This window comes from Tachyglossus aculeatus, chromosome 8 (genome assembly GCF_015852505.1).
Source record: "Tachyglossus aculeatus isolate mTacAcu1 chromosome 8, mTacAcu1.pri, whole genome shotgun sequence".
Classification (NCBI taxonomy): Eukaryota; Metazoa; Chordata; class Mammalia; order Monotremata; family Tachyglossidae; genus Tachyglossus; species Tachyglossus aculeatus.
The window spans coordinates 19,541,597-19,685,775 of record NC_052073.1 but is presented as its reverse complement, the minus strand read 5'-3'; the positions used below and the strand labels follow the sequence as shown (position 1 = coordinate 19,685,775).

The following is a 144,179-nucleotide window of genomic DNA, read 5'->3' as shown; positions in this document are numbered from 1 at the left end:
TCAATGTTTCTGTTGTTTCCTTCTTTTTCTTGCTACTTACCAGTATTCCTTCTTACCAGTGCTGTCCCTTCTCTGCTCTTACATTTCTATTTCTTTACTCTCTATACTCATATTGTTCCTTCTTTATTATACCGCTCCTAATTGAACTTCTCATTCTCCCCTTCATCCTCCCCTTCATGGAAAGAGCATGGACCCAGATGTCAGAAGACCTGGATTCTAATCCTGATTCCACCACTTGTTTTCTGTGTGACCTTGGGCAACTTCTCTGTGCCTTGGTTTCCTCAACTGTAAAATGGGGATTCAATAACTGTTCTCCCCTCTACTTAGACTGTGAGCCCCATTGGGACCTGATTATTTTGTATCTACCCTAGCACTTAGCACAATGCTTGGCATATAGTAAGCACTTAAATACCAAATTATTATTATTTTCATTATTATTATTACTACCCTTCCCTATTTATGTAACCCTTTGACTTTCTCTGTGTTTTTTCATGTGACCCTCTCTTTTTCCACCTGATTATTGTCTTGAAACCCTTTTTGTCTCTCCCTCTGCCTGGCAGCTTCCTCCTTCTGTACTCTTGTCTCCCCTTCTTTTCTTGCTTTTGCACACTCTTTCCTACTCTCAATCTCTCTCTGTCTGTCTTTGTACTCCACAAGTGAAGGAGAGTTGGATGTTTTTAATCTTTCCTCATGCTGTCTGTATTACTTCATCTCAAGGCTTCCCCTGTACTGTCTGTCTACACCAAAATTAATTTCAAGATTTATCCAGAAATATTTTTACACCTATTTTGTTGTTTTTGCAGCAAATACATTCCTGAGGAAAATGTAGTAAGCAAAAATCACAAGCCAAAGGGCCTTACGGTGCCTTACGTTCTTTCAGGCCTCCCATGCCACAGCTGGGAAAATCTGGTTAAGGCAAAGTGCCTGGAGGAGGTTGGAGTTGTATACACTAACAGAAGTCATCATCATCATCATCTTCAGTGGTATTTATTGAGCACTTACTGCATGCAAGCCACTGTACTCAGTGTATGGGAGAGTACAACAGAATGAGCAGAGGTGTTCCTTGCAAATAACAAGCTTACAGTCTAGTGGGGGAGGAAGGCATTAATATAAACAAATGATTTATAACTTGGCCTCTCCTTTATTGTGACCCCAAGTCCCTTTCCATGTCCCAGCCCCGGAGGAGAAAATGAAATGGAAAGCTATGAGTGACAAGGAATCCTTGGGTTCTGGAGGGCAAAGGTCCTGGAAGCAGTGGATTAATTGGAAATACTTACGTGGCAGGTAAAGGCAGACTTTCTAACCTGAGCCCCCGGTCCAATAATAATAGGAATAATATTTTTAAAACACTATGTGCGAAGCAACATGGTAGATAAAGGGTAATCAGATTAGACACAGTCCCCGCCCCACAAGGGGCTTACAATCTAAGGAGGTGAGATTGTTATATTGTACTCTCCCAATGCTTGGCATAGTGTTTTGCACACAGTAAGTGGTCGATAAATACAACTGAATGAATGAACAGGTATTTAATCTCCATGTTAAGGGTGAGGATACTGAGGCATAGAAATCTTGCTTGCCCAGGTCCTCTGAATCCCAGATGTGTGCTCTTTCCACTAGGCCATGCCATTCATCGAGCTCAAAGTTAAGTGACTTGCCCAAGGTCACAGAGCCGGCATGTGGCAGAGCATTGGTTTTCATTCAGATTAAATCAGTCAATCAATCAATGGTATTTACTGTGTGCTTACAGTGTGCAGAGCACAGTAGTAAGCATTTGGGAGAGTACAATAGAAGAGAGTTGGTAGTCACATTCCCTGCCAACAATGAGCTAATGTTTAAGATAAATAGTGTGTGTTGGTGGGGGGGAATTAAGCTTGCAATAAGTGTTTAGTGGAAAATAATCTTTTTACAGAGATTTTTTTTCTCCAGGTGTCCAGCAGGCATTCAACAAGAATGGAAGAAGGCTCTTTCTCAGGGAAAAGTTTTTCAGGTAAGGCCAGAATAGTCCCACTGCAGTCTTAGAAGATTTCATTTACTTGTCAAGGAAAGTATAACGTTTTGGGAGGAACCTTGTTCATAAATTCAGTGTTTTTAACCACATTAGCATAGCATGGATATATCATATTCTGCTCTTCTGTTTTATTCATTCAATAATATTAACTGAGAGCTTATTGTGTGCTTGGGAGAATACAATACTAATGAAATACAATTGTTATAAATACAGATATTCATTTTGTCATGACAAAGAGGACTCAGTAATTCTGAATTAATGGCACTGATTAATTGATCGATTGATTCTTTGCCTGTCTGGCTTCTAGTTTTTTTTTTTTTGTGGTATTTGTTAAACTCTTACTATGTGCCAGGCACTGTTCTGGGGTAGATAACAAGCTGACCAATCAGGTTGGACACAATATATGTCCCACATGGGGCTCACAGTCTTAATCCTCACTTTACAGATGAGGTAACTGAGGTCCAAAGAAGTTGTGACTTGCCCAGGGTCACACAGCAGACAAGAGGCAGAGTCAGGTTTAGAGCCCAGGTCCTTCTGACTCCCAGTCCTGTGCTCTATCCACTAGGCCATGCTGCTTCTCTGGTTGTCAGACTGCGATGGCCAGTCTCGGAGACAAGGCCTTCATCATCAAACAAGGCTGGAGGGGTTGAGCTGAAGGGTTGGCTGGGGACAATGATATGGGTTAATTTGAGTAGAGGAAGCAACATGGACTAGTGGGTAGAGCATAGCCATGGTATGGATGGTACTGAGTGTCAGAAGGACCTAGGTTCTAAACCTTGTTCCACCACGTGTCTGCTGTGTGATTGTGGGCAAGTCACTTCACTTCTCTGTGCCTCAGTAACCTCATCTGTAAAATGGGGATTAAGATAATGAGCCCCAAATGGGTCATGGACTATGTGCAACCTGATTACCTTGTATTTAAGAACAGGGCCTGTTGCATTGTAAGCACTTGGCAACTACCATTAAAAAAAACAGAAGATCCTCCTCACCTGACCCTCAATTTACTTGGGGAATTGCAGCTGGGTAGATTTTTCCTGGAACAGTCTCCCTCCTGGCTACTCTACTTCTCACACACAAGTGATGTGTTGCTATTGCTGATGATCCCTCACAGATCATTAGAAAGTGACATAAATGAAAGGCAAACACATTCACAAAATCACAGAGGACTCTGGAAATTAGTGGAGAATTTAGCCCTGCAGTCTGTCTCTCTCTAAAGATTTCAAAAGTAAATTAAGACTTTATTTTTCCAATCAGTCAATCAATAACATTTATTGAGTCTTTACTATGTGCAGAGCACTGTTCTAAGAGCTTGGGAGAGTATAACAGAATTAACAGGCATGTTCCCTGCCCATAATGAGCTTACATTCTAGAGGGGGAGACAGACATTAATATGAGCAAATAAGTAATTTATAATATATTATTTAAAAATATGTACATAAGTGCTGGGGGGTTGGAGGTGGGGGGAATATTAACTATCCAAAGGTCACAGGTCAAAGTGCTTAGATGACACAGAAGGAAGAGCAAACCAGGGAAAAGAGAGCTTAATTGAGGAAGGCCTCTTAGAGAAGATGTGACCTTAATAATGCTTTGAAGATGGAGAGAGTGCTGGTCTGGTGTATATGGGGGAGAACATGGGAAAGGGGTCAGGGGCGAGGTAGATGAGATCAGGGCACAGTGGGTAGGCTGGAATTAGAGTAATGGAGTGTGCCAGCTGAGCTGTAGTAGGAGATTAGTGAGGAGAGGTAAGATGGGGAAAGCTGATTGAGTGCCTTAAAGCCAATGATCAGGAGTTTCTCTTTAATGTGGAGGAGGATGGGCAGCCACTGGAGGTTCTTGAGGAGTGGGGAGATATGGACTGAACATTTTTGTTGGTACATAATCCCTGCAGCAGAGTGAAGTAGGGATTGGAGTGGGGAGAGACAGAAGGCTGGAAGGTTGGTGAGGAAGCAGATACCATAGTTAAGGCAGAATAAGGTAAGTGCCTGGATCAGCATGGTAGCAGTTTGGATAGAGAGGAAAGGGTAGATTTTAGCAATGTTGTGAAGGTTGAACCAACAGCATTTGGTGACAGATTGAATATGTGGGTGGAATGAAAGAGATGAGCCCACTGTCCTGTTTCTCCTTGGCCTTGAGGGTGTGCTTAATCCATTGTGCCGATGGATTACTTTGCCAACACCTGTTGGTGTTTTGTTAAGCAATCAATTTACAGTGGAGGCTCTGAGAGCAGGAAAGTGAGCAACATGGCCATGTTCAGCCTACAAAGGTTCTGATGGACAGCTATGTGTGCTCAGATGGCCAGTTCACATGTAGAATGGAGTTCTAGGGAAACTGTAATTAACTGCCTAACTGTAAGAGACTTCAAGAAAGGTTAATATTTGGTAAATTGAGGTCTCATTTATAATAATAATAATAATGATGGTATTTGTTAGGCACTCACTAAATGCCAGGCACTGTACTAAGTGTTGGAGTAGATATGTCAATCAGGTTGGACACAGTCCCTGTCCCATGTGGGGCTCACAGTCTTAATCCTCATTTTACAGATGAAGCAACTGAGGCACCGAGAACTTAAGTGACTTGCTCAAGGTCACACAGCAGACATGTGGCAGACTGGGATTAGAACCTAGATCCTTTTTACTCCTAGGCCTGGGCTCTATCCACTAGGCAATACTGCTTCTATAGGCCAAGCTGCTTCTCTATTTTCAGGCTTGAAAATATATAGTTGGAAAACCCTTTAAATCTGTTGGCTGACAGAAGTTTTGCAGAAAATGAACCACAGGAAAGCTACCAAGTCTTCTTGAGTTCTAGATGAGCAGAAGGAATCCCTAGGAGACTTCCTGATGAAAGAGTGGCCAGGTTTCCCCACTCCCTTCCTGCATTCCATTCACAGGTCAAGGAGTACTGGAACTACAGGGAAGAACCCCGGTGAAGCAGACAGAAGAGGGTTTGAGGAAGTAGTACAACTCCTGCAACTGCAATAGGCATTTTAGCATCTGTCTTCCCCTGTAGACTATAAGCTTCTTGTGGGTGGGGATCGTGTCTACCAACTCTGTTATACTGTACTTTCCCAAGAACTTAGTATAATACTCTGCACAAAGTAAGCATTCAATAAATATGATTGATGATGATGATGATTATGGGATCAGGTCTACAGTCCATCCATCCCAGGCCCAGTGGCAGCATGCTTTCCAAACTTATAGAATACTGGGAAGGCTGAGAAGCAGGGTGCCTCAGTGGAAGAGTACAGGCTTTGGAGTCAGAGGTCATGGGTTCAAATCCAAGTTCCACTGCTTGTCAGCTGTGTGACTTTGGGCCAGTCACTTAACTTCTCTGCACCTGTTACCTCATCTGTAAAAGGGGGATTAAGACTGTGAGCCCCCCATGGGACAACCTGATCACCTTGTAACCTCCCCAGTGCTTAGAACAGTGCTTTGCCCATAATAAGTGCTTAGTAAATGCCATCATTATTATTAACCATGAAACTGCTCCTTTAGTCTGTGTTCTGCAGCTCTTACCACAGTCATTATTGTCCTCATCTATTATGTTGTGTTTCTGTTTCTATTGTTTTAACTTTTCTTTCTTGTCCATCACCAAAACTTCCTATTTTATTCTTCTACTGTGGGTTCCCAGAAGCCAAGTGTTAAGGTCTAAATCTTGGGTTTCTTTTTTTCCTCCGGACTCAGCATGGTGTTTTACATAGTGTAGGGACTTGATTGATGAATCAGTAAGTGAATGGTGACCTTAGTTGACTGAGCCTGAGACAACTTAGACAACTGGAAAGTCATGGAAAGTCATTCCCCTTGGAGGTGACCCCTATGGACACAACCTCTTCTTCTATTTGGTCACTTAGCCATTGCTTCTGGCTTGGAATTCCTTCACAGAACTAAGTTTCTTCTGGTCCCCCAACCCAAAGATAATTTGCCATATATAAATGGGAATGAGTTGGCAAGGGTGAGTCACCAAGTCCTTCACCTCTCCAACTCTTGCAGAGTTCCTACTTCAGCAGGGATTCTAGACTCAAATGTGCTGGCCCTCTCCCACTCTGTTCCACTTAAGTGCCAAGAACCACCAGGCAATTATCTCCCATTCCTTAGTGGAAAAAATGAAAAGAGGGAGCCGCAAAATAGTGCAGTTGATGGTGATGAAGAGTCAGGAGAATGAGTTGAGGAACTTCGACTTGAATAATATGGTCTTTTGGTTCATACAGCTGATGTGAATTCACATCAGTCTTCCCTTGTCCTGGGAATTCATTAAGTACCAGTGATAGTAAAGAAAGACAGAAATATGAAATCAGTTTTGAAGGAGCTGCAGATCTTTCAACTAAGAAAAATGAACCTGAACCATCAGAAACAATCAAAATGTTTCCCATATAAATTAAAAATTTTCCATGTAAAAGTAAAGGTAATATTTTGAAACAGGTAAAAGTGGCTCATAGCATTGTTGTTTGGGAAAACAGCTGTTGATTTATGCTCACAGCTGAAATTGTTTGCTCTTATTGGATCATGGTGTTTCAAACAGTTCTTGACTTATATTGGTCAGGGGATGAGCTGATTTGCATTAATTGAATTGAATAGTGCCCTGCAGTGGCTCATAATCAGCTTTTTTCCCCTCTTTCTTTCCTTTTCTTCATCCTCTTCCAGTCTCTCTCTTCCTCTCAGGAGGAGGTGATGGAAGGAAAACCCATTGTGACTTTTGAAGCTATCAAAGGAGCAACACTTTTATGCTGAAGCCATACTGGATTAAGAGCCAGATGTTTGTGAGAGTGAGTCCCTCAGTGATCCCTTCAAAGTTTGAAAGACTGAAGGATGGGCCCCTGAATTCCTAAAGTATTTGCTTGGAGTGACAAAAGCAGAAAATAGAGCTCACTAACTTTGAATGAAAACCCTGTTAGTGATCCGGTTTTGCTAAATCGTACAAAAAAATCTTCACTCTACAGTGTTCTTTCTTTTAATATATTTCCAGGAAATAGTGGGCTAGGGAGCAGATAAATGAGTATGAATCTAGGTGACCATGTGTAAAACAGCAATGGAAAACCGTGCCAAGAAAAGTACTGGAAATATAGATGGTCTCATTTAATCAAAAACTCTAAAATTTTGATGAGTGAATAACTTAAAATCAATATTTAGGACCTTGGGATTTTTGTGCCAGATTTATGAATTTTTTTTGAGTACCAATGAACTTTGGAGAATTGCAGTATTGCTGCACTAATGTGTGTTTTTCTTGTTAAGAATTGCTTTGGGATGGGAGTAGTTTGGGTAGTCTTACCATCTGTGGTATTAGATTTCTGGATTGTAACTGAGGCTACTGTAGTCTATATTACCAAACTTCCCTAAACACTAGCTTCTATTTAGCGATTGCCCTTCTTTGTCATATCCACTTTAATTCTAGCAAATGTGGAAAAATGAAATGCTGTATTCTAGTCTGTCTACTGCATCAGTCTCCTCATTGTTCTTCCTGAGGTCCTTTAAAACCAAAGGACTCCTACCACCACTACTATACTGAATCAATTTTTATAGTCATTCCAGGGTTTTTTCCTTTGTTGGTACTGATTTCTGGCTCATTCAGATTTATTTCCTGACTCCAAATTCAACACTTAACCCTTCATCTCTGCGTTAAGCAGAATCTCTTAACCACTGGTTTTAAAGCACTCACGCCGGTCTCCCTCTTACTATAGAAAACTTAGCAGAGATTTGTGAGGATGTGTGATGTATGTCTATTTGAGATTATCAGGAACCATGTCACGTATATGCTCTGTGCAACATCTATCGCACTGAACCATTGTTGGGTGCTCTGACTCAGTCTGCTTCCTGGCTGTGATTGTTTGGGAGGGCTGTCCCATGGAAAGAAGCAGGTTAATGAGTTAGAGCTGGACTATGTTGGAAGGCGGAAAGAGAAGTATAGAGCAGCAGGGAACATTTTTTAAAAAAGGAAAGAGGTAGAAGAAGCGGAGAAAGTAAGATGACTAGAGACATGATTGCTTATATTTTCAGGATGGCTTAGAGAGAGAAAAGCAGGAGATGCAGGCTGTGGAAAAAGAATAGCTGAAGGCAGAGATGGAAGCAGGGATTGTTACAGAAAGAAGAACAATGGCAGAGAAAGAGACAGGGGCAAAGACAGGCATCCTTAGGGGCATGTTGGTATTTCTGCGAGTAAACATTAAGCAGCAATAGTATTGTCAACAAAATGCCCCAGTTGGATGCTTGCATTGGTTTAGGGCCATTTGATTGTCAAAGATCAGTTGGCATAACCTATGTGTTAATGTCCTTCCCTCATTTTTTATTGATTTTTGTATTACCAGACTTGAGATCCTGGAAGGAGAGCATAAACACCCAAAGAAAAGACCAAATGACACTTAAAATTACACCGTGAGTGCTACCAAAAATTGGCAGAGATTCCAGGGGAAGCATCAGTTCATGCAAAAACCTTGATGAAACATGCAACTGGTAAATCAAGCTACAGTTCATGAATGGAGGCACCTTTGCCTCTCTATGGGATCTTCCCATGACTCTGCTATGTTTGTTTTGCCTCTGCTATGTCACAATTAATTAGTCATCAGAGAGTCTTCCAGTTAAGTCATCCTGTTTATTGTCATGAATAATTTGCTGGGATTGGTTAAGGTTAATGAAAGAAAGCTCTAGATCCCATCCAGTTTAGCTTTCAGCTTCCCCAAATTGGTGTAACAGCAGGCTGAAGATAATTAAGCTTGGCTGAGCCTAATAATGATGCAAAGCCAGAAGGTTTCATGGTGAGCCCCTCAGGAATCGATTGGTGTTTTAGGTCTATTTTTGTGGCCTCTGGTTTCCCACCCCCTCATCCTTTTTCTTCCTTCCAAACACAGTGGATCATGTTTCTGAGCATCCATTTAATTTGACTGTTTTACTTACATTTCAAACTCCTAATCTGACCCAGAGCTTCTGGGACATGTTGCTCCAGAACACTGAGCTTAGTAAGATGGGGGTCTTCTCCAGAAAGGCTTCACATCTGTTCTCACTAACCCACATTTTCCCATCAAGACTGTGCAATGGAGGGGAAAGTATGACAGCTGTGGAAGTGAGGGACTTGGTAATAATAATAACAATGGTGGTATTTGTTAAGCACTTAGTAGGTGTCAAGCAATGTTCTAATGCTGGGGGAGAGACAAGCTAATCAGGTCGGACAAAATCCTAGTACTATATGGGATTCAGAGCATTAATCTTCATTTTACAGATGAGCTAATTGAGGCACAGAGAAGTTAAGTGACTTGCCCAAGGTCACCCAGTTAAGTGGCAGAGTCAGGATTAGAACCCAGGTCCTTCTGACTCCCAGACCCTTGCTCTGTCCAGTAGGCTTAAGCTGCTTCTCTAGCTGCTTGGTGCAACTGAAGTAGAGGAACCACCTTTATAATGGCACTATGTGGCCTCAAAAAGCTATGTTTTGTCTTGTGTCTTTCTGTGAGGGCATTGGTTTCTCATACATCTATTCTGAGGCTCTATTTGGGGAGGCATGCAGAAAGCAGTGCTAGAATAGACCCCTATAATAAGAAACTTCTCTCTTATCTGTGCAGTAGAAAATGAACTAAATTTCTCTCATTCTGATGGTGTTAGTAAGATCATGTTGTGCAGTCAGAATTGGAGGATTACAGAAGCAGAATACTTGTGATGGCTAATCACTGAGTTAATCGCAGTAAACAGGGGGAGGATCTGACATATTTCTCAGCTGCTAGCTAAAAACTTCCATTGAAATACAGCCCTCTAGCAATTTATTTGGAAATAGTTATTTGATCCAGCTCCAAATATGCTATTTGAGCATGGGTTTAGACAAAGACACTAAACCTCATTTGTCCAAGAGAAATAGTCTTGTGTCTACTTTTATTCCTTTCATATAATATCACATTGCCCAACCGTGCTAAACAGATAACCAGAAATGAATATCACCCAAGCTGCACAAAGGAAAGGAGGCCAGCATGACAATGACATCAAAAGGTATCTTGTGTTGAATCCAGTACCTGTTACAGTTTTCAGTTATGGCATATTTCAGTTCCTCAGATATAAATATAGGACCTGGGAACTTGTCAATTATTTTAACCCCAGAACAAATAATAAAGCTCCTAATTTACCCTATATACCAGCTTCAGGATTTCTATGCTTGTCCCTTTAGTCAGTCCTTCTCTAGTCAGGATTAAAAGAGACTTTGAAGCCTGCAGAGCCAGCAAGTCTCTGGGCCTTGTTCGTTTATATAGGCACATTCATGAAGGATACATGATTTTCATTATAATTAAGCAAAGTAACACAGATTTATAACACAGTTGTTATCCAGGGAAAGGATGACCAGGAGTTTGTCATTTAAAATCAAGAATCTAAAAATGATTCCTTCAACTTCTGTGCTCCTTTGTTCTTTATCAGTTTTGTCCTCCAAGCAGTGGTTTTGCTTTATTTCTTGCCTGGGGATAATGCAGGCATATTTGTCTACACAAAGTGCAGGTAATGGGGAAAAAAACTATATCTACGATTGTATAGTAGAAACAAAATCAAATGAGAAAAAGAATTTTAAATGCGTCAAACAAGAATTTTATATACCATTTCTAAATCTAATTCCTTACACAATTCTTCCTAGATACTTCCCTTGGAGAATTCCATGCAGATTCTAAGTGATCAAATAAAACCTTATATAGTTCTTGTTAAAGAGGTCCCTGAGAGAGCCATTTGAACCTGTTGCATGGTGATGACTCTGCTCTTCCAGGACAAGGGCCTCCAGAGAGGCCCACATAACTGAGAAGCAGCATTGCCTAGTGGATAGAGCACAGGCCTGGGAGTCAAATGAGCCTGGGTTCCAATCCCCACTCTGCTGCTTTTCTGTTATTTGACCTTGGGCAAGTCACTTCACTTCTCTGGGCCTCAAATACCTCATCTTTAAAATGGGGATCAGGACTCTGAGTCTTGGGACAGGGACTGTGTCCATCCTGAGTAACTTGTATCTACCTGAGTGCTTAGTGCAGTGCCTGGCACATAGTAAGCACTTAACAAACACCAAAAAAAAGGATATGTGCACATGAACCATATAGCAGAGTCAGCACAGTGCTGTGGGCTGATAGCAAATCTGAAGACTGAGGCTATGTGCCAGACTACACCACAGAAACCATACATTAAAGTTTTTAAGCAGCATTCAGAGCTGAAGGTCATTACTGAATTCTGCTACCTGGGTGTACCCTTTCTAATGATGCCTTACTGGCAGAGAGAGAAAATCAAATCATATGATTGGTTTGTCCTCTGAGAGGCTATCAGGAAAATTGTGATCTCATGAATGATTCTAATTTATGCTGAGGAGATAAATATTAAAATTGAGCTTATTCTCTAGACCGACCATATTTTAGACTTAAATGTCAAAATAGCCATTACAGAATTCTAAATAGCACTTAGGGATGCTAAACTCAGTAATTAGGTGTTGATTTTCAACACATTTATGAGATTGATACTGGAGTTTCCACTCAGGGCATTTGTAATGTATAAAAGGCAGGGGATTCTGTCTAGGTTTAAACAGGTACCGATGAAACAGCTCACTGGTCTGTTGCTTATTAAAATGAGCTTTGAGACACCTAGACTGCAAAGCTTTACAGGCTTGGGCAAATTAACTTTTCAGGCAGGGCCCTCCATCTTGTTCAAAGAGAGGAGTACTTTAAGGTGCTCTGTCTAGTTGTCTCATATAGCACTAAGGCAATTTCCTGGGCAATAATGATTCTAGATTTGTCATCTTAGAGAAGGGGTGTCATCTGCAGAAAAGCTTGGAAGATAATATTAAACTCTCCAGAAACTAGAATTTAATTTACTAGGAAAGGTCGTGCATAACAAGAAGGCATGTGTAAGATAAATTCTGAGAAGTCAAATAAAATTATTAAGAAATTGAATAATAACAATGGTATTTAAGTGCTTACTATGTGCCATGTACTATACTAAGCACTGGGTAGATACAACATAATCAGGTTGGACACAGTGCCTCTTCCATATGGGACTCAGTCTAAGTAGGAGGGGGAATAGGTATTACATCCCAATTTTAAACATGATGAAACTGAGGCATTGGGAAGTTGTGACTTGATCAAGGTCACTCATCAGGTGAGTGATGGAGCTGGGGTTAGAACCCAGTTTCTCTGTCTCCCAGACATCTTCCCTTTCTATGTTTTAGGGCCTGAGTTCAAATTACAAGAAAACTGTTGTGTGCTTTCACATTCCAGGAAGTAGCATGACCTAGGGGAAAGAGCATGGGCCTGGGAATTAGAGGATCTGGATTCTAATCTTGGCTCCACCACTTGTCTGTTGTGTATATAACTATAATTCTATTTATTTTGCTGGTATGAACACTTGTCTACCTGTTTTGTTGTCTGTCTCCCACTTCTACACTGTGAGCCTGTTGTTGGATAGAGACTGTCTCTGTTGCCGAATTGTACTTTCCAAGCACTTAGTACAGTGTTCTGTACACAGTAAGCGCTCAGTAAATATGATTGAATGAATGAGTGGCCTTGGACAAGTCACTTAACTTCTCTGTGCCTCAGTTCCTTCATCTGCAAAAAAGGAATTCAATACTTGTTCTCCCTCCTTCTCAGATTGTGAGCACCATGTGGGACCTGACTATCTTGTATACATCCCAGGATTTAGTCCGGGGTTTAAGACATAGTGATTAATAAATATTATTATTATTATTATCATCATCCCCATTTTCCCAACAGGAACAGTCTTGCTAATTTAAAGATTCATTAACCTCTGAACTCTGTCTTTCACAGTTGTCAAATCATACCCTGCACTCACTCTACACAAATATTTGTCTCACTAGTGCTATATTAAGTTTTCTGGCAGAGCCTTCTGTTCAGACACATTTTTCTCTCCTCTCATGGTTATTTGGTATGCTTTTCACCCTCATCCCTTCAGAAGATCTTCATTAAAATGGAATCCGGAGATTTTATTAACTTTTATTTGGACATCTCTTTACCTGAAGTCATTAATAATAAGACAATAATGTAATTGTACAGGAGATCTCTTGGGGAGTGTTTAAATCCGACCTGGAGATTAAAGTTGTAGTAGAGGGGCAAGGAAGCTTGGAAGACAACATTTAGCTAGCCAGAAACCAAGGGGTCCTAAGTATCAAGGACTGTATAGGTAGAAGAAATACAGAGAAGTCAAAGAATCAAAAGGAAACTGAAATATTTAAAGATTTTGATAGCCAGCAAATTTGGTCATTTGGACAAGTGCTGTGAGAGGGGAGGAGGGTAGAGCAAAGTGAGCGAGTCGGGGTGAAGTAGAGGGGAGGGGGAGCTGAGGAAAAGGGAAGCTTAGTCTGTTCCCTACTCGCAGCAAGCTAACAGTCTAGAGAGGGAGACAGAAATTCATATATATATATAAATTATGGGTATATACATAAGTGCTGAGGGAGGGGTAAATACAGGGAGCACATTCAAGTGCAAGGATGATGGCAGAAGAGAGTGGGAAACGAGAAAATAAGGGAAGCCCTCTGGAGGAGATGTGGCTTTAAGGCAGTGTGTTGGGTGAAAAATGTCATTTACATGAACGTGCTTGTTTGTTTTAAGCACTATAGATATGCATTGACTGTAAGTAGGAGCATGAGTTTGCTTTGCCTAAAATGATTAGGAACAGGAGAAGAAGATGGCGGGGGAGAGGTCAACCTGGGAAAAGTCTCCAGCTGATTTTCCATATTACATGTGACAATCATTTCTGGGGTATTCACAAGTTCAGCAGCCTGTAGTGGGCTTCTTTTCTCCTATAGTAGGATTTTACAAGGACACAAAGTAAATACTAACAACTCTGGCAAGTCACTTACATCAGTTTCACTCTTGATAACACATAATAATGATAATAATACTGGTATTTAAGTGCTTACTATGTGTCAAACACTGTTCTAAGCGCTGAAGTAGACAAATGTCATCAGGCTGTCCCACGTGGGGCTCACACTTTTAATCCCATTTTATAGATGATGGAACTGGGGTATAGAGAAGTTAAGTGACTTACTCGAAGTCACACAGCCGATAAGTGGCGGAGCTAGGATTAGAACCCATGACCTCTGACTCCCAAGCCTGGGCTCTTTCCACTACCTATTAGACTGAGTCTGATCAGATTATTTTATATCTGTCCCAGTGCTTAGTATAATTTTGGTACATAGTAAGAGTTTAATAAATACCAAAGATAATTTCTACCCCACTACTCTCAGAAATACAGGGAGGAAAAGTGCTATGGTAGATTGACAGTATTTTGACCATTTTAGAAATCTGTCCTGCAGAAAACGATGGGGATTACTGTGCAATTGGTTTTTATGCTTTTGTCATTAATTGCAAACTATTTACAATGGACCACTGTGATGAAAAAAAATCAAAGATGAGGGGCTAATTAAGCCCATTATTAGCTACTTGCAGGTCTAATTAATTGCACAGGCTATTTTTTACTCTAGTAATTAATTCTGGATGAGTTCACAAGTTGCTTTTAAAATAAGAGGTAAAATCTGAAAAAACCTCAAGGTGCTTATTGACCAGACTGCTGGGGAAATTCAGAGAGGCACTCTGGGAGCAGGGGCATTGTGTCAGGGGAAGGAAATGGGCATGGGAGTTCAGAGAGTCTGCAGTGGAAGCCTCTGGGAAATAAAAAGGATTAGAGAAGGGTTTTGTTTTGTGGATATTTCCCTCCCCTTCACCCTCTTTCTCTTCCCCCACACATCCATTTCATCCACCCACCTGCATTACCTTAGGGAATATGTTTGCATAAAGAAAAATTCATTCCTGCCTTATTGGTTATTTGATATGTAGCAGAATATTCGATTATATTTATAATGAACCCAGTTTTGAGAGTGTTTTAGTTACTTTCAGAATGCCAAACATGAATTCTCTGGAGAATTTTCTTTAGAACAATAATTTGTACTTTATTTTATTTTAATAAACACTATATTAGGAAAGCAAATGTGGTGATATTTTAATGAATGTTTTATGTATGATGTGTTTTTATTCTTTGGATGCTCTCAGCTGGTTTCTGAGGTAATTACATTTCCATTATTTTTAATTCATAGCTTGCTCTTTCATGTTAAGTGATATTTGGGTCTGTTCTTGCCTCTCATAAATGATGCTTAAGAAGTTTTATTCTGAGGCTTTTCAACTACCCTAGCCAAGATGATTTTCCATCCTTATCTAAAACAAGCAAGAGAGCTGTGGTTTTTCCATAAGTTCTCCAAGTGAGTTATCCTTCTTATGTTGGTGAATCTGTCATGCTTGCAACCTTTATTCTCAGTCTGGCAGAAGCCCATTATAATTCATTAGGAGATAGGGAAAAAGTGGCATTTTTTTTGCAGGTCCCAGAGGATGACATAATACCCATCAGGCAAATGTAGAATTTCTCATTATTCTTCCTAAAAGAGAACTTCCTCTTGTGTAGCATTTTGCACTGAAGAATCCTAGAGAAGACCACAGTGTCATATGAATCATGAAAGCTGGGTTTTCCTTCTGGGCCCTCCATGGACTTCCTCAGTAGCTACAGAAAGTTACTTAACTTAGAGAAGCAGCATGGCCTAGTGGAGACTGTGAGCTTGCTGTGGTCAGGGAATGTCACTATTTGTATTGTACTGTTCTTTCCCAAGCACTTAGTACAGTGCTGTGCACACAGTAAGCACTTAATAAATATGATTGAATGAATGATGAATGGGAGTCGGTAGACCTGGGTTCTAATCCCAGCTCTGCCAGTTTGTTGCCGTGTGACTTTGGGAAAGTCAAAACTTCTTTGCATCAGTTTTTTCATCTGTAAAATGGGAATTTAATTCTCCTTCTTCCTACTTAGACTTGTGAGCCCCATGTGGGACAGGGACTGTGTCCAACCTGATAGACTTGTGTCTACCCCAGCACTTAGAACAGTGCTTGACATAATAGTAAGTGCTTAACAAATACTGTGAAAATACCACAAAAAAACCTATCTTGGTCTCAATTTATCCATCAACAGGTATATTTAGGCTTCATACTTGCTCCTTAACTCTCATTCTTTCAAACTTTCAAATAGAAGGAAACTACTTAAATCCAAAGTATTATTGTAATTCAGAAATCCTCCTAAAAGAAAAAAGAAAAAAAATGTGACAAAGAAAAGTATTGGAAGAAGATTATAATGTGGCACAAGATTATGACATAGAAAGCAAATTAGTCTAGGAGTCTGTAATTTCCAAATTGATATTCTGTCAGAACAAATATATAAGATCTTTACAAGGCATTCACCTTGGATGCAGAAGAAAAGGAATGAAAAGTGTGAGCTAGAGGGAAAATGAGTTAAATAGTAGATTGGTTGTACCATCAGAGTTGTAATATATAATGAAATGTAACGTATTATTTCCACCACATTGAAATTTCTACAACTTTTGGCATTCCAGAGGAAAAAAAGAGGAGAGAAAGAATATTACTAGTTGTAATTGTTTATCATCATAGTAATAGTATTAATTTAGCACTTACTGACTGCAGTGCACTTTAAGTGCTTGGAAAGTGAGAAAGCAAAAGAGAGAAGGAATAGTAGAAATAGTTCTGTTCTTAGTACAATACCTGGTACATAGTAAGTGCTTAACAAATACCAGGATTATGAGTAGTAATGCTATTAATTGAGCACCAGATTAGTACAGTATACTCTACTAAGTGCTTGGAAAATGAAAGAGTGGGGGGAGAGAGTAAGTATGAGTATGTAATTAGCCCTCATTTTGTTTGATATGTGTTCCTTTTCTCCCCCAAATACACAGTATTTTGATGTCATATACTTAACCTTTCATACAGTGAATACTAGGTTGCCATAGTGACAGTCTACCTTACAGAGTAGAGAAAAGGGTGTTTTTTAATTCTTTTCAGTTTGTCAGTGATTCTTTGGGGAGGTTGTGAAGGAGAGTTGACAGAAAATGGATAAAATCAACATCAGACAAATGTCAGTCATTCCTTCCATGACGTGATCTGGATGATGCTTGAGGTAACTGATGCGCATGAGTTTATTTCATGACCCTATCCAATCTCTTTGGAATCACTGCTACATGAGAACCCAAAACTCTGAATCACCTGTATGAACACATCATGCTAATTGCTTGGGATTTGGGCTAAGATTTTCAGGAAGGGACAGAACTCTCTAAATTGGGATTCCAAAACCTTGAATTTGGAATTAGCACCATAGAAGCTGGGCAAATAGCTCATTCATTCAATCGTATTTATTGAGAACTTACTGTGTGTAACTCCCCAACTTCCCATCTCTGGAGCCCTCTACTTCTCTCCCATCCATCATATCTGTTGAACAAATGAGTTACAACACAATGTCTTTCAGTTATCCTGTTGGTTGCAGTCTCAGTTTGGAGTGTCTGCAAACAACATTAGGCTGTCAATCTTTTTGGGCTATATTTCAAAGAACAGGGATCACTCAGAGGTGGGACCAATCCCACCCCTGGGACAGCCCTGAGAGGGATCAGTGGGATAGTGAACAAGAGTGATTCCTGTTGAACGCAGCCCCAAGATCATACATGGGAAATTAACTAATGCACTCCCACTGCTCATTGGGTTTGGGGATGTTGGAAAGTATGGAGCTCTCTGGGAGATGGGAAGAGGAGTTTACCCTTTCTTACTTATTGCAAATCAGTCTTGGAGCTGATCTGCTTTAAAAATCTAGATTAGAAATCCCACTCTGTTGGGCTTCAACAGTGTTTACTCTAGGTCAGTGGGCACTGAAGTATCAAGACAGTATCAGGCATCTCTTTTGACTAGGCTAGAATGCCGAGTTCTATAGGGTGCATAATAGATGGAATTGCATAATAATAATAATGATAGCATTTATTAAGCAATTCCTATGTGCAAAGCACTGTTCTAAGTGCTGGGGAGGTTACAAGGTGATCAGGTTGTCCCACATGGGGCTCACAGTCTTCATTCCCATTTTACAGATGAGGTAACTGAGGCCCAGACAAGTTAAGTGACTTTCCCAAAGTCACACAGTTGGCAACTGGTGGAGCCGGGATTTGAACCCATGACCTCTGACTCCAAAGCCTGGGCTCTTTCCATTGAGCCACACTGCTTCTCAAGTAAAGCATAAGTAAATTAATAACTGAAATGAGGTTCCCAAGGGGATGAGCACATATTGCCAGGATGAGGAAGTTCTAGTTAGAGAGTTAGGTAATCACAAATGTTGTGTGTGACAGTAACTCCAAATTAATTTACATTTTATTCTAGGGTAATGAAAGAATCTTCCTTTACATCATAATTTATAAATGAAAATTTCCATATGGGATAGAACAATAAGCCTTCTTGAGAGTCAGTTGTGAAAAGATCAATTGATTGATTAGAAACAAACCTTCATCTTTCCCTCCACTTCCTAATTCCCCTACCCCATCAAAATTCAACTGACAAAACCAGCTCCTTTTTCATAGGACTTTATAGCAGTGATTTCTAGTAGGTAAACAATGGAGATCCATGTGGAGCTGAATTATAATCCTAATTAAATCTTGACTTTGGCATTTAATGACTTTGCCACCTCAATTTTCTAGCTGTAGAGTACAATTTTCCTTCACAGGGAGTTTATTGAGCACTTACTGTATGCAGAGTAATATACAATTGGGAGATGAAAATATGACAATTGGGAGACATGATCCCTGCCCGCAAGAAGCTTATAGTCTAGAAGGGAAGACAGACATTAATATAAATAAATTATGGTGGGAATTGTGGTGGTCTGGCATATATTCATTCGTACAATTGTATTTATTGAGCGCTGTATGTGGAGCACTGTACTAAACTCTTGGGAGAGTACGATACAACAATAAACAGACACATGTCCTTCCCACAATGAGCTTACAGTCTAGAGGGGTCAGGTAAGGTAGTTCTATGCCAGAGGGGGGATGTGGGCAAGGGGTCGATGGTAAGATAGGTGAGATTGAGGTACAATGAGTAAATTGGCATAGGAGAAGCAAAGCATACAGACTGCGTTGTATGAATGAGCAAGGTCAGGTAGGAGGGCATGAGTTGATGGAGTGCCATAAAGCTAATAATATAGCATTTCAGTTTTAATATGGAGGTGGACAGGCAACCACTGGAAGTTCTTGAGGAGTGAGGAGACATGGACTGAATGTGTTTTTAGAAAAATAATCCAGACAGCAGAGTGAAGTATGGACTGGAGGTGGGGAGAATCAGGAGGCAGGGAGGTCATCAAGAAGGCTGATACTGTAGTCAAGATGGGGTATAATAAATGCTTCAGTCAGTAGCAGTAGCAGTTTTGATGGAGAGAAGTGCAAATTTTAGCAATGCTGCGAAAGTAGAACTACAGGATTTGGTGACAGATTGCATATGTAGGTTAAATGAAAGAGATGAGTCAAGAATAATGCCGAGGTTATGGACTTGTGTCACAGGGAGGGTAGCGTTGTCATCTACAATGATGGGAAAGACAGTGGGAGGATAGCGTTTGGGTGGGAAGATGAGGAATTCTGTACTGAACATATTAAGTTTGAGTCAGGAGATCATATCAGTGATCTCCTGAAAGCAGGAGGAAATGTGAGATTGAAGAGAGAGAGATCAGGGCTGGAGAGATAAAACCACCTCCCTTGGCATTCAGGAACAAAGGTAATGGATGTGACTAATAAAGTCAGATGAGGACTATTTTTTGTTTTTATTTTATCTTCCCTAAATTATCTAGCTGAACTACCAATTTTAGTTCTCCAAGAGAAATTTGGATACTTGATCTAAATACTGTCATCCCATGATCCAGTATTTGACTAAACGGAGACCATGAAACCATGGTGTAGTGGATAGAGCATGGACCTGAGAGTCAGAAGGTCATGGGTTCTAATCCTGGCTCTGCCATTTGTCTGCTGTGTGACCTTGGGCAAGTCACTTAACTTCTCTGTGCCTGTTACATAATCTGTAAAATGGGGATTGAAACTGTAAGCCTGATGTGGGACAGGGACTGTGTCCAGAGCAATTTGCCTGTATCCACCCCAGCACTTAGTACAGTGCATGGCACATAATAAGTGCTTAATAAATTATTATTATTACTATTATATAAGGATGCACAGTGGAATCTGGCTTTAGAAATGGGGATTTCACTGGGTTCAGGAAACTCACATCTTTGCTTTCACAAATAGCCTGAAAGGCCTTTCCTTTTATATTCATTGGGCAGTACTTAGGTTTCATCACCTCATGTCATGGGTTTGATAATAATAATAATAATGGTGGCATTTGTTAAGCACTTACTATGTGCAAAGCACTGTTCTAAGCCCTGGGAGGATACAAGGTGATCAGGTTGTCCTACGTGGGACTCACAGTCTTAATCCCCGTTTTACAGATGAGGTAACTGAGGCTCAGAGAAGTTTATCTATCAATCAATCAGTTGTATTTATTGAGCACTTTGTGCAGAGCTCTGTACTAAGCGCTTGGGAAGTACAAGTTGGCAACATATAGAGATGATCCCTACCCAACAGTGGGCTCACAGTCTAGAAGAGGCAGACAAGTTAAGTGATTTACCCAAAGTCACACAGCAGATGTGGTGGAGTTGGGGTTCAAACCCATGACCTCTGAATCCAAAGCCCGTGCTCTTTCCATGAGCCATGCTGCTTCTCTAGATGATGAGGATGTGAGGATAGAACTGATGTGAGTCTTCTGGAAAAATAAAATTGTTATATAACTACATAAATTCAAGGTGCCATTATTCATTCATTCAATCATATTTATTGAGCACTTCCTGTTACTTGTGCAGAGCACTGTACAAAGCACTTGGAAAGTACAATTTGGCAACAGAGACAATCCCTACCCAACAAAGGGCTCACAGTCTATAAGAGGGAGACAGACAATAAAACAAAACTAGTAGACATCAATAGCATCAAAATCAATAAATAGAATTATAGATACATACACAGCTATAGCTATATACACAAACATTATGATTATCATCACTATTATAATTAATAATTATTATTTCCACTACCACCACCACCATCATCATCCTCTACAAAAGAAAGAATTTCAGACAATGTTAGAGCCACAAATTTTTTTTGCTATGGGGAGAAGCACCAAGCAGGGTAGCATTTCTTGTCTGCCCCAAGGCAGAGGGAAGAATTCTTTAAATGCCCAGTGAGATAAGATGATGTAAGTGTCATGGGCCAGTCAGAGATGACAGTTGGACAGCTCGGCTTCAATTATTTTGAAGTTTTCAGTTTGGTTCAGTCGGTAACTGCAATTTCAGGCTGGCAGAAATCGCTTGAAAGAGTGTTGTTGCTCATGTCTATATCCCAAAACAGTTGACACGCTAAAAGCCTTGGGAGCAGTGTATGAAGGTTGGTGAACACATCTCCCCAACATACATGTTTCTATTTGAGAGAAAAGTATACAGCCTGCAACTCCATCTCCACTGTCGGTGGCTTGCATTACTCCCAGAAAAGGATGGAAGAGGGTAATGAATGGTTTAGCATGTTCTGTATCTATAATGTATCACAGACAGTTGCAGTGGTGTCTTAGGCAGATGTAGGAGGAGAAAATGAGACTAAATCACCCACTAACAATATTGTCCTAGTTATTGCCTCATCCACCAGCAGTGGACCTCCCACAACGTGCTTCTGCTCAATTGAAAATAACAATGGAAACAGAATGTCTACTGGAGAGAAAATTAGGGCTGTAAATAAAACCTGGGACTTTTGCCTAAAATGTATCATGCCTTGGAACACAATGTAGCTGGGAATTATACTGATGGCTTGAAACTATTAGACTTGCAAAATTGATCCCATCAGATAACAAAGTATTTCTAAAAACTGTGAGATTGTAAACAAAAAAGGTAACCACATTGAGGAAATATATCATGTGGAATGTATACATCACCTTTTATCAATCACGATCAAATTGCAAACTCTGACCTCAATTTTTCTTCTAGGAGCCCAGTATAGATCTTTTGATCTATTTCAGTTTCCATTTTCAGCCTTGAAGTGTATTTTTGATTATGTCACCGATTCTTGTCCTGATCATTGTACTATCAAGAGGCCATGATGTCCTACACTGATTTCCATCCCCCTCACCCTGCCACCTTCTCCTCTCAGCTGTTCTTTCCTCTGCTGGCTTTCCTCTTTCCCCTCTCTATCCCCGCACCTTTCTCCACTTCCCCTCCCCCTCTTATTTCTGCTCTAGAAACAATCTATCTGTTCCCCAGAGTAGTATTGACTGGTTTCCATATACATTCCTTTTTCTTCTGTACTGTTGCTCAGAAAAAAGCACAGTCCAAATTATTTTGAATTCTGACGGAATGGATTTTGAAATAGTGAGTTTTTTTCTGGAGATAGTGTGTGCTTTGTCCTCCGCTAATATGCATTTTGCACAGAGTGCTGTTTGGGAATTAGATAATGAACTCCGACAACACACATCTATCTGGAGAGAAAGTGATCAGATGTTGGAAGAAACAGTTGGGGCATGTATGCAGCTTGTCAGAGTTTAGCATAAGTTGAACTTTCCCTTTAACCAGTATTTTGATTTTTTTTTTTTTTACCACCGTTGCCTGGGGAACAAGCAATTGCGCTCATTCATCTTCATTCATCCACAAACATGAAAAAGGGAATGTGGCTTTTCTCTTTGTCCAACTTAAATTTCCTTCCATGGTATTTATCCTGTGGGGTAAAAAGCCATATTATGTTCTCCACACTTCCCACCCTGACTTCATTATCCTGCAGGGAAGACAGAATATGATTCCTTCCTTCTGATTAGTAATCAACAGCCGAGGTGTTGAATGCAGGCATCTCCCTGGATAAGCTGCTCCACTCAAGAGTCTTATCTAGGAAAATTGGATAGATATCATTAAGTACAGGATGGGAAAGTCTCAAATGGCCCCCTAAAAGTGGAGCAGTAAAATCAAATGGTGACTTCTGCGAAAGGAAAGTGATTTTCTATCCTCTGATGAAATAATACAAAGGGGCATGGACAAAGGGTGGACAAATACTCTGTAGAGAAGATTGTCAGCTCCATCTTGTGCCCTTTCTCTGGGACTCATTAGCCATTCCTCTTCATTGTCTAAAGAAACCTACTCTCTTTCCGGATAATTCACATCCCCAGTTTAGTGTCCTGTCTGATAAAGCTTAGTTATTTCATTGTTTCAAGCACAGTTTGGGAATGGTGGTGGCAATAGTAGTAGTAGTAGCAGTAGTATTTATAGTAGCAGAATTAGTATTTGAATATCCACTTTGGGTAAGCACTATACTTGGGAAGTGCTTGTGGAGTACAAAGAAGTGATACAGTCCCAGCCCACAAGGAGCTTATACTCTAATGGGGAAAATTGAAATTAAAATATTTACTAATAAACTATTCAAGATAAATAACTGAATGTACAATTGAATAAATGTATAAACAAACTTGCTTAGAATAAGTCAAGTGCAAGAGGTAAATGATGGGTTTATATGACAAAGGGTGCTGGGTATTAATTGGGAAAGGCTTGTTGGAAGAGGTGGAGTTTTAGGAAGACTTTGGATTTAGTTAGAACTGTCATCTGCCAGATTTGGAGAGGGAGGAAGTTCCAAGTCACAGGAGCAGTGTGGATGGAGTCAGAAGAGTCAAGAGAAGGTTAGCTTGAGAGCTAATTGGGGAGTAGAGACTGAAGAGAGTGGGGAGGTAATGGGAGATGAGTTGGCGGAGAGCCTTGAAGCCAACTGTGATGTGGAGGGACAAGTACCATGGAGGCTTTTGAGGAGAAGAGAGAGGTGAGCGAAACTGCAGCCCAACACCCAAAATCACATAACGTTACCATAACCTTTGAAATCACATTGAAAATAAATTCCAAATGTTCTTTCAATAGTTAACCCAGAGATCGTGCCTGTGATTTGTTCTGACATATTTCTCAGAAACAATACCCTGACACAATTTATTACTTGGAGTGATTCAACTAGTAAATGATGCTGAATTGTTTTGCCAGGAATGACAGGGAATTAGAGTGATGGGAAAGGCTTCCTAGCCATGTCTCACTCTTTTCAAAGATCACAAGCAATTCCTGGCTGTGGATCATCCCTGACTTATAGCATCAGGTGACTAACACTTCTTACCCCTGATCCTATGGTTTTTAGTCCAGTTAAATGCCCACTGAAGGCAATGTAGAGGTCGAATGGGTGATGAATTAACTCCCCATTCTAATAGGTTAATACCTGTAATGTTATTCCAAATACATCAGAGCCAAGGGATCCAGGGTCTCTGGAGTTGTTTTGAAAGTAACATGATAAAATGGTTTTCTGGAACTGAATGATAGCTTTTATAAATTATATATTATATCCAAGGAAACAACACAGATCAATAAGGGAGTTGATTATGATTCTATGTGAGAACTGCCCTTGCTGTAAGACAAATAGGATGGATGGATGCTTTGGGACTTATTCCATGCCAAGTGGTACAAACCACCTGTATAGAGTTCCGACTTTGATGGGGTCCAATTCTTGATCACTTCCCCTATCCCCCCACCTCGCCCCGAGATGGGGTTCTGCTACTCTGAGCAAATATTCATCCATGTGGGCACTAGCCAAATAAGAATCCTTTCTTTCAGAGGGTTGGCATTGGCTTTCTCAGGAACAGTCTGACATTTCTCAGTGATTCACCAGGGTTTTGCAGCCATTCATGTATCTCACCTGGCACTATTTCCCTTCTGTAATTGTGCAAGTGGTACCTCACATTGTAGAGTGAAATTGATTTGAGGCCACACTGCAGGTTGTTGCAAGGGAAGGAGAGGGTATTTTTCATTAACCATCAAATGCATTTCATTTCCAAATGGAGATATATTATCCTTATTTTTTGCCTATGAGATCAACACAAGAGCTTGCTAGCTCACAAGAGAACTCTACTTTTCAGGACACATTTTCTCACGCCTAATATGGCCAGCCCTGAAGCACTGTTTTATTTTAGTCTGAATCAAAGTATCTGAAAAGCTGTCAGAAAATATTAAGAGCACATTTCATTCTGCAGGTTTTAATTCATTTCATTTTGGAAGTTTGCACTAAAATCCACAATTGGAGGGAACACTGTTTTTGAGCTTTTTATAGCTATGTTATTATTTTGCCTCTGAAAGATGATGAAATGTAATATCAAGGCTGTGAAAGACAAAGGATTCTTTGTCTAAATACCCTTACTCTTTCTTTTTTGCAAAAGCATTCATTTCAGGATATTTTACAGCACTTAGAGAGGAGGATGGGATCCTCTGGGTGGGCTGGTGCTCTTTTCTCTAGAAGCTCTATCCAGAGCATGTATTATTCAGGGAACTCAGGAAACAATTCTCAGCCAACCTCTCCTTCCTTTATTTCCCAAGGATCAGATTACCCTTTTCATGGCAAAATCCAGAGACTTGCTCTAAGGGGATAAATTCCACCAAGAGGATAGTTACCGAGGCCAGAAGAGGGCCAGGAAATGGAAAAAGTCTGAAATGGTCTCTTCAGTCAGGACCACACAGTGATATCAGGCAAAACGGATGTGAGGGCAACTTCCCCAGACTCTTTGCTGGAGTGTAGAAGACCCTCCCCTCCTTGCACAGGGGGCAGAGTCATTAGGTCTAGGAGAGTCAAACAAGGCAGGACCAAATTGGTACCCTGAATCAAAGACTTGATCAATTCAGTTTTAGGGGAAGGATAATCAGTAGATAGTTTCACCCTGCTAAACTCTCCCCCGACCTATCAAGCCAAAAGGTTCAGCCCCACAACGTAAGTGGACCTCACCTAGGTACAGTCTCGGGGACAGAATCCTGGTGGGAGGTGGGGTAGGGGAGTAGAGAGGCAGGATTAGTATGCCTCTAGTGAAGAATTGAGTGTTTGCTAATCCAGGAGGTGTGCTTGAGAGGATCTGGCATGTACCTCACTGTACCCCGATCACTGACCTCTCGCCCAAGTCCTGCCTCTGGTCTGGAATGCTCTCCCACTTCATATTCGACAGATGATCACTCTCCCCACCTTCAAAGCTTTACTGAAGGCACATTTTCTCCAAGAGGTTTTCCCAACTAGGCCATCACTCCCCTCTAGACTGTGAGCTCGTTGTGGGCAGAGAATGTCACTGTTTATTGTTGTACTGTAGTTTCAAAGTGCTTAGCACAGTGCTCTGCACACAGTAAGCATTTAATAAATACAATTAAATGAGTGAATGAACTTCCTTTTCTCCAACTCCTTCTGCATTGCCCTTGCACTTGGATTTGCACCCTTTTTCACCCTCTCTCTGCTCCACAGCACTTATGTACATACCCATAGTTTATTTAACAGTAAAAATGGCATTTGTTAAGCGCTTACTATGTGTGAAGCACTGTTCTAAGCAGTGGGGGGATACAAGGTGATCAGGTTGTCCCACATGGGGCTCACAGTCTTAATCCCCATTTTACAGATGAGGTAACTGAGGCACAGAGAAGTGAAGTGACTTGCCCAAAGTCACACAGCTGACAAGTGGTGGATCTGGAATTAGAACCCATGACCTCTGGTCCCCAAGCCCATGCTCTTTCCACTGAGCCACATGTTTCTGTCTGTCTCCCCTCTATACTGTAAGCTTATTGTGGGCAGGGAATGTGTCTACCAACTCTATTGTACTCTACCAAGTGCTTAGTACAGTGCTCTGCACACAGTAAGTGCTCAGTAAATATGACTGATTTATTGATGTAGTATTTGGGTGAAGAAAAGTGTTTATGGAAGTTTCAATTGAGAATAATTCAAGTTCTCATTGTAGACATATCCTAAGAGTATAGACATTTTCAAGGTACTTGGTTTTTCTGCCACTAGCTGCTTCAGAACTGTGATTTTCTACTTTAGTGGGGTGGTATTTTGGCAAGTTTGTAGATGATGTGGAGCAAACATGGCTTAAAATGCAATTGAAATGAAAGAGCACAGAAAGGTATTCCTGTAATCCATCACTTGCATTCTTTGGTGAAGAGGTGAACAACAGGAGTCACCTGATAAAATTTTGAATGAAGCTTTTTAATGGCATCATTTATTTCTGTGGCCTGGCAGGGCACCACTCAGACTGGAGAACTCCTACTTCTTCAGTCTTTCACAACGTTTGTACTTTGTGGGATGTAAAGTGAATTTCAATTCAATCTCTCCTCCAAATGCCACCAAATGTAAGGACAGTATGTTGAATTTTTATTGGACATATTCTTCTCATTACTTGGATAAGAGTAATCCTCTTCTTGCTAGATGGTAAAGCTTCTTGTACCAGGATGAAGTAAAAGACAGCCACAAAATAGTATGTTATCCTACTCAAATGATGTGCATAGGTCAGTGCAAATGCCATAATAAACCTCATGTCATTAATATTCTGCTGTGACCCAAGTTTTAAACTGCAAAGGTAATTTGGTTCCCCACGATTAGTTAGTAGTTATTTGCAACTCCTGTATATTTAAAAATAATAACAAGCATCATCATCATCATCATCATTGGTATTTGTTGAGCACTTACTATGTGCAGAGTACTCCACTTAGAATATGGGAGAGTATGAGTCTTTTTTTCCTACTAAGCCACGTTGCTTTTCTATGGCTTCTCTCTCTTTCTCCATGAATTCCACGATCCTGGATGATGATGTCTCTCTTTTACATCTTTTTTCTATTCCTCGTTCACTTCCGAGTTGAATAGTGTGATGGAAATTTTGTCTCATGCACCCAGGTCAAAGAAGAAGGGACCATATGGTGAACCATCCGCTATTTGAAATGTCCTGAAAATATAAACTCCATGATAGGGTTGTGTGGTCTGGGTTAACAAGAGTCATCCCATTCTAGATCAGACTTCCTTCATATTGCAGGGTGGGAGAGGACAAATTAGCAAGCCTGGAGTCAAGTTTGGGATGACAGTGATATGCCCTGAATGCAGTAGGCTGATTTCTGTTCTTTCCAGAAATGAAATGCCAATAAATGGAATCAGGAGGCCATCACAGCTGTCTGTTTGATTTGGTTTCACGCTAATATGCAGCCCCAAACTTGCTAAACCCCTAGGGCTCTCTCTCTTGGATGACTGCTGCGTACCAAATTGCAGTTCTGTACAGTGAAGCCGCATAAAACAAGGAGCAAGGCCTTCCCCACTGAAACAGGACATAAGCCAGTTAAAGGTGTGAGTTAAACCCTTCAGGCAGAGAAGGGGGTTGTACTAACAGAGGCAGGCATTGATGGTTAATAAGTCTCCAAAGCATCTAAGCAAGGTGAAGCTAAGTTCTTAAAGTGCTTCTTCCAACTCCATTGCCCTGTCTAGTTTTAGAGCTCCCTGTGTTAAGACAATGGCCCGTGCCTTTGACTCTGGCTTGGCCTGCAGGCCATAAAGCATTTTATGGGAAATGGAGAAACAGAATTGGGGTTGTTGAGCTGAGGCAGGGAGAACAAGAGTCAGAGGTTTCCAAAGCCATGACCTTGAGGTATTTTTAAAAATTCACACTGGTTCCTTTCATTTAGAGCATTGAGACATTTTAGATTGGAGTGGGTGAGAGTGAATTAGTCTTAACATTACAGTAACTGAACTGACTACTAATCTTCAGGTTGAGAAATTTGTTTGGCATATTAGAGAGATTGAAACTTTTTCCCTAGGCAACTGAACAGTATGATTATCTATTACAGAAACCATGTGTATTTATTTATAAGATCTTATGGGGATAAAGACTGAAAGGAATTTGGTTTGGCCCAGCAATTTAGGCTCCAGGTGAAAGAGGCCTTTAATAAATATGAATATTTGCACAGATGTCTATTCAGAGAAGATGACAATTATGGTGTTATTCACCTGTGGGTGCGTGCATATGCGGTTGAAATGGCCAGTGCAGTTCCCACAGTGCAGTCAATCAAGACTATTTGAGTGCTTACTGTGTGCAGGGCACTGTACTAAATACTTGGGAGAATATAATATAATAGAGCTGGTAGGACAATTCCCTGCCTACCTTAGACACACAAAAATACTGTCCTTCCTATAAGAGTTTTGTCTGTTCTATATAGTTTGGCACTGTTTCTTTAAATCATCTAAATGTGGAATTCCAAAATTTAAGATGATTATAATTGCCACTAAAGTAAAAATAAGCTCAGGTTTGGAGAAAGAGACCCTTAAGAAATATGAATTAAACTTCAAAACGTTTTTTCCCCTTTTAGAAAAAGACCAATTCATTTTTTTTTAAATTATGCCTTAGGAAATGTGTTAGGCCACAACCAGATGGGCCTTATTGAAAAATGAGTGGCTAAAGTGAGAAGAGTTCGCAACAGATCTCCCAGCAGGGCTGGATTTTCAATAGGACTGCTCAGAAATTGTTTAGGAACTCCTGTACTGGGGAAGACTATGGTATAGAGCAAAAACAATGCTCTCTTCTCCCCCTAAATCATTCACTCTGATAATTCTTAATGGTAAAATGTGTTGGGCTCCTTTTTTTACTCATCTTACACGGGTGAATGGAGAAAACTTCTAGTCTCTGTCTTCTGTCTGGGCAGAAATAGGTTTTTTGGATCTGTGGTTGTGTTCTCCTTCTATGCCTCCTGATCGGCCCTGGAGATCATGCGATTGTATAATTAACGTTTATATGCTCTGAATTTTCAGTTCCCCTCCCAAACATACATTTTAGAAGAGCAAAAAGTAAGTGCAACACTACTGGAAATAGATTTGCTTTTTTCTTTCTGCATTCACAACAGAACTATTTCATTGCAGTCTATAACCAACTAGCAAAAATAGCACGTCTGTGCCCAATTGCCCAAGCCTGGGTCCCTGCCTCTGCCCCAACCCCTCTGCTACCCTCTTCCAGTCATTGTCCCTGCCAGTACTCCATCAGGGCAACTTGGAAATTGACAACATCTGGTCCCAGTCAGGCTGGAACTATTTCCAGCCTCACTAAGTAGTGACTCCCCACAAATTTAAAAGGGACGGCTATGCCACATATGACAGCGTCTCTCAGATGGGAGGCCCAGGCAGCTTTTGATTTGGTCTTTGCTAACTCTGCTCTATACTATCCCAGCTGTTAACCAGCAACTGCCTCCCTAAGCACACACATAAATTGGTAGGTGGAGGGAGAAGGTAGGAGAGACTGTATTCTGTAAGCCCCTGTAGACTGTAAGCTTATTGTGGGCAGGGAATATCACTGTTTATTGTTGTATTGTCCTTTCCCAAACACTTAGTGCTCGGCACACAGTGAGCATTCAATAAATACAACTGAATGAATGAGAGGGAAAGCAGAGAGGCTGTGGAAGCCCCAGAGTAAAATTTACAGCTGGGCAAATTCCTATCCGCAGTGCCAATCCAACACTCTCAGGCAAAGCATTTCTCAGGCATCAAACCACAACCCTGCTCCAGAGCCAGCTTGGTTTGGCATGGCCTATATGTCCTGAGCTGAAGATGATTTTTACCTTTCGCACATTCTGATCTAAAGAGGAGTTTCCCATTTGAAAAACTATTTTCCCAAAGGTCTTAGGCAGTGCTAACAGCAGGAGCATGTAGGATTGGAAAATGTAAATGAAAGGAGGGCTCTTTTCCTTTTTTTAAGAGCTATCCCGTTTCTACCACCATAAAAGTTATTCAGAATTCTGTCTGCTCCATTTCTCCCTCTTCACTCCCATAACCTCCATGCCAGGTCCAGTGTCCCCCAGCTCCAGTTTCCAGAATCAATATTATAAATTAATGTTTCCCCAGGAGGCTCTTACTTGCAAGGTGACAGATCTAGGATCTTTTTGGATAGGAAAAAACCATTTAAAGCAATTAAAATTTAACAAGTCATTCCAAGGTCACTAACCTTGAAAAATCAAGCTGTTGTTTCATTTACCTTTAGTTTCAGGAATTTTCCCCATGTCATTAAGTCAAGGGCGATTTCAGTCAATTTGAGTTCATTTGCTTTAAGCTTGGGAGGAAATGCAGTGACTAAGAACTGAGGGGAAACTGTGAGGACTAATATATTTAAATTAGGCTAGTTTAGACTTTATAGACGATGTTTTTGTTTGAGCAGTTGAATAGGTCAGTTTGGATATAGGAGGTTCCTCCTGCAGAGCACTGATTTCCTATCAAAGAAGCCTTTTGAAGATAAGCGGGTAACATCAGCTCCCCACCAATGGTCTCCGAGCAGCTCTTCCATATCCTGATTTAGGCCTCAAATATGGGAAAAGAAGAGTATGAAAGCTTGTGTGCTACCAAGGCTGAGTCTGCCTGGATTTAGTGTTTTGAATTGGTTGAGTTTTTGATTTAGAGGTTCAACCTATTTACTGTACCTCAATTTAGTCTATCTTGCCACTGACTTCTTTCCCAAGTCCTGCCTCTGGACAATCCACAGTCACACGATCTGACATACAATCACTCTCCCATCTTCAAAGTCTTATTAAAAGCACATCTTCTCCAAAAGGCATTCCTAACTAAGCCTTCATTTCTTCTTCTCCCACTCCCTTCTGTGTCACCCTTGCACTTGGCTTTATTCATCCATCCCTTAGCCCAACAGCACTCATACACATACCTGTAATTTATTTATATTAATATCTGTCTCCCCCTCTAGACTGTAAGCTAACTGTGAGCCGGGAATGTTTATATCAACTCTATTATACTGAACTTTCCTAATCGATTAGTACAGTGTTCTGCATTCAGTGAGTGCTCAATAAATATGATTGATTTGATTAGAGTTTTTGGCTGGTTTTGGAGGGAACCTAGCTTTGGCTGTTTGGGGGTGAGACTAAAGGTACTTCTCTAGGAAAATGAATGAAATCAGAGTTGATTCATTAGTTTGACACAGGGCAGCTATGCCCGTTTCTTTTCTCAGCAGGATATACAGAGAAAAGGAGAGTGAATGATGGAGACGTCCCCGATTTCTGAGCAATGACGATCATAAATGCTGTCTGTGTTTCCATCTAGTGGCTCGAAAGGACAACTGCAAATAAATTCTCTGGGCAATGTAGTTGCCGTAAGGAACTTGACACACATGACCAAACGGCTTAGAATTGTCCAGTTTCTAGCCAGTTTACAGAATTTCCCTCATGATTCTTTTGGAAAGCCAAATTAAAGCAATTTAAACAAAATTTTCTCCCATATGTTTTGAGGAACATTTAAATTGCCATTTATTTGGACAAACAGCAGCTGTATTGTATATTACAGGGTAATTTGTCACGTATGATGAAATCTATCATATGGACATGGTCACTTTATTGACCAATTCTGGCTAATCTATCAGGCCTTCATGAAAATGTATCGAGGGAGAGACCTGTTCCCACACATATTGCATAGATGCATTTACACCCATAGGTTTATTTCTTTCAGGATCAAAAATTATACTACTGAGGGGGATCTTTTTTACTAGCATATGAAGGAATGTGGCTGTTAAGACCCGGGTGTGATTGAGTCCCAGTTCATATTGGCTCCAAAATCCTTCCTGAGAAATCTGATTATCGATGCTGGACTGCGAGCTCATTGTGGGCAGGAATGTGTCTGTCTGTTCTTGTATTGTACTCTCCCAAGTGCTTAGAGCAGTACTTTGCTTACAGTAAGCACTCAATAAATACAATTGAATGAATGAATGCTTGAGAATAGGAATCAATCATATTTATTGAGAGCTTACTGTTTGCAGAACACTGTACTAAGTGCTTGGGAGAGTACAATACAGCAGAATTGGTAGACATGTTCCCTGCCCTCAGTGAGCTTACAACAAAAGAGATCCAGACAGTATTATAAATGAAATATTTAATATAAATAAAACATAGATATGCATATAAATGCCGAGGGACTGAGGGAGAGGTGAATAAAGGGTGTAAATCCAAGTGCAAGGGTAACCTAAGAGGAAGTGGGAGAAGAGGAAGGGAAGTTTTTTTTATTTCTGTCCTTTCTCCTGCTCCCTCCCACTAATTTGGCTCCTCACTTTCAGGTACAAAAAACTTAGATGGCGGCAAAGGGGTCATATCAGCTTTGAGGGGAGCAGGAAAGACAACTGAGATGGTTCAGCATAAGAAGGTGAGTAGCCACTTTCCAATTCTCCCCTTTTTTCCCTTTAACCCTCTTTCCCCCTATTTCTCTTCGGCCCCACCTACTCTAGACCTTGTTTCCATCCCATATAAAGTGACCAGAATTCTGGTCTCCTTCACCTCACTCCTGGCCTAGTTATAGGGGGCCTGGCCAGGGCTCCAAGGTCATGCTGAGTACTCCTCTTGTAAAATGAAGCCTGGCAGGCTCCTTATGAATAGTAGCTGGGACTTATCCTCATCTCCACTGGGCTGGATGTTTATTTCCCCTCAGGTTAGTGAAAACTCTGGAGACTGCTCTCGTCTCCAATTCTGGTAAGGACTCTACATTGTGAGCCTTTTGATGTGCTGGGGCATGGATTTCTCCCCCTCACCAAAGTGGGTCCAGAGGGATTTTTGAGCCTCCACAGGAATCTAGGAGTGAGTGGGGGCTTCTGCCCCTGAAAATCGTGACTTGTGGAACCCATGCCTCACTTAAAGCTCAGCCTCAAGTTGAACTATTTAATAATCTTCAATTTTGGGATGTTGGCAACAGAGGGCTTTATTGTGTTTAGGTGTACCAAGTGTGGCCAGATAGGTAATCTTGGCATCAGATTGTCAGTCCAGAGAGCTTGGTAGATTTTTGAGAAGCAGTTCACGAGCATCTGCTTGTCTTCTTGTGTATGTGTTTCTAGAGGAACAATAGTGTTCTAGGGGTTCTGAATGAATGAATGGGAGTCCGAAGAACCTGGTTCTAATCCCAGGTCCACCACTTGTTTATTATATGATCTTGGGCAAACCACTTAACTTATCTCTGCCTCAGTTACCTCATCTGTAAAATGGGGCTTAACACTTTGAGCCCTAGGTGGAACATGGATTGTATCCAACCAATTATCTTGTATCTGCCCCAGGGCTTACTACCATGCCTAGCACACAGTAAGCATTTAATACCATAAGAAACAAAACAAAAAAAATTTTGATTATCTTCTCAGAGTTATAACAACATGCCAGGCACTGTACTAAGTGCTGGGGTGGCTACAAATTGGGTTGGCCACAGTCCCTGTCCCATGTGGGGCTCACAGTGGGACAGATTTACATTTTACTGAGCAGAGAGGTGAAGTGACCTGCCCAAGGTCACACAGCAGACATGTGGCAGAACCAGGATTAGAACCTTCGGATTCCTTATGCCTATGTTCTATCCACTATGATATGCTGCTTCAGAAGAGACTGAACCTAGTACAGGCACTACTGCAACCTGCTGGGGATCAATCAATCAGTGGTATTTATTGAGCTCTTACTGTGTGCATAACATTGTACTAAGCTCTTGGGAGAAGGCACTACGATAAGGTTGGTAGGTGGGAAACCCTGCCCACAAAGAACTTACACACTAGAGGGGGAGACAGACATGAATGTAAATTACAGGTAAGGGAAATGGCAGAAAAAGAATGTGTACAAAACTGCTCTAGGGCTGGATGGGGGGGAATATCGAAGTGCTTAAGGAGTTCAGACCCCAGTACATAGGTGTCACAGAAAAGAGGGAAAATACAGGAAGTGAAGACAGTCCAGAGAGCCCACCCCCAAGCTTCCCAACTGCAAAGTAATCTTAGGATCTCAGTAAATCTTTCAAGGGAGCCAAAGCCATTGGCTGAAATCCGCTGATGGCATGAGAAGCTCTTGTATGATCTACATAAACCAAGTAGAGGTTTTGAGATTGTTCCCTGAACTTCACTAACCAATGTTAGTTAATGAGGGTAGGCAAGGGTTACGCCTAAGACTTGCTCTGGTTCCAAGTCAAAATGCAATTCTGGGAATGCTTTGTTAGTAATGTGCTTCCTTAGTCCAGGATATTGCCAGCAATGGAGAGTACTGAGCATGGCTTTGCATGGGCACAACCATCACTGTAACTCAGCTTTGGGTCAATTTTTGTCCCATGAAAAACTTCATGTTTGCTACTCAAATGTTAAATAATAAATCTAGCCCTTTGGACCTCCTGTCAAGTAGAGTGACAGAACAGGAGAAAGAGCAACTTGGTCAAGGGGATAGAGCATGGGCCTGGGAGTCAGAAGAACCTGGGTTCTAATCCCAACTCTGACACTTATCTGTTGTGTGACCTTAGGCAAGTCACGACCTCTCTGGGCCTCAGTTCCCTCATTTGTAAAATGGGGGTTAAGACAGAGCCCTATGCTGGACACAGACTGTGTCCAACCTGATTAGCTTGCATCTACCCCAGCATTTAGAACAGTGCCTGGCATAGTAAGCAATGAAATACCAGTTTTCAAAAAAAAAAAGCCTGAACTCTGTAAGCTTTATCTTTAACTTTATTAAGCCTCTTAATGCAAATGTTAAGGATACAGTCCCACCACACAAAAAACAAGAGATGAAATCATAAAAATTTAGTTCCATTTATTTAATGTATTCTTTACAAAAGGATATTGGGTTACATTACTCACATGGAAAATATGATGAGATACTGGTCATTGTATTACTATGTAATGCTTGGGAGGCAAAATGATGCTGTGGGGCATGTGTTCCATTCAAGAACTGAAAGGACACCAAAACATTATCTTGCTAGTCCTCCAATTAATGGAATAAGAAGTGCTAGAATGGGCCTGAAATGATTATCCACCTGCCAAAGTAAATGCCGACATTAAATACAGAAAACTAAAACTCTTGAGGCAAGCCATCTATTTGATTCTTTACCTTTTGGTACTTAATGATTTAATATAGTTAAAACATTGAATGTTAGTGAACATTTTTAAACCCTATAAGCATGATAACCATCCATTTGATTTTGGTACACCAAGTTATCATCTAAGTATCTACAGTCAGATATCTTCCACTGCTTTCTGTTAGGAACCCATTAAATAGCTCCAATTTATTTTTCTAATTCTAAAGTAAATGGTATTTGGATTAAGACTTCCTTAATGTCTTTTGCCAACCGTACTACTTCTCCCTTTTGCTAGCTAATCTAATCTGCTTTATTCCTGTCAATGGTTGATGATTTAGCACCCAAAGCGCCCAATGACTGCCCAACTCAAAAGTACTACTTCCTGCATTTCTTATGAATTGTCATCTAAGAAAAGTAGATGCATCAAAACCAAGATCCTTCCTTCTGCAAGACAAAGCACATGACAGTCAGTTTGGGTTTAGGGTATGTAATTTTCCTTACTCCTCAGGTATTGAAGCACAGTTTCTCCTTGGTTTGATCAGTCCCAAACTTAGTTAAGTCATCTGAGAAGACTCCAATCCTCTCTCCAGTGACCAGAATTTCCTTTCTAACACACTCTCCTCTTTGAGTAGGAACAGCCCATATTTACCATGATGCTTTTGTTCTGACCTGGAGAGCTTTAGCTCTTTCGTCAAAGACCAAGCAGTACGGATGCAGGCTTTTTAAAGATGTATATCAGGCCCCCCATTTGCCTTCTAGAGCACAAAAAGCTCAAACCACTAAGGGGCAGTCTTTCTTAATTTTTTTTTATTAAATGAAAATGCAGCCACTTCACTTAGGATGACCCTTACAGGATGCATTTTTACAAAAGAAAATCAGATGTATTCTCTCCCTTTAACTCACTTTGACTCCCAGGAACCAAACCTGCCCTCAAAACTGCAGTGCAATCTTATTTGAACTATAGTATGAAGAGGATCTTCATGGTCAAACCATCAAACTGGAATGAAACTCATCTTGGACCATGTTTCCAGGTAAGGTATATACAAACAAGTTAAACTGAATTTATAGAAATAACACTTTACAAGTCATAAATGAACATTTTAAAATATTAACTATACACATAATATCCATGGTACACTAAAAACAAATGAATTTAAATCACAAAGCTCTGAACATATGCTCATAAATCTAGTTGCTTCACTTTATAAACACAAATGATTCAAGTGTAAAACTGTACATTCATAAATATATTTTCACAAAATGATGGTTCCAATGTACATTCAGGTAAAATCCCCTGCAAGACAGAGTAGTGTGCTGAAGGAAGTGTTACACAGGTTGAAGTATGCAAATCAACATACTTAGTCCTACAATAAATTTTTTTGAGTTTTTTTAGAAAAATGGTTATATATAAAAAGCATTTCTCATTGGCATCAATGGTTTGCAGTTAATCTGTTTTTAATCTTTCTATGTTGGAAAATCATGAGTTAGAAAAAGCGCAGGCTATCACCAAAGAAGTTGGCTTGAATGATGCTATGATCTGAAACAAGAGTTCACAAGTCCATAAGGCTTACTGACGCCATTCTGAACGTGATTACTTTTCATTCGCATCACTTGTGAATGAGTTTTAAGTATAGGTCCAAAGCATAGCCATTTACAATTACCTGACCCCTAGACTCTAGCTTTACTCAAATGTAGTGTGTTTTGAACAAGGGTGGGCGATCTATAGAAAATTGGAATTGCCAAACCCTCCCCCTACAAAACAAAATGTGATTTTAATGTTTATCATTTATAAAATGACAAAAGTAATACACTGCATAGGTCCTCATTTTGTGTATTTAGAAAAGTAAAACTTTTGGTAAGATCTAGTGCATCCTTAGGTTGTCAATATCACACAAATCAGATTTGAGAACTCAAGAAGGAAAAACAGGACATTATATTACCTGGCCACCAATGTCTAGCTTCCACCCTTCTCTAAGGCTTGGGGTGGACTGGTGGAATCCCCTGACCCATCTCCATCCAATTTCCTTTCCAAAATAACAGTGAACAGTTGCAGCCTTTTTCCAGCTACAAACAAAACACTCCTAGCTTCACAAATGGCCTTGTTGGTCATTTTTCTGGCACAGGGAGAAGGTCTCTTTCTTCCATATTTCTCATTTCACACAGATGGCCCTAATCGTTTCTCCACTGCCCCATCCTCAGGTGTCTTCATTGCTTTGTAATGGCTCCACAAATCTCATGGACCCACTCAAACATCAAAATAAAGTTCAGCTTTCCAGAACTCCTATCACTTTTGGAAATAGGAAGATCAGATTGTGCTTTTCAATGGTAAAGGAGATGGATTCATTTTGAATCACTTCTGATAATCACCCAAACAATACACCTTTGAATAAAAATTAAAGTTCAGGATCAAAAGTACGGTGAAAATTGAACAAAATTGTTGTACTAAATTGGGAGCTCACTCAGTGACTTTAAAAGGCAACAGGAGGAGAGAAGGCCCAAAATGGGTTTATCTTTGACATGGAGAAAATACTATACGCCATTTTGTTTCGGGAGCGGAGTATGATTTTCACTGAGGCTAGGGTTGTCATCTGATGCAGTAGAAGGTAGAGATTTTGGTGATCCTGTTGGTGGTTTATATAGTAAATGGGCTATCAAAAAGAAAATAAATCCAAGCACCTGAAAAAAGTGAGAATGGTTTGTTACTAATCAACAACACCTGTAAAATCCAATTTGATTCTCTGTTCAAATGTAGATCCCCAAGTTCAATCAAGAATTCAGATGGGAAAATGCAACTATTGGAGGTAAGGGGAAAATTTGCATTTAGGCTTTGAACTGTACCTTAATCACCTTCTAAAATCCAATCAGCTTCATTTATGGTAAGCAGCATGGCCCAGTGCTACAGCATTTCTAGTGCTAGAGCTAGTCTAGAGGATGGGCCTGGGAGTCAGAGGGCTTTGGTTCTAATCCTGGCCCTAATGCTAAATCCTAGTGGTATTTGTTAAGCACTTACTATATGCCAGGCATTGTGCTAAACAATGGGGTAAATACAAAATAATCAGGTTGGACACAGCCCATGTTCCTCAGGGCTCACGATCTTAATCCCCATTTTACTAATTTGGTAACTGAGGCCCAGAGAAGTTAAGTGACTTGGCCAAGGTCACACAGCAGACACATTCATTCATTCAATCGTATTTATTGAGCACTTACTGTGTGCAGAGCACTGTGCTAAGCGCTTGGGAAGTACAAATTGGCAACATATAGAGACAGTCCCTACCCAACAATGGGCAGAGCTAGGATTAGTACTCATGTCCTCTCTCAGGCACATGCTCTTTCCACTAGGCAACACTGCTTCTTAGCCACTTGTCTGCTGGGGGAACTTGGGCAACCCATTTAACTTCTATGTGCCTCAGTTTCCTCATCTGCAAAACAGGGATAAACATCTACTCCCTCTTAAACTGTGAGTCCCATGTGGGTCAGGGATTGTGTCCAACCTGAATATCTTGTATCTATCCAATGTTTACAACAGTGTTTGGAAATATAGTAAGCATGTAAATGCAATAAGCATTTGGTGAGTGTACCCCTATTTCTTGCCAATCAATGGTATTTGAGCACTTACTATTTGCAGAGCACTTAGAAGACTATATAACAGAATCAGCAGACACGTTCCCTGCCCATAATGAGTTTACAGTCTAAATAACATTTAATATCTTGAACTAGAGCACACTATTCTATTCTTTGGTTTAATCATACTGTATTTTATTTGTTTTTAACTTAACAGGCAAGGTTCTAGTGCTTAGAACCGTGCTCAGCGCTTCGCACATGGTAAGCGCTTAACAAATACCATCATTATTAGTATTCCAAAACCCAATAAAATATTATAAGACTGTCAATGGTTTTGTAAGCAGGGCACTTGGCTACGATGCTCCTTTTAGAAGGAAAAACACTGCCCTGTGCTGGAAGAAAGTCAAGCAGCAGGGTGCAGCAGTCAGGAAAGAGGCACATTAAGTGTGGGATTAGTTGGCTACAGCTCCTCTCAAGGTTGTACCTGGAGAGTTTCCAGTACTCTACTAGTCTCAACTATGGAAGGGAGAGTCAAGCAGGGGCCTATCCATTCCATTCCTAGCTGGGACAGCGGCTAGTGAGTGGGGGGCAACTCAAGTCTCCCCAGTGCTGGGTAGCAACAGCACGGGAGAGAGTCGAGGGCAGAGACTCTAGTTTACTGTATGGAAAGAGGCAATGGTAAACCATTTCTGTATTTTTACCGAGAAAACTCTTTGGATACACTACCAGAACAATTGCAGTTGGAGGTGGGGCATTCTGAGAGAGAAGCAGCGTGGCTCAGTGGAAAGAGCATGGGCTTGGGACTCCAGGTGGTGAGAAGGAAAAGTATTTAAAGCAAAAAGTTCTGAGAAATTTTTGCACACACTTGCTTGTTAACTTCATAATGCATGATGATAATTTTTCAGAAGTTATTTGGTAAGCCCGCACTATGCTCCTGGCACTGTACTGTGCCCTGAGGTAGATAACAGGTTGGACACAGTCCATATCCCACATGGATCTCACAGTTTTAATCCCCACTTTACAGATGAGGTAACAGGCACAGGGAAGTTAACTTGCCAAAGATCACACAGCAAACAAGTGGTGGAGCTGGGATTAGAACTCATGTCCTCTGACTCCAAGTTCTGTGCTCTTTCCACTAAGGCACGCTGCTTAAAGTGATTGATACATTAAAATGCTACAAAGAGGCAAATATTAGTATTACAATATATTCTTCTTGACCCAAGTAGGAAAGACATTGGTAAACTGAGGTGGGGCATCTATCTTAACCTATAGCATAATACTGATTTGCCTTAAAGGGCATCCTTGGATTTTTTTTTTATTAAGAGAACATTTCCTCAGAACATCAGAAAGATGTAAGATATGATCAGACTTATTCCAATAGCCCAATGTCAAAAGCTTCATGTATAAACTTGAGTGTTTCACAAAAGACTGAGGAAAGAGGGTAATATAATGGTCAGAAGATAGCTAATGAGGGAAGAAAGTTTCCCAAAAAAACAGTGACCTGACCAGAGGTTTGATCATAGGCAGATCTCAGCTTTTTAAAATAAACTATCCAATGATGTTCCACACATTGTCCTATGCAGAAAGGATTCCAAATTGAAGTTTTGGTACAAAATGCAACCCTGGAGAGACACTACAGGGCACCTCTGCTTGTCCAAATGAGGAGTTAAGAATATCAATCTACTCACCTTGTAAACAAATCCAGCAGTGAGAGTGTATTTGCTCATATCTGAGTTCTGGTAAACATAACAAGAGCCCTGATCCCCACACTGGTTCTGCCATAGTATACAAGCTTTATCAATCACCCAACCAAAGGCAATTGGACCTGGAATAGCACCTAAATGAAGAGAATAACATTTATTTTTCCCGATTTCATTTAGCCCAAGTATCTTGACAATGTTTCAATAGGGCAAACCACTTTATGCTGAGGCATTAAAATCCATGGGGTGGCTTTTAATAAATGGTGCATTTTGATCAGTGAGAATAGTCAGTCACAGCCCCTCTGTGAAAATTGCTAACAGATTTCACATGGAGACCTAGAACACAGTGGATGGGATCTTTGAGATTTTTTCTTTATATTTATTATACCTACCTAGCGTTCTTACAACAATCCACTGGATTCCCAGTGCAAAAGATCTCTGGCGGTCAGACACGCACCTAGGATACAAAATAACAGCATTACCTTAAGATAGAAAACAGGACCACCTAACCGTCACACCTCAATTAGGATGATCCCAGTTCGGAGAAACACTACATTAATGGATCACGGTCTTTGTGGAATGTTCGAAACTTGACTTACACATCTTTTGCATATAAGTGTCATTTAAACCTATCAAATCCCATGCAGGTCTAACTATCCAGGAAACACCATTCCTTTAATGTCAGCATCATTACAACCAATCTGCAGGGATGCAGCATTTAATGGTTGACTTGCTGAAAATGGGATTTGACAAAACCACTGAAGTCCCATCCCAGGGCTTACCGTAGCGTTGCCGTGAGAGCAGGAATGCTACTGAGGAATGTAAAGAAAATTGCAATGAACATGAAAAACAGGAGAAGGGATTTTTTCTCACAAGATGAAGTGCATTTCCCTGCTGTAGCATAACCTTGAGGAATACAGCTACAGTTCCGGTAAACCTGGAAAGCCCAACAACAGCAAACCGATTACCTAAAGGAAAGGACAAATGTGGTAAAATTTCTTAGGGCAACTGGAAGGGTCACCAAGACTTACCTTTTGGCCACTTGGAAGGATGGCTCCTTTAGTGCAGCCTGCAAGGCAGGGAGAGTAGTACATGATGTTGTTAGAGCCACAGATGGGACTATAGGTCTCTGTCAGACACTCACAGTCCTTATTACAATCCTCCATCAGCTGGAGGATGCCTTCTGGCAAGGTGCTTTGGGAAAAAAGACAATAACACAGTTTCAGCTGCTTTTCATGTCATGGACCACCAATTCTCTCCTGGCAGGGTCCACCAGTCAACCCTTGGTTTTCACTATATAATACCTGAAAGCTACATTTTTTGGACAACACCATCCAGTTTTAAAGAATCATGATAGCCATTTCTGATAGCCATTTCTCCAGCCTCCCAGCCTCCATTTTGGCAGCTGTTTTAAGAAACTATGACAACTGGTGCACTACCCTTTTGACAAAGAGGAGACAGTTAAGTGAAAATCAGATCCACAACTTTGAAAATAAAATACTTCTTCTATGGGGCATTATGCCAATGATTTTTCCATCTTTATTAAAGGATTTCTTTTCTTCCTTTAGCTACTAAAAAGCAGAAACCACAGTCATTCCCAGGACAACAAAACACGGACTCTGGGCTCATACCTGTTGTTATAGTGAAGGGTGACGCCTGCCATAGGCATATTGGGACAGTGCAGGAAAAAGATGGAGGTTGCCAAAAAACTTATTAATGTGCACAACAGACAAAACTTAATGATTCCTGAACAGCGAAGCTTAAACTTGTTCACAAAGAATCCTCCAAATAATGTGCCGCCGCCTCCCGCTGGCACAACCAAGTAACCTGCAAGAAAGACAAATATGCTGGCTACAATAATGAGGGAGCATAGGGGTCTCCCTAAGGTGGACCCCATTGAATCCCCCCACCCCCAGCTCCTCAGCAGGACCCTAAAGGATGGGGCACAATGAAGTGCTAATAAGTAGCGTGGCTCAGTAGAAAGAGCATGGGTTTTGGAGTCAGAGGTCATGGGTTCAAACCCTGGCTCCGCCAATTGTCACGTGATTGACTTTGGGCAAGTCACTTAACTTCTCTGTGCCTCAGTTAAATCATCTGTAAAATGGGGATTAAGACTGAGCCCCCCGTGGGACAAACTGATCACCTTGTAATCTCCCCAGTGCTTAGAACAGTGCATTGCACATAGTAAGCGCTTAATAAATGCCATCATTATTATTATAATTATTTTTTAGGCACTTACTATGTACCAGGCACTGTACTAAGCAGTGGGGTGGATACAGGCAAATCAAGTTGAACACAGTCCCTGTCCCACATAAGGCTCACATTCTTAATTCCCGTTTTACAGATCAGAGAACTGAGGCATAGAGAATTGAAGTAACTTGCCCATGATCACACAGCAGACAAGTGGTGGAGAAGGATTAGAACCCAGGTCCTTCTGACTCCCAGGCTCCTGCTCTATCCATTAGGCAACATTGCTAGAACAATGTGAGGCACCTCATATGAAGTGAGCCATTCAAGTCCAGTCACTGGTCTCAGAAGAGAAAGTTTAGACAGTTCTGAGGAAATGAGGGATGTTTCTTTGAATAAAAAAAAGACTCCCACAGGACTGAGTAAGCTTAATGGACCCAGAATCTGTCAGGGAATTTAAGGGCTAAACCATAGGTTGAATTCTGGCTGCGTCTGTATCTTCTGTCCAAATCTGTACTACTATTAGTCGTCTATAGTCCAGTGCTTGGTACACATTATTATATCAGAAAATAAAGGGTATGCATGAATGTGAAATTAAGATTAGTATCAGAGTAGTTTGGGGGTTGGATATCAGCCCAAATCTATTACAAGCTAGTCACTCTGGGTCCAGCTGGAATTTTAGAGAAGCAACAGTGACCTAATGAAACAAGTGCAGGACTGGAAGTTAGGGGACCTGGGTTCTAATCTGTGTTTAATTCCCATCTATGAATTCTTTCCCACACTGTGCACACAGTGTTTAATAAATACTATTACTACTAATCCTAGCACCCCCACTTACCTGCTGAGTGACCTTGGAAATTCACCTAAGTTTTTTTTTTCCTCTTTCTCTCTCTCTCTCTTATTTTCCTCAACTATAAAACGGGAATTAAGTACCTGTTCTCTCTACCCCCCAGATTATGATTCCCATTTAGGACAAGGACTGTGTCTGATCTGAATTCACTGTATTTACCCCAGCACCTAGCACAGTCAATGACACATATTAGAGAAGCAGCGTGGTTCAGTGGAAACAGCTCAGGCTTGGGAGTCAGAGGTCACGGGTTCTAATCCCAGCTCCACCACTTGTCAACTGTGTGACTTTGGGCAAGTCACTTAACTTGTCTGGGCCTCAGTTATCCATCTGTAAAATGGGGATTAAGACTCGGAGCCTCACGTGGGACAACCCGATCACCTTATATCTACTCCAGCGCTTAGAACAGTGCCTTTCACATAGTAAGCACTTAAATACCATTATTATTATTATTATTATATTAGGTGCTTAAATACTTCAATTTTGATTTTTATTACCTGGGTTGAAGTTGCCTGAACTTCAGGGATAGGCTCTGAACCCCTGATTAATTTAAATACCATAAAAAAAGAGAGATTCACACACTATTTAATCATTCCTCAGCATGCTCTGTCTAGGACTTGGATTAATCAGGAACTACTGCAGAACAGAGGACTGGTCATGCTCAAAATATGCAAAAGGATCATTGATTCGCTTTGACTTCTATGCTAAAATTTCATCCCAAATCTCATTATGCTTCATTACTTCCTTTTAGAATAGAGCCTCTGCATTCTGGAAATTATAGAGTGTACAGGTTCTCCAGAATTATTTCTAAAGACATAGGAGCCCCCACACAACAAAAGCAATATTGTAGACAGTTGTCTTCCTTACCAAACAAGGTAGCAGCTTCAGAGGCACTTAAACTGAATTGGGATTCAAGGAACTTGGGCCCAAAAGTTGACATTCCAGAAATGAGTGTGGCTTCAGTTGCCCCAGCTAAACAGAGTAAGATGAAAGTGGGGTTCTTCAAGAGTAGCCAGATGGAGCTGGAGAATGAGAGCAATGGAAAAACCAGAGTTGAGTTTGGAAGAAATTCCTTTTAAACCTTAATATACAAACTTCCATTCAGGGATATTTTACAGCACAATGTGTATAATATTATTGGGCTTTTTTTGTTTGTTTTTGAAAGGCTAGACTCCATATATTTCCCAACTCAGTCTTATAGTCATTTCTTTCCTACATGAAACCACTGGATTCTTGGAAATACATGTCATCTAGTAATCTTCATGCATTACAGAGAAGGCTGAAATTTCTTTGCATATAGAGACAGGTAGTAAATGGCCCATAAATTCCACCTAGCATTTTTGATTCTCAGTTTAGCACAATATTTAGGGTGGTAGAATTACTATAAAAATACCAGTTCTGAAAATGATTCAGACCCCCTTCATGACATTCCAGTCAATTTAGTAGAAGAAAGATATCCTCCTTAGGGAAACTCAGAGCAATCAAGCAGCTTTTCCAAGGTGAATCAGTGGCAGCAAGAACACTAGAACTTGGGCTATCTGCTTCCAGGCCAGTGAGTTTGGTACTGGACTATTATAGGGACACTGACAGTTACCACTGCACATCTCTAACACAACAGGAGTGGCCAAGGTTGGACTGCCTCAAATGTTAATACAAAATCCAAGTATGAACCCCTGAAAGCAGGTGAAAAGATGAGGTGGAGGGGGTGCAAGCCGTTGAGGAGCTAGCATTTGGACACACTTGGTTTTGCTCTGGAAACACGTGACAAGAAGCTGGTGTGCCATTTTCCCCATCCCCCTGAGGAAAGAAAGAGAAGTGTTAAGACTTTTTGATGCAGAGGAAGACGATTTTTCTGATTTCATTAGGACTGACCAGTATAAAATCATTGGTCTCAAATGACATCCTCTGAGGTCACAGACAGATTTTACTTAGTTCACATTTTGCAAATGCTCATCCACACCATTGATAAACAAAGAGGTTTCCTTCCCAAGGCTCTCAATCACATGGGCAGGAAGAGAAAGAATAATTGTGAATATCCAGTGAATCAGAAGTAAAGAACATCATCCCTTATCTGGGAGATAAGTCTCCAAAGCTCTCAACAGAGGCTGCATTGAGTACTGCCCCAGTTACAGGGAGAGAGTCCTGACTGCCAGTGTCATCCTTTTATAGATTTGTGCCTGCCAAGTAAAACAATGATTAGCCAGAGCTAGGAATTATGAGAATGACACGGGAACTTTACAGCCAACATTGGCACTTAGTTATACACATCCTCACCACTTGTATAATCTATATTTTATATATATTTTATTTTATATTCACTTGTAAAAAATATTTATAAACATAATAATTAGAATGTCTGTCTCCCTTTTTACACTGTAAACTCCTTGTGGGCAGGATACAAGTCACTTCTTTCTGTGGTACTTTCTCAAGCACTTAGTACAGTGTATTAGTGAGTGCTCAAAAACTACCATTACTACTACTGATCCAGAAGCCCTGCAAAAGGGAGTCCTACTCAAGTTCCTCTGAGAAATTTTGCGGTGACTAACACCAAAATCTCTTCATCAGAAACAAGTTTACCACTAGGTGGAAAGTCAGCTTTAACAGTTATTTTAACAGTAAATGAAAGCTTTCCAGACAGGAAAAATCTGTTCAGATTCTATGACCTCCAGGATACTGAAACAGTAGACTTATGGATGTAAGTGATTTTAAATCTACTTAAAAAAGCAAAAAGAATGTAAACCCTTTACAATGGCAAGTTTACAAAGATAAAAATGGCTGCTCTAAAGGAACCAGTGTTCACAATAGCGTGACCTTGCCATTATCCTCAACTCATCTCTCTTATACAACCAACATATTCAATGTCACCAAATCCTGTCAGGTCTAGGTTCATGTCGCTAAAATCCACCCTTCCCTCACCATCCCAACTACTACTACCACTATGCTGATCCAAGCATTTATCCTATCCTGCCTTGACTACTGTGCCTCCTGTCTCTCCCACTACAGTCCATACTTCACTCCACTACCTAATCAGCCTCCTGATTGGGCCAGTAGCATGCCAGATTGACAGGCTTCCAACCAGCGATGCTCAGAACTCTTCCCACACCCTAACTCAGCATGGACTCCGGGGACTTCTGGGTTGGTATCAGGGTGTGGAAAAACTTGAAATGCAAACCATAAGTGAACGTGCTGACAACAAGGATCCCTGGGTGGGCTTAGAAGTGGAAGGAGTGGTTTTAGGGATCCAAAAAATGCCATCATGGAAGTAACCATTGCATTTAGCTTGACATCTAGATGTACGATTTACTCCAGAGAGCAAAAAACCCAAAAAGCTTTCATTAGGATTTTTTTTCCTGTAAATGATTCCATTCAATCACAGCCAAGATATAATAATGAGCTGAGTTCAGCTATTCTTTTAAGTTTGTTAGAGATAAACTGCTTTTCCCTTCAGTATTGGCTTCACAAATGGAATTGTGTTCCCTCATGTAATATGTGGATTGTTTTAAGGTGTAAGTAAATAATTGAACTAAGAAGGTAAACAAATAGTCCTTCATAGGACTGTCTGGGAAATTTGAATTTGGTTTATAATGAAAAGGAAGTAATACACAAATCCAAAACTATGAGGAAGTCTGGAAAGCAAACAGAAGAAGTCTCTTTCTAGGTGGATGGAAACTATCCTGTCCTGGCAGTATAAATCAGGAAGTGCTCCTAGCCCTTTCAAGAGTTTAGTTAGAGCCTTACATTCTTTCTGCTTCATACCTTTATTTTTGTTACGTAATACTATTCCTAGGACCTGGTTAGATCCTAGATTGCCCCTAAGGGAAGTAGCAAGACCTAAGTAGAAAGAGCAAGGGCCTGGAAATCAGAGGACTTGAGTTCTAATCCTGGCTCTACCACTTGTCTGTTATATGCCCTGGGCAAGCCACTTAACATCTCCATGTGAGCCGCAGTTACCGCATCTGTTAAATGGGAATTAAATCCTCCTCCCTCTGATTTAGACCGTAAGCCGCATCTGGGACAGTATTGTGTCCAACATGATTTTCTTGTATCGACCCCAGTACTTAGTACAATGCCTGACACGTAGTAACTACCTAAAAAGTACCAACCAAAAAAGTGCACCTTGGGAAATGCCTTTCCTCCCACCCAGCCCCACTTTTTTAATTGTTAAGCACTTATTACGGGCCGGACACTGTTCTAAGCACTGGGGTAGGTAAAAGATAATCAGGTTAGACCCGGTCCCTGTCCCTTATGGGTTCACAATCTTAATCCCCATTTTACATCATATAAGGTAACTGAGGCAAAGAGAAGTCAAGTGACTTGCCCAAGGTCACACAGCTGGCAAGTGGCAGAGCTGGGATAAGAACCCAGGTCTTCTGACTCCCAGGCCTGTGCTCTTTCCATTAGGCCATGTTGCTTCCTTCTGAGAACATCTGCTACTGCTCACCTGGCTCTACGAGTAAAAGGGTCAGTCTACCCTCTAAATGCATTCTGTACCCTCTCCTGCCCACGATGTTTCCTAGCTGGCCCTTCAGGTGTGTTCTTCCCTCATGCTGATTTTGGCACAATGGGGCTCCTCACTGGGGGCTTAGATCTGCATAAAGTCAGTGGAGAGGTAGGAAGGGCAAGTTCAGAGCCAGTCACTGGAATTTAACATGTAGCTTTGAGAGGGTACATGGTGCTACTGAGGGAGAGTTGAGGGAGGATTCTCTTCCCCCAGAAATGGGGCATCATGAGGGTGATTCCCTCCAACGAGGAATGTCTGGGGCACCCCTGCTGTTTTGGATATAGTCAGTCAGTCTCCTGCTTCTCAACCTGCCCCCCACAGTTTCCTTTGTTGGATCATTTTCCCTCTTCATAACTTTAGCTATGAGCATCCTACAAAGGCTCAGCTCCGGATCCTCTACTATTCTCACTTTAGACTATTTAGGAAGTTCATCAGTTCACAGGGTTTAAAATGCCACTTCTATGAAAATAATTTCCAAATTCACATCACCGGCTCTTACCCTTCCCCTGTTCAACCAATTCACATTTCCTCCTGGCTTCAGGACGTCTATCTGGATGATGATGGCATCTTAAACTTAGCATTTCATATATAGAAAAGGCATTTGATTTGCAAATATAAAGTATCATTTTGCCAGGAAGTGCCAGATGTGGAACACATGGAACAGGAAGCTCCGGAGTTCTGAATAGTATGGATTTTTTTGAGTCTATTAATAGTCAGATTTTGCTAATTGCAACAAAGGCATTCAGACTGCAGGCTCTTCCCTGAGGCAGAACATGCTGACTGCAGCAGTCAGGAAATTGTTATGAATCCATTTGTGCCTTTGTGACATTTTCTAGTTTGAATTTCAGGCGTGAAAGACAATGTCATGAATTGTTTAAGTTCTTGAGGAAAAAATTCTGGGAATTCTGTGAGCTAGATGTCCTTAAAAAAGGCATTTAACCTCCTGGTTTCAATTCATTCTACTGGTTCTATAAAATGGACAACAGAAACTGGTCCACACAGGGGTGCTGGGAGATATAATTAGTGTCTCTAAGTCGCAAGAGGGTCATGCAGAGTGAGGATGTATTTCTTTCCAAGTGATGCCCAGTGTCATTGTAGGAGGCCAAATTAGAACATACACAAGATATAAGCTCTTACAGAGGCAGATCTTTAACAGTTTTTCCAAAATCTGGGTTGGCTGTTGTAATATCGCTTCCGTCTTTTAACTGATGAGTTTCAGATCTTCTCATTACTACGTAACGCTGGGATCCTGAAATAGGAAAAGAAAAATTAAAAAGGAACATGAGAGATGCAGATGCATTAGCTAAAAACAAGCATATTGAGAAAAAGAGAGGTGGTCTTGGTGGCTCCTTAGCTGTGTCTACTCATACAATTCTACATATTCTGTTACCATTCTTATGACTTTGCTACAGGATGAAAGGGAAAGAGAAGAAAAAAATATCAAAGAATCATCATAACATTTTGTCCTTTTTTGGTGCACCCACCCTCGACAGTGAGAATATCGTATTTTTAAGAAAGTGTTGAGAAGTCCATGAAAAAGAAAAATCAGCACTTCCAGCAGTGTCTCTGTCTCCACTGTTAGAGGAACAGGAATAAAAGATTCAAAGACAAATATCACCAACAGTTCCAGGTGGGAGAGGAAACAAAAGTATTTAACAGGGGACAGCCCAAAGTTAAAACTTTATCCACTTCTTTAGCTGAATGCATTCACAAACTTGCATGCCACACGAATAAAGGATAATAGCAGTTCATGGCTTCCTGGCTTAAAGAACACCACAAATATAAAGTCAATGAAATAACGATTTTTGCCCCACTGGGTCAAAATGAAAAGAATATTCATATATTACAAGAGTACAAAGTACTCTTATATCATTAATGTTTTTTCCCTTGATCCAGGACATTTGAGCTGAAACTGAAACAAAGAGAGGGAGGAAAATAATAATAATAATGGGACTTATTAAACGCTTACTATGTGCAAAGCACTGTTCTAAGCGCTGGAAAAGATAAGTCACATTAATGGAAGACTAGAAGCAGAGGATCCAGGAGTAAGAAATGCTAGCCCTGCTTATTGTTGCACGTGATCTTGCAGTTTCTGAGGAATTTATTCTTATTATGGTGCAGGACTTAAGAAATCAAAGCATTATACCTGGCAGTTGACGAGGATAGCCAAGGATGGGCAGGGCGATGAGAAACGCAGCAGCTCCAGCCCCTACGAAGCCTATCCACCAGGCCCCAACCCATAGAGGATTTTCGGGGGTAAGGTCGGTACTGTGAGGGAAGTAAAATTTCAAGTTAGTGGTCAATAGAAATCTAACCACAATACAGTATATTTAGCCATTTCCAAGGGCATTCGCTCTTCCTATTTCATCCGTCTAAAAAAATTCCACTCTAAAAATGGGGGAAAATAAAATCCTAGCCTTCTCCTTCCCACACCCCCCAGGTACAAGATCCTGCCTTCTTATGTCTTGTTAAAGGTATGGAAGTCTCATGAACATGCAGAAGTGGATTTCTGGATGTTTTTTGCAAAGTCCAGACAAAAAACATGTGGGTTATGATGATGATGACAGCAGTATTTGTTAAGTGCTTACTACGTGCCAGGCACCATACTAAGTGCTGAGATAGATAGAAGATAATCAGGTTGGACACAGTCCCTTGTCCTTCATGAAGCTCAGAGTCTAAGAGGGAGGGAGAACAGGTAAAGAATCTTCATTTTTCACATGAGGATACTGAGGCACAGTGAAGTGACTTGTCCAAGGTCACAGAAGGCCAGTGGCAGAACTAGGATTAGAACCAGGTCTTTCCACTAGGCCACATTGCTACTGTTTTCTATATGCCCTGAGATTCACAAGCTCATTTATAAAGGTTAAAATGGAAAACTGCAGAAAGCTGACTTCTCAAAGTAATATTAGAATAACAGATAAGCCTTTGGTTCTTCTTTCACTATATTTTCACAGATCAGCCCCTTCCTCTCCCAGCTGGTGGCTGCCACAAGCTAGATTATTGCATGAGCCTCTCCCATCTTCAGTCTATGTTATACTCTCAGCCAGGATCACTTTCCTAAAGGGTCACTCAGAATGCAGCTCTTCTCAGAAACCCCCACTCATTTCTCTCTACAACTCCTAGTCACTACAGTGTTTAATCAATCAATCAATCAATCGTATTTATTGAGCGCTTACTATGTGCAGAGCACTGTACTAAGCGCTTGGGAAGTACAAATTGGCATCACATAGAGACAGTCCCTACCCAACAGTGGGCTCACAGTCCAAAAGGGGGAGACAGAGAACAGAACCAAACATACCAACAAAATAAAATAAGTAGGATAGAAATGTACAAGTAAAATAAATAAATAAATAAATAAATAGAGTAATAAATATGTACAACCATATATACATATATACAGGTGCTGTGGGGAAGGGAAGGAGGTAAGACGGGGGGATGGAGAGGGGGACGAGGGGGAGAGGAAAGAAGGGGCTCAGTCTGGGAAGGCCTCCTGGAGGAGGTGAGCTCTCAGCAGGGCCTTGAAGGGAGGAAGAGAGCTAGCTTGGCGGATGGGCAGAGGGAGGGCATTCCAGGCCCGGGGGATGACGTGGGCCGGGGGTCGATGGCGGGACAGGCGAGAGCGAGGTACAGTGAGGAGATTAGTGGTGGAGGAGCGGAGGGTGCGGGCTGGGCAGTAGAAGGAGAGAAGGGAGGTGAGGTAGGAGGGGGCGAGGTGATGGACAGCCTTGAAGCCCAGGGTGAGGAGTTTCTGCCTGATGCGCAGATTGATCGGTAGCCATTGGAGGTTTTTGAGGAGGGGAGTAATATGTCCAGAGCGTTTCTGGACAAAGATTCTTCAACTGTCTCCTCCATACCCTTCCACTCTCATCTTTCACTACATCCTGGTTTCCAATCTATGTTCCTCTCAAGTGTCACTCTTGACCACCCCCCCACCACCTCGAACTCTTGTACAGTTTATTCTCCTTTCAAGGAAGTCTCGCTTCACTCAGAGCCACCAAGCAGCATAGCCTAGTGGACAAAGCAGGGCCTGAGAGTCAGAAGGACCCAGGTTCTAATCCCAGCTCCACCACGTTTCTGCTGTGTGACATTGGACAAGTCACTTAAGTTTTTTGTGCCTCAGTCACCTCATCTGTAAAATGGGGATTAAGACTGTTGAGTCCCTGTGGGAGATGGACAGTGTCCAACCAGATTAGCTTGTATCTACTACAGTACAGTGCCTGGTACATAGTATGCACTTAACCAATAATATATGTATGCATTTAGCCCCCATTTTCAAAGTCCTAGATTAGTTCTCCCTTCTCTGCTCATCTCAGACACCCTTAGTGCTTTTGAATATATCAGTCTCTCTTTTTCCACTTATTTATTAGTGTATGCATAAGGTTGTTGTTACCAGTTCTATCTGTATTATCCCTCTTATTCCTGTTGTATGCATACTCTGTTGTGCTCACTTGATTGTATGTTCCTTGAGGGAAGGGACCAGGATCTTAGAATGCTGTTCTGCACACAATAGGCTCATCTTTATTAAGGGTATTTACTGAGTGCTTACTGTGTGCAGAGCACTGTGCTAGGCGCTTGGGAGAGTATGATATAGAGTTGGTAGACATGGGCCCACTATAAGCTTAGAGTCTAGAGGGGGAGACAGACATTAATATAAATAAATGATTTAATATATAATACATTATGATACTGATAATGGCAGCAATGATGACAAGGTGGTGAAGGACGAGGAAGCACGTTCACCACAGTTATGGGCAGAAGTTCCATGCGATAATATATTCAGGGTCAGATAACCAACCCAAAACCATATCCTATTTGTTTCATTTTTTGAGAGATATTTATGCTTGATGCCTTTTAAAACTTTAAGAATGAGTGCATAGAGATTCAACTGAAAGCAGCTACAACTCAGCAAAAGGATTTTTCACCATATTTGTCAACTGAAAGCCAAAATGGTTCTTCTAAATGGTAATGAAAAAAGAAAATGTGAAAGGAAACCCTTATCCCATTTGGCAAATTGATCTCCTGGGAGAGGCTGTTCAAAATTTGAATTTGCCCAAACTCCATGTGACTCCATGAGACGGTGGCATAGCTGAGCATTTGGCTTGCAATAGTGAACTTGAGGAGAAAAGAAAAGTGCTGCTTATTTGCTCACTCAGTTACATAACCAACCTTCTGTTTCTCTCCTGGAAAATTATGTAAAGAAATTGCCCTGAGGTGGTTGAGAAGATTTTCCGCATTGTGGAGCCAATTATTCATTTCTAGACTCAGGGATGTTTCTGAACTGTCTTGAATCATCAAAAGTATCCGGAAATCAACAATGCCTTGAGAGCCTACTGAAAAAAAATAGCACCATACTAGGCTTGTGTATTTACTGCTCCTTGGATTTGAGCAACATGAACAAAAAAGTAAATGCCAAAGTTTGGATGCACAGCCACATACATTTTATGCATATTTTAACTTTTTATATAGACATCATTTCATATGAAACAAGTAAAGGAGTACTCAAACAGAGAAGCAGCATGGCCTAGTGGTAAGAGCCCAGATCTAAGAGTTAGAAGACCAGGGTTCCAATCCCAGCACTGCCAGTTGCTTTCTGTTTGACTTTGGGCAAGTCGCTTAAATTCTCTGTGCCTCAGTTACCTCATCTGTAAAATGAGGATTAAATATCTGTTCTCCTTTCTACTTAGACTGTGAGCCCCATGTGGGTTTGGAACCGTGTCCTATCTGATTTTCTAGCATCAACCCCAGCACTCGGTACTGTGCTAGTTACATAGTAACTGCTTAATATTATAAAGATAATTATAATAAACAAGTGTAGAACTTTACCAATCTTCTGGTAAATCGTGTGGGAAAACCTTCAGGAGAAATGGCTAGGAACATGTACACAAGTAACAAAAGAATTCTATTACCAGACGGTTTAGCAAGAAGATCTAACTTTGGATTAGGGATTTACAAAGTAAGATTTAAGGTAACACTTTAGGGAAGGTAATGGCAACAGATACTCTTGATTAAAAAAATACAGTCAGTTTCCCAATAATATAGGTAAACATTCCTTAAGGACATCACATTATAGAAAATTTGTCTTCAGAACACACTTTTGTTGTTGTAGTCTCCCAAGCGCTTAATACTGTGCTTTGCACACAGTAAGCCCTCAATAAATACGATGGAATGAATGACCTATGATTGACACCATGTGCACATGCACAAAAAATATTTCTTCAGACATTGTGTTCTCAGACTGATGCAAGTTGTTTGAGAATGTTCTAATCGAAATGAATTATGAAAACATGCATTACAGGAGCATGGGTTTATTATGAAAAAGTTCTGCCTTTGGAAAAATTGTTAAGGGTCTTTCCTGAAGGTTGGAATTCTCAACAGTTTGTAAATGTGTCCGAACTGTAAAAAAGGCTATGAAATAATGCTAGTCTAAAGTATGAATTTAAAATGCAAACTAAAGGTCTTTAGGGACTAATAATAGTAATAGCCCAGGTTGCCACTTGTTGAACAACCACTCTTAAGGCAGTTAATCCTATGTGTGGGGTTCTAGAAGCAGCAAAGCTTAATGGCAGGACTGGAAGTCAGGAGACCTGGGTTCTAATTCCAGCTCTGCCACTTCCTGCAAAGTCACTTAAACTTCTCTACACTTCTTCATTTGTAAAATGGAGATTAAAGTATCTGTGTCCCTCTCTGCACCTCCTCCATCTCATTTATCCCCTCACCAACCACTTGCCCACATCCTCCCTCAGTCCTGGAGCTCCCTTCCCGTTCATATAACAGTCCATCACTCTCTACTCCTTCAAAGTCTTCTTAAAAAATCATATCTCTTCCAAGAATCCTTTCCAAGCCCTCATTTCCCTTACCCACACACCCCTCTGCATCATCTATGGACTTGGTGATGTACCATTTTGATATTCGTCTCAGCTCCACAGCACTTTATATACATATCTTTATACTCTATTTCTCTTATCTGTAATTCATTTTAATATTTGTCTCCCACTGTAGACTGAGCTCCTTGTGGGACAGGATCATGTGTACCAACTTTATGGTATTGTACTTTCCCCAAGTACAGTGCTCTGTACACAGTAAGTGCTAAATAAATACCATTGAGAGATTGATTTACTTGCTCTCAACCACTTAGGCTGTGATTCTCATATGGAGCAGAATCTGTGTCCGACCTGTTATGGTTCATAGAATGTATTTTAAAAAAATACTACCACTATCATTATCCTAATCTGGGAAAGTGCTCATCCTCATATTGATGTTGAGAGACTTTAGTACAGCTCTGATCTTTGTAAAATAACAAACATAAGTATCATCTGCATTTAAGAAAAAAAATTTGGTATTAAGAAAGAATACCAAATACAAAGAATACACGGTAGTGGGATAAAATTGCACAGCATTTTTGAAATAACACCCCCCATCCCCGCCCAGTGGTGCATGTTTTAATACAAATGCTTTCACACACAAAACAACAAGAATCTATTGGAACTCCAGAATCTATTCTGGAGGTAAATACACAAAGGAACTGTCAGCTTTATGAACCAAAATAAAAGCATTTTTCTGAACATCACTAAGATTCACAACAGATTTTTAAGACAAAATGAAACAGTGATTTAGGTTCACTTACTGGCTGCCAATTTCTGTATAAATATTAAGCAGAGAGCCTCCTATCAAGTAACCTGCAGCAGGGCCAAGTATTGCAGCAGTATAGAAAATAGCTGTAAGGAAAAACAGATTTGTTAGGTGGGGAACAGGCACTGTTGTATTTTATATATTATTTTAAACCATGAAATATTTGTCTTTAAAACTAACCTTGTTCTACTTTATTAGAACGTTTCAAGAGGAATTGCACCAATGTGAGGTTAAATTCTTTTTCAAAAATAATCTCCTTTCCTCTACATGGTCAGGATGCAACACTTAGAAAGAGAAGCTCAATTGATTAGGATACTGGTTTCAAGGTTATTCTCAAATCCAACTTTTGCCTTGCGTGAGACCACATTGCCTAATGATAACATTTTCAGGACGTGGAGGGCAGAATAAGAATTTAGCTAATATTCCACTGGCCAAAATTCCTTCTTGTTTGGTCAGAAGTCTTCTGTATCACAACTGCAAATATTTCTACAATGCTTGGCAAATGAGAGTGCTACTGCTTGCTCTCAAAGCAAGACGGAAAAATGACAAAGGAATCAGTGTCAAGTAATGCAACAGAGTTACTTTCTGCTTTAACTCTATCATGCTAAATGCTTAAGAAGTGTTCAAAGCAGAGTATTGGAACAAAGATAAAAGAAAATCATGCTTTTCCCAACATGCAAATGTATATAAATCTCTCTTCTTTTAAGCTCCTCTTCTAGACTGTAAGCTCCTTGTATACAGGGAACATGTCTAGCAACTCTATTGAATTGTACTCTCCCAAGTGCTCAGTACAGTGTTTTGCACACAATAAGCACTCAAACATCATTGATTGCTTCTTTTTCTGTTGACATGAAAAATGCATAGAGAAAGAGATTTGTAAGAAGGTTGACCTCACGAAATAAACAGAAATTACTTTCAATGGTAAGTGAAATTGCTGAAGGTTTTATATAAAATATAGGCTCCTTGCCTTTGAGGGCCCACTTTGCTTACCAATGTAGACTGGAGAATAGCTGGTCTTGACATTTTCATCTAAATAGGTCACTCCAAGAGTGTAGAGAGGCGTGGCTCCAATTCCATGAAGAAATTGCCCAAGCATGAAGATAAATCTGTAGTTTGAGAGACTTGAGGTACTCGGTGTACACGGTGCACTTTGATTGGAGTGACACATTCCAATCTCTTCAGAGAAGTTCACTTTATAGCTACTAGTGGCAAACTGAGGTAATGTAAACACAAAGGAGCCAAACCCCATGACTAGAATCCCCCAGCCCAGCCACTGAGGTTTATGTCCATTACCCCCAAAGTAGCTAACAAACGTCAGACAGACACATGCTGCAATGTCATATGAACTAGCAATCAGTCCACTCTGGTAACTATGGAGATCAAAACGCCGCTCTAATGAGGTAATGACTGTGTTTATGAGGCCATTTACAGTCATGCCTTGCAAAAAGGAAGCTAGACAAAGGAAAAACAAAATTCCCTTTGGGGTACTGCAAACCTGTAAGCAATCAGGCTTAAAAGGCCCCCATCCACAAGCAGTATTTTCTTCACTGGTTTTTTTGCACTGTTTCTTTGGTCCAGAGTTTGTATCACAGAAAGGTCTTTTGCAAGAATCTAAGGGGCTGATGGCACTTGAATGTAAAGTGCCATTGCTCAATGGTTTACTGTGCTCCTGTGTATAAGCCATGTCACTATACCCATTTTCAGCCACCTGACTATGAGGCATTTCCATCAACAGTGGTATCCTTCTGCTTTGGGAATTTCCAATAGTTTCACGAGGATTATTTTCCAAAGAGAGTAATGAAGTGATGACAGTTGAGATGTTTAAGTTGCAAGTATTCGCTCAGTGCTTCATTCTGTAAGAAGGGTATTTAGTTGGTAACATTTAAAGTTCTCTACATACAAAGTTGTATTTCTTAACCTGGGGCATTCACCTCCCAAATTAGCAATACTGGATAATTTTACCCAATATAACTTTATAATCTGGGTCCAAACCATTCTTTAGCACTACTTTTTCCCTCTTCTACCCCTTCTTTGCCCAATCTGCATTAAAGAAGGTCAGGGAAGCAGGAAGAGAGGCCACATAATGATTTTCCAAATCCAAAAGGATTGTGAAAACAGTATAATATTTTAGCCTGTGATTTTGGAAAGGGTAGGAAATCTTATGCCTTGAAAGACACAGAGAAGCAATATCAATACATTTTTTCAGTCAAATATTCAGAGCCTCATACAGGCACATGCTTTTACTAGGAGCTCAATGAATTGTTGATAATGGGAGGAAACATAAAATGTTTAGAAGCACAGGTGTTTGACCAATTAACACATAGAAGATTTTTCTTCTGAAACTTGGCTAATGAAAACCTCTCCCTGCCCGCCACAGATGTGGTTGATAATAAAGAGGGCCTGACAATTAACCAGATTAAATGATGGCACATTAGGCCATTCAGGAAGTCATTGATATCTTCTGGGTGATTAGTTCAAAGGAACTATATTTATATTATATTAGGTTTTCAGAAGGTGGAGATGAAATGCTTTAGTACTAAAAGATTAAAACACTTTAGGACTCGAGAGCTTGCAACAAGTTTACTGACTGTTGTTCCAGTGGCCTTAAAGAGTTACTGAATCACAAAAAGTGCTTAACATGCTCAAAGGGAGTAACATGATTTGGGAGAATCTAAACAATTACATTTTCTCAGCGGAAACAGTTCTGAAATGCCTATTGTTCAAGCCTGCTTCTAACTTTCCACTAACCCCACCCATATTTTGGCTATTTTATCCTTTTCACAGCCATGGCCACCCACTGGCTTCATGAGACAGCACTGCCTGGAATTTTTTTCCCCCTAAAAGACCTTGAATTATTAAAATACTTTAGCTTGATACAACAAAAGGAATTAAACAGTTACACAGCAAGGAAATTCCCCAAATGCCCTCTGATAGGATCTATAGCAGAGACGATGGACACAATCACACTGACTTTTATGAGGGAACAAGCTATTTACATAAATAATTCCTCCACAAAGTCCCAAACACCCTAAAATAAGTGTAAGTAAAAACATTAGCCTTTCCTATTAAGGTAGTTAATCAGGTAATTTGCTAGCAGGAAGAGACTGCTCACTATGGAAGAAATTAAAAAAGCAAACAAACTAATCCCCATGTCACTTTAGGAACTTTTTTTTTTAAAAAGCTCACTGAACTTCACATGCACTCTCAATTTTACCACATCCCTGGGAAAGTGTGTTAAGGGCAGGAATTTTACAACCAGGCAGGTTGAGTCTTTAAGACTTTAGAGAAGCAGTGTTGCTTAGTGGAAAGCACAGACCAGGGAGCCAGAGTACTTGGTTTCTAATCTGCACTCTGCCAATTATCTTCTGTGGGTCTTGGTAAGTCACTTAACTTCCCTGTGCCTCGGCTACCTCATCTGTAAAATGGGGACTAAGACTGTGAATCCCACGTGGGACATGGACTGTGTCCAACCTGATTATCTTCTCTCTACCTCAGTGCTTAGACAACTCCCTGGCATATAATAAGCTATTAACAAATGCCATAAAAAAGACATTTATGCATTAGACTCACAGGTATCTTCTCACAGGCTCAAGGTTCTGCTTCCAAATGCCTCCAGGATGCCTGAGAACTCATTATGACTACTGACAGTCTGTTCTGTCCAAGGATCAGCTTGTGCAACACGCTCCATGTTCCCTGTTTCTGATCTTGCCTCCAGAAATTGGCAGGGGGAACAGCTCAAGGTCACTGTGGAAATGACCTCAGACTTATAGGTCAAACCCTGGGAACATGCCAATGGCTAGGGAGCAGCAGGAAAGGCTATTCTGGCCACATTTTCTCCTGCTGCTCCTGTGTCCTAAAGTGTCAGGTGGAATAACAATAATTGAGGCATGTTAAATACTTACTGTAGGCCAAAGACTGTACTAAATTGTGAATTAGATACAGTACAAACAGATCTGACAGAGTCCCTGTCCCACCTGGGGCTCACAGCCTAGGGAAGAGGGAGAATGTGGGCAAGAAATGTGTCTGGTTTTTGTTGTATTGTACTCACAAAGTGCTCAGTACAGTGCACTGCACAAATTAAGTGCTCAATAAATATGATTGTTTTTTTCACCTTATATTCATTCAAAGACAAAAAGCATTTACAAGACTCATCCAAGGTCACATAGCAAAGCAGTGAAAGGGGCAGCGAGCCCACTCTTTGCATGGTATTTACCTATTGGAGAGGCAGGTCTGCCCCACCTGCCACTGTTGGATGGGAGGGGAGGGGAGGGGAGGGGAAGGATCAAAGATCCTTAGGGTAATGTTACCTACTCTATTGTATTCTACCAAGCAGAATAATATAGTGTTCTGCACAAAGTCACCACTCAAATTCCACTGAATGACTGATCTTCTTGGGGGTTTCTACTGGAAATCCCATCCCCTGGCACAAAATGAAAAGTTGACATTTCTGTTTGAGGGAGTACTGTGAGGATACCCCTCTATTTCCTTTCTGCTTTTTTTCCTCCCCACTAACGTCAGAACATTGAGCTTCCTCCTCAGCCCCATTGCAACTCACCCTATGGAAAATATGACCACTGATATGCAACCTCAAGTTTGCTCAACCAGGCCATGCTTAAAAAGATTAAATCATGAGAATTGCAGTTGACATTCATATGTTGCCAACTTGTACTTCCCAAACGCTTAGTACAGTGCTCTGAACACAGTAAGCACTCAAATACGATTGATTGAATGAATGAATGAATAATCCTTTCTACAAATAAATATTGAAGATCTTAGTCCAATTAGAGGAACAAGAGATATTTCTGGTTCTTGATAGTTTTGGGAAAGAGGTTTTACAGTTCAGCCTTGTGATGCTTTACTGCTCTTACTGTCAACCTCTCCTTCAGGAAACTGATTCGAAGCATGGCAGCAACACAGTGCCCAACCTCAAAGCAATTCTACATTTGCAAGGCAATAGTAGAGTCCAACCTTCTTCATTATTGTGATACCCAGGCTTTCAGACATGACTTGTGACTGATGATCAGTTCAAGCAACACAGCCTCATGCAGAATTTGTCAAATTGCAAAGCATGATGACAAACAATGAGTTCTTAAGATTTAGCTGGTCCCACAGCATGTAAACAATGCTAGCAACATTACATTTTCTTTGGCTGAGTTATGGAAGGCTCACTGATATGGCTCCTACATGAAATAAAAGTGAAATAAAAGACTGTTTATAGGGGGGACAAGAGACACTGAAATAAGACCCGAGATTAGTAGACCTTAAAACAAGACCCACTTAGGTGAACTGTGGTTAGAAATCAACAGTATTTGTTGAGTGCTGCTCTGTGCAGCACACTCGTCTAAATACTTGTGAGAGGACAATGCAACCCTTCCCTTAGACATTTACAATGTAGCAAGGATGACAGACAACGAATTGTAGGTATGAGAAAGCAGCAGAGTTTAAAGATAAGTGGTTTGGAGAGAAGGTGAGGAGATGAGTACCCAGATGGGATAATAATGATAATAATAATAATTGTGCTATTTGTGAAGCTCTTACTATATGTCAGGCACTGGGCTAAGTACTGGGGTGGATACAAGCAAATCGTGTTGGACACAGTCCCTGTCCCACATGGGGCTCACAGCCTTAAGTCCCCATTTTATAGATGAGGTAACTGAGGCACTGAGAAGTGAAGTGACTTCCCTAAAGTCATACAACAGGCAAGAGATGGAGCCAGGATTAGAACCCAGGTCCTTCTGAATCCTAGGCCCATGCTCTATCCATTAGGCAAAACTTCCTCTCAGATGACTCTGAGCAGAAACTTGGAGTGGAATGGGACCAGAAACTAAAGTGACACTAGATGGTTTGAAGTACTGTTACTTAAAGGTCAGTTTTTATATGCACACAATCTGAGAGGGATTATTTCATCACTCATGCATATGGAAAGAAATTTCACTGGCAGTAGTATGACCTTTGAACCATGAGGCAATTCATTACCAGTTTTACTAGAGATCCTGTATGTTATTACATTCTCAATAGAAACAATTATTTACCAGATATTAGAAAGATAGAAACACTGCTGAACTACTTAGTGTTGACTGAGTGAATTTCGCCCAAGAAAAGCAAATCCTATTTTAAATATGAGAAGCAGCGTGGTCTAGTGGAAAGAACATGGGCCTGGGAGCCAGAGAACCTGGGTTTTAATCCTAGTTCTGCCTGCTGTGTGACCTCGGGCAAGTTGTTTCATTTCTCTATGCCTCAGTTTCCTCACTTATAAAATGGGGATTCAATAGTCTGTTCTCCCTCCCACTTAGATTGTGAGCCTCATGTGGGCCAGGGACTGTGTCAACCTAAAAAGCCTGTGTCTACCCCAGTGCTTGGTATGTAATAGAGAAGCAGCGTGGTTCAATGGAAAGAGCACAGGCTTGGGAGTCAGAGGTCATGGGTTCAAATCCAGGCTCCATCAATTGTCAGCTGTGTGACCTTGGGCAAGTCACTTAATTTCTCTGTGCCTCAGTGACCTCATCTGTAAAATGGGGATTAAGACTGTGAGCCCCACATGGGACAACCTGATCACGCTGTATCCTCCCCAGCGCTTAGAACAGTGCTTTGCATATAGTAAGTGCTTAACAAATGCCATCATTATCATTATTACTGTTGTTATAATAAACACTTGTCAAATAAGAGTATCAAATTCAGCAATTTTAAGATTTTAATAGTTTAAAATGTCAGTTAATCATATTTGAGTACTTACTGTGTGCAGAGCATGTACTAAGCGCTTGGGAGAGTACAATAAACAGACACATTCCCTGCCAACAATGAGCTTACAGTCTAGAGGAGACACACATTAATATAAATTACAGAAATGTACATAAGTGCTGTGGGGCTGGGAGGGGGTGAATAATGGGAGCAAGTCAAGGTGATGCAGGAGGGAGAGGGAGAAGAGGAAAAGAGGATTTAGGGAAGGTCTCTTGGAGAAGCTGTACCTTCAATAAGGCTTTGAAGGGAGGGTGAGTACTTGTCTGTTGGATATGAGGGGGGAGGGTATTCCAGGACAGAGGCAGGACATGGGTGAGAGCTCAGCGGCGAGATAGATGAAACTGAGGTACAGTGAGAAGGTCAGAAAAGTTAAGTTGTAATGAAATGTTCTCTTTCATAATGAAGATACATTACAATGAATTATGGACCTTTGTTATAGCTATAAAAATATGTCAGAAGTACAAGATCTTAGGTCCATGCTACTTTGAAGTTAATTATTTCACATAGGCCTCTTGGAATTTTAATAACTATCTTTAAATATTTTCTTTTTTATGGTATTTGTTAAGCGCCCACTGTGTGTCAAACATTATTCTAAGCACTGAGGGTGATACTAGGACTCACAGTCTGAATAGGAGGGAGCCTAAGAGAACTGAGGCATAGAGACATTAAGTGATTTTCCCCAAGGTCACACAGCAAGCATCTGGCAGCACATGGATTAAAACCCAGGTCCTCTGACTCCCAGGCTCGTGCTTTTTTTTATTATGCAACTATTAGCTATTCATTAATGTGACTGGATAATATGGGGAAGCCTATTTGTGTAAATTTCAGAAATAGCTCCTGCCAAATGTGAAGACAAAAAACGCACAAATACTAGTTAGCAGAATGACTTAGTGGAAAGAACACAGGCTTGACTGTTAGGATCTAGGTTCTACTCTCAGCTCTGCCACTTACCTGCTGTGTGACCTTGGGCAATTCACTTAACGTCTGTGTGTCCCAGTTTCCTCATCTGTTAAATGGGGATGCAATAATTGTTCTACCTCCTACTTGGACTGTGTGAATCCCATATGGGACAGGGACTGTGTCTTACCTGATTATCTTGTATCTAACCCAGTGCTTAGTCCAATGCTTGGCACATAGTAAGTGCTTAACAAATATCACAATTATTATTATTATCCTCCAACATTCCATCCTTCCCCCAGGAGCAGAGGCCATGCACAAGCTGGCAACCACATAGCCTACAGGCAGCTCCTTGTCATCAAAAACAAGATGACTCTGCCAGGCACAGTGAGGAGCGTAAGGAATAGTTCCTTGCCATCCTCAATAATCAACTGATTTGTCATCTTTACTACCATTTTTCTTTCCCCAAATGCCGGTTGTCAATTTCCCCCCCACCTTACACATACCGTATTACACCATCAACACAACATTTCACCGCAAGTGCCAAGTTTTCTTTATAAACATGAAGACAAAAAGTAGGCAGGGATTTTACAGCATGAAGAGGAATGTGAAGATGAGGAGTGGGAAGACAGGCTTCACTCATGGACCTAATAGGTCAGAGGCCAATCATAGTGAGTCTTTTCAGTTCTGATAAGAAACCCTCAGGTTCCCTCAGCAGTAAGTTACAGATGTGCTGTCTTTATAAATAAATGACTTCTCATTCAAAGTGCTGCTCCCTACTGAGGAAATTTTTCTTTTACCATTTGGTACAAAATTTTCCTCTTGTTATAAAGAAATACAAAGGATAACTATTCTTAGCACAGTATTTCCCTTGTATTTTCCTCCTAACATCCCAACTTCGGAGTTCTGCTGGAAGGAATGAGAAAGATAATGGCCTAACTTTATAAAAATACCTGATATAGAAAATGTTTCTTATAATAGAGTAGATTTTTGTTAGGGAAATTTCAGTCAAAATACCATACCTAAATCTCAAAATGATATCTGGAATAATTCAGGACTACAAAACAATAGGCAATCTTTGTACTTAGAAGCAGTGTGGCCTTGTGAAAAGAACACAAGCCTGGAAAGTCAGGAGACCTGAATTCTCATCCTGGTTCTGCCATTTGCCTACTGTGTGACCTTAGGCAAGTTAATTAACTTCTGTGCCTCAGTTTCCTCAGCTGTAAAATGAAGATTAAATGTAATTTTCCCTCACCCTTAGACTGTGAGTTCCATATGGGCCAGAAGCAGTCTTTGACTGTATTGCATTTAGCGATGATTGGTACATAGTAAGTGCTTAATACTACAATTATTATTGTTAGCTCTTGGGCCTCAATGTTGTTTCTCATAACCCACAGAAATGGAGTGACCAGTCACTCACTGAAACTTTCTGACTTTCTCTCCTCTTGTACTCTCTTGTCATCATCTACTTTCTCCAGTGTCCAGAATGAAATGAAGAATGCTGCGGTTAATTCTTTATTTTGAAACACACCTGAACTGGAAGATTATTTTTAAACCAGTTGGCAACAGGATAGAGTGCTTCCACCTTTAAGATATTGCTCAAACTCAGGCCATGTGACAAAGATTGAAAATAAACATATTGCTGGTGATCTAATTAGAGTGCTTACACCTGTTGAGGCAGGTATCTTCAATCCTGAAGTCATCCTCACAATAGGGACTGAACATTGTTAGTTTTAGGCAAAATAAACAGGCTATATACAATAAGATAGTGAATGCAATCTCATAAAGCATTGAAATTTCCCATTATAATCAGTACTACCAACTTGTCCTGTAAACACTGAGCCCCCTTTCTCTCAGTTTTTTTTTTTTTTTTATTTCAAGTCACTTCCATTTTACAGGTTGGACTCTATGCCTCTTCCCAAAGTGTCTAAATAGAGTCAATTACTAGAGCTCTCAGGTCTTTACCCCTGCCCCCCACCCCGAGTTAGCACTTTTGCTAATTTCCATATTCTACTATTTTACCTATTCTTAAGCACAAAAAGCTATATATTTGGCTCTTATTAGAATGTAAGCTCCTTGCAGTTAGGGAAGGTGTACTGTTCATCTGTTGCATTTTCCCAAGTGTCTTGTTATCCACTGGGCCCTCAAATATCAGTTCTACTATGCTTTCCCATAACAATGTAGTGTCTGTAATATAATTATCATTTCAAAAAGCACCTTTCAAGATTAGATTGAAAAGAATTGATGAATGGAAATTTGGGTTATTCCTGGTGACTAATAGTTCCAATTTCCCTTTTTCTTTCAAAGGGTTGTTTAGATAAATTTTTCCCCTGCTTTTCCTCTTCCTTGTCAATGATTAAAGTTATGAAAGAACAGAAGTCGTACACATTCTCCATCTACACTCACTCTCATGAAGAACTCATTTGCTCCCACGTCTTCAACTACCATCTCCATGTAGATGATTCCCAAATCTGTATCTCTAGCGCTGACTCCTCTCCTCCTCTGTAGTCTCACATTTCCTTCTGCCTTTAGGACATAAAAAAATATATGGTATGTGTTAAGCATTTACTATGTGCCAAGCACTGTTCCAAGCGCTGGGGTAGATACAGGGTAATCAGGTTGTCCCACGTGGGGCTCACATTTTTTTAATCCCCATTTTACAGATGAGGTCACTGAAGCACGGAGAAGTTAAGTGATTTGCCCAAGGTCACACAGCAGACGAGTGGTGGAGCTGGGATTAGAACCCAAGTCCTCTGACTCCCAAGCCTGTACTCTTTCCTCTAAGCCATGCTGCTTCTACCTGGATTGTCCACTGACACTTCAAACCTAACATATCCATAATAGAACTCACCTTCCCACCCAAACCCTGTCCACCCCCTCTCTTTTCCATCACTATCAACAATATGTATAGGCTCCCTTTCACAAGCTCATAACCTTGGCATTATTCTCAACTCATCTCATTCAACCCACATACTCAGCATCAACAAATCCTGTCAGTTCTACCTTCACCTGACTAAAATCTGCCTTTTCTTTCTTTCCAAACTGATCTACGCACTTACATCCTGCCTTGACTATTGCATCAGCCTCCTCACTGATCTCCTTGCCATGTCTCTCCCCACTCCAGTTCCTATTTCACTCTGATACCCAGATCATTTTTCTAAAAAAAAAAAAAAAAAAAAAAAGTTCAGTCCATGTCTCCCCACTCCAAGAGCCTCCAGTATTACTCAAATCACCTCTACAAACAGAAACTCCTTCCTATTGGCTTCAAAACACTCAATCAGCTCACCCCCATCCTCTCTTACCTTCCTGATTTCCTACTACAGCCCAGCCTGCATGTATTGCTCCTCTGGAACCAGCTTGCTCACTGTGCCTCGATCTTGTCCAGCTCACCACTGACCCCTTTCCCACGTCTTCTCTGTGACCTGGAACTCCCTCCCACTCCATATACAAGAGTTCACCATTCTCCCTACCTTCAGAGCCTTATTAAAATCACATTCCTCGAAGAGGCCTTCCCCAATTAAGGCCTCTTTTCCCCTACTCCCTCTTTCCGCCCATGGTCTGTAAGGTCTGTACCCTTTAGGCACTTGATATTCATTCCCACCCTCTGCTCCACAGTCTTTTCTACATACCAGTAGTTCACTTATATTAATGTTTGTCTCCCCCTCTAGACTTAAGCTTATTGTGGGCAGGGAGCATGTCTACCAACTCTGTTTTATCAAATTCTCCCAAGCACTTAGTTCAGTGCTCTGCACACAGTAAATGCTCAATAAACACAATTGATTTGTAACTCTGCACACCTTTCTGTCTAGTCACACAGCTTTGGATAGAGTTTTGGCAAATGGCTGATTTCATTTTCATCCTATTTCCTGGTTTGAAAGAAGGATAATACTCTACAAAAGATGAAACATAAAGAACCAGAGCTATGCACTATAACCAAGCAGATCCTCTGGGGCAGGGACCCCATTCTAAATAACAATAACAGAAAGACTAGAATCCAGTAGGGTCCCCTCCTCCCCATCATTAGTTTTTTCTCCATTTCCTTTCCTGTGGATACAAAGCCGAAGTTGTTTATCCACAGCTCTTCGGAAACTCTTTTTGTAAGTCACTAACTACAGTGTGGACACAGTACTATTGGTGATCACCCACTCTATCCTCTCAAGGGAACACTCATGTTTTATTTTTAAAAGAGAAACAGACTCCAGGATACAGGGAGTCATGCTAATGACATTAAACAAGGAAAATGCAGACCATGGAATTTGAGAATAAAGGAATAATAAGACAATACTACCCCTCTTAGGGTCTCACCTGGAAAGTCTCCTGTACTCTACCAGTATCAACTATGGGCAGGAGAATCAAGCAGAGACATATCCATAAATTCCTAGCTTGGGCAATTGCCTTCCACTTGATAGCCATCCGCTATGAGTCAAAACTCACCTGCACTGTGCAGCAGCAGCATGACAGAGAGTTGAGGGCTAAGATTCAAGTTTACTGCATTGGAGGAGGCAATGGTAAGCCACTTCCATAGTTTTACCAAGAAAACTCTCTGGATATACTACCAAAACAATTGCAAATGGAGGTAGGGCGTTCTGGGAAAGATGTGTCCACAGTGTCGCTATGTGTCAGAAATGATGACTCGACAGCATAACAGAAGACAGGACAAGGACAATACTGGGTTTCACCATCCTATCATCAATATTTTCTGAGTCTGGAGCATTATATTAGGCATTTGAGATTCAATTTTTCAGCATGAAAAGCAGTGTTAATTAGCAGTTAGGTTTTGTTCCAGCATGAGGGAGACATATGCCTCGGTCCTCAAGGAACACAGAGAGAAAAATCTAAAATTCATCTTCAAAATTTTAACCCAGACAAGCGGAAACATCTGTAAAAAAGAATACATACTACTCTTCCTAGGATTCAAAAAACTCTCCCCAAGTAACAGCGGTGACTAGGTCCTAAAGAGATGTTGCTTATTCAACTCCCCAGGTTTTCGCAGGTTGTCAAAACTACAGTTATTCTGGGCCAGGAGAAGACTTTTTTCCTGTCCAATCCTGGAAGCATGCTATTAGTATTACACTGCAAGGCCTCATTTGGACAGTCAAATCTGTCTTCTCAAAGTGAAAAAAAAAACTGTCAATGAGTATAATTAAGGTTAACTCTTCTGAAGTTCTGTATTTTGTTTCAAAAGGTAATCTGGGCACTAAATATCTGTAAAGAAAAGTGGATTTAGATGGCAGGATCTGCCTCTAAATATTAACGTTGTAATATGAACGCTTAAAATGGATTTAAAAATTATATGATCTTTGGAATTCATAGCTCTTTTTCCTCCACTAGATTGTAAGGCCCTCCACTACATGGTGAGTTCCTTGAGAGGAAAAATCATTTCTACCTACTCAACTGAACTTTCCCAAGCTCTGTACACAAAATGCTCAATAAATATGATTAATTGATTTTATCATTTTTCCAAGTTTCCTGGAGTCGTTTCACAGTTGTTCACTGTTCTGGAGTTCACAAGTCACTAAGGTAGAGGGAGAAATTGGAATACACTTACATTTAGTGATCATGGGAAAACTGCCAATTCATACTACTTGGAAACTGTTCATAAGTTTCCCTTTTCTCAGCCTTCAATTTCTGAATTCCAGAGATAGTCTGGTTTGTTTCCCATCAAATCTAATTAACATAATGTCAATTGCTCTCCACAATTTTTGTAGGAGATAACCCAAACAACTGATTCTTTCCTCTAGCCTATCAGTTACTGGTACACAAGGGATCTTTTTGTTCTTTTTCTTGCTTTTGTGTTCCAAATTTCACTGCTGTATTTAAGCCATGCATATATTGTCTTGCCTTTTCACTGAAGGTGATACCATATGCTGTACATCTGGACAAGAGTCTTGGTTGGATTCTGTTTCCTTTCTCTTGCTTCAGAAAATTTTCATTATTTGAATTCCTTAAATAATGGAAATTTAACCTCTCTCTGAGTAAGAGAAAAGGGCTAGGAAACACAAGTCCAGTGCACCAGGCAAATTTGGGGCTGATCATATAGCCTTCACAGCACCCCCAACTTTCATAAAAACACCACCAATAGTCTCTGTGGTTGTTTTTTGTTTTTTGTTTTTCCCCTAAAGAAACAGATTATCCAGGAAGAGGAAAGGAGTCCATATGGAGGGAGGATCTCTTACTGTTCATCAGCATAAATAAGAAAACCCCTAAAGGGCACAGAGCACATCTGTTTAACTTGTTTTCTATCATGGCTAGCACAGTGCCTCATGCAGGATATCAATACTTGATTTTATTTAGATTGTGCAGTGAAGCAAGGGGACTTACGTTACACTGGGGGAAACAAAATGTTTCCCTTAAAACATGAAGGGACTCCCAAATGCACTTGAGTTGCAAGGGCTAATCCAAGGATAGTAGATTTGAAGAAGAGAGAATGAACAAGTGAGCCTCAAAGAATAAGATTTTACCTTTAGGGAGTTCTTTGAAGAACAATGAAGTGAGAAGTCAAGAAATAAGAAGAAGGAGAGACTTACCAGATGGTCTCCCATTATTATCCATCTGCCCCTGATACAAGGCAGAGCAAGGAAGTAGAAAGATTAGTGCTGATAATTTACCCCACGCATCCCTGAAGAACGGACCTGGTGGCACATCTTATCAACTGTTCAATGATGCTTTCTAGTTTCTCTGGGGAACTCTAAAAAGAGTTAGGTCAAATGAGAACAACTGAGCAGCAGAACAAATCAAACTTGGTTTCTGGTGAAATAAGTCACTTGGAAGGACCTCTATTTTCTATAAGTTTGAGGCTTTTGTTCTGTATGTACTGGAGTCCCTTACCTTAGGTGCCATCAAACCTACAGCAGTTACTTCAGCTAGAGGTCAAGATGATTAAATTTTAAAAATAAAAAGTATATAATTCATGATAATACATGGAAATTCCTGAAAAGTCAACTCCAGATTACGTCAGGTTTTCCAGAAAGGTTCTTATTGTAGTTCAAGTGATCTTGGATCATTCAGGTAACTTTAATACTGCCTCAAAGACACTTGATGGGAAAATACTAACAAATGCACCAGCTCAATTAAAAACATATAGGCACAGTTGAGATGTCCTTCAGTCACTTAATAGTACTGACTGTGCATCTGTGTTCAACTGTATTTTCTGAGCACTTATGTGCAGGGCACTGTACTAAGCACATGGGAGAGTACAACACAATATAGCAGACATTCCCTGCCCATGGTGAGCTTACAGTTTAGATGGGGAGATTACTAAGCATTTGTGAAAGTAGAATAGAATAGGCACAATCCCTGCCCTCAAAGAGTTTATAATCTCAAGGGGGAGTCAGACACAAAAACTACTTACAGATAGAAGGAAGAAGGAAAAGGTGATAGGTTCATCAGTTAGTGTTAAAATAATAGGGTACGATATAAACATGTCAGTCACATAAGCGCTATGGGAGGTTGGGAGGACATCATGATTAGGTGGTTCAAAAATGCTGAAGTAGAAACTGAGGGGGAATATAACCTAGGGAAGATCAGAAATTAATTGAGGAAGGCTTTTTGAAAGACATGTGATTACAGAGGGCTTTGAAGATGGGGAGAGCTATTTGAATATTCTGCCTCTGCTGAGAAGTTCAACTATACTTGCACACACAAGGAATGTCCCTGGTTTTAGGTTTGTGAGCACCTGGGGCTGCTTTGGTTGATAATGATGATGAATGCAGTATTTGTTAAGCACTCACTAGGTGTTGAAGTGCTGGGCTAGATACAAGTTAATCAGGCTGGACAAAGCCCCTGTCCCACACAGGGGTCATTAGTACGAGTAGGAGGAAGAACAAAACATTCTCAGAATCCTCTTGAAACATTCTTTTCTTGATTACTGTGCTCCGCATTCCTTGCTTATAAGATTCTTCAACCTAATGCCCAAGCTTTCATAAGAAAGATTTTATACATGTGGAAGGAATAACCAAAGTTTAATAATGTTAATCAGGTTGTAGTTCATGTTTGGTAATCTTTTCTACTCTGAATGGGATAACAATTGGCTAATTTAGAAACATTCTAGTGTAGCAGTAAAATTTACACTTCACCCTGAGGCTTGGGTTGAACCAATGGGTTCATTGGGTTGAACAATGAACCAATGGGTTGTATTGGGATCAATACAACTTCTGGTTATTCAGACTAAAAAAGTTGTTATTCTTTATATTTTACTGGAGCAACATTAAGAAGATTTTGAGTGAACCATAAAGTATTTCTGAAGCAGGGAGTCAAGACCAAAGGAAGTTAAATGAGGCCTCTGGAGGCAGTCCACATTGACCACATTCAACTAAAATCTGGAGAACTATTTCTCCTGTTGTCAATCCTAGAGGTGTTAACACTAATGCCCCTCACCATTCAAGTAAACCAACAATATAATCCTGTTTATGGGTCTATATTCTTTCCTTAATCGTAAGTGGTAATCATCTAACTTCCTGATTCATGAAGTCAGATTTCTTCAGATGATATTTTAATGAATATAGAGAGAGGAATACTGTTAAATATCAGAGTTGGAGATTAAGGTTTTCCAGCGTTCTGAAATTCAGCCTGGAGGCAGCTGACATGGTGGTTGGGGGGACGGGCAGCTCTTTTGACAATATCATGGATGTCTAAAAGACACAAAGTTACAGAGATAGATTTTTAAATGATCAAGTCCTCTGGAGATTTTAGGATGCAACTCCCTAAAGCCCGCAGCTCCTGCCTCCTTATGCTTTACACAATTGATAAAGTGCCTTTCAGTTCTTCATCCTGTTAATGTAGGGAAGCCTAGAGCAGAGTGTGCTAAACTCAAACACGAATAAGCCACAGCTTCCAAGCAAACAAGCACCTACTGGATACCCTGGACTGAATGTCCACCTTTTGCCTCAAGATGTCTTTTCAGCTCATGAATAGGTTGAGCAGGACCACAATTCACTCAATTGTACTTATTGAGCACTTACTGTGTGCAGAGCACTATACTATGCACTTGGAAGAGTACAAATGCTTGGCAGTTGACTCCTCACACCAGTAGGCAATTTTTTGCCAAACGTACTGCGGAATCTCCTTGGAGACAGGGCCTGAGTCTGTCTTTAAAATCTATCTCCAGCTCACGTGCTAAATAAAGGGCTTGTTTCTGAATGACAGACACTGACTCCCAGGAGTGATAGCGTCTAAGATTTAAACTTACTGAAGAAACCCCACCCAATTCCCTGACCTGCAAGAAGCAGGTGTCCCAGCTGACTAACAGGGCTCTCATCATGCGTAATTTGGTTGGCAGCTCCCCAAGGAGTCCATTTCAACTCCTGATCAGATGGCTGTCCCTAAAGTGAAGCAACCCTTGCTCCACAAAGGCCTGAACTAAAAACAAAAAGAGCCATTAGCAGCAATAGCATTTAATGCGCATCTGCGTTCAGAGTAGGTAATGGCAATTGGTCTTTCACTTCCATTGAATGTTTCCAGGTTGTTAGGAAAAATTGTCATGTTTATAAGAAAGACGAGTCAAAGATACAAAAGATAAAGCACAAGTGAGCAAACAGAGAAACAGCTAAGAACTTAGATGCTAAGGTGACAGGACCAGAAAGGTGGGTTATTAGACAGGGAACTATGCCTCTTACATAGGAGGTGATTTCCTAGGAGGGTATGGAGGGGCCTGATGAATTTGCATAATAAGCAAGTTCCAAGCAGAAGGAAAAGCATGATCATGGGGTGGAGCAGGGAAAACAGCAAATGAGGCATACTAGGAAGATTAGCTTCGGAAAAGTGAAGAGTAGGAGCCCAAGTGTAGTGGGAGAAGAGACCAGATAGATAAGAGGGAGTCAATTGGTGGAGAGACTTGAAGCCAGTGGTTGGGAATTTGGTGTACATATGAAGAAATGGACAGCCACTGGAGAACTGAGGAAGGGAGTGATGATTTCCAAATCGGTGTTTTTAAACAATGATACATGAGGCTGAGTTTAAGTTTATCTAGATTAATCCAAGCACTTATCTTAGCCCATCTTCATTACTGTATCAGCCTCCTTGCTGACCTCCCTGCCTCCTGTCTCTCCCCACTCCAGTCCATACTTCACTCTGCTGCCCAGATCATTTTTCTACAAAAACGTTCAGTCCATATTTCCCCTCTAAAGAACCTCCAGTGACTGTCCATCCACCTCTGCAAACAGAAATGCACTACCATCAGCTTTAGCTAACTCAATCACCCTGCTCCTTCTTATCTTACCTCACTGATTTCCTACTACATCGCATCCCACACACTCCTTTAATGCCAACCTACTCACTCACTATATCTGGATCTCCTCTTGTCTTGTCACTGCCCTCTCAACCATGTCCTGCAATGCACTCCCCTCTTCATGTCCAAAAGACAATTGCTCTCCCCACCTTCAAAACCTTAAAGCACATCTCTTAAAACAGGCCTTCTACCTTCTCTTAGAAACACTACCTAACTTTGGACATTTCTGACATAATATACCCCTGGATGTCTTAGCTTTGGCTGTTCCTCAGTAGTCTCTTTCCCTGGCCCTTCCTCTACTTCCCATTCCTAAACTGTGAATGTTGCTCAAGGCTCAGTTCTGGGCCCCCTTCTACTGTCAGTTTATATTCACTCCCTTAGATGGATGGCTCATCCATTCTTATGGCTTCGACTACCACCTTTAGGGAGATGGCTCCTCAAAATTTCTCTCACTAGCCATGACCTCTTACCTTCTCTGTAAGATTCCTCCCCTAGTCTTGCCCATCACTGTTAACAACACCACCCTCACCATCCCACAACCTAGGTTCTGATTCTTGATTCAGACATGTTGAAGAGTCAACCTTGATTCTTATCTCCTCAAACCTGCATATTCAGTCACCAAACCCTGTTGGTTCTATTTCAGAACATCTCCAGAATCTGTCCCTTTCTCTCTATCCAAACGGCCACCATGTTGGTCCAAGCACTTGTATTTTCCCATCTCACCTACTGCATCAGTCTCTTTGCTGATCTCCCTGCCTTCAGCTTTCCCCTCTCCAGCCCATATTTCACTTTGCTGCCCTTATTTTTCTAAAATTCCCTGGGCTCTTCGCCTGACTCCTTAAAAAAACTCCAATGGTCATCCATCCATTTGCACATCACAGCTCAATCAACTCTCTGCCCACTACTATCATCCCTCCTTTCCCAATACAATCCAGCCTACACACTTGGCTCTTCTAATACCAAAGTGTCTCGCCCACTTTACCAACCCTTTCCTCATGTCCTTCCTCTTGCCTAGAACTCCCTGCCCCTACACATGCAACAGATCACCTCTCTCCCCATTTCCAAAATCCTATTAAAATTAAGCCACTTTATGCACAACTCATTTGCTAACCCTATCTGCAGTTTAGCTTAATGTTTGTTTCCAGGGCTATCTACTTACTGTACTATGTGCCCTCAGGATTTTAGCTCAATGCTATGCAAGAGTAAGCACTCAAATAGTAGTGTTTTTTGGTCAATGCTACATTTGTGTGAGCTGGAAATCTGTGCAACCCCTCTTAAGGTTTATCTCATTGCATACATTCTCTTTTTCATGTACACTGTCTCGCTTTAAGGGTGAAGTGCCTAGAGGCTTTTTCCCCCCCTTTCTTTTACATTAGTTTTCAACTTCAACAGAATGGATTAATATTCCATTTTAAGTATGAATTCATGAAAAGGAAGGAAACTACTATAAATTTTAGTGGTATGCAATCTGGCATTCTGTTGCATGAAAACATTTTAGGAGTGATCCTCCTGATATTATAGACTATAAGCTCTTTGAAGGTAGGGCCCATATTTTACTCAGTTGTAATCTCCCAAGCATGTAGTGCAGTGCACAGCACATATTTTTGCTGAGTGCTTACTATTAAGAACTTATACAGAAACAACTACAGTTATGGAGGTTTGACAGAAGAGTTAGAATAAATGTGGAGATTCAAATATGCTCAATTTCGAGCACTAACTGGATTCCGAGCACAGTCCTCAGTACTTGGAAGAGTATAATTGAGTAAGCAGAAATGATTCTTGCCCTTAAGAAACTTAAACCTTTTTTTTGGACAACTGAATACATAATATCAACCAACACCTCTGCTGCACTATTTGAAAATTACATCCTTGGGTCAGGGTTTGATAATCAGTAACCTGACTTTTTCCACTCTTCCTATGGCAGAGCTGGATTGGGGACACTCTAAGGAAAAAAGAGGTGAAGGGGGGATGGGGAAAAAATTGGCCTGGCTCCCCCAATTGTCCTGATGCTCCTTCCCTCTAAACCCCTCTCCCAACAAACAACTCCCGCCTCCCCTCCCCCCAGAACACTACCATACCCAGCCCTTCCCTAATTTCAATCCTGGTCATTCACTACAGGTTTATTTATAATGAACAATAAAATGTGGTAAAATTCCAGTTAATGGCCTCTGCATTAGTGGGATGTCATAAGGCAACAACACTTTATGTCAAAGAAAGTCATTCATCAATGAGATTAGATGGTAATGTTACCTGAAAAGAGGAAGAGGAAAAACTTGAAATCCAGAAGGTAATGCAGACATGAAAATATTTCTTTGCATCAATGATGCAATGATGTCTTGTATTCTACAATGTCTATATTATATTTTAAAAGTGACCCACAAAGTATTAAGGCACTAATTCTCTATGTTTTGCTCCATTCTAAAAATTTTATACATGCAGTTTACCCACAATAAACAGAGATGACTTTCATATCCATTTAGAGAAGCAGCATGGTGTAGTGGGTAGAGCATGGGCCTGGGAGTCAGAAGGTCATGGGCTCTAATCCCGGCTCCACCACTTGTCTGCTGTGTGACCTCGGACAAATCACTTTACTTCTCTGTGCCTCAGTTACTTCGTGTAAAATGGGGATGGAGACCGTGATCCCCATGTGGGACAGGGAATATGTTCAACCTGATTTGCTTGTGTCCACCCCAGTGCTTAGTACAGTGCCTGGCACATAGTAAGTGCTTAACATATACCAAAATTATTATTATAGCCATAAAATATCCTCCATTTCCAAGGTTTACACTATCACATAATTTTTAATTGGGGAAACCTATTCTTTTCCAAAGCTTAAAGTATACAATTTGTCACCTGCAAAATACAGACACAAACTATAATTTGATTCATATTATGAAACATAGAAGCACCTCCAAGAACCTTCACAGGAAGGTCTGCTCTTAGACAGCTAAGAAGGACTTTAAATCTGGCACTGTTTTAGGGTAAACCCACAGATAGAGGGCCTTAAATTGCGGCTTCTGACCATAGTGATGGTTCTTTCTCAACATTAAGGCTTTATTTTTAAGGTATTGCTATATGCTTAGGCTCCAAAAGTCAAATAGCTTATTCCTTTTCCAAGGGTGAAGGATATATTACTTTACAGACTTTGAAGTTGAATTTTTTCAATAAGTTTTTAACTAGAAAAATTCACAGGTAAGCGCCATCCGACAAAAGGTATCCCAGCAACATAACAGTGAATTTAGAAATCTATTTTCCTCTTGCAAAAGCACCTTTGTTTTATATAAGGAAGTATTCACAAATTGTGATTCATGAATAAAGATACTGGAGAAAAATGCAAATTATTTCACCGTGGTGAACACGTAAAATATCCTGTTATCAAATGTGTTACACCATACATACTTAGATGAAGAGGAAGAGAAAAATTACATTGCTACCTCAACCAACTCTATAAATGCTATTTTAACTAAAGTGCAAAAATGTATTTTGGGAACACATGGATTCTTAGAAAGTAATGATCTGATTATTAATAGAAGATGAAATGGTTAATTAGGCCTTGAATTTTGGAAGCTTACTTTCATTATACATTTGCTAGACTGTAAATTCCTTAAGGGTAGGGCTATCTACTTAAGCTCACTGTAGGCAGGAAATGTGTCTCAATTGTTGTACTCTCCCAAGTGCTTAGTACAGTACTCTGCACACAGTAAGTACTCAATAAATATGACTGACTGAATGAATACTCTCCCAAACAATGCAGTGCAGCACATACAGTAAGGGCTTAGTTCTAAGTGCTTAGTACAGTGCTCTGTCCTAAAGTCATTGAGAAGCAGTGTTGTCTAGTGGATAGAGCATAGGTCTGGAGTCAGAATGAACTAAACCTGCTCCAGTATGTGTCCACTGTGGGATGTTGGGCAGTTCACTTTACTCTGTGCCTCAGTTACCTCATCTATAATAGGGAAATTAATACTGTGAGCCCCACAAGGAACAGAACTGTATCCAACCTGATCTATGCCACAGTCTGCTCATAGTAGCCCCTTAAATACCATTAAAAAAAAGAATGCTGTTGATGGTGACCATGAGTGTGACACACTCTTTGTGCATGACATGCCGAGTGGCTTAGTATGGGTCAGTGGAAACTCCCCCTCTCCTTATAGGGAAAATAAACAAGGGCTAATGTTTTTAATGACAGATTCATTAGCACTTACATTTTGAAACTATTTATAAAAGTACATCTACAGTGCAAAAACTCCCATTCCATTAGAGTAGTGGATGGGTCTCACAGATCTTTTATGAGGGCTACTAAGAAATTATTTCTTGGTTTTATAGCTACTGTCCTGAATTTGCACTTTGGCTAATTCATCTCAAAGCCGATGAATTGTCAGTTTAAACCTAGTTCTTAGTCAAATACATCGTGCACTGTAGCAATCCTGCCTGTCCACTCAGTAGGTTCCAACAAAGCACAAGAAAGAAGCAAGCAAGATTCCGTTTCCTCAAGCCTATTTAGCAGCATGGCTTGGTGGATAGGGCAGAGGCCTAGGAGTTAGAAGGACTTGGATACTAAATCTCAACTCTGCCAACTGTCTGCTGGGTGACCTTGGGTAAGTCAAGTTTACTTGTTTCGCTGTCTGTCTCCCCCATTCTAGTCTGTGCGCCCGTTGTGGGTAGGGCTTATCTCTGTTGCTGAATTGCACTTTCCAAACCCATAGTGTAGTGCTGTGCACACAGTAAGTGCTCAATAAATACGATCGAATGAACTTTTCCGTGCCTTGTTACCTCACAAATAAGATGGGCAGTAAGACTGTGAGCCCCAGGTGGGATATGGACTGTGCCCAAGTTGAGTAGCTTGAATCTAGCCCAGTGCTTAGTACAGTGCCTGGCATATCTTGGGTCATTGGAAAGAACACGGGCTTTGGAGTCAGAGATCATGGGTTCAAATCCCATCTCTGGACCTGTCAGCTGTGTGACTTTGGGCAAGTCACTTAACTTCTCTGTGCCTCAGTGACCTCATCTGGAAAATGGGGATTATGACTGTGAGCCCCACGTGGGACAACCTGATCACCTTGTAACCTCCCCAGCGCCGTAGCTCGTTCTCGCCTGTCCCGCCATCGACCCCCGGCCCACGTCATCTCCCGGGCTTGGAATGCCCTCCCTCTGCCCATCCATCAAGCTAGTTCTCTTCCTCCCTTCAGGCCCTACTGAGAGCTCACCTCCTCCAGGAGGCCTTCCCAGACTGAGCCCCTTCCTTCCTCTCCCCCTCTCCATCCCCCCATCTTACCTCCTTCCCTTCCCCACAGCACCTGTATATATGTATATGTTTGTACATATTTATTACTCTATTTATTCTACCTGTACATATCTATTCTATTTATTTTATTTTGTTAGTATGTTTGGTTTTGTTCTCTGTCTCCCCCTTTTAGACTGTGAGCCCACTGTTGCGTAGGGACTGTCTCTATATGTTGCCAACTTGTACTTCCCAAGCGCTTAGTACAGTGCTCTGCACACAGTAAGCGCTCAATAAACATGATTGATTGATTGATTAGAACAGTGCTTTGCACATAAGTGCTCAATAAACGCCATCATCATTATTATTAGGTATGTAAATACCATAAAGCCACTGGAGTTTTTTCCAAGTAGTACAATGAATACCACCTTCAAATTGTTTGCAGAGGGTATTGCGGATCCTTTTTATAAAAGCGAAGGAGTGGCGCTCCGAGATGCAAGATAAATAATACAGCAGGCTATGAGGAAGTCCAGGCTGAAACGGTGGCACGATGTGGGAAGCGGCCTCCGGATGGCCCTGCCCCCAAGGTGTGGCAGAGCCCGGGCCTGGCACCCGCCATATGGCTTGGCCCTGCCCGCCTTCCGGATGGGGAACGGCGGCAACCAACCCGGCCCAGCGCCAAGCCGGGGGGCGAGGATCGCGGCCAACCGCCAGAATTTTGGCGCGGTCCCTGGGAGTTGGGGGGAAGCGGCCCGGCGGTGCCGGGTCTTCTCGGTATTTCACGAGGAAGTTTCCAACTTGAAACGGACTTGTGCCACGCAGTCCGGTGTCATTAAAGTCGTTGGAACCGGGGGCAGGTGGGTGACCGAGAATAACCCCTGCGGCTGCTCTCCCCGCCCAGTGTTCCACACCTGCGGGAGGCAGTTCGCCCCTAGGCCAGGAGCTCCCCGCGGCATCCCCTGCCCCCCCACCCCCATCTTACTACTAGTACTATTACTAATAATGGTATTTGTTCATTCAATCGTATTTATTGAGCGCTTACTGCGTGAAGAGCACTGTATTAAGCGCTTGGCACATAATGATCAATCAATCGTCTTTACTGAGCGCTTACTGTGTGCAGAGCACTGTACTAAGCGCTTGGGAAGTACAAGTTGGCAACATACAGAGACAGTCCCTACCCAACAGTGGGCTCACAGTCTAAAAGGGGGAGACGGAGAACAAAACCAAACATACTAACAAAATAAAATAGAATAGATGTGTACAAGTAAAATAAATAGAGTAATAAATATGTACAAACATATATACAGGTGCTGTGGGGAAGGGAAGGAGGTAAGATGGGGGGGATGGAGAGGGGGACGAGGGGGAAATGATGCCATAATAAGTGATGGCATTTATTAAGCGCTTACTACGTGACAAGCATTGTTCTAAGTGCTGGGAGGTTACAAGGTGATCAGGTTGTCCCACGGGGGGCCTCACAGTCTTCATCCCCATTTTACAGATGAGAGAACTGAGGCGCAGAGAAGTTGAGTGACTTGCCCAAAGTCATCGGCGGAGCCGGGAATTTGAACCATGACCTCTGACTCCAAAACCCGGGCTCTTTCCATTGAGCCACAATGCTTCTCACATAGTAAGCACTTAAATACCATCATCATCATTATTACTACAACAAATCGGCAACATACAGAGACGGTCCCGACAACAACGGGCTCACAGTCTAGAAGGGGGAGACAGACAACAAAACATGTAGACAGGTGTCAAAATCCTCAGAACAAACAGAATTATAGCTATAATATCGAAGCAGCGTGGCTCAGTGGAAAAAGCACGGGCTTTGGAGTCAGAGGTCATGGGTTCAAATCCCGGCTCCAACAATTGTCAGCTGTGTGACTTTGGGCAAGTCACTTAACTTCTCTGTGCCTCAGTTACCTCATCTGTAAAATGGGGATTAAGTCTGTGATCTCCACGTGGGATTCCTTGATTACCTTGTATCTACCTCAGCGCTTAGAACAGTGCTTGGCGCATAGTAAGCGCTTAATACCCTTATTATTATTATTATTATTAGTAGTAGTAGTAGTAGTATAGAATTTGTTGTTTACTATGGGCCAAGCACTGTTCTAAGCGCTGGGGAGATACAAGGTCATCAGGTTGTCCCATGTGGGGCTCACGGGCTTCAATTTTACAGAGGAGGTCACTGCGGCCCAGAGAAGGGAAGTGACTTGCCCAAAGTCACACAAGTGGCAGAGTCGGGATTAGAACCCATGACCTCTGACTCCCAAGCCCGGGCTCTTTCCACTAAACCACACTGCTTACTGTGTGCGTTGGACTGTGCTAAGCGCTTGGAAAGTACAATTGAGTAGCAAAGAGACAAGCCCTGTCCACAACGGGTTTACAGTCTAGAAGGGGGGCGGAGGGGCGGGGACAGACAACGAAACAAGTGAACAAGCACCGATAGCATCAATATAAGTACAATTATAGGTATATACATATGCAAAGATGCATTAGTTATAAACAAATAGAATTATAGATAGGTACTTCTCTCGCCTCCACCCACCGAGCGGGGGAACCCAGGCCATCACTTCCCGCTGCGGCAGCCTAAAAATAAAGGCTCCCCACCCCCTCAATTTCGGTTTGGGATTTGCTGCGATTCTGATCGCTTATCGTGCCCCGCCTGCCCTGTTACCAGTCCCCGGGCAACACCGACCCCGGCAACCCTCCGAGCCGCCCGAAGACGGGCTGGAAATTCAGAGTCCGGCTGCACCGGGCCTCGACTTCCCCACTTGAGGGTTCCCGCCTTGGTACGGAAGAAGTCGATGGCAATGGACCAGACCCTGCCTAGTAAAGGGCAGATCTGCCTGCCCCAGAAGCGAGAACGATCTTCTGAATCGTTTTTTTTTTTTTGGGGGGGGGGGGGCAGAGATGGGGAAAGGAATAAGGAGGATGAGCTTCTCTTTCTCCTCTCCCCCTCCGCCCTCCCAAGATGAAGCATGAGAGCAGCTCATCGCAACACAACGGACGCTCCTCGAGACTTTTCCGAATCTTTCTACCCTCCGTCCCTCCATCCCTCCTCTCGTCAGGGGAGAACAGGTCCCTGGCATTAACCTCACCTTATCCGCGGGTCAGCATCCCTCCCCAAAATTTCCACCATCCTTCCGTTTCCTGGATCTTACTCTACCCCTCACTTGGACTACATTACTGTTAATATTAATATTACTGTTTTAGATAACGCCGCCCCCTCCCCCGGGATACTCCAGGCACCAGGTGGTATCTTTGGTTACACCTGTTCTATTTAGAAACCCCGCAATATACAGATTCCCGTTAGGCTTAAAAACCGCGGTCCCCTCCCGGGAAAAAAATCAACCTGGGGGGCGATAGAATGCACCCACCACCTCCTCCCTCCTTTTCCCCAAATCCCCACTCACGGCGTTTGGCTCGTCTCCTCGTGCCCTCTGGCTCACACTCGCCACTCCACGTTCTAATCCACCATTCGTTCTTTCCACTGAGGTTTCATTCATTCCCCTCATTGCCCCGCCTCCTTAATTTTGAGTGGCGGGAGGTACCTCCAATCGCACAGTGTCTCCAACCACACGGATTTCCAGTCATTCATTCAATCGTAGTTATTCAGCCCTTCCGGGGTGCGGAGCACTGAACTAAGCGCTTGGAAAGTACAATCAGCAATGAAGAGAGATAATCCTTGACCACAATGGGCTTGAAGTCTAGAAGGGGGGAGACAGACATCAAAACAATAAGCATCAATATAGATAAACAGAATTAGAGATATATACCAATCAAAATAAGTAAACAAGCATCAATATAGATGAAAAATAGAATTATAACTGTATACACACCAAAACAAACAGGCATCAATATAAATAAATGGAATTATAGATATGTACATGTGTACATACACAAGTGCTTTGGGGCTGGGCGGATGGGGGTAGAGCAAAGGGGGGGAGAGGGAGCTGAGGAAAAGGGGGGCTTAGTCTACTTTCTTTTACTTACTCCTTTAGCTCTCTCTCTCGCCAAACCACTGCCCGAATCTATCAACTGAGAGGGAGGGGAAGGACACACAATGAGGGGCGAATAAGGAGGAAAAAAAAATGAATGGGACATAGAAAAAGTGGTCCAAGGGGGACAGGGGGTTGGGAAGGGAAAGAAACAAAGTCACAGGGGAGATGGAAGATAGGAAAGTGGAAGGTAAATAGAATCAATCAATCAATAGAGAACAGCGTGGGCTAGTAGAAAGAGCATGGGCCTGGGACTCAGAGGGACTCAGGTTCTAATCCTGATTCCACCAATTGTCTACCGTGTGACCTTGGGCAAATCACTTAACTTCTCTATGCCTCAGTTATCTCAACTGTAAAATGGGGATTAATACTGTGAGCCCCAGGTGGGACATGGATTGTATCCAACCTGATTACTTTGTATCTACCCCAGTGCTTAAAACAGTGTCTGGCACAGAGTAAGCAATTAACTAATACTATAAAGTAATCAATGGTATTTATTGAGTGTATACTGTGTGCAGAGCATTATGCTAAGTGCTTGGGAGAGTACAAATAGACTCAGTAGACATCATCCCTATTGCCTAGGAGTTTACAATCCATGTTGGAGCACACATTGAAAAAAATTTAATCCAAGGAAAATAAATAGAAAAGATGCAGTCAGATATATTAAAAGAAAATGAGGATAAATTATATTAATGTATAACAGATAAAGACATGTTTGAAGGGCATCCTTTGTGATTAGGATGGGTTAATCTCCTGGGATTCATTTAATTCAAATTTTATCAGGACAGATGGAGTAGCATTAGTGAAGGAGGAACTGTAACAGGTGATAGCTAAATTAGAAAGGACAGCTGTGGAAGAGGGATGATGAAACTCAGAGAATGACATATCCCAGGTGTGGAATAGAATTGATGTGCTTCTATTTAGATCAATTTTGCCATTAAAATTAATCAATCATATTTATTGGGCACTTATTGTGTGCACTGTACCTAGGGTTTGGGACAGTGCTGGTAGACAGGTTACCTGCCCACAACTAAAAATTTTTGCTTAGTAAATTTGCTCCATACCTGTGTGTCGTTTTGAAATCCAGGATTCCCAGTTGTGAATAATTAAGCCTTACAACATCCACATGAGGCAGCCCTTATTGCTGGGTTATTATTCACTTGAGAGACTTAAACTCATAAAAGATTTGTTCAAAGCAGCAGATTAAAATGCTAAATGAGGAAGAAGTGTCAAAAGTTTGGAATCCAGACTTTCAGACAGGCTCACTCAACTTGCTTAATCTTATAGCCTGACGATTCAGCTTCCTGCTCTGCTAATTTAGCACATTTTTATGAAATGATATCTTTAAATTTGTGGAAATTTCAAAATTGGTTATAGTCATTTTGCCATGAAGTGGTACCTAATTTGTGACAACAGACATTTGGGAAGATTGTTAACCCCAGATTAGGTTATGGCATAATGATCCATTTGTGTGTATGTATATCCATACTTAGAAATATATGAAAAACTGAAATTCAGTGGAGGAAAATTCAAGTGAGAAATGGAGTTCTGTTAGTTGATATAGAAAGGAAGATATTTGCAGGGTATGTACAGGAAGAAGGAGATGATTTAGGGCAATGCCTGAAGGGAAGGAGAGCAAGAAAAGTACAGTACAAAAGGTGTGTGTGTATTTGTGCCCCTTCTAAATTGGGAATTAGGGTTACTTTGGGGTGAAGATTCTCCCAGACATGTGTTCCAGCCATAGGAATGCTACAGGAGGAGAGGAAAAGAGATATTCTGCAATGTCTGACTCAGAGCCCCATTTGGACAGGGTCTGTATCCAATCTGAGTATCTTGTATCTATCCCACTGCACAGCCCACTGTTTGGCACATAGTAAGTACTTTATAAATATTATTGATTATTAGTATTGCCCTCCTAGCATCTATATGTGAACTTAATTTGCTGTGGTGGAAAGAGGTGGAAAGAGAGATGAGAAAACAACACACTCTTTATACTCTTATTGTCTTCACCAGGATCATATTTTATACTGATAATTCAGACAAAAATCTCACCTTTATGTGAATTACCTGAATAAGTTGACTCACCGTAATATTAACTTCGACCAAAGAAAACTGACGTAGAATTTCAGTTTGTAATGGGGTTAATACTGTGAGCCCCATGTGAAATGAAGATTTTGAATCTTCAAAGTTCAGGGAACTAACAGTAAAAACTGCTAGGACAAATTGGAAAGTATTCCTGTAAGTATGTATCCTTTATGAGAACTGTCATTATATCACACTGGGCAATTGGCCTCTATTCCTGCACTGTGCTTGTTTCCCCTGGAGTGGGCCAGGGTAGGAAGGGAGGCTTCTGTGTAATTACATTGCGTGCTCCAGAAGGTAACTATTATTCTGTCCTTAGAAAAACTTGAAGAAATACCAGAAATACAGGGCTGAGGTACAGTACATCCAAGGCATCGATGGAGTCTAACAGCCCAGTGGCCTGGAGAAACAGTTGCCACATACTATTCTTAGGAAAAAGGACTTTAATTTTGAATAAATGGTGTTCCAATGGGATGGAATCTTAGACTAGGAAATTTTGCCAGGTCAATAAACACTGCTTCTTTCTGGGCAGTTTGAATTAAGGGAGCAGAATAAAGGAAATTCTGCCCTGTCAGCTGCAATATAACCTGCTGAAGGAATTATAAAGGACAGCCCAAACATAATCGAGATTGCCTTAAAGGAAAAGATCAAAGGATGCAAAGCTAATCAAGGGCAAGATCAATTAGATACTTCTTAAGCATAATCACGGTGGCTGTCTGTTAGCAAGAGTTCGTTCCACTTATCGCCAAGAAATTCCCCAAGCCAGGAAGACATGAGGAGCCTTAGATGTTGGAGTGAGATAGGTAGAAACCTAAAACCTTCAACCACTCTGGCAATGCCAGCCCTATTTGGCCTAGAAACACTAATGAGAAACCAGTCCATGCCCAGCACGCCATCCCCTCCCTGTCACCACCTCAGCCCAAGCTTCACCACTTCCTGAGCTCAGCCCCAGGCTGGAACTCAGTCTCACCACTACATCATTGGGCTAAATTCCAACAGGACTCGGGTTCCACCCATGGCTTCTTCCAGTACCTTGACCTGGGATCACCTTGGCCCCAAGACTATGTGGACTCACCCTTGGCTCCCTATCTCTTCCCACTGTCCCTGAGCAAGTGAGGATTTTGGCAGAAGCATGAAGTTCAATTTAGAAAGCCAGTTGAACTGCCCTTCCCATAGTCTGTGTATAAAGAAAATGACCTGTTGCTGGCTGGGCAGGTAATGGCTATTTCTCCTTGGACAGTTTCATTGTTTGAAAAGCATTTTGCCACAGATTCACTCATTCACTCATTCAATTGTATTTACTGAGTGCCTACTGTGTGTAGGGCACTGTACTAAGTGCTTGGAAAGTAAAATTCGGCAACAGAGGCAATCCCTACCCAAAAATGGCCTCACAATCTAGGAGGGGGGAGACAGGCAACAAAAAAAATAAGTAGACAGGCATCAATAACATCGATATAAAAAATAGAATTATAAATATATACATATCACTAATAAAATAATAAATATGTACCTGTATACACAAGTGCTGTGGAGCAGGGAAGGGGGTAGAGCAGAAGGAGGGAGTCAGGAGCAGAGGGAGGGAGTTTTTTCCCACAGATATTTCTGTTTTTTTCCAGAACTACACAGGGGAGAGCTAATGATAAGCAACATTTAGATTGGAGCTATAAAGCACCTGTCCATCCCAGGAATCCACCTGAATGACAGGTGACAACTACATTTCTATCCTCCAGTCCTCCTCCCCATTCCACTCTGCCCCATGACAGCAGGGTAAGGGGATTCCGGGGCACAGTGAGTGGATGTTTCTCCCCCTCCTTCCCCTCCCCATCCCCACCGCCTTACCTCCTTCCCCTCCCCACAGCACCTGTATATATGTATATATGTTTGTATGTATTTATTACTCTATTTATTTATTTATTTTATTTGTACATATTCTATTTATTTTATTTTGTTAATATGTTTTGTTTTGTTGTCTGTCTCCACCTTCTAGACTGTGAGCCCGCTGTTGGGTAGGGACCGTCTCTATATGTTGCCAACTTGTTCTTCCCAAGCACGTAGTGCAGTGCTCTGCACACAGTAAGCGCTCAATAAATACAAATGAATGATGTCACCTCGGAATAGAGAAACAGAGAGGCCTAGTGTAAAGAACATGAGCCTGGGAAACTGGAGACTTGGGTTCTAATCCTGGCTCTGCCATTTACCTACTGTATAACCTTGGGCAAGACAAGCTCATTCTCTCGACTGTAATCTCGTCCTATAGACTGTAAGCTCTTTGTGGGCAGGGAATGTGTCTATTATATTGTTACATTGTACTCTCCCAAGCGCTTGGTACAGTGCTCTGCACACAGTAAGTGCTCAATAAATATGACTGACTGACTGACACTCAAATTTTCTGTGCCACAATGATTGATTGAAACTCAATTTTTCTGTGCCACAGTTTCCTTATCTAAAAAATGAGGATGAAATATCATTTCTCCTTTCTCAGACAGTGAGCACCACTTGAGGCTTAGACTGTTTTGCACCTGAGTACTTATATCTACCCCAGTGCTTTGTACAATGTTTGGTACATAGTAAGCACTTAACAAACATTATTATTATTGTTTTAAAAATTATTATTATTATTATTATTATTATTATTATTGAGGTGGTGGGTTGTTTCATGCCTAAACAGAAAACCACAGTTAATGCACCCTTGAATCTATTTAGAGTTGCCTGGATTTGAGAACGTTAGAAGAATTATATGGAGAGTTTATATTAGAATATGCACATATTGGAATCTGAGAGAATCCACAGGCCTCCCTGTTGTCTTTTCATAATTTTCATTTCTATTGATTTCAATTTCAATTTAGAATCATGACTTACAATTTTTCTAGACTTCAGCTTTCATAGTTCCTGCTTTTCAACTTTGATGAAAGGCAAAGCACATTACTGGTGATAGATACCACTTCTGAACATGCTGCTGAGTCTCTTGCTTCCATATAAACTCTCACTCCTACAGATTCAAATATAGCTTTTTACCCCACCCCTTCATCCCTAGCCATCACATACTTCCTCCACTGTCTTCTCCACCCTAAAATCATGACACTGGATCGCTTATTTCAAGAACAATGATTCCTTTTAAAAGAGGGAAACCAAAAAAAGGAGTCACGGACCTGCCTAGTGGAAAGTTTGGTAGTCGACAAACTCATCTCCCTTCACTCCCTTATGCCCTCTTCCCCCTACAGCCCCACTTCCTTGATCCAGGGAAAAGTTTAACCCCTCCTAAACCTGTTGGATGAAGTGCACAATTCATCTCCCCCCTCTAGATTGTAAGCTCATTGTGAGCAGGGAATGTGTCTGTTTATTATATTGTACTCTACCAAGAGCTTAGTACACTGCCTTGCACACAGTAAGCACTCAATAAATATGAACGAAAAAATCTCAAAAAGTGTGATTCTATTCCTGACATTGTTAGGGGTATTTTTCTAGTAGAAAGAAGGCCACAGCAGTGGTAAAGGAGAGGGTGTTAGTGGGATGGTTAGTGAGGCCCTCTCAGGGCAGGGCACCTAGCTCAACTGCCCCTTTTGCACAGTCATTCAGGCAGTTCTGGCAACAGGGTCAGGCAATCAATCGATGTCATTTATTGAGTGCTTACTGTGTGCACAGCACTGTACTAAGCACTTTGGAGAGTGCAATAGATTTGGTAGACCCGATTCCTACCACAAGGAGCTTACAGTCTAGAAGGGGAGGTAGCCAAATAGTGATTTTTAGTTCAGGACCTCCTATCTGCCTCCTGCCACGTGTCTTACCTATATTGGAGGCTGGAAAGCAGTGTATTTTCTGAAATGCATTTGGCTCAGCACCTCGTAGGGCCCCCCAGGAAGCGATGTATCATCAGCTCTTGTCAGGGCAGCGACGATTGTGATTCCTTGTTAGAAAGTCCTGTCCATGTCCAGGAATGTTGACCCAAACAGCAGCATCAAGGGGAGAAGGGCTGGGGGAAGCCAACTCCCTCCATGGACCTCTGACCCCTCTTTTTCCCAGGTCCCCTAAATCCCCTCATATAATAATAATAATAATAATAATAATAATAATTTCTGTGGTATTTGTTAAGCACTTGCTATGTGCCAGGCACTGTACTAAACACTGCGGTGGAAACAAGCATATCGGGTTATACAGTCCCTGTCCTGCATAGGGCTAACAGTCTTAATCTCCATTTTATAGATGAGGCAACTGAGGCACAGAGAAGTTAAGTGACTTGCTCGAGGCCACATAGTGGACAAGGTGCAGAGCCGGAATTAGAACCCATGACATTCTGCCGCCCAGGCCAATGCTCTATCCACTATACCATGCTGCTTCTCCTACCACTGTCCCAGTTACAGATCCCCACCACCTGTACCATGAGGGTAATAGGTCAGAATTTAACTCAGTAGAAACTGCTGCTTTAGAGTTAAAATGGGGGGTGTCAGAAAAAAAGAGGACCAATTGAAAGAATTAAATAAAAACAAAAGCACTCAGATCAGGCGGGCAACAAGCCCCAGATTTCTTGCTGTGATGCACCATTTTCAACTTAAGTACAGTATTGGTTTTGATTGGGTTCTGATTTATTTTATCAACACATGGCAATTGCCAGCCAATTATTCCGTTGGTGTCAATTAAAAGAATGTTGATCCTGAAAGCCAGTGTCTTGAATTGTTCATAAAATTACTTTTTAGCAAGACTGGTAGGAGCACTTTTTCCACTTGAACCTCTACAGCAGAGGAAGATAGAGGAGATTAGCATGGTTGAATCATCTTTATAATCTACAATAGCTATTTCTTTAGTAAAGACTATTTAAAAATTTGGATCAAAGTATCATATTGCCTCCATAGAGATTCCCTGATGGGATAAGTTCACAGTATCTCTGATGTCTTAACTAATTCCCCAGCCAAGCTAGATTCTAAACTCCTTGAGGGCAGTGGTTGTATCTACTTGCTCTATCATACTCCCCCAGTGCTTAGTTACAACCTAGTGCTCTGCACACAGTAAGTGCTCAATCAATACCATTGATGGATTGTTTGATTGATGGTGTTTATTTTCTTCTCCAGCTCTAGTGTTCACAGATTACATTTTTTCTAGAAAATTTAAAGTTGCAATGTGCAAAGTACGCTCAATGAGGACCCACAAAACTCCAGGAAAATTGGTGGCAGTTCTACTGGTTGTCATGACTATGGGCATGTCAAACTGAGACATGAGGAGCCTGAAATTCCACCATCACTAGCCACAACACCCCACTTATTTTCATTTTTTATTTTGGTTATTGCCTGTGTTGTGTTTTACTGCTTCCTCATTCCTGATGTGTCTGCCTCCAGTCCCTTCTTCCCACTTACACTCCTAGATTGTGAGATCCTGAGAGACAGGGACCATGCCTAATTCCTATCTGTGAATTATCTCTCAGGACTTCGTACAGTGCTCTGAACCCAGAAAGCACTTAATAAATACTATTACTACTACTACCCCTCCAAAAGAACAGAGAAAAAAATGTTTTCCAGCTTTTTCTCGGCGAAATTTCATAACAAAGCTAGAATGCTTGCCATATCTCTTCCCTCTAGCAGATGTTGCCCTTCTAACATGTTGTGGTTTTAGAATTCATTTTTTCCTATCAAGTGCATAAATTTGGTCTTTTTGCTGAAAGGAAAAGGGATTAAGCAACAGAAAAACAGACGACTAAAAGGAATTTCAGCAAAAATTTCAATATCCTTGCTATAATAAAAATATTTTTTAAATCTTTGGGAAATAGAGGGAAATAGCGCATCTTTTGTTTTGAATTCCCTAAACGTTGACATCTGCTAAAATTGCCAAATTGTTCTTGCAGTCTTTCTTGAAGTTTTGCATCTCATCTCCCTGCTCCTAGGTAAATATTTACTTGTTGGGAATATTCTTCAGGCTATCATTTGTGTTCTTAGGAAAGTTTAATGCGTGAATGAGCACTGTAGTGGGGCCAAACTGGTGAGCACTAGTTAGCACAACATAAAGTGACTAATGAGCCACATCCGGTTGCATCAAGTCTGGACAATGGAAAAAAACCCATGAGCATTAATAAATATTTTCCTCACAAATTTAGATGGCTTTTTTTAGCTACTGCTCTGGGAGTTAGCTTTCCATCACCCAGTATTTGCCAAAATTCTGGTTTAAGTTCATAAGCAGGTCAGGCTGATAAGTTTTTAGGGCCCAAAAATGTTCTCAAAGTTTACAGATATCCACATTTTTCAGACACACTGTGTTCCACTTCTTTGATTCTTCCAAAAAACAAACACTACCAGATTCTGATGTCAAGAACAGAATAGAACAAATTTTATACGCAGTTGGCTTTATTTAGAAGTCTTACCACCAGCAGCAGATCCAGGCAGGATTTGTTTGATCATGCTAGAAAGAAGAGAAGTGCTTTGGGGAAGGAGTCCAAAATGATTTAAATAATAAAGGGAAATAGGCAGAAGGCTACTCAAAAGTAAACATTATCAAGTGAGGGCTAAGCACTGTGTTTTGCCTTGACAATCTTTATTACCATGGTTTGGGCAAGGTCGTTTGTAGGTGAAGGATTATGGGGGCAATGGCTCATAGGCAGTAACTTTGTGCCAAAAGGAGGAAATGGTTGGAGGGTTGCTAAAGTAGAGGATTGAGGAAATTTAGAGGAATTGAGCCATCCCCTAGAGGTGTGGACTTTGTTCCTTTCCATACTCCTGAACTCCCTTTCCCACTTTAACTGTAGACAAAGCAATGAAAGCTTCCCTTGCTAAGGAGCACAATTGTTCAGCTGTACTTAAATCGAGTGAGGCAGCATTTTGTGGTGACTGGAAGTACTTAGATGAAAATGAATTGGTTATGATTGAGTCTGAATTTGGCCCTCATTAATCAACCAGTCATACTTAATGAATACTTACCATGGGCACAGCATTGATGTAGGCACTTGGGAGGGAACAATAGAATCAGTAAACATGATCCCTGCCCTCCAGGAGTTTACAATCTAGCAGGGGAGATAGAAACTAAAATAAATTACACATAAAGGGAAGCAACTGTGTTTAAAGAAGCCTTCATTTCCCCTATTCTCACTCCCTTCTCATTTCCTTCACCTGTGCACTTAAGACTGTACCCCTTAAGTACTTTGATACTCATCCCACCTCCAACCCCACAACACTTAAATACATATCCTCATACTCTCCCATTTCCCCTAACTGTAATTTATTTTCATGTCTGCCTCTCCCCCAGACTGTAAGCTAGAGATTGTGTCAGATCTATTATATCGTACTTAGCGCCTTAGTACAGTGCTCTGTACCCACTATAATACCGTCGATTGATTGATTGATAGAGTTGGTGTTTAGGAAATGGGGTATGTAAGCTACATACCAAGTGTCCAGGAGGTAATGAGTACTTAGGTGGCACAGAGCTGTGAACAGGCAGTAGGAGGGATCTGAACAGGACAGAATTGAAATTAATTGGGGAAGGCCTCCTCCTGAAGGAGATGTGGATAGTGAATGAAGGGGATAGTTCTCCGTATCCTTGGCTCTTCATGGCTTCAGGCAGGACCAAATCATCACAATATTCCCATCATCCTAAATGTTAGCAAAAATGCTGCTGCATGTGGTGGGGTTTGTCAGATGTAGTTTTGGGCAGCAGGACCACTTCCTGTGGACCTTGGAGTGTTGATGGCAGAGGAGCCCCAGGCCATATGGTCTAGAGCTTCAACCCAGCCTCTGATTAGTACAACAAGTGACAATCTTCACATAGTCACTGTGAAAAATGGATGGTTGATCTGGCACTGACCTTTATAGCCACCGCTGCACACACTGTTAATATCTCACTATCAATAGCATAATCTCTGAACCTCAGATAACAGCTGACATATACATAAATATGCATACAGTCCAGCTTAAGAGTATATTTTGTGGCTGCTGAATGACTGCCTGCTTTGGAATATGTTTTTCCTTCCATCGATTTGTGTTGGAAGACAAGTGTATATAAAATAAATGTTTATACAGGAAGTTTAATCTGCATTTGGTAACACAGATTACGCATCCCGGTTTACTAAGAAAGTTTTTTATAAATCAATGGTCCCAGCTGGTAAAATCATCATGATGCCAAGTACATATTGTAATACTTATGGTACTTGTTTAGCAGTACAGAAGTCCCAAAAGTTGCATTTATTTAATTTCAAAATCATTCTTCTTGTGCTTTAGTATCTTATATTCAAACTACCAAAATTCATAGACAATCATGACTTTGATCATATTCTATTGGAACATTTAAAAATGTTTTCAATGCCTCTGACTCCTGTGCCTTCATTTTTAACTTGGGTTATTTTCAGATTAGTTCTGTTTTAATGGCTTTAATGGTTTGGTTATTCTGCTGGGTGTAGAACATCTTCCAGTGTTCAAACTGAATTGAAATTTCTCACTGCATTTCATTGGAGTAAATTTTATTTATTTTTTTCCTTAATAGAAATCAATCAATCAATCGTATTTATTGAGCACTTACTGTGTGCAGAGCACTGTACTAAGCACTTGGGAAGTACAAGTTGGCAACATATAGAGACAGTCCCTACCCAACAGTGGGCTCACAGTCTAAAAGAGTAGAAATTAATAGAAATGAGATAGAAATGAGATCATTTAGTATTTATGTTGCAGAATGCTTGATCTTTGGACACTTTTCCTCCTGAATTCCAATATTATCTTTTGTGTGTGTGTAATAATAATAATGATGGTATTGTTAAGTGCTTACTATGTGCCAAGCACTGTTCTGAGCACTAGGGTAGATACAAGGTAACCAGGTTCATTCATTCAGTTGTATTTATTGAGTGCTTACTGTGTGCAGAGCACTGTACTAAGCGTTTGGGAAGTACAAGTCGGCAACATATAGAGATGGTCCCTACCCAACAACGGGGGCTCACAGTCTCGATCCCCATTTTACAGATGAGGTAACTGAGGCACAGAGAAGTCAAGTGATTTGCCCAAAGTCACACAATTGACAAGTGGCGGAGTAGGGATTAGAACCCATGACCTCTGACTCCCAAGCCTGGGCTCTTTCCATTGAGCCACGCTGCTTCTCTGTGTGTCGTTTGCATTAGGGCAGTATTGGCAGTTACAGTAATTCCATTCCTTTGCTTTTTGACAATGATGCATTTTGAAAAACAGTCTCTCACCTTTTTTTTAGTTTACATAAAAAAAATTGACAGCCACTTATTTATAGGAAGACTCCAGCTCAAGTTAGATTTCACTGTCCTACAGCGGTAGTTCTTATGACAGCAATCAACAGTTTCAGTATCATCACCAGAAACCAAAATTATTTTCCAATTGAGTTGAGTACAAATACAAAAAGAAAGATGGGGTGGTGGGGAAGGAGAGTTCCTGCACCCAAATCACCTTATTATCTGAGGAATATATTCTAATGTGATAATAATGAACTGTGCATTGAGATGTTATAATCTAGAAAAAGACCTAATTTGGCTGAAAAGAGGCAATGTGGATGAGAATGATGGCCATTGCATTGGTTTTCTCAGCTGCATTTGTTAGCATGGGTAGGGCTACTACAGATGATATGTACCAGTCTGCTTTTCTCCACTTTATTTTTAGATTGTGAGCTACCCGAGGGACAGGGACGCACTTACTATGTTCCAGGCACTGTACTAAGCCCTGCAGTAGATTCAAGCTAATCAGGTTGGACAGAGTTCATGTCCCACCTGGGGCTCACAGTCTTAATCCCCATTTTACAGATGAGGTAACCGGGGCACAGAGAAGTTAAGTGACTTGCCAAAGGTCACACAGCAGACAAGTAGCAGAGCCAGGAGTAGATCACAGATCCTTCTGACTCCCAGGCCCATGCTCTGCACAAAGTAAGCACTTAATAAGTGCTATTACTACTACTACTTTGAAAATGAATAATAATTATCTTTGTGTGTATTTATATGCATATAAATTTATAGCTACATATCTGATAAGGATCAAATGAGGATATGAGTTTAGAATTAACTCAGAATTGCTTCCACATTAGGCAAGGGAATTGAAACTTGGCTGCATTCTTCTTTTCAAAGAGGTACTGAGATATGTTTGTGTCGTGCGTTGGCACCAAGGCTGGCTAAACTGAAAAGTTTGTGGTTGAGTTGTCAGATCTGAACTGCCCTCTACCACACGAGAGGAAATTTCCTACTCTGGAAAATTACTACACCAGAAAATAGTGAAATTTCCACCCATACTAGTCATGGGGATGAGGTTTCCTGGTACATTCAGGGAGAAATACTGGCATTGGTAAAAGATATTAAAAACAGTTCTTAACTCTGTTTCACAGGTTAGAGCCCTCAAAACTAGATTTTGTTTGAGTATGAGTCTGTGTGTGTGCTGGAGTTGCAGAGATAAACTTTGGCCAATTATTATCCAAATTAGGTTTTTCTCTAGGAGATTTTTAACATCTTAAAGTGATAATGACATGTTCACAAGATATCAGAAACATGATCATTCCCAGGTAAGATGACAGTGATAATGCTGAATGATTAACAGTCTCTGAATAAAACTTACTCAGAAATCCTCTTGAAACTAAAGCACTCAATAAATGCTATTGATTGTTTGAAGGAAAAGCAATTTACTGTGCTAATGCAACCAAGAGGTTGGTTAGTTTTCAGAAATAAGTGCATGAATCTGGTGTTTCTGGTGAATCAGGATCCAGCCTGTGGTTTCCCTGAAGGAGAGAGGAGTTAGCCCTCAGCAACTTAAGGTAGGGGAGAGTGAGGGGACCAGGTCAAGACCCAATCATGGGAAGCTGATGGGAATCTTTATCTCCCCTCTCATTCTACCTCTCTGCCTGCCCTCCCCTCGACCCCCTACTCTGTCGTGGAGCTGGAGAGAGAGAGAGAGAGAGACCTTGCTGAGGAAAGTTTAGACAGTCAGCCGAGAGGACACTTTTGCCCAGCTCCCAGTGCCCAAGTTTCTCACTGGGTCTACTTATCCTCCTTTCCCCTGGATTGATTCTGACTGGTCATCTCTCCTGCCATGCCAACATTGCTTCTTGTCATTTTATGGAGCCCTGGGATTGTCAACATATTGGCCTAATTTTTATGGAAGGCCCCCATCCCAGCATATTCTGTCAATTACCAATGCATTTAATATGGTTGAAGGCAAAATATTGTGCACCCTCACAAATCTGGATATTTCTTTCATCTGCTATTTCCTCATCTTAGCTTCCTCATCCTTACAGGAATCAATATTAGTAATTCTTTATAAGTAGAAGAGTTCCTAGTTTTGTAATATGACATTTGCATTAAAAACATCAGAAGATATTTGTCAATATCATTAGACCAGGAAAAGCACAGCCTATGTTTCCTGAACCATAGCAAATAAATTAGAATATCATGTTCAGTCCTGTTCTAGAAGAAATGCATAAAACTTAATTGGTGGAACCAAGAACAACCCAAACCAGATTAACTCACCTAAAATCACCAGAAGAAAAGAGCCTGTGTGCTACTGTGATTCTAAAAAGGGTAAACCATTATCAATTAATTCAGGGAGGCTTTTGGTTTTGTGTGTGTATATGTGTGTGTGTGTGTGTGTGTGTGTGTTTGAATCAGAAAACAGTTGTTATTTAAATTTGAAGGTATTAAGAAAACCTTAACCCAATAGATACCTTATTTATGGATCCATGAAAAGCACATTCACCATCAGGTGCTATAAATGGCAGTTCTCAATTACAACTACAAAGTAGAAGAACAGTCTGAGAGGACATGTAGAGGGAGAAGAGCAAGGGATCCACATCAAACTAGTTGTTTCTGTTTCTTTGAAATGGGGGACAGATCGAGTGTTCAGAGTGAGATGATGGTTAATGGTACCAAGAGTCATAGAGGTTTGTCGTGGTGGTGCGGCCCAAATTTTCTTAAGAGTAAAATGACCGAATTTCTACCAGTAAATTGTTTCTTGTCTCACAGAAGATTTTTCTAATTTGACTTACTTCACATCCTCTCCAAATTTTCTCCAAACAGGAGTAATTCTTAACATCTACAAAAGAAGGTTTCCACATTTTAACTGTGGAAAACACTGGGTCTATGCCAACTAACTCAAGTCCAGTCACTCAATCACATCTATTGCCAGAGGGCTTCAAGCAGGAAAATTTCAGTGCAAATTTTCTAACCAAATGAATAAACTGAATAAATGAAACACATTCAACCATGGCATCAGTGTGCCTTGGTTATAGAGTGATGGAAAACTTATTCAGTGGCGCAATCAAAGAGGCATTTTATTCTCCATTGAGTACTTTAGAATACAAGAAGTCTAAGGTTAATTACAAACCTGAGTCAAAATGTTGCCCAAATGTAGGCCAAACCAATCTTTAGACTGATCTTATTTGAGAGCACACAATGTGCGTTCAGAAACCAAAACCTACAAAGAATTTGCCTTCCATTGTTTCTTTCTGAAAAAGTAAGTGAATGGTTTTAAGCTTACCTGAACTGGAATACCTATTCAGGGCCAGGGACCCAGCCCTATCAAACAAGAGCTATTTTCTCACTGGTTGTTGACACCTATTTTACCCAGGCAGTCTGCCCACTGGAAACCAGCATATCTGCATTTAGGTGGGTGTTATATCAGTGTTTTTCCAAGTGGGTCACAATACTTCAGTGACAGCTCACTCAGTTTCTACTCCTTTACCTTCTTGATCCTTTAAATTACTTTTTGTGTTGGTCTTTTCCATTTTCTTCTTGTTTTTCTTCTCTTTTCCTCCTGCTCCATATTCGTGACTGCCTCATAACATTGAAATAGTTATTCTTTATATAAACCAAGACTATGTTTGCACAGGGTAAAAGAGAGTTTCTTGGCTAGACTCTTCTTGGATGTTTCAGGAACAGAGTGAACATTGGGGGAAGACTTTTTGTTTCAAAATGCCCATTTTATATGTGGTATAGTAAATTAGGAATTATATGTCCTGTCTGTCAGCACTGACAAGTTCAATCAGCTTGCTCACTCCCACATCACCTCACTACTCTCCTACTACATCCCAGCCTACACACTTTGCTCCTCTAATGCTAACCGTCTCACTGTATCTAGTCTACCTCTCACCCACAGCCTGTCTTTTCACCCACGTTCTGCCTCTGACCTAGAACACCCTCCCTCTCCATATCCCACAGACAATTACTCTCCCTACCTTCAAAGACTTACTGAAGGCACATCTCCTCTAAGAGGCCTTCCCTGACTAAGCCCTCCTTTCCTCTTCTCCCACTACCTTCTGCATTGCCCTGACTTGCCCCCTTTATTCATTCTCCCTCCCAGCCCCACAGCACTTATGTACGTATCTGTAGTTTTATTTACTTATATTAAAGTCGGTCTCCCCCTCTACACTGTAAGCTTATTGTGGGCAGGGAATGTGTCTGCTATATTGTTATATTGTACTCTTTCAATGCTTAGTACAGTGCTCTGCACACAGTAAGAGCCACAGTAAGAGCTCATTAAATACGATTGCCTGACTGACTGACTGACTGACAAAGAGAAGTTGAGAAATAGAAACAACATTTCTAATATACAGAGCACTAATGGGTAGAAGGCTGAAGAACAGAAGAGGTTGAAGAACAGAAGAGATAGGTGGGTAAGAAGAGATAGGAAGCGTTTCCAGATGACTCCAAATACAATATTCCCTGGAAACTTGAATTTTCCCTGGAACCATAGTTTTCTATTATGTGGCGTTCCCCAATTTTGGTACACTTGAACACAAAAACAACAATCATTCAAAAGTTCTAATTGGAGGTAGGAGACTAATCTATATCTAGGAGACTAATCTATATCTGTATGTATCTCTAGTGAGGGGTACTCATGTCCAATCTTTTCACAAGAATTAAAATGCTCACTTAGTTACTGAGCTAATTCCATTTGTAAATGCTAAGGCCTTTATTCTAAGGTTTACAACACCACCTACTGGGTATTTGAGAGATAGCCAAGGGCTTAAGCTTGGAGAGAGCCTCCCTATTCAGAAGCCCTGATCCTCAGCCACTAAATAATCTGGTTTATTGAAGGCACATCTCCTCCAAGAGGCCTTCCTTAACTAAGCCCACTTTTCCTTTTTTTCCATTCCCTTCTGCGTCGCCCTGATCTGCTCCCTTAATTCCTCCCCCCTTCCAGACCCACAGCATTTAAGTACATTTTCATAATTTATTTATTTATAAAAATATCTGCCTCCCTTTCTAGACTGTCAGCTCGTTGTGGGCAGGGAAAGTGTCTGTTATATTTTTATATTGTACTCTCCCAAATGCTTAGTACAATGCTCTCCACACAGTAATAGCTCAATAACTACAATTGACTGACTGATCGACTAGACTGTAAACCTGGTGTGGGCGGGGATTATCTCTCTTTGTTTCTGAATTGTATTTTCCAAGTGCTTAGTAAAGTGCTCTGCACACAGTAAGCACTCAATAAATACGATTAAATGAATGAATGGATGCATGAGAAAAGCACCATGTAACCACCACCTTCCCTCCAGCCACTGAGGATTCCTACTCTTGGCTTGCTTCAATGTGCTCTCGGACTCCTCCATCTCTAGGGAAACTTGGAGCCTATTCTATTTGTTTGCATTATGTTTTACTGTTTCACCACTCCTGTTGTTTCTATCTCCAATCCCTTGCCCCTACTTACTCATAAGCCCCATGAGAGACAAGGATCATGTTTAATTCCCACAAATGCATTTTCTCCCAGGGCTTAGTACATTGCTCTGCACTTACTATGTGCATGCTTTACAATTATTATTGTTATTATTATTATTATCTGAAGTCACCCAAACCTAGAGCATTTTTCCAGGGGGGATCCTCTGGCTCCCTACCCATCTCTAAATCAATCATTCACGCGATCAATCATATTTATTGAACAATTACTGGGTACAGAACACTGTACTCAGCTCTGCAATATAACAGAGTTGGTAGACACCTTCCCGGCCACAACAAGCTTACAGTCTAGAGGAGGAGACAGACATTAATATAAATAAATGTACTACAGAAATGTATGTAAGTGCTGTGGGGCAAGGGGCACTGAGGGAGTGAAAGCCACTCTGTTCCCCTTCCATGTATCTGTGAACAGAAGGCCCTGTTTCTGAGCCCTTAGGTGGAGGAAGGCTGAAGTTTTTAAATTAAAATGGCTGATATAAAGGCAGCTGGAGTCATAGGCATACTAGGAACAGGCAGCTAGGTTGTAAGCTCATTGTGGGCAGGGAATGCATCTGTTCATTGTTAAATTGTACTCTCCCAAGAGCTTAGTACAGTGCTCTGCACACAGTAAGCACTCAATAAATATTACTGAATGAATGAATGAATGGATAAATAGCCCCCTGGTTGGATAGATGGTGAGGGGCTTACGAAGGACTTTGAGTTATTCCCAGGGACATAACTACCTTAAAATATTATTTTTAAAAAGCATTACCAATAAATCAGAGGTATTTACTTAGTGCTTATTGCGTGCAGTAAGAGCTCAGGAGAATATAATACAAACGAGTTGGTAGACGTGTTCCCTGCCCCAAAGTAAACCTTTATCCCCACCAAAACTTGAATTTTCTGTATTCTAATAAGTGTCTTGCCCTAGTATTTACAATTTCAAACCTTGTGTCTTTCAGCATGCCACTCATTCACAGTTAGTAACCCCAGGGGCTTACTCAGAAACAAAAAGTTAATTGTGGGGCATGTGTGACTCCTCTTCAGCCTGAACATTTGAATAAATGCTTTCTTAGATAAACCTTGATCTTATAGAACAAAGCTTCTTCTGTGCACGTGTTTGCATGATGTAATCAATGAAGTCAAGCAGCTGGATTTATGTCAGGCAGTCTTCCAGCATCTCCAGTTTGTTTAGAGGGAGGGCAGAGAAGTGCCAGGATACATCAACCTTATCTGGTGCAAAAAAAGAGGAGTGAGTATCCTGTTTTTACACATTAAATACCATACCGTGCCCAATGCTTAGTACAGTGCTTGGTATACAACAAGTGCTACATTATATACGAGAGTTAATGGGTACTATTATTATCAATATTATCATTATTATTTACAATGGTAAAAGCAAACTGCAAGTATTCAGAAAAGAAGGACTACACAAACAGTTTTAGAGCTGCAAGTTGACAGAAAGTTTCTCTGAGAACCAATATCATGTTCTCATAGTTTTCAAAGAAACTTTCTGTGTTTTAATCACAGTGGAAAAGTACCACATTAGGGTATGAGGAACAGAAGTAGCCACCCTTTTTGTTTTCTTAGCTTTCTTTATTTATTTCTTGGTGATCTGCATATTTTGTGGTGAGTACCGGTATTATTAATATTATCACCATATTATTCACAATGGTAAAAGCAAACTGCAAATATTCAGAAAAGAAGGACTACAGAAACTGTTTTAGAGCTGAAAGTTGATAAGAAGTTTCTCAGAACTATTATCATGTTCTTGTAATTTTCAAAGGAAATTCCTGTGTTTTAAACACAGAGGAAAAGTACCATGTTAGGGCATGAGGAACAGAAGCAGTCACCCTTTTTGTTTTCTTAGCTTTCTTTATTGACTTCAGGGTGATCTACTGGAGAATCGAGAAAGCAAACATGATTGTCGTTGATTGGGGAAATACTCTGGGTGTCATGACTAATGACTGAGTCATTACAAACAAAAAGTTCATGGAAAACTACTAATGTTAGGGGAAATATTTTGCATATTTGGATATGTCTGTGACAGAATACAGTTTCTCTCAGTGTATTTAACACTGCTGGTCAACTTGGACACTTTTCTTTTTATTCCTAGAACTTTCTACTTTTAGAAATTCTTGACTGAATTATAATAGAATCATTATCCCAAAGTTTAAGTCCACCTTTTACAACAACACTTACTAGGGCAAGGGAGGGCTTCGTCTAAGCCCAGCACAGTAGCAGGAGGCGTAACTTGATTTCCGAGGGATGGGAGGTTAGAGGAAAGGAGGGAAGTCACATGGGCATACTTTGTACAGACAAACTTACCCCCAGAGGCTGCTGGGAACTGTAGTCCTGGCACCGGTGGACAAAGCAAACTGCGTGCACAACAGTGTGCTGTTGCCTGGCTTCATGAGGGCCCCAGTCCTCCTTGTCTGACAAAGGATCAGAGGGCCTTTCCACCATGAGTCTGACCGTTTTGTCACTTTCCTAGTCTGGTGGGGCTAAGCAGGGGTCTAGGGTGAGGAACCATATATTCAGGTTAGTTTAACATGAACTCTTGCCATTTTATAAGGCTTTCCATTTTTTTTTTTACCGTTTTCCCCATATATGTCCCATCCCAAGCAAACACCATTTAAAAAAAAAGCTTTACAAACTAAATTTACTTAAAGTAGCTCCACTCTGCTAGTGTGGCCCTTGTCCATAACTGGAACAACACTGGAGTCACCTTTCCTGCCTTACTCTGACTCTGACCCCATCCTGAAGTCACTCTTCTCTCTCTCACCACCTCCCGTCCCACCCACCCACACTCACATGCACTCTGGGCAGTCTAGTACAAGTTTCACTGTGTTTGTGTGTGTGAGAGAGAGACAGGAACTATTTGGAATCATGGGGATCCAAAATAAGCTCCCCATGAGGAACCTCCCCACTCCTCTTTGGTTCCCTAACAGCCATCTCACAACCCAGAAGGGACTGATGCATTCCAAGAGCTGCCAAGTATGTGTCTAAAACACTGCTCACATTACCAATTGCTAATTGCTCGACTCCCACACAACCAGGAATTTGGGTCCAGGGGAAAGGGAGAAGGGGACTGGTGAAGAGGGTGGTCCTCCAGCTACTTTCCTTGTAGGTCTGGGGGCTCCCACCCCTTCTTGACTTACAAAGGCTGAGCCGTGGTCTTCTGAGCTAGACTGGGAACATTGGCGGCTGCACTACTCCTGTGAGGCTCCCAGATGCTTTCCTGCAAACCACTTAGAGCTTCCTGGGAGAGAAAGGTGAGTGATAGAGGTGGGAAGCGGAAACCATCAGCTCTGCCTAAGAGCGACTTTGGGAGGCGGCTGCAGTAAACGGGGGCAGCAACTCTCATGGTTGAGGGCTGTATTCTGAGGTCTAGGGGAGCCTCCATTAGCCTGGCATCCCTGGGCCTTAACCCCATCGGCCCCTGCATGCATTTCTTTTGGAACTGGGATGAGGTACCCATTTTCCCTCCCACTTAGACTACGACCTGTTGTGTGGGACTGTAAGCTCGTTGTGGGTGGGAAATGTGTCTGTTTAGTGTTGTATTGTACTCTCCCAAGCATTTGGTATAGTGCTCTGCACATAGTAAGTGCTCAGTAAATATGATTGAATGAATGAATGAGACAGACTGTGTCTGATGTGATTACCACAGATATACCCCAGGGCTGGATCTAAACTCCTTCAGAAGATGTTTCTTTTCATCTATCCACTCTCTTCTCCCACTAACTTTGTAACTGTACCTTGTTCTGGCCAATTGCTCATGTTTTTCCCCTGATATAGGACTTCCACTTTTACAGGACTTCCCCTACCCACCCTAAAATGTGCCAAACCACATTCCTGGCTATTTTCAAATTCCTCCCAGAAACCCACCCCAGCCAAAGGCAGAAGGCTCAGCAGTGTAGAGAAGCAGCGTGGCTCAGTGAAAAGAGCGAGGGCGTGGGAGTCAGAGGTCATGGGTTCGAATCCTGGCTCCACCACTTGGCTGTGTGACCTTGGGCAAGCCACTTAACTTCTCTGTACCTCAGTTACCTCATCTGTCAAATGGGGATGAAGACTGTGAGGCCCATGTGGGACAACCTGATCACGTTGTACCCCCCCACAGTGCTTAGAACAGTGCTTTGTTCATATTAAGCGCTTAACAAATACCATTATTATTATTATTAAAGGCATGCCTACATTGATCCCTATCTCCCTGCTAAGATCATCACATCAGCTATGCGTATCAATCAATCAATCAATCAATTATATGTACTGGGTGCTGAGCACTGTCCTAAGCTCTTAGGAGAGTATGATACAATAGAGTAGATAGACACAATTCTCACTCATGTATAGCTTACCTATTTTGTCTATTTTTGTTTTTTATCATTTGTATCTGTAGTTGTATCCTTATATCTACTGAATGCTTGGAATTTGCATCAGCTTGTCTCGCCAATTAGATCATAAACTCCTCAAGGACAGAGGGCTTCTCTTCTCTTTCTACTGTACGGTCCCAAGTGCCCAGTACTGTGTACTACACCCTATCATTCCTCAAAAAATAAATAATGATAATGGTTCCTTTAATCTAGGGACTTTACAGGTTCCTTAAACAAATCATTTTTCCTTGAAGTCATTTTCCTTTTTAATGATTGCACCTAGGCCCACTAAAGTCTCTAAACACTACAGCAAAGAGGTTTAATTTTAGATTTATGACTTATTTAGAGCTTTAGCATAGACTGTTGGATTCAAAATTGTCTTAATGTCCTAGATATGTTAGAATATCTGCAGAAGTATCATCATTTATTAATGATAAGAAAATTTTGCCATGTACCTAGAAATAACTCAGAATTGCTTCCACTTTAGGGGAGGAAGGAGACAAGTAGTTTGTATCATTTCTCCTTTCAGAGTGGTGCAGAAAAATGTGATTGGTATTTGTGGTGTTCAGCAGTTCATGAAATAGGTCCCATTAATTCTGTGATAATGAAAATGTAATGACTAGTAATCATTCAGGAATTTGGGTCTTACTGGTAGCTGCCACTGATAATGATGACAAATGGAGAAGTAAGAAGAAAGCTTAACTTTTCTAAACTAAGTGGAACCTGTAAATTTAAAAGAAAGGCCATTTGTAGCATGGAAATGTAGGAAATCATGACATAAATGTCATAAAAGCTGGTGTACAGGGTAGATCTAGGTGTAAGGCATTTCTAGTTTCTAATTAATTCTATAGACTTAATTGAAGCTATAAACAGTAGTAATGCCACTAATGTTGAATAAGCCTTATCTTCTGTTAATATGGAATTTATAGCTTGTTTTGGTTTTTCCCCCACAGTCTAAGGTAATCAGCATGGCCTAGTGGAAAGAGCACAGGGCTGTGAGTCAGAGGACTTGGGTGCTCATCCCAGCTCTGCCGTTTGCCTGCTGTGTGACCTTGGGCAAATCACTTAACTTCCATGTGTCTCAGTTTCCTCATGTGTAAAATAGGGACTTCCTCCTCACTAAGATTAATTAGTGAGGCTCTGGCAAATCAAATTTGCTATCATTATCCCATGGTTCTGATTTTTATCTCAAGTACAACTTTAATTAATGAGTGACAGAGGCATTTAAAAGTAAAGTCCATCACTGCCTGAAATGGCATTTAATCTGAATTTTAGAAGTTTACCTGTTGAAAACACTGAGTGTTTTTTTAAGTTGCTTTAGTAGTAGGAATAGTATTTATTAAGTGATCGCTGTATGCAGAATCAGACAGGGTGCCTGAACCTCAAGGAGCACCCAATCTAAGAGTCTTACTTCTTATAATGAAGATGATGAAGAAAGGGCAGCATCCAATCAGGAATAAAAATTCAAGTATACCCTATGATTCAACCGGGTGATGGGCTGAAAATGTGTTTGTATCATGAATTTTTCTATCATAGGGTGCATTTTCCTGTAGATTTATGTGTTATAAATGAGGATCTATTGAAGAACCTTGAAAAAGTAACACAAAATACATTTATGTGCTATAAACTGTAACGGTAAACACCACTAAACTACTATTTAATCTTTATTAATGTAATACAGAACAGTCACAAAGTTAAATAAGAGTTGTAATATGAGTATGAGTATTTGCAGAGGTTGGCAGACGAAGCTTTCTTTGCTGACTGTAGATGTGGTGCTTTTACTTCAAGTGAAGAATTTAACCAATTTAGGTTGAACAGGAGCCCTCGTTACTTCTACAAGCCCCTTACGGCAGGATAATTCTCCCTGAACAATTATTAAATTTCTGTCTCCATTAATGTCTTCTTCAATTATATTTCTAAGTTAATGTAAGCAAGATTTCATCAATTTAAGTTGGTGGTTTAGATATCAGAACTTCTTCATCAGCTTCAGGTCAAACTCTGCCCTTGTCCCACATGGACTCATAGTCTAAGGGAAGTAGCACAGCCTAGCGGAATGAGCACAGGCCTGTGAGTCAGAGGACTTGGCTTCTCACCCCAGCTCTGTCACTTGTCTGCTGTGAGACCTTGGGCAGGTCACTTAACTTCCTTATGTCTCAGTTTCCTCATCTGTAAAACAGGGAATCAATATCTGCTCTCATGTTTTTCCTCCCCCTTAGATTTTGAGCTCTAGGTGGGAAAGGGGCAGTATCTGACCTATTTTGTATCTACCCCAGTTCTTAGAACAGTGCTTGGTACATAGTAAGTGTTTAACAAGCACCACGATTATCATTATTATTATTTCTGATGGTGAAGTTCACCCATGAATGCATTTGTGGATGAAATGGCTAATGCAGAACCTACAGTCCTCGTTTGTTATGTTTGTTGTTTGCAGTGCTTGTATTTTAATGAGAGCTTTATGTTGCTTAAAGGGTATCCTTTAACACTTGGAAAGAACAGAGAGGCAGCATGGCCTAGTGAAAAGATCATGGTTCTGGAAGTCATGAGACCTAGATTTCAGTCCCAGTTCTGCCACTGGCCTGTGCTGTATCCTTAAACAAGTCACAACCTCTCTGAGCCTAAGTGTTCTCAACTATAAAATGGGGATAAAATACCAGCTTTCCCTATGTCTTAAATGTGGGGCAGGGGCTGACTGTATTCTTTCTTATTATCCTTTATCTGTTCCAGCATTCACCACAGTGCCTCACTCAGTATAAATGCTTAATAAATACCGTAGTTATTATAATTCATTCACTTCTCAGCAGTTCACAAGTAATTCCTCACCTTCTTGCATATGGGGCCTACCTTTGATACTTACAAAGAATCACCTTTACTGACACCAGAGAAAAAATTCAGCCTACTTAGTGTGAGAAACTTATAGCCCTTTAAGACTAGTATAGAGATGTGGATCAGAGTACAAATTCCTTGAGGACAGGGACCATGTCATTTGCTTTTCTGTTTCACTCTCTCAAGCATGTAATGTAGTCTCTGTACTCAGTAGGTGCTCAGTAAATGTTATTGGTTGATTATATCCACAAACTAAATAAAAGTAATTTATATAGCACTGAACTTGTCCTTTGAAAGAATGTTTTGTCACTGCTAGCTACACCTCAAGTCAATATCTTTGAGCATAGATCAAAGAAACAAATAGAACCAAAGTTCATTTTTCTGACCCAAACCAAAACCGGACAACAGGGTCAATTTCAACCTTGAACCCTTCAAGCTGCCCTGAAGTTATTTTTTTCTTTATCATGCATGCACCATATTTGCATTTTAGTATCTATTATCTTTTTCCCCACATCAAAGTATCTTTGCTAGAAAAGATTTGACTCTTCTTTGGAAAAGTCATTCTCCTGTTATAAAAACAAGGAACCCTTGAAATGGGTAAAACAATTCATTAGGCTCATCTATACTGTAATATTCTCCTTAATCTGATTTTCTAGTCTTTGCACGAAACCTTCAATGAATTGAATGCAGGAAGGATAAATCTGGGACCTCAACAGTGTGAATAATTCTGAGGTTGGGAAGACTGTTAGTACAGTGCTTCACATGCAGTAAGAACTCAAAAAATGGTGTTGACTGATGGACTGACTGTCAGGCTGTAACAAGGAAAGTTTTCTTCGAGTAGTTAAATCCCAAATGTACTTCTTTGTGCCAGGAGAGGGCAACCCTGTCCACGAAAGAGGACATTCACTATTTGAAATGCCATTCTGGAATAGCTGTCCGGAGAAAAGTGATGAACAGCTTTGTTCCCCAAATTCACTTAAGATAACCTCCATGAAGTCAGCCTTCATAAATGTGCTGAAATTTCCTTGACCAAAAGATGTTCCTGTTTAAATGGAAGTTTTAAGCCAATGACACTGAAATAAGACATCTATCAAGAAGTAAAAGCCATTTGCATGGATTAGCTAATGTCTTCAACCTGCAATCTCTGGAGAGCTCAATAAAGAGATAGGATTTATTGGCTATTGCTGTAAAATGAGGCATTGTAAGAGGGTTACTGTTTGCAGAGGGTTAATATTTAGTCAAATAATTCCACTAGATAGCTTAGAACATTAAAAAAAAACCCACAGATGGCATCTAGCTATTCTTTTGCAAAGGATTTATGCCCTTGCATAAATGACCTCAAATACTTCTCCTATTTTTCTTTGTATTTTCATAATTTCCTTTGTAGGCCTAAATCTACCCAAATTTCAGTCCTCTTCAAAGGCTCTGTTCACTGTTATCAAATAGCTGCAAAGCTCTTCATTGGTCAGCTAGGAAAAACTGCTTCCTTTTATTCTACTTCTCCTGTTATTAGTACTATATTAATATTGTTGGTATTGGATGAGCATATCTGAGTGTTACACAGAAATAAAATTTAAAAAGACTATTTTTTGAGAAAGCACATGGTCCCAGAGTACAAAGGAATTCAGAACTGGTTCTGTTTTTTCATTTTCATGAATTTCTCCTTGTTATAATATGAGAAGTCAGAATTCTGTCTATAGGATTAGTACTAGTCAAGACAAGGTGGTCCCCTTTCCTACTTTGTTACTTGTCCGAACTGGTGTCAAGACTGGAAAAACATTGGTCTAGAACTAAACATTTAGCTCCATATTTTCTAAAACTAAATGAGAGATAGAAGATTAGCCATCCAGGGGTTAGGTCAATGGCCCCAGCACTTAGAACAATGTTCACTGATTCAGTGTCTCCAACCTCTTGATTCCTCTTTGCTTATTGTATCCAGGTGAAATTAAACAGACAAAGGGCCACTGCTGAAGTGCTAAACACCAGTGGGGATAGTTTTAATAGTCATCACTTTCAACTGGAAAATTGGTGCTTTTTTATATATATAGCTTGCTCTGTAGAATCTTTTCATCTAGCCCTGTGCTAGGTAGGTCACCTTTAATTATCAGGGGTGAAATACAAATTGCTGGGCCTCATTCTGTCTCATTAATAGGGAATGAATATGGAAATTTGTATCAGGAACTGGAGACTGTGCAAAGCATCCATCACATATTTTAATGGATTATTTACATCTGAGTGGTAAATATAATATTACAGTGATAGGCTCAGCACTAGGTACCAAATTTAATGAGCTTAATTTCATTGCCTGGGGTGTTGAAAGAGAGTCCAAATAAGGAACTGGGGAAATTGAAATGAGGATTCCAAAAGGTGTATGAAGAGGGGAGGTTGGTACTAGTTAGCCTCTTATAAAAGGTGGTGACTGAAGAGTGTGACTGCTTTTTCAAATTCACACCTCCTTGATCTGGGTTGGTTCCCTGAGACTCTTTAGGTCTTCCTGCAATAATCCCTGTTGCTGAGGATGCTTCAAGACAGAGTGTAACGGGAGTCTGGGCAATCCCATTTTTACTCCTTAGATGTGTATAGAGTTCGTAGTTGGGTCACAGTCAGTCCTTGACATCCTACCACTGGTTCCTTGAGTCATAGATGCCCCCAAAGACATCCCTTTGGCCAAAATCCTGAGGAGCAAAAATATAAAGTCTACTACTCTGTCAAGTCCTAGACATATACACTGAACGGGCTATGGCATAATGTCTTTGACAATGTGTTTCCATAGTCTCAATGTAGTTGCTTTGCACATAGTAAGTGCTTAATAAATGCCATTATTATTATTATTATTATTATTTAGGCTACTATTCAGTACTGTACATTTCTTGTTATCAGCTTTGCCATTACAAACTATTGGCATGCAATGGGGTGGTATTATCAATCGATCATATTTATTGAGCACTTACTGTGTGCAAAGCACTGTATTAAGTGCAGTAGTACTAAGATATTTTATATTATCAAAATAGCCTATTGTTAATTTGGCTAATTTCTGTGTTTTTCTTCTGCCCTGCTTGAATCTACTTTATTCTTTGCATAGTGTACATAATATAAACAGAAAGAAGGGAGAATGATTCTTTTCTTCTATATATCTTTACTCACCTCACCAGCAACCTTTAAAAGCCACTGTTGATGACCTTACATTCTGATGTCCCCACATACACTGGATCAAAATTCCAAGGCAAAATAACTGCCAGGTAACTACCACTAAGACCCCCTGACTCCACAACCACTGTGAGAGCCTACAATCATTATGGCACCATGGGACCCCATGACAAGCCTTACTGAAGACACATCTCCTCCAGCAGGCCTTCCCTGACTAATGCCCCCCCTTTCCTCTTCTCCCACTCTCTTCTGTGTCACCCTGACTTGCTTCCTTTGTTCTTCCCCATTCCCAGCCCCATAGCACTTATGTACATATCTGTAGTTTATTTATATTAATGTCTGTCTCCCCCAGTCCAGACTATAAGCTTGTAGTAGGCAGGGAATGTGTCTGTTTATTATTGTACTAAACTCTCCCAAGCACTTAGTACAGTGTTCAGCACACAGTATGCATCCAATAAATATGACTGAATGAATGAATGACACTATAGGAACCCTGGGATTGTAGCAGCTTAAATCAGAAAAACTGAGGACCCAGAAACGAAATCTCCCCATTTTCAAAGCTTTACTAAAATCACATCTCCTCCAAGAGTCCTTCCCTTACTAGCCCCCTAGTTTCTCCAACCCATTTGCTCTCCTTTCTGCATCACCTATGCACTTGAGTCTGTACATACTGCTTAAGCACTTCGATACTCAACCCACCCACAGTATTTTTGTACAAATCCCTCTACTTGGCCTATTCCCCCTTCTGTAATTTATTTTCATGTCTGTCTCCCCAATTAGCGGTAAGTTCCTTGTAGGCAAGGGTCATGTCTACCGAATCTATTGTATTGTACTCTCCCAAGAGCGTAGTACATTGCTCTGCACACAATAAGTGCTCAGTAAATGCCATTAATGATTGAAACAAACATGTCTCAGAATCTCAACACCATCTGCCAGTTTACATCCTGACCTTGGCATTGCCCAAGGCAGACTTAAGGATTCTGTAAAACTCTAGTTTCTCTCCAGGATTGATTATCTGATAATTTTATTCAGTCTTCTTTCTCCTTTTCTTGCTTCTTTTTGTTCTCATCCGCATCCCTATTTTTATTAACCATCTTGATTTTCAAGTGCATTTTGCCCATTTTTGTCATGCTTCGATTCCTGGGACGTATTTCTTTTTAAAACCCCGGACCTTTTCTCACCATATTTTAATGCAATCTATTACATCCTTGCTCCATACTGTAACAACTCTCCTCAGCTGTCCTAGGAACTAATCCTTTCTTATTTTAATGACATAACTTGCTTTCCATCCCTACAAATTCAGGAACAGACCATCTCTTTTTTTCTCCAAGGCAGCTTTCCCTCTTCCTTAAGATGCTTTCTTCTCATTTTCTTGTTATTCTTCATGCTCTTTTCTTCAACATCAAGGCACCCATACAGGTGTTTAAGCAAATCAAGAAAAATACAGGAACAAGAGATGTTTGGCATTAATCTACCTTGTTAACTTTCCCATTAGACTACTTCATCATCTCCATCTTCTTCTTGTATTTGTATAGCACTTTTATTTTGTCCACATGTTTTTGTATCGATGGTCTTACATGAAATAATAATAACAGTAATTGCAGTATTTGTTAAGCACTGACCACATGCCAGGCACTGTGCAAAAGAACTGAGGTAGCTATAAGGTAATTAGGTCGGATACAGTCCTTGCCAATATTGGGTTCCCAGTCTTGATCCCCATTTTACAGATGAGGTAACTGAGGCCCAGGGAAGGAAAGTGACTTGCCCAGGTTACACAGCAGACAAGTGGTGGAGCTGGAATTAGAACCCAGATCCTTCTGACTCCCAGGATCGTATTCTATCCAATAGACCCTGCTGTTGCTTCTATTTGGCAATATGATAAGAGCAAAATATAATTTCCTTGCTCTCCAGGAGTTTATAATCTTAACTATGAGAGTAGATGCCAAGAACAACCCCCCTGCCACCTCTTTATACAACCATCCCTTGGTGTCACTGTTATGATAACAATAATAACTATAATTTGGTATTTGTTAAGTGCTTACTGTGTGCTGAGCACTCTACTAAGCATTGGGGCAGGTAAAATACCTGCAGATTATACCCAGTCCCACATAGGGCTCACAGTCTAAAGAATAGGGAAAATGGGTATTTCCCACTAAATAAAAATGAGAAAAGTCAGGCACAGAGAAGTTAAGTGACTTGCACAAGGTAACACAAAGGGCAAGTGGTAGAACCAGCGTTAGAATTCAGGTCTCCTGATTCCCAGGCCTGTGCTCTTTTCATTGATAATACTGCTTTAAAAGCTTTTTTAGATATTGAATCCTGGGTTCATTCTGTGTTCATCCTAGATTCACTGGATAACCTCAGGATGTTCACACAGTGAACAAAACAGCTTATGCAGAGCAATCCCTGTAAAAAAATATGAAATCTCTTTCAAAGGTTAAATGTATTTACTTGTATACACATTCTTATAGCTGCCCAAACAATAATTGTTAAAAGCAAATAAATTCTTCCTATTCCACTTTCTGGAAAAATGCATTCCTTGAGTAATAGTATCTCTAGGAAATGTCAATTTATAATTGTGATTATTGATATTTTATTGGAAGATGCTAGCCCAGTAATGTTCTATTCATTTTCTTCATTTTTTTCCAGAAACAGAAAATTTCAAGTGAGAGATTTGTGACATCAAAATGTGTTGACTATGCAGTGCTCACGAATACTTATAAGATGTGACTAATACCTCCTGAAACATGGTGTTCCTGTTGGATTGTACATTTGCTAATCTTACTTTACCATTGAGATCCCAGAGGCTTAAGTGTTTCATCTGAATTCACAGGGAAAACCAGTGGGGAAGTCCAATTAGGAATGAAGGTTTCCTTGATCTCAAGTCCCAGTTTCATTCTACCACAGTCTCCTCATTGCTTTTCACAACTGGAATGGCCAAGTGACAGTCATGTGAGATCTAAATGGGAGTGACACTGTCCACCATTGCCTCACTGGAGCCCTGATTCCTATTGGAGTTTATCTGGGGCAAGTGAAGGAGAAGAACCTAAGAAACATTTAGAATGTTAGGAATCCTTGCCTTTACTGGGAGGATGAGCAAGAAGGCCTATGGGGAAGAAGGAGAGATAGCTGCCCCAAGAAATCCTGCAGAGCATTTCTTGTTAAAGATTTTTAAATATTTAATAGTCAATTTTATCTATAATTGCCTCCCTCCTCTAGAGTATGAGCTGCTTGTAGGCAGGCATGATGTTTCATTCAATTTACTACATGCATTGTCCAGTATATATTTTGTTTCAAATATTTTAGAAGCTAAGTAAATGTTGCCACAGATGCTGCTGCTGCTAAAAATGTACCTTTGAATGCTCACTTTTACTAATATTTTACATCAACTCCATTCCAGTTTTAAGATAAAGGAAACCATTCATTAAACAACTTGTGTAGAAATAGGACATTAGCTCTGGGAGACTAGAGGCATAAAACTTTGTTATATGTGAAACTTCCAAAGGACACTTTTCAAAATAAGGTACACTAGCCCTGATTAATCATTCTAATCTAGCTATTGCAATGGCACACATAGAAAGTTTCTTTACTCATAGGGTTTTACAATTGTAAATGAAATAAAGAGAAACCCAGGATTGTCCCATGATACAACCAGATTATATTCCTGAAATACGTGGTCGAATAACATGAACGGATGTATGCCACTATACCTTATCCTATAGTTTTACATGCAATTAGTTAAGATCCTTTCCAGAATCAGTCTCAAAGTGGCAGTGGGAGGCTATAAATAGAGAAGCAGCATGGCTCAGTGGAAAAAGCACGGGCTTTGGAGTCAGAGGTCATGGGTTCGAATCCCAGCTCCATCATATGTCTGCTGTGTGACATTGGGCAAGTCATTTAAACTTCTCTGAGCCTCAGTTACCCCATCTGTAAAATGGGGATTAAGACTGTGAGCCCCACGTGGGACAACCTGATCACCCTGTATTCCCCCAGTGCTTAGAACAGTGCTTTGCACATAGTAAGTGCTTAAAAAATGCCATCATCATTATTATTATTGTTATAAATAAATACAGATTGCATGGAACCCACCTCTTATCTACCCTGTTCCAAATAGCTTTCCTTATTTATTTATTTATTTATTTATTTATTTATTTTACTTGTACATTTCTATCCTACTTATTTTATTTTGTTGGTATGTTTGGTTCTGTTCTCTGTCTCCCCCTTTTAGACTGTGAGCCCACTGTTGGGTAGGGACTGTCCCTGTGTGATGCCAATTTGTACTTCCCAAGCGCTTAGTACAGTGCTCTGCACATAGTAAGCGCTCAATAAATACGATTGATTGATTGATTGATTGATTGCCCCACCTCACCTTACCCCAAACTTGATTTCCCCATTGTTTTTAGTCAACTCCAGCACACTCCAGTAATTGTTTTCCTTTGTTTGAACTTTAATCATAACAACAGTGCTCTGTTCACAATACGTGCTCAATAAATGATTGAATGAATGAATGAACAAAATTGTGGTGTACCCACTGCCACTGCTATCCCCTGCTTCCCCTCTGGACTGTAAGCTCGTTGTGGTGAGGGAATGTGTCTGTTATATTGTTGTGTTGTGCTCTCCCAAGTGCTTAGTACATTCTGTGCACACAGTAAGCTCTCAATAAAAATGATCATCTGACCGACTGACTGAATTTCCTTTCCTCATTTGCCACCCCACCCCAGACAAAGCCATGACAGTGGAAACAAGGACTGGTCAGAAAAAGATGTCTTCTCTCATCATCACTATCACTCTTCCAATGCCACCCTGGTCCATCCCTTTCCTGTTTTGGGGTTGGGTGGGGATGGGATAGGGGAGGTGGAGGTGATAGCTGTGCCCTCGGTAATGTCTGTTGATACGATTGAGGCTCAAACAAAGAAAAAGTACTATAGCATGGTTGAGGGGCTGGGGAGAAAATGGGGAGGCTGAGTTTGAGGTGTGAAGGATGACAGGAAATCAGCTGGAGATAGGAGATGATTGGGAGAGGCTGAGGAGGGGGCAGGGAGGCAGTTGGATTGGATCCGATATTAGCGATGGGGTTTGTATGCCGAGATAAAATCAAAAAGTACTGCTGAATATATACCCAGAATGTTCTTATTGCGGGTTGTTTGTAACCCTGGGGGTTCCTGTACTGTTTGGCATAACAGTTATAGTTATTATAGGTATATTGAAAATGTGGTTCCTTTTCTGTATCGCAAGTGACACATATCAAGGTTTTCATCTTGAAGGAACATTTATTAGATTCCTGTTTCATGCTTGCCAGTCATGAGTGCGTCTCAGTTGTTTTTTCCAGAGCCAACACAAAAGGTTAGGACAGTGCTTTGCACATAGTAAGCACTTAATAAATGCCATTATTATTATTATTATTATTATTATTATTAAAAGGTACCAATTCAGAGTTTCTGCTATCCTTCCCCATTCAAGCCTTGTGGAGAGAAAGATAGCCTCTTCAGGGCACCTCATTCCTGGTGAGTTTCTTAGAAAGAACAGCTTTTCTTTTTCATTGAAGGAATAGAAAATGCTGAACCTTATGCCATAAGAGCTTTTCCCAAGGGATCTTTATTGGATGGTGGTGTTATACAGGGTGGGAGGAAAGAAAAGGAGGAGCAGAGAAAAATTGTGAGGTTGTTTGGGAAGAGAAAGGAGATAGTAAAGTAAATAAAGTAAATAATCCCTCAGTATCTCTGTGTTATTCTTGGGGTAATGAAGGGTGTATAATCCACTGCTAGATGGGGAGATTAACAAGGTCAAACTTCATGCTTTAAATAGCTCCCTTAATGAGGCTCTCATTTAGCACTTGAGGATGCCAGAAATTTTGAGTTCAAAAATTCTAAAACTCTGGTCATATGTCAAAATGATGCTTCAGTGGGTTAATGTATTTCTTTCCTTTAACAAATGGTGGGAAAGTGTTTTGTGAGTTTCATAGTCAGATTTCATAATTTTTGCATCTGTTTCCCCTTGGCCATGTAAGTACAGTTGCAACAGGCTGATGATAGCTTATTCAGTGAGGTTTTGCATTTTACATTTAGAAAGTTTTGTGATAACAGTCACTTATCATTATTCTCCTCGGGCCTTGTCTTCATTAGGGCACAATTCTCTTTGAAGCCAACTGAGTTGGGTCTAGATAAAGAATGAACAAAAGCCCCTGAGTGTGATGATGGAAATAGTATTTTATTATTTGTCTTTCCTTTCATCTCTCCACACACTTTCCATCCATTTGCAATGTAGAAAAAACATTCTATTTTATGTTTTAATTGATTCTGTCTCCATTATTTCCCTAATTAACTTGTTTGAGTCTCATGGCAGCAAAAAGCTTGTTGCATATCTTTATTAATCATAATGCTTTCATGTCTAGTTAGAGTGTGTGATTTTTCACATTATGATATGAAATAATTAAATAAAAAAACTCAAGAAAAAATCAATATGGCTAGAAACAAGATAGTCAGCAATTTGGCTAAAAGCCTGACTAAAATATCTTGTGATTTTTATGATTTACAGTGAGAAGTAGCATGAGATTTATTAACCTGCCTGACATTTATTTAGCAATATCTACAAGCAGTAATAATAGTAATGCTGAGATATACTGCAACACCTTTTGTCTAAGGCTCTCAAACATCAAGTTATTTGTTGGAATCATAAACTGAGTTCTACAGAGGGCCCACATTATATTCTCGGCTGCTTTCCCAAAAGCCCAGCAGCTGACAGCCCAGTGGAAAGTGGTTCCGAAAGCATAGACAGAAGTTATTCCAGACCTTCTTTAACCAAACTCCTAAAAATGTGGGCTCACATGCAGTGTGTTGAAGGAAGAAGGGAATTGTTTGTTTTCCTTACTGGAGAATTGCTTCCATGATCAATCCTGTTTTATTGGTGTTGCAAATCATAAAAAACAGGCTCTCCTTTAATAGCATATGTTCTTAAAGTCTGTAGGTTAAAGAGCATGGGCGAGGCTGTCCTAGTAGTTACTGGTAGTAATGGGGGGTGGAAAGGGCAGTTGAGGGACAAGACTCCTTAAACTGGCCAGTCACAGATGTTGCCATTAATATTATTATTATAATAATAAATGATTGTATTTTAGACACAAACACTGTACTAAATGCAGGGGTAGATATAAGATAATCAGGTCAGACAAAGTCCCTGTCCCACACAGGACTCACACTAAGTAGAAGGAAAATAGGTATTTAAACCTCACTTAACCAAATAAGGAAACTGAGGCCCAGGGAAGTTAAGTGACTTGTTTAAGATTATACAGCAGGCAAGTGGCAGATCCAGGATTAGAATCCAGATCCCCTGAATCTTAGAGTTAGAGGTCATGGGTTCAAATCCCGGCTCTGCCACTTGTCAGCTGTGTGACTTTGTGCAAGTCACTTAACGTCTCTGTGCCTCAGTTATCTCATCTGTAAAATGGAGATTAAGACTGTGAGCCCCACATGGGACAACCTGATTACCTTGTATCTCCCCCAGTGCTTAAAAAAGTGCTTGGCACTTGGGAAGAACTTAACAAATACTTGTTTTATGCCATTGAGTTGTTTCTAACCCATAGCGACACCACAGACACATCTCTTCCAGAACACCCCGTTCTCCATCTGCTATCGTTCTGGTAGTGTATCCATGGATTTTTCTTGGTAAAAATACAGAAGTGGTTTACTGTTGCCACCTTCTGTGCCCTAAACTTGAGTCTCCGCCCTGGACTCTGTCCCATGCCACTGCTGCCCAGCATGGGTGAATTTTGGCTTGTAGCAGATTGCCTTCCACTCACTAGCCACTGTCCAAGCTAGGAATGGAATGGGTAGACCTTTGCTTGCCGAGCCAAGACTGGTAGAGTACTGGAAACTTTACTGGCGTGACCCTAAGAGGGGAACTTTCAAGAAAAAGTCACTTTCAAGAAGATTGACTTCTGTCACCTAGCTCCTTACTGAGATCCTCATAATTCAAGGGAGACATAAAAAAGAACTGACTTATGGAATTTTATAAATCAAGGTTATTTTAGTTTCAAGAAATGAAAATTGATTAAACTCTGAACTAACTATCATGCACACTATAGATCTGGGAGACCTGTCTCTCTCACTGTCTTTTCCAAGAGAGTCCCACATGTCAGCAGTTTTACCGGAAAGCAATCTTTTTATGTTTAGCAGCATTGCAACCTATTACAGTAATGATACTCTCTCTGCTGTTGTTTGGCAGCAATAAACCTGGCAAGGCAGTGTTTCTGGCTGAACTTGAAGCTCTTTAGGGCTGGTTCCATGCCAGAAAAGTGAAATGGAAGAAACAGGTTCACTCCCTTTTGGCTTCTGCGTTCCTTGAGAGAGGTGGTCACACTAAATATCCCAGCTAACCAGAGTGCATTCTTGCCCTCTGTGATCTTCCTGGGAAGAATGAGAGGTAATCACCTTCCTAGAGATCCTTGTTTTAAAGTCAGGTTGATAGTTTTCACCCTGAGAGCTTGACAAAGAGGTTTTTCACATAGGAACTATCTTCTCCAAACCGTTTCTCATAAGTTCTATTCTTGCCAATTTTTGTTCATTTGTTCTAGCTTTTTCACTGTAAGATGTTTCATTAGGAGGCAGTTTCTGAGGGCAACCTTCTGTCTGATTTAGTTTTGTTGAAGATTGCTCTGATCTCAATAAGACAATCATTGATCTCAGTGGGAAAAGTAAGGTGGCCTAGTAGCAAATGCTCAGATTTGGGAGTCAGGAGAACCAGGGTTCTAATCCTGGACCTGAGACTTGCCTGCTGTGTGACTCTGGGCATATCATTTAACTCTCTGTGTCTTAGTTTCCTCAACTGTAAAATAGGGATGAAGTACTTGTTCTCCCTTATCCTTAATCTGAGAGCCCCTTGAGGGACAGGAACTGTATAATATGGTATTTGTTAAGTGCTTACTATGTGCCCAGCATTGTTCTAAGCACTGAATCTGAATTAATTATCTTGTACAGAGCTTAGTACTGTGCTTGGAACATAAGTGCTAAAAAAACCCCTTGTTTTTATTAACATTATTATTAATAATAAGAAATAATAACAATACTTATTATTATTATTATTAAGCTTTTGCCTTCATAAATGTTCCTCATGTTAAAGCTTGAACTCATCGTCAATAAATATGATTGAATGAATTGAATGAATATGCATTAGAGAAATTTAAAAATTCATCACATGATTCAAGGAAAATCACTCAATTATGGCATAAGGTATTGCCATCCTTTCTCTTGTGAAATTATTAATTTAATATTGAGTACATGTTGCAAATGTTGTGACTGCTATCCCTTCAGTGGGTGAGTGCAAAAGTGTGCATCTGATATCACACCAAATATTTTGGCCATTGAGAGAACACTTATCTCTCAAAAAAGGACCCACTTGCAATATATAGGGAGTTGTCTTTCAGGTGGAGGTTTGCTTAGTAAGACATACTTGTGAATGGCACTCCATCCTACACTGAGTTAAAATATTGTCCTAAAATGCACCGATGTGCTTGCTTCTTGCAATGTCTGCCCTGGTTGCTTAAATGTAATTCATGGTTTCTCAATGGTTCTAAAGTTTCTGCTCAAGGAGATCATGCCTACCCCTGATGGCCACATGCCAGACTGACAGGATGCTATTTTTTAGTTTCAATAGGTCACTGCTATATTACAACCTACACTGAATATCAACTCAGAGAATTATTTGTTAAAGAAATTGCTCTTCTCCTACTGAGGCTTGTGAGAGGGAACAGAATTGCATGTCTCCCTGAAAAGTAATACTAATGTCATCATCATCAGCATCTGTATCTAGACTGTAATCTCTCTGAGTATGGGGAACATGTCTAGCAACTCTGTTATAGTATAGTCTCTCAAGGATTTAGTATAGTGCTCTGCATGGTAAGCACTCAATAAATGCAGTTGATTGATAGTTAATGAACACTACATGTGGCATTTGATTTTTGTCTAATGAAAAACAAAAGTGATTTCACAACCTGCTTACATAGTATTATAACCCTGTAGAATTGTGGTGAAGTTTAATAATTGATTTTTACTTTTTTCCTAAATACGTTCATTTCAGACTTCTGGGTCTCACCTGTCTGTTTGAATCTGACTAGCTGTTTAACTATTTCTTTGGTCTACAAACCCAGGGATCTAGAAACCTGACTGGGTTATGTGATTTGGATTGACTTCAGGGTTGATTGAAAGTACGAAAGACTGAGCTAGGGTTTGAAAGAAGCTGGCATGAGGTCATCAGTTGGGGAATGAATTGATGTAGTACAATAGTGAACTTGTGTAAATTGAAGTTAATGGACCCAACAAGTCATGTTTGTAACGTTGAAAATGTAAGGGGCTGAAAATGGAATCTGACATCTAATTTGTGTTCATTAGGGTGTGAGGACATTTCCAAGATCCCAAAAATAGTAACTACTCACTGATCCCCTCTCCCTCCCCATTTACCCCGTCCCCCATATACTTCATGCCCAACCCACTCCCAGCCTGAAAGCATCTTGCTTCCTCTATTTTTATAAATCACTGATGCTGTCTGATCCCTGACTCCTGGCATAGCCAACTGTGCTCTGCACAGCCAAGCATCAAGCTTTTCCAAGCAAAGCTTTGGGGAAAGACAGGATTAATAATACCAAACCATGAAACAGATGTGGATGGAAGACAAGACATATTCCCTGGAAACAATGATTAGTTTTTCTCCTTTGGGAAGGGGGTTAGGAACAGGATGGGAAGGCATACACATGTGCATGCACACACACACATGCACACACATTCTTTGACTCTGTCTCTCATTAGTTTGTCTTTCTCCTCTCTCTTTCTCAGCCTGAGTCAATGCCACTATCCCAGTGGAAATGCCCCAGTGCTCAAATACATGGATTGGGGTGGGCTTGTGTTTCCAGTCTTGTGTTGCTCTTGCTGCTACTGCTGCTGCTCTGTTTCTTACTAAGCTCCAGGTAAAGGAGAGAACCCTGAAGAGCCCAGCAAGGACTGGTACTAATAATAATTAATGATAATAGTAATAATAATAATAATAAACTGTGGCATTTGTTAAGCACCTAGTCTGTACCAGGTACTGTATTAAGCTCTGGGGTAGATAAAGTATATGCATTTTGGACACAGTCCCTGACCCACATGGTACTGACAGTCCTAGTAGGGAGGAGAATAGATATTTAGTCTCCATTTTCTTCTTCTTCTTCAAATGCCATCAAGTTATTTCCAATTCATAGTGACTCTATGGATTATCCATAGAGTTTTCTTGGTAAAAAAATGTGGAAATGATTTACCTTTACCTTCTGCACAGTAAAACCTCAAGTCTGCCATTGTCTTTGTTCAACATTTTGATCACTTGATCGTCCACCTTTGACTCTTTCCCATGCTGCTACTGCCCAGTACAGGTGAATCAACTTTGTCTGATGCTTTGGCTTAGACCTTTCCATTATGGGTAACCCTGGCAAGAGAATATCTTATTGGCATAGCTCTAAGCTTCATCGGCATATGCAAACGCCCCTTTCACAATAAGGGGTTGATTCACAGGAGAATCCATTTTACAGAGAAAGAAACTGAGGCCCAGAGGAGTTAATTGACTCACCCAAGGTCACAAAGCAGGCAAGTGGCAGAGCCATGATTAGAACGAAGGTCTTCTGACTTCTGGACCTGTGCTCTTCCCATTAGAAGAAATGTCTAATTTCCAGTGACACCATTGCTAGCCTCCACAGGGAGCCCTGCAAGAAGTGAAACAGCAATGACTGAAGCAAATGAAAAGAAAAAGTTGAGCCATTAATGATGCCACAGCAGCTGAGGTCACCATAGTTGCAGGTCCCACCTTTAGCTATGATAATAATAATAATGGTATTTGTTAAGCACTTACTATGTGCAAAGCACGGTTCTAAGCGCTGGGGAGGTTAAAAGGTGATCAGGTTGTCCCACGGGGGGCCTTACAGTTTTCATCCCCATTTTCCAGATGAGGTAACTGAGGCCCCGAGAAGTGAAGTGACTTGCCCAAAGTCACACAGCTTACAGTTGGAGGAGCTGGGATTTGAACATATGACCTATGACTCCAAAGCCCGGCCTCGTTCCACTGAGCCACGATGTCAGCAGCAGCAGGGGCAGTGCCCTCACCCCTTCTTAATGCTGCCAAAATGCAGTTGAGACAATAATGCCGGTGAGTCTATGTGAGTGTATATATAAGATGTATACACTCATCCTACACCCAATGTATGTGTATGTATATGATGATGATGATGGTATTTTTTAAGCACTTACTATGTGCAAAGCACTGTTCTAAGCACTGGGGGGTACAAGGTGATCAGGTTGTCCCACAGGGGGCTCACAATCTTAACCCCATTTTACAGATGAGGGAACTGAGGCACAGAGAAGTTAAGTGATTTGCCCAAAGTCACACAGCTGACAATTGGCAGAGACAGGATTTGAACCCATGACCTCTGACTCCAAGGCCCGTGCTCTTTCCACTGAGCCACACTGTATATCTTCTTTCTCTTCCTTCCCTTACCATATATATTCAGAGGAACACAAAGACAGAAACTGACACAGAGAAAGCATAGGGAGAAAAGAGAAAAAGGCAATAAAGAACTCTTTGGGCCCTGATTAAACTGAATGCCAGGGAAAAATCATTAGTTTATGGGGTAGCAACATGCCATCAGTCCTGTCCTTTGACATGGAGATGTTTACTGGCTAGAAGTTTCTGCATTCACATATGACAAGAGCAGTTACTCTGTAAAAGATTTCAGGTCCCAAATGACAGGAAAAAGGAATGACTGAGCACCTCAGTGGTACAGACATTTCACATGCCTTCTCAAAAGTGACGTTGATAAGATGGTGGTGCTTAGCATTGGTGCTTAGGAAGGAGAGGGTGGGGAAGGTGATGTGGCCTGGTGGAAAGAGCACTGGAAGAGGAGTCAGGAGACCAAGGTTTCAGTTCTCGCTCGGCGACTGACCTGCTGTATGAGTTTGGACAAGTCATTTTACTTCTCTAGGCCTCAATTTTTTAATCTGCAACATGGGGATAAAATATACTGTGAACCCCATATAGAACAGGGACTGTGTCTGATCTGACACTCTTGCATCTCTCCCAGCACCTTAGTTTAGCTTATAAGGGCTTAATACATGCCACAGTTTTTAAAAAGTACTTTGAATTTTGGATTTTGTTAGAAGAGGAGATGATTTGGAGTTGGACCAATCACAAGAATTGGCCACTTTAATTGAACTCCAAAGGAAATTTGTTTATCCAGAAAAGGCTTATAATACCATCTGTGTTTATTACAATATCTATGTTTGACTGCATAATTCTCCTTTCTGTGTATTTCTGATCCAACCCAATCTCAAACATAAACTTCAATACATGCTGCTGAGAAACAGTGTGACCTAATAGAGTGAACATGGGCTTGGAAGTCAAAGGACTTGGATTCTAATATCGGCTCTTCCACTTGCCTGTTGTATGACCTTGGGCAAGACACTTAATTTCTCTGTTCCTCAGTTTCCTCACTTATAAAATAAGGATTAAATATCTGTTTCTCCCTCCCACTTTGACTGTGTACCTCATGTGGGACAGGGACTGTATTTGACCTATTATCTTGTATCTACCTTAGCACTTAGTGCCGTTCTTGGCACATAGGAAGTACCTAGCAAATATTATTATTAGTAGTAATAATAATAATTATCACCATTATTTTTACAAAGACGAAATAAAGGAGGTCACTGCAATTCTGTATGTGTTTAAAATGGTAGTAATAGAATAACTTTTTTTGACTCTCAAATCTTATCTCATATTCCATGGAGAGTTTTGGATGTTAATTATCCGAATTCTCAGCAGCCGTGACACAGAATAATTTCAGAGACTACCCCAAAGTTCCTGAGCTTGCTTTTCCAAGGAGCTCTCTATAGATGAAGACACAAGAGGCAGACGTTCACATCATTTAGATTCTTTGTGTTCATTTTATTTGATGTTTAGGGTTGTTTTATTGCTTTGTTTCAACCCTTTGTACTTCAGCAGAGGTGCAAATCAGAGAAATAACAGCTCAGCCACTTGCCTGCTGTGTGACCTAGGGCAACTCACTTAACTTCTCTGTGCCCCAGTTTCCTCATCTGTTAAAATAGGGTTTAAGATTATGGGCCCCACATGGGACATGGACTGTATCCAACCTGATTATCTTGCATCTACCTCAGTGCTTGGCATACATTAAATGCTTAACACACACCAATAAAAAATAAAATGCACTTAAACAATTACCATTAATAAAGAAAATGATTTTAGAATTTCTTCACTTCACTTCCATAGATCAGTTAAGATGATATGCAGCCAACCAACACATTAACCAACTTTCTCAGGCTCACCAGTGATGCTTCACTGAATTCATGAGCATTCCCCTCTAACAATAATAATTGTGGTACTGCTTAAGTGCTATGTGCCAAACACTGTGTTAAGCTCTGAGAGCGATACCATATAAGCAGATTGGATGTGGTCTATGACCTGCATGGCACTCACAATCTAAGAGGATACTACTCGGGTACTGCCATTGCCATTGGGACAGACACACTACTGTGATATTCTTATACATGGCCTGATTCTTCTAGTTCTTCATTGTTTTTTTTATTTAACCTAATTTCTTTCAGACTCTGGGCTGCTGCAGCTAGCAAACCACTGGGACTCTGGAGTCCACAGAGAGCTGCAAACAGGTAGGGACAACCTCTGTCTTCCTTCCCACCATCACCAGAATGTCCACACTCGTAGGATTCCCAATGTCCAGCGGCAGCTTCCATCCTCCCAGCCACAGACTTGGAAAATCTACCTTCCCAGAATTTGCAGGATGTGGAAGACTGCCAATGAAGAGACCAAGGACCAGCTCCTCTAATGATAATTATTGAAGCATGTGTTAAGTGTTTACAATAAGCCAAGCTACCTACATTCTAAGGGGAGGGAGAACAGCTATTTAATTCCCATTTTACAGATGAGGAAACTGAAGCACAGAGAAGTTACGACTTACCTAAGAACACACAGCATTGAAGTGGTGGCACAGGGTCTGGAACACAGGTCTCCTGACTCCCAGGCCTGAGCTCTGTCTACTAGGCCACAGATTTATTTTATTGTGAGCTCCTCATTGTCAGGGAATGTGTCTACCAACTAAGTAGAGAGGGAGAGTGGCATAGAGGATAGAGTACAGGCCTGGAAGTTAGAAGGATCTGGGTCTGAGACCTGGCTCTGCCACTTGTCTTCTATGTGACCTTGGGCAAGTTGCTTCACTTCTCTGTGTTTCAGTTACCTCACCTGTAAAATGTGGATGAAGCCTGTGAGCCCTATGTGGGACATGGACTGTGTCCAACCTGATTACCTTGAATTTACCCCAGTGCTTAGAACGGTGCCTAGAAAATACCATTAAAAAAATCTATATTGCATTGGACTCTCCCAAGTGCTTAGTTGAGTGCTCTGCACACAGTAAGTGCTCATTAATATCATTAATTGTGATTGGCTTATTTTAGTCTGTTTCCTTTTTTCCCCTCTCTTCCTGAGTCTCTGGTCTCTCCCCCACTTCCCTCCTCACACTTTAGATTTTTGAGTCCCTTGTGGACAAAGACCATGTCTCAGTTACTGTCTCTGTCTTCTTCCCAATATACTATACAGTACTGTGCATGCTGCAGGCACTTAATAAATGTCATGATTGGTTGATTGATTGATTGGTTGCTTTATCCATTTTCCGGGAGGGTTTTAGGTGTTCCTCTTGGGAGACACTTCAGGCCTCATCTACACGTGTGAGACAATAGGAGAAATCTTAAGTACTTTAGAAACAGTACAGACTCACATCATGTATAATTTAGAGGTTTCTGTCACTACCATCTTGGGGACTCTGACCAGTAAAAATGATATGGATTTATTGAGAATTCTAGTCTACTCCAGAAACATCAAGTTTGAAAACATCAGGAATACCTTTTTAAAGGAAGGTTTCAGAATTTCTTAGTCTCCTCTTCCACTTGCCCTGAAGATCTATCTCCCCATCCTAGCCTTACCCACCTCCTTTCTCTGGAAAAACCCACATCTACTTTGTCAGAAATCAAAGCATTGGATAAGATTAAAATGTAAATGCTATAGTATACTCTTAAAACTGCATTTTATTCTTTACTTTTGCCTAGATGAGGAAATAGAATTTTTATAACCCTTTGAAATGACTGCCTCCTAGACTTTCCCTTCAATGAAAGGGTAAAAATCTTAATAAATAAATCTAGTGTCAGCTAGAGCTTCAATTCATGATGCTCCTGCTTACAAGGATCCTGTGATTTTGAAACATGACTTATGCTAGGATTTGTGATTGAGGTACCATCTCCAGCCCTAATCTTCTTTCCTGGGAGGGAAAGAGCGAGGGTAAAGATCCATTTAAGCAGTGGAATGTGTTTATTAGCACCAAAGGTGGTTGATGTTTCAATCTTGGGGCCATTCAGTGCTTTGACATGACTAACCATCAAATCTTCACACTCGTTAAGATTTTTTTTTCAAGCATACATCACTGGCAAGCATTCCCTACTTACAAGAAAAACTATTGGCTGTTTAATTACACGGAAACATGAAGAGTGAGCATATAAGCACCTTGTCATTGCAGGATAAATACATAGTGATGGATATGTAGGGCCAAATTTTAACACTCTGCCTTTTTTTTTACAAAGTCATTCTTTTGCTCATGCAGAAAATGAACAGAGCTTTAATTGTGAACTCGTTAGTTGCCTAAGCACTGATTGTGAAAGCCCAAACTTCTCCCACAATTAACTCCAGACTCAATTAATTAAATGTAGGTGCAAAAATGGGCACCATCCAGTGTTCTGTATAAGTTCATCTTGGAGCTAATAATAATAATAATGATAATATTATTTGTGGTATTTTTAAGCACTTATTAAGTGCCAAGCCCTGTATTAAGCATTGGGGTAGATAAAAGATATGGATGGATAGTCCCTGCTCAACATGCAGTTCACAGTCCATGGATAAGGGGGATCAGGTACTGAATCCTCATTTTATAGATGAGGAAACTGAGGCACTGTAAGCAGCTTCCCAGGATATATCCAGTTGTCTTTGAATTGGCACAACTATCAGTAAAACAGACTTTCCCTCCACCAGATGGATCTCTTGGCCGTCTCCCTTCACTCCATCATAAATCCAGAGGCCGATGGTTCACTTTTTCATTCTTTCAAGTGACATTTAGATGCCATTACTCTTTTAATGAATATGTTCTCTTCCAAGGGAAACCAAATGATTCAAAAATATAATGCTTTTAATTCTGGGAAGCACTTGGTGACTGAACTTGAATGAGAAAGAAAAGTAAGTTGAATTGTGCTGACATTCTATCCTCTCACCAAAAAAGAGGTCAAAATCCTGTCAAGATCTACCAACATTACAAGATAACTAAATGACATTTACCATTTAACTGTAACATTCATCTTTTAAACTTGGACAATTTCTATTTCTTGTTAAATGACCATAATATACTCTTCATGCCCTCAAACATAGCATACTAATAATTGTGGTATTTGTTAAGTGTTTACTATGAATCAAGCACTGTACTATGCACTGGGGTAGATACATCATCAGGACCCACATGGGGCTCACAGTCTAAGTAGGCGGAAGCACAAGTAATGAATCCCATTTTGCAGATTAGGGCACAGAGAAGTGACGTGACTTGCCTGAGCTCACAGAGCAGGCAACTGGAGGTGGCTGGATTAGAATCCAAGTCCTCTGACTCCCTAATCTGTGCTGTTTCCACTAGACCACTCTGCTTCTCGTGCTCTCCTTTGGCATAGCACAAGATTCTCTGAGCATTACTCTCAACCTAAATCTCCTGGACTGCCATGCAAGTAGACTGTTATAAGCAGTGAGTAACTTGAAGCAACTTCTTAAGATTTAAGAGACTTTTCATTAGCCCATTCTGTGACTTGATGGCAATTGGTTGCCTCACTGCTGTCACTTTACAGGCAAAGAAAAACAGAATATTTGGCTTTAGGGAATGCACTAACGTGAGCTCTGAATAATGTCATGAGCATTATGAGTTTGAACAGAGATAAGGACAATGACAGTTTCAGAGAGATAAAAATAGCATGGCCAGGTCAGCGATGGGTGTACGATTTGCATGAGGCATTTTGACGTGTTACCAATTTGTCTGGGCATCCTATCAGTTCTACCAATCAAAAGTAAAGAGGTTTAGGTCTGACCAAAAATGGTGTCACCTCCCCCTGCCAGTCATATGATGCATTCTGCCTCCTGGCTTCCACCCCTTTCGCTTTCTTGATCGTGGTAGTGGTGGCAGCAGGGGTAGAAGTGGCAGCTTTCTGCCCCCTGCTGAAGAATCCCCCAAGTTCCATCCTCCCAAGCCTCATGGAAAGTCCTGCGTCCCTCTTCCCCAGGGCCATCCCCTGCTAAGAAGATAGGGCGACCTAGTAATTTAAATTATGAGATGAGCAACCAATAGCTATTAAAAAATCACTCATTTATCATATCTTGAAAGATTTCACCTGGTTAACATTTCATAAATCAAAATGTGCCAACCTGCCATGGAACCCTCTCCCTTACATAGACTGTGAGCCCTACATGGGGCAGGGACTAACTCTGTTCTGATAGCCTGTACTTATTATTGTGCTTGATGTATAGAAAGTGCTTAACAAATATCATTATTATAATTACCATTACTATTATTACTACTATTAACTGTGCCTCAGTTTCTTTATCTCTAAAATGGGAATTAAGTAGCTGTTCTCCCTCCTTCTTATACTGTGATTTCATGTGAGACAGAGACTGTGTCCAACCTGCATATTTTTATCTATTCCAGAGCTTAGTACAGTGCTTGGCACATAGTAAGCACTTAAAAAACACCACAGTTATTAATAATAATAATAATAATAATAATAATAATGGCATTTATTAAGTGCTTACTATGTACAAAGCACTGTTCTAAGCTCTGGGGTGGTTACAAGGTGATCAGGTTGTCCCACAGGGGCCTCACAGTTTTAATTCCCATTTTACAGTTGAAGTAACTGAGGCCCAGAGAAGTTAAGTGACTTACCCGAAGTCACACAGCTGACAATTGGCGGAGTTGGGATTTGAACCCATGACCTCTGACTCCAAAACTCATGCTCTTTCCACTGAGCCACGTATTACTATTAGACAGTTGAATGGTGCATTGACCTTTTTTCAGAGATTCTTGAATGGAACTGCTTTAGATGTACTCTACTGCAATTCTCTAGGAATTTCTTTAACTTTTAAATTATCGTACATGTTTTCAAAGCGGAATCCAAATTACCAAAATTTAAAAAGGCAAAGATGTGCATACTTTACTGTAAAATTCTATTTTCTGGAGTCATTACTGATCTAAAATTCAAAATTGCTCCATCTGTACAGAGATCTAAGCTGCAACATTTGGTCATTTATTTCATGGAGATATGCTGAGAATTTTTATTAGCTTAGGTTGAAGTGTTTTATGAAAGTGGATTTATACAAACTATCATCATTATCAATAACATGTATTAAACACTTACATACATGTGTCTGTTTTACTTTCAACTCAAATTGAGTAAAGCATGCAGGGCCTGCCTGTATGATCTATGACACACTAAACCATATGGAACTTTTTGCTCTAGAATCTATCACAAACATTGATGACTTTCTCCCACTCATCTCACACAAGTGTAAAGTCAGTCTGAAAAGCAGCATTTCAACACTTACGTAGATTGTACCTATAGCTACCCATAGCCCTTATGTTTATAATGATCAATGTATTTCACTATTTATTCACTTACCAGTCTTTCCCTTCTCTAGTTATAACCAGTCACATTTCTGATTTTATTCTTTTTGTATATGCCTTTTATCCCTGTAAACTCCTTGTGGGCTGGGATTGTCTCTACCCACTCTATTGTACTGTACTCTTCCAAGTGCTTAGTACAGTGGTCTGCACATAGCAAAAGCTCAATACCATCTATTGGTTGATTAATTGATTCCTCCTAGATTGTTAGCTCCTTGAAGGAAGAGAATGTTTTTTACTTCACTATGCCCTCAAAAAACTGCTGTTTACTTCATTATACCCTCTCAGTACAGTGAGCTGCATACAATAGATATTCAGTAGATCTATTGACTAATTGAATGAAAACCTGAAACACAGAAAATATTTCTGTAGTTCTGTTTTAGCAACGTGTTTATTGAGGCTAGAGAAATATATGATGTGGCAGACCAAAACCTCTCCAAATGGCACTATTTTCTTATATGTCCTGTTGATTCAAACCCTGAAAAGAAAGAGTTATGAGTTTCTGGTGAACTCAGATTTGATAATGCATCTAAAAGAGGTAAATGTTCAGCTATCTGTGGAGTTGTGACCAAAGTACTGTATTATTCCAACTGCGAAGACAATGAAGGCTAACTGTCTTGATGTGCAGCCAACTAGCTGAATAAAATTCCTAATGAAATAACCCCAGTTAAAAAATGGGCTTACCATCAGGATAGTGCTTTACTGGCCTCAGTCCCAGATTTTGCCAACACAAGGTCATTGACTGAGCCCTAGGAGAGCTTGAGTAACTCTTGGCATCCTTAGCTGCCCCTCCCACACATTTTGCTCAGTAAATGGTCCATTTTGTTTTGCTGCTGTTCACTATTTTTAAGCTATTTCCCCCAAAGAACTATTTTTCTTGATGGCAGAAATCTCATCAGCTTCAAGGCACTCTCTCTCTCTCTGTGTCTCTCACACACACCCAGCATAGTGTTTTCTGAGGAACTGCAGATAATGTCTTGCATTTGCATTAAAACCAAATGAGTTAATCATCACTTTTAAATAAGGTGTCATTTGTAAGTGCTTTATTCATTATTAATGAAATGATTACCAGATGCAGTGACATATTTTATGTGTATATTATAAAGTCAGTTATAAAACACATCAGTAGAAAGCTTAACAAATTTGGGCACATTTAGTTTTCCCAAAATGCAGATTCTAAATCTGTCCTATGGTGAAGCTACTATTAAAATTGATGAGGAGAGGAAAAGAAGAGAAATTGTGCTTCTAAGTATTAAGCAAGTCAAAAGGTGACATAATCAGTAGTAATAACATACTATTATTACTAATGATAATGTACTTTACCAATGATCATATTAAGTGCATTAATACAATGAATAATCAAATATAACAATTAGTCACTTGCAGAGAGTGCCGAGGAAAGTGCAGAGAACAAAATAATAGAACTGAGTAAGGACTGTATAACAGACTGTTAGCTTTGATTTGTGGGGATAGAGTGCAGGTGGAAACAAAAAAATATCAGGCAGAAGAAACAGAGGCAGTATTCATGGAAAGTACCACATTTAAAAGTCAAACTTTAAAGACAACTAAATAGTTTACCTGCCATCCACAAATGTTCATTCTCACAATTCAGTATATTTTTTTAAAGAAAGAATTGTATACGCTAAACTTTCCTTCAAGTCAGCAGCATGGATCTGACTTGAAGGGAGAGAGACAGGGAAGAGGGTCACAGGGAAGAGAGTCAGGGAAAAGTGGGGGATGTTGAACCACAGAAATTTCAAATAGACACCACAGGATTCTTACCTCCAAAGGAAGAGAGGGTGTTACCCCAAGACCCCAGGATCTCACACTATAGACTTCACATACCATCCTGGATCCCTCCCCAGACCTCAATTCTTAGATCTATGGCTTTGGAAAACTGCTGATTTGTGACTCAACAAAAGAAAGGGATTGTGTCTTCTAACTCTACTGAATTGTACTTTTTCAAGCATTAGTACAGAGCTCTCCACACCATAATCACTCAACAAATACCATGGGTTGATTGATAAATTTTGACCTTGCATTGGCAAGGATTAAGTCCAAGCAGTGTAGAGCTGATGAGAATTCAGAGCTTCGTTATAATAGTGACATTTATTATTATTATTTGTTAAGCACTTACTATGTGCACTGTTGAGCACTGTTTTAAGCACTAGGTTTGATCATGATCAAATCTGAAACAGTCCTTGTCCAATATGGGCCACACAGTCTAAGTCGGAGGGAGAACAGGTATTGAATCCCCATTTTACAGATGTGGAAACTGAGGCACAGAGAAGTGAAGTGACTTACCAAAGGTCACACAACAGGCAAGTGGCAGAACAGAGATTAGAACCCAAGTCATCTGACTAGGCCACTCTTCTTCCCATTTTCCTCCTTCTAGACTGTGAGCCCATTGTTGGGTATGGACCGTCTCTATATGTTGCCAACTTGTACTTCCCAAGTGCTTAGTACAGTGCTCTGCACACAATAAGCACTCAATAAATACGATTGAATGAATGAATGAATGAATTACATTCAGCTGGTGCTATGGCTGGGACTATGATGATCAGACTCTGAACCGCAAGTAGCCTGAAGCTCTACACCTCTAGCCAGAGTAGCCTAGTCCTCATGTCATATTTCTTACTTTCTATTCTTTTAAATTGTCTTTGTATTGTCAACATTTCAACTTTATGTGTCTGACAGCAACCCCCCACCTCTTATTCCTTAGATTGTATACCTTTTGGGGGCCAGAAACCATGTCTAATTCTAACCTGTGTAATTTTTCCCAGCACCTAGAACAGTGCTTGGCACCCAGCAGACACTCAATATGTACCATTATTCCTGTTACCACCAATTGATCCTCTAAAATGATGGTTGGAGGTTGCTTTTGACCTTCAGCCTGGGAAGATCCATGCTGGCACAAACACTCACTCTGACAGTCTGAAGACGTTTGATTTTATAAGCTAATACAGTCACTATTTCAAGAAGTGGTATTTTTAGGGCGACAGCTCGTTTGTTTGCAAGATACATGGGGTAGACTATCAGATAGCAGGAAGTATGATAACCAAATCAGTTCCCTACTTCTCCAAAAGGGAGGTAGAATGTTCGTACTAGATCCAGGTTACATTGAATGATTGAGACTCCATGGGCAAGGAAATCCCAGCAAATTGTGCTTCTTATCCCAGGAGAAAATTTTGAATAAAACCTGGCATTACTGAGGGAGCTTGGTGAAATGGGTTACTGTTTATGAAGACGTTGTCTGAACCTGCAGGAGTTAAACTCACCACTCAGGACAGTTGGCAGGTCACCATAATGAGGAAGCCCATGACCTACTTTGTCTGCCCAAGATGTTTTGGAAAGGAGAATTAAGAGGCCAGGTGCAAAACAGTGCTAACCTGGGGTGAGGGGTCACCTAAGCTTATGGCTGACTAAAAGAGCACCTGTTACACCTCCTTAAGACTGGCAGTGCCAATTTTACCTGACACTTCTCCAATACTCATTGACTAGTTATCCCAAAGCATTCTTCAAGCAAGAATCATTAGCTCTGTTTTTAAGGTGGTTAAACAGGCATGCCAAGATATTACAGTCCCATTCTTCTACTTCTTTTTCCATCCTGACCCCACTAGATTAACATAGCTTGGTTGATCTCCTTTTGAGATTGACCTGTTGCACTGAATTACCTGTCCTGGTGTGAAGCAGGAGAGGTTGGATGGGCCAGAGTTGGATGAGTATCACAGCCTATTGAAAAATATTCCCTTTAAAAAAGAGAGAGAAAACATTCAGACAGTGTTTACTAAATGTTTAGCCGGAGTTCTATCTGAATTTCATAGGTGCCAGGTGGCAGCATCCCAGACTTACCTCATGGTTTGGAATGTGACTGTCTTCAGGCTCAGACAGTCTCAGTGAAAAAGGACAGTGAATGCGGCTCCAGATTCTGAAACCCACCGGAGGGAGCAGGACAGGACTAGCCAGCTCAAGTCACCCAGCCCTGCAGTGGTCCCATGCCTGAAGTCATTGGGGAATTCTGTGGACAAGACAATGACCATTGGAAATAATAGTAAAATCAGTGACTGTGGTATTTGTTAAGCATTCATTTGTGCCAAGCACTGTAATAAGTTCTGGGTTAGTTACAACACTTGGTACAGTGGTTGGAACATAATAAGTACTTAACAAATACTACAATTATTAGTATTATTAAACAAGATAATCAGGATGGACACAGTCCCTATCCCACACAGAGTTCACAGTCTAAGTAGGTGGAAGAATAGGTATTGAACATCCATTTTAGAGATAAGGAAACTGAGTAATAATAATAAGAATAATTATAGCATTTGTTAAGCACTTACTATGTGCCAAGCACTGTTCTGAGTGCTAGGGTAGATACCAGGTAATCAGGTTGTCCCAAGTGGGGCTCACAGTCTTAATCCCCATTTTACAGATGAGGTAACTGAGGCATAGCGAAGTTAAGTGGTTTGCCCAAGGTCACACAGCAGACAAGTGGAGGAGCTGGAATTAGAACCCACATCCTCTGACTCCCAAGTCTGTGTCCTTTCCACTAGGCCACACTGCTTCTCCTGAGTAGGTGTGACTTGCCTGAGGTCATACAGCAGGCAAATGGCAGAGCCAGGATTAAAGCCTTGGTCCTGTGATTCCCAAGTCTGTGTTCTTTCCACTAGCCCACACTGCCTCCGAACTGCTACTTTGAGTAATTTCCTTAATTTTTTTTCTACTTGGAAAGCCTTGTAGTTTCAATCCGTGAACCTGTGGGGCAAGTGTGACACTGATACTATTTTGTTACAGGGGTCATTTTTATGAGCATGAGACTGTACTCTTTATTTAGAATTTGACTTGACCTATACTGTAGGCATTGTTGGGAACTGTGCCAGGAATTCTGACTATACTGCTGGTCGATCATTTTTATGGAATTATCAATCAATGATGGTATTTATTGAGTGCTTATTGTGTGCAAAGCACTTTACCAAGCACATGGGAAAGTACAATGCAAGAGAATTGATGGACATGTTTCCCACCCACAAGAACCTTACAGTCTGTAGGGATTTATGGGATTTATGTTTTATGGGAGTTACATGATTCATAAACAAGGTTCCCCTGTCCCTTCCATCTAGGCTTGTCTACTACTGGACCGAGTTGTACTTCACAGAATATCCTGTGGTTCTTAGCTGTAGTCAATAACTGTGGAGGCTGCTTTAATAAGGAAGAATGAGACCAGTCTGGGTGCTTGATGTTTTAAATAGCCATTGGCCATTTTACTGTGAAGAAGGAATAGTTTACTTTGCCTCTGTGTTCATTGTTTTATTTCTTCATCTGGGCCTCCCAGCCATTTCCTTTCCCTGCTGGAGAACTCTTAGTAGTATAAGATGGGGCCCTAGAACCACCTAAATGGCACTTAAAAATAATTGGAAAGCACTACTTAAGAAGAATTTCTATCACTGACCCAGACATGGGCTAAACAGCCAGTTAGTTTTTTTCCATTCTTCGCCATATGAGGCTTCTGCCCTAAATGCAATACTCTCTAAGGCTCAGATATTTTTAGATAATCTGATGCAAAGCATTAAAATCACCAGCCCACCTTCACCTTCCGGTCAGCAACTTCCCATATGTTAAGAGGTCCATTGCATTTTGCGTATCTGTTTTGCACATCTTGACACCTTTTATTAAAGCTCTAAATCCTTAATCCATGTCAATACCCATAGAGCTCTCCCATCCTTGAGTGAAACATGTGTACAGTGTAACAGCATTGAGCAAGAGCAGTGTTTTACAAAAAGCCAGACAAGGAGACATAATTCCTCTTGATTAAACAAAACATTAATATCAAGAGTAGTTACTAGGAAATCCCAGAACTGACATCCAGGTTGCCCCTTCCATTGTTTATACCTTTATTTGTCTTTAACCTTGTTCAAATGAACAGCCCCTACTTTACATGAGCTGGCTGCTTTGGTGCCCTCCTTAGATAGACACCTGCACCTGCAAAGGCTGAAAAAGCATTTCATTCATTCATTCATTCAATCCTATTTATTTTGTGCTTACTGTGTGCACAGCAGTGTACTAAGTGCTTGGAAAATATAATTTGGCAATAAATTGTGGGTCTGCAAGCAAAAGTTTGAAATCAATGCAGGATTTTTCTCCCGCATTTATGCTCTGGACTCCTGAGGTTTGTCTTTCAGGAAATTTGCTCGGATTTGTCATTTTAGCACCCCTAGCTAGATGCTCAGGCAGAGATTTGATTTTCCAGGATATACAGTTGGAAGAAAGGAGCTTTACTTTCCATCACCTGACAGTCACCAACTGTATTACTATTATTATTGCATTTGTTAAGCACTTACTATTTATTTGTCAAGCGCTGTTCCAAGCACTTGGGTAGATAGAATATAGTCAGATCTGACATAGTCCCTATCTCACATGGGGCTCAAGTTTAAGCTGGATCTTGGTTCACCAGAGGAATAAATTTAGATATTGAGATGGCCACCACTCATTCACCCACTCACTCATTCATTCAAAGCCATTTGTTGTGGCTTTCTCAGCTTTCTCCCACTGGGGAATTTACTTCTCTCCTCAATCAGTTTTGTTTTTTTCTTTCTTCCTCCTCTCTGTCTTTTCCACATGGGATTCTACCTCAATAACCCTTGCAATAGATGAATCAAATTTATCCCATAATGCTATCTGGAACACCTGGAAATTGGTCTTCTCCTTGGCTTGCTCAGGAGTCTGGAGTAGCTGAACCTAAAGTTGCTGGTGAGGGTAGTACAGTTCTCTCCAGGATAAAGATCAGGGCTGTGCTCAAGACAAGAGGTACGTGGCTGAGGCGCTCCAGTGCCCTGTAGGTATGTCCTCAGCTAGTATGGTGTTAAGACAAGAAAGGAAGAGACTTCTGCCCCCCATCCTCCTTACTTCAGTCCAATATCTCCTCTGAGTACTCCCCCATTATGGAGAAAGGCACCACACAAATACACAGACAGACAGACAGAAATGAATGGATGCTTTTCTCTAGGACATGGCCCATCGGCACAGTCCTCCAACTCTGCCCCGGAGTGCCTGATGAGATGTCCCAGGATAAGAATGATTGCCGGACACCTTCCACTTACAGCTCTCCCTCACTATAGGACACTTAGAAGATACTTTAACCAAACGTCATTAAGCTGTCATGCCCCATATGCTTCACTCGTTCTCCTTCCCACTGTTCATCACCCAAAGAACCGTGTTTATGCAGCAGTGCACTCCCCAGCCCAACCCTTCCTCTCGACTGAGTCATCCATGGCAGCCGTATCATCATGTTCTGATCTCATGGACATTATTATCAATTATTTACATGAGAAATGATTACCCACGGAACAGAGGTTAAGAGAAAAGGAGACCTGGGTGTAGGAATGGATTCAGCTCTCTCTGTACTTCCTGGCATCTCGAGTTATTGGGTCTGCTCTTTTTGAAGGGAATAGATAGGTGCTCTGCATTAAGCAGGTTTCAAGCCATAGCTTTGGACCCATTGTAATTTATTTAGGTGTGGTTTCAGGGGGGAAGTGTGTTTGTGTGCTTCCAATTGGAGGCTGCATGTTGCACCTTTGTAATAGAAAAGAAAGGATTTGCAAATCAGTGTGGCCTAGTGGAAAGACCATGGGCCCAAGAGTCAGAGGAGTTGTGTTCTATTCCCAGCTCCACTTCTTGTCTGCTGTGTGACCTTGGATGAGTCACTTAACTTCTCTGTGCCTCAGTGTCCTCATCTGCAAAATGGAGTTCAATATTTGTACTCCCTCCTAGTTATACAGGACAGGGACTGTGTCCAACTTGATTAACTTCTAGACTTCTAACTTCTAGACTGTGAGCCCGCTGTTGGGTAGGGACCATCTCTATATGTTGCAAACTTGTACTTCCCAAGTGCTTAGTACAGTGCTCTGCACAGAGTAAGCGCTTAATAAATATGATTGAATGAATGAATGAAAGAATGAATGAATTTGAATCTAGCCCAGTGCTTAGAACATAGGAAACACCTCACAAATAACACTATTATTAATGATAATATTATTTTAGCCAGGCAGGATATGTGAGCACTGGATGTGCTTCCCCTGGATCCAAATACTGCTTTCAAATGATTTTACTGTGACAAACCCCAAAAGCACTTCTAAAACAGATTTCGGTAACAATGGCGATTCCCAGATTTCCAGTTTAGTGTGAAAGGCGTGTCATTCTATGTCATTCTCTCTTGGGAAGAGACACTTATTTCTCTTATGATCTTCTTATGACCTAACCAAGGTTTTGTCTCTAATTTTCTATATCTGTGCTTCCCTCCGTTTTGGAGACTTGAGGATATTCTTCTGTGGACAAAATGGATACATCTGATGCTGAAATTTAAACAGAAGTGTGATAGGGCTGAATATTTAGTATGATTGACTCAGCTGATAGTCTTCATTTCTTCTCAGTACCAGTTCCAGGTCTGATTAACTATGCATCCTTAAAAGAAGAAGAAGACTTTAATTCACTGAATTAGGCAACACTTTTTAATAGCTAATGTTCCTTGGCAGGATTGGCCATTATCAAAGATGTTAATCTTTAAACAAAAGCGTTCTCTATTACTAATACTATTTATTTTCTCATCAACTAGAGAAGATGCTCTAGTACTGAAGGTGTGATGCTAATTTGTAACACCTCAATTATCCTGAAGATGGATCCGGGTCAGATTTTCTAAATTATGCATCTGTTTCTGCAGTGACCAAGCCTAAGAAGCACTTCTCCAATATGAAATTAACTTCAAAATGGGGCCCTCGGGGCACTATCAAACAAATTATACCCTAATTTCACTACAGGATTTGACAACAGAAAACAAGGACTAGCAGTTGCTTTAAAACAGATCCAATAGCTATAAGAGTTTAATGAGAAAAAATTAGTGAAATTACAGATTAGGGTTATTATATTTTAGCTTTAATATTCCCTTTAGTTATTGTTTTTAAAAATGTTTCAGAGTCTGTCACCACGATGTTACATGTAAAATAACTGTTAGGAGCAGGGAAGATGAATTGATGGGGGAAACATAATTAAAATGCATTTTTCAATGAGCTTATTCGTGTGTTGACAGACAGTGAGAGCACTACTGGCTATGCGTTAAGTTTGAATCGAAGGAATGTATGCCTGCTGTAGCCCTGTAGAGGTTTGGAAACTGTGTTTAAAACCCACCTCACTGCTTTCCTCCTTTGCAGCACCATTTTTCTAAAGCAGGATCTGGTGTTGGCACTTGATGCTGATAATCTGTTGAATGACTGAAAGCATAAGGGATTTTTAGATGAACAGTATTTAACCATGAATAATTAAAATCAGAATGAAAGGAACATGTTACGTAGCTCAGTTCAGCATAAACACAATGCCTGTCTAGGGCCCATTCAAACACATTCATTACTGTGCCTGTTTTGATCTCGAAACCTACAGCTTTCAGTCTCATTCCTAATTACACCTGATTAAATGGGCTGCAGCTTTGTACTCATTCTCCTGAGTCATTCGTGGGTTGAAAACAAGTTGCTTTTTTCCACCAGCTCGACATAGGTTTCATTGAAGACTTTGACTCACATCTTTCCTTTAAAGGGACCAATCTACTCTCTGAAGGTCACAGAGAGATCTCATTTTGACAACTTCTGAATTATGACACCGAGAAAGAGAAAATAGCCTTAAAAATCTTTCCGAGAAAGATCAGTTCATATTCGTGGCTTGATTCTTCAGAGGCAGAACTAGGAAAATTGCTGTAACTCTGTCACAACACTGATCTGTCAATCTAGTTCTCCATGATCCTGATGTTTCCATGAAGCATGGAAAATAAAGCTCTCCTAAATGCTCAAAGTGACTACAAAGAGTCATTTGGTCCAACCCTCTGCTGCCTGGTAAGATCGCAAGGAGTTTATCTTCCCAGAGAACTTTAAAAATAGAATCAGCCAATCCAGCAGATGGAGCTCATTGCAGTCCTCCTTGAAGGCTGAGTGGACTGCCCCCATCCGAAGAGAGAATTCCAGCTACTCTTGACTCTGAGAATCATTGACTCATCATCTTACCTGTCATCATGAGTTAGCCTTTGATATGCTAATGGATCTGGAGTGTAGCTGGTGGAGTTTGAGAATACAGCATGCTGACAGAAAGAAGCTGGGAGCATGGTGTGAATCCACCAGCTGGGCTACTAGGACACAGCTCACCTCACTGAGTGATCAGTGACTGGAGAAGCAAGGCTACAAGAGGGAGATCAGGAAGTGCTTAGTGCTGGCCACAGTCCCGAACTTTCATTCATGTGACCAGCACTTCCCAAACCCTGGGATTTAGATGAGTACCAACTATATGCCTCAATTCATTTTGTCAGAGACACAAAAACCTGGGAAATTTAAGACCAAAAGCAAAGAAAATATCTTGAATTTATCCCAGAAGCGGTATGGTCTAGTGGATAGAGCACAGGCCTGGGAGTCAGAAAGACCTGGGTTCTAATCCTGGATCTGCCACTTACCTGCTGTGTGACAATTGGGAGGTCATTTTGCTTCTCTCTGGGCCTCAGTTTCCTCATCTGTAAAATGGGGATTAAGACTGTGAGGCTCATGTGGGACAGGGACTGTTTCCAACATGATTAGCTTGTATCTACCCCAGTGCTTAGTACAGTGCCTGGTACATAGTAAGCACTTAAGAAATACCAAAATTATTATTACCACTAATTCCTTCCTTCACAAATATATATTCACTTATCTAAGGGCTTGGTGAATAGCCACCCAATTTTGTATTGGACTGTCCAGCTTTATACTAGGCAATCCAGTATTATACTGGACCATTGAGTTTTCAGTTGGCATGTCCCCTACCTGACACAGGTGCAACACCAGATGCCCTTATGTGGGTCCTGCCACAGAGTCCTGCAGATTTGAAATGGCACCAGTGTTCAGAGGTTTCTGGGAGCAGAGTGCAAAGGAGTTAGTGGGGGAGGTCTTCCTGTAAGAACGCTCTAAATTTAGGCAGTGGAGGGGGAGAGACTAGGCATACTTCCACAAAATGGCTTCTTTGATGTTATAACATTATGTTATGTGCTTGGTGAAATGCATGCGATGACACATGCATGTATCTCCATGTCCAGTATTTTTTCCCTATCTGTGGGAGGAAAAAAATTGAGGATTTTTATCAATTTGTTGAGCACAACATAAGTGAAATTAACTTGACCTTTCCAGAATGACTATTAGCCTAATTTACTGAATAAAGGCAGTTTGGTTCTTAGGTATAACAAACAAACACATTAGGTATCCATTAAGTGATGCAGCTTCTAAAAGGGCCACCCCACAAATAGAGGACTCTTGGTCTTTGCTATTCAGAGTCTGGTCAAAACCCTGGTAGTTCCTGCAGATCCAGCAGGAGAAGAAGTAACTGCTTTGTGAGCATGAAAAGTATTCTGTGTTCTCCTGGATCTGACACCGTCACATTCTTTCCCCCTTTCTCTCCTCAAGCCAAGTAGAGACGGATTGGCTTTAGTTTTGATCTCCTATAAACCACTTCATTAACTCTCACCTGACTTGACTGTTACTGAAAGATCAGTTTAACTCTTCATTTTTCTCCTAAAACTATAACCCAACTGATTGCCTTGGATTCAGAGCCTTATTTGATTCCTCCAGACCTTATAAGCAGCACAAAAACTGAGATGAACCCATGTTTCCTCTTCCTTGGTTCTCCTCTCTTCTCCCTACCTTCCTGGGAGGCTCCCATCACTCAGTCCAGGGCATTCAATTTCTTTATAGGAAAACCTCCACCTCCTCACTTGGATGAAATTTAAAAAGCAAACTGACAAGGTCTCAGACTCTGGTTTAGGACTGGATTGTTTTACAAATCTGAATTAGAGATAAGGGTCATGATGCTTCCATCATGATTATTTACTGGGATTATTCTCTGATCTGTAGTTTCAGCTTAGTCAAATCTCATTAGGCAACAGTGAGAGGAAATGCTGAAGAGCTAAAGTCATAAATTCATTAATGCAATACTCTCCAGAATCGGAGTTAGCCGTTAAAACCCTTTATTCTCATTCTTGGAAAGCTTTGGCAAATGGTTTAATTGCAAAATTTGTTCCACAGTATATTTTTTTTTCTGCAGTGTTTGCAGGCTGTTGACAGTGAACTATGATTTCCCAAACATGGTTCCTAGTGTGATTCATAGGACAGAATCCAAATCGGAAGCAATTACAATTATTTCTTTGTGCTGGCTACAACGCATTGGCCCTTAAGCACAATTTCTGCTCAATTATTTCTGGAAACGTAACTGCCAGGTCCTACCCTTTTGATGGCTTCTCACTGTTTCTCACGCACATTTGATCTGTGGGTCTTCGACAGAGCAACCACATTAGAAACCCACAGCTTCCTCAAATAGGTATTTTAAGAGTGCTTACTCGGGGCAGAGCACTGTATTAAGCACTTGGTTAATACAAGAGTTGGTGGACAATCTCTCCCTCAAGGCGATTAAAATCTAGTGGAGGAGTTTACAATCTTGTGGAAGACTTTTTTATTCTGGTTTCTCAAGATGATCCCAGGAAAGCGATAAGGGCATTGTCATTTTATAGAATTCCATTTGCTCCCACAAACCCCAAAGACAAATTAAGAAATCCCAGGTTCTCTGAGTTCATCCGACAGATGTCTTTAAGAAAGTCTGCAGATTCCAGATCCCATTCTATGGCTCTAAGTCTTCAAGATATTTGTTTCAGAATAAGAAACTGGATAGTTTAGAGTCACTTCAAAGAAAACTCTTGCCAAGTCTTATTTACAAATAAATATGATAATTCTTTACCTTCTTGCTGCCCTTCTCAAGAACATAAGCGAATAATATTTCTCACCAGAGGGTGTATTGCATGTGAACAGCTCAAGCTGTGTCCAACATTTTGTAACCCTCCAGGGAGCCCACGCAGAACAAAAGCAAGCATCCTTCCCTGCTCTGGCCCATTTCTGGCAGAGGTCATTCCTGGGCTTCTCTAGAGAATGGCTTCCAAATGCTCTGGCTTTCTACAAAGCAGTAAATGACTTTCTGAAGAGAAGCCACCTTAAATGACTTGGAAATAAGCACAAGGTATTATTTCTTTCATTGAAATTAATAGAATCCTGGCTGCAGAAACTGGAAATGGGGTGCACTGTTTTGAATTAGATTCCCTGACTTAAATAAATTAAGTGAGCAGTCAGTATATTAAATGGTTTAATACATGCTGAGGTTTTGCCAGCTACTTCTAATGAAAATGCCCTCCAAAATTAAATGTGAGATAAATTAAACCTGGAGAGTGGTTCACTAAACACTTTGTCATTCTAGAAAATGTTTTTTACCATAATATTTATCTAGTACAATAACAAGGGTACCCTTGATCATCTTAAAACAGTCCACCTCCAACTTTTCTTTGGTGTTGAGGTTTCAGAGAAACAGATTTCATTTAGACAATCAGATTTCATTTAGGGATATAGGTGGGATGTGGCAATGTCTTTTACATCTTTGGTTCTTTCCTTTTCTTTGCACCTGATTTTCCTCTGGCTCTTTTCCTGCAGTCTAGCATTTATGATGCTGGACATTCTGCACCAAGGAGAGGCCTGAGGAGAGAAAGAAGATCAGACAATAAGAACCAATCCAGCCGCTTGTTCTCTCTGGGCCCTTTGCACTTTGGCATAGCTCTAAGATCAGAATTCCCTCTGAGTTATGGCTTTAGAGACTTAAAAATAGTACTGAAGAGCTGATGAGCAAGGCAGACCATGAACATAAGTCTTATGCATCGTGGCACCTCAGTCAAGTTGAAATGCATTGAAAATGTATTAAATTGAAGTATTGGACTAAGTTTCCCAATGGAACATCTAGGGGAAACAGCTTAAAATATCATAATGCCTCCAAGGAGACCTGTTGTAAGGTAGGGAGTCACCATTCAAGCCAAGTGTTGCATCTTCACAAACATGGGCCCAACTTGTGATGTGAATTTGTATCTCTAAATCTCTTCCTAACAGAGGGACTGACCTGTGATATCTTGCCTCACATTCCACTCTAGTGATGCATGAAATTGAACGGAGACTTACAAGGGGGAAAACGAACCTTGCCTGGAATCATCCCTGTACACAGACCCAAGTTGGGCCCTCCAGTTCCATGGTCGTCACCTCAAAGGTCTAGAAAATGTCCTGGAATCATAAAACCACTTCAGCCATCTTGCCTCCGGGGAGCCAAGGACTCCCAGATTACTCCTGGGAAAAGAGGAGTCGCAAGGCCTGATTTGAAATGATAGTAAAATAAATGTTTTCAAACGAGCACAGACCATCATGAGGTGCTCTAAATTATACCTTCTTGTTTCGTGGAATTGTTCAAGGTTGTTCCTTTTTCTTTAATAGCT

The 144,179-nt window shown here is 40.8% G+C and overlaps 1 protein-coding gene and 1 long non-coding RNA gene across 4 annotated transcripts; both read right to left on the bottom strand.

Annotated features, from left to right (window-relative positions):
- Positions 1-35,227: 35,227 nt before the first annotated feature.
- Positions 35,228-82,501, bottom strand: SLCO4A1 (solute carrier organic anion transporter family member 4A1). 2 transcript variants are annotated; one of them, XM_038750227.1, is made up of 12 exons: positions 82,432-82,501; positions 56,928-57,790; positions 55,933-56,023; positions 50,455-50,576; positions 49,446-49,557; positions 44,675-44,829; positions 42,405-42,600; positions 41,805-41,967; positions 41,556-41,710; positions 41,166-41,230; positions 40,762-40,910; positions 35,228-38,188 (listed from the first exon to the last, which is right to left on the bottom strand). In XM_038750227.1, exons 2-12 carry the CDS (start codon positions 57,664-57,666, stop codon positions 38,042-38,044), a joined length of 2,094 nt encoding a protein of 697 aa, XP_038606155.1. In that variant the 5' UTR covers positions 57,667-57,790; positions 82,432-82,501; the 3' UTR covers positions 35,228-38,041. The 2 variants fall into 2 exon arrangements, with proteins under 2 accessions (XP_038606155.1, XP_038606156.1); XM_038750228.1 differs by lacking the exon at positions 82,432-82,501 and adding an exon at positions 82,117-82,317.
- Positions 82,502-100,032: 17,531 nt separating this feature from the next.
- LOC119931597 lies at positions 100,033-139,093 on the bottom strand. Of its 2 annotated transcripts, XR_005452137.1 has the most exons (6): positions 139,013-139,093; positions 133,688-133,853; positions 133,510-133,584; positions 121,639-121,771; positions 102,041-102,228; positions 100,033-100,945 (listed from the first exon to the last, which is right to left on the bottom strand). It is a non-coding gene; the product is annotated as an uncharacterized LOC119931597 (long non-coding RNA). The 2 variants fall into 2 exon arrangements; XR_005452138.1 differs by lacking the exon at positions 121,639-121,771.
- Between the last annotated feature and the right edge of the window lie 5,086 nt (positions 139,094-144,179).

Excerpts from the sequence above, each read along its gene's own strand:
- SLCO4A1 (XM_038750227.1), bottom strand. The coding sequence starts at position 57,666 with ATGGAAATGCCTCATAGTCAGGTGGCTGAAAATGGGTATAGTGACATG. Across the intron at positions 50,577-55,932 it reads TATACAGAAATTGGCAGCCA|TACCGACCTTACCCCCGAAA; the intron begins GTAAGTGAACCT and ends CTTCCCTCACAG. Across the intron at positions 41,711-41,804 it reads TCCTTCCAAGTGGCCAAAAG|GTTTACCGGAACTGTAGCTG; the intron begins GTAAGTCTTGGT and ends TGGGCTTTCCAG.